Source organism: Podarcis bocagei (assembly GCF_964188305.1).
Source record: "Podarcis bocagei genome assembly, chromosome: 14".
NCBI lineage: Eukaryota > Metazoa > Chordata > Lepidosauria > Squamata > Lacertidae > Podarcis > Podarcis bocagei.
The window spans coordinates 10,834,527-10,956,422 of NC_138139.1; the positions used below are offsets into that span (position 1 = coordinate 10,834,527).

Sequence of the window (121,896 nt, forward strand, 5' to 3'; positions counted from 1 at the left end):
GCTGGTAAATTATGCCATAAAACTACTTACTTTAAAGTGGTTTGATACCTGTGACTTTTCCCCGGCTTTTGCCTTTTTGTCCATCTAGAGGAAGTGTACAGGTAGTGTCTCTGGTACTAGGCACAAAACATATACAGCCTTGCAGATTCTAGTATTGGCTTAAAAATAGAAGCTGCACCTCATCCCCTCCCGTGGACTGTAATAGGTTGTTACTGTTTATAGTGGTGTATTGTGGTACCTTACATAGTTCAGTAAAGGTAAAGGACCCCTGACAGTTAAGTCCAGTTGTGAACGACTCTGGAGTTATGGCGCTCATCTTGCTTTAAAGGCCGAGAGAACCGGCGTTTGTCTGCTTCTGCAGACACTTTTTCTGGGTCATGTGGCTAGCATGACTAAGCTGCTTCTGGTGAAACCAGAGCAGCGCACAGAAACGCCGTTTACCTTCCCGCCGGAGCAGTACCTATTTATCTACTTGCAGTTTGACGTGCTTTCGAACTGCTAGGTTGGCAGGAGCTGGGACTGAGCAACGGGAGCTCACCCCATCATAGGGATTCGAACCGCCGACCTTCCAATTGGCAAGCCCAAGAGGCTCAGTGGTTTAGATCACAGCGCCACCCATGCCCCTACATAGTTTTACATGGCCTTATTTGCAATACTTAGGCTTGTTTCTTTGGTCTGTTATTCTGGTATGTATTTTATTTAAGTTTATATTCCTCCTTTCCTCCAAAGAGCCTTAAGTGATATACATGACCTTTTCTATCCTCGCTACAACCCTGCAAGTTAGATTAGGCTGAAATATGGCAGCTGTAGGTGAACCTGTCCCTTTTATTTTGGTTGTAGCTGAACAAATTGGTTCTCCTGTTTATGTTTATCAGTTACAAGCATCCACAAAAGTGATGGTTGGGGAAAGAATCCCTGGTCTTTTAATAAGAAGGATGCCTAACAGCACATATCCAGTCCCACTTAAGCAGAAGTTTAGAGAAGGCAAGAAAGAGCAGAGTCTTCTGCTGTTTGTTCCTTCTCTGTACTCCAGTACAGTACACTCAAGCTCCCAGAATTTGAGAGAGGGACAGGATCTTCCCTCACCTGTGCTCAGGTTTGAGCATGAAAAGGATTCTTCTCCCACTGTTTCTTACCTTTTCCCTACCTCAGGGAGACTAAATGCTGTTTCTTCCTCTTCTGCATGTGCCAGAAAACTTGGGGGGGGGGGGTTGGTGGTGATCATAATCACGTAGGGAGGCTAATAAGACCCTCAGCAGGTTAACTGGCACAATTCCATGACCGTGTTGGTAATCTTCAGCAACGAGGAGAGCCCAACCTATTTTAATAGTAATCTGTTCTTTTCACCCTTGATTATTTTAGGCGTTGGTATTTCTCTGGCTGCCGTGAGTCTGCCTGGATAGAATGGACCCTGTTGTCCTAAGTTACATGGACAGTTTGCTGAGACAATCAGATGTCTTGTTGCTGGATCCTCCCTGCTGGCTCAACGACCACATCATCGGGTTTGCCTTTGAGTACTTTGCCAGCGACCAGTTCCAAGACTTCTCCGATCAAGTGTGCTTCGTTGGCCCCGAGGTGGCTCAGTTCATCAAGTGCACGAGCAGCCAAGAGGAGCTGGCCCTATTTCTTGAGCCTTTGAACCTCCTCCACAAGAAAATAGTGTTCCTGGCCATCAACGACAACTCCAGCCAGGCTGCTGGCGGCACACACTGGAGCCTACTAGTTTACTTCCAAGACAAAAACCGCTTTGCTCACTATGATTCCCACACCAGGAGCAACTCTGCCCATGCCAGACGGGTAGCAGGGAATTTGGAGGTCTTTCTCGGCAAGAAAGGCAAAGTTGCCTTTGTAGAGGAGAAGGCCCCTGCCCAGCAGAATAGCTATGACTGTGGGATGTACGTAATCTGTAACACAGAAGCTCTGTGTCAGGAATTTTTCCGGGGACAGCAGGAGCCAGTGCTTCAGCTCCTCACTCCCTCCTACATAACAGGCAAGAGAGAAGAATGGAAGGAACTCATTGCTAAGCTGTCCCAGAAGTGACCTGCCAATCTCCAATTATTGTCGTTCTTGTCTTGCTCTCAGTGCCTGAGGGGAGGGAAGCTTGTACATAGGGTTTTCCCAATAGGAAGAATGTATTTACCTCTGTGTTTCTGCACTGCCTTATTCTGCTGCTGATCAGAATAGAGCTGAGTTGTAGGAAAGTTACATGTCTTCCCTGAAGTGTTGGGCAGTTCTGGCTTTAGCCATTTATCCCACCCCCTTCCAATATCCCCCAAAATTCTCACAACACCCAAATTCTTTGTGTGTGATCAATTTTCAGTGATGTCAGTGACATTGTATATTTCTGCCTTTATTCAATTGTTTCAGCCATCTTTCAGAACTCATGCAGAAGCCATCAGAAGTCAGATAAGATGTTATAATGGTACCAGCCATCTTGTTTCAGAACACCCCAAAATATTGTTCCTGCTTTTCTGAATAAGGATTATTGTATCAAATGTTTTGGCTACCTTGAGAAAACTGTACACATCAGTATGATGACAAAGAATTTCTATATTGTAAGCCTTGCTGGCAAGAAATACGATAGTTTCTGCTGTTCAGTTTCTAGTAGTACTTCCTGCATCACTTTGATGTGTTTTAGCTGGACTTAGTTCCTAGAACTAAGGATTTCTGGATACACTTATGAAAACATGAGGGCATGAGAGCAATTTTGTATTTATTAGGGGCATGGATTGGCTTTGATTTCCACTACAACAGCAAGTGCACAGCAGCTTGCTTCATTCTGCTCTATGCCTTGTGGGGAGTAAGTTGGGAATCTGCAACTTAGAAAAGCAGCATACTGGTAACAAAAGGAAGCAATGGATTCATTAGTCCTCTTGATGTGTCTCCTGCTTGCAGCTACTCTTCACCAGTAACAATAAGTGGGGTGGGAGGGGAACTATCCTCAGCTGCATATGAAACTCTTCTATTGCTGGGTAACACTGGATTGCTTCCTTCTGTGAAACATGCAGCTTTGCTTAAAAAAAGTAAGTGGACCTATCCTGTTGGATAGCATACACTGGTGGGTGGTGGAGCCCAAATGGCTGTATCGTTTGTTTTTCCTGCTAGCTTTTAATTTATTTTGTTATTTACCAAGGAATGATGCCTTAGCTGCATATCCTATTTCCTAATGCTGCACGAGGAAACACAGCAAACAAGTTCTTCAATTATTCAAGTGTGTGATAGCACTGTTGGGGCAGAAAAGCTTTAATCATTTTTTCATTGCACATGTGTAGAGGGGAGGCCTGATGACTTTTACTCTGTTTGGGAAAATCTGCAGCCAAAAATAATAAAGAGAACTGTCACTTCAAAGAGTTGTGTTCGGGTTTATCATGGGGGCTTTTGTTCTCGTAGCTCCCTTAAATAAGCAAGGGATGCGTAGGATACATACATAACAGGAAGGAGGAGGAAGAAGGTCTTGGAGCAAGCATCCCTAGAACAACTGCTCTGTGCATACCTGCTGTCAACGTGCTGTTGTGCCTGGCTAGAACAAAGTCATTAGACTCGAGCCCCTTCCATTTGTTTGTTACCCCAAAAGAAAAGGAGCCTATCTAGCAGCCTGTCAAAATATTTGTGAAACGGTAATGTAACATAAAGAATTGAATCACAGTGAAAGCAAAGAGTATGATTCATTTTTGTAGTAGGGAGGATGTTCAGAACAAATTAAGACTTAATAAAAGTTTAATAAATAGCTATATGTTCCTCCACATATCTGCTTTCTGCTTTGATTCCAGTTGCTGCTAATGGAATTATTTGGGATTGAAGAAGGGGCAGCAGGAGTTTAGCATCTAGGAAGGTAAGTACAGGTGATGGTGGTGGGATAAAACTTTCACAAGAAATAGCCATAGGTTTAGGTGACTTTGAGCTGTTTGTTTTGAAATGCTTGACGCTGCGTGACATGATCCTGAGCATTGGGGAATATTCTTTTTCTCCCATCTCTCCATACTACGGAAGACTAGGAAACTTGCAATGCGGTCCTATGCAAATTCACTCAGAAGTAAAAGGTAAAGGTACCCCTGCCCGTACGGGCCAGTCTTGACAGACTCTGGGGTTGTGCGCCCATCTCACTCAAGAGGCCGGGGGCCAGCGCTGTCCGGAGACACTTCCGAGTCACGTGGCCAGCGTGACAACGGAACACCGTTTACCTTCCCGCTGGTAAGCGGTCCCTATTTATCTACTTGCACCCAGGGGTGCTTTCAAACTGCTAGGTTGACAGGCGCTGGGACCGAGCAGCGGGAGCGCACCCCGCCGCGGGGATTCGAACCGCCGACCTTTCGATCGGCAAGCCCTAGGCGCTGAGGCTTTTACCCACAGCGCCACCCGCGTCCCTTCGCTCAGAAGTAGTTCTCACCATATTTGATGGAACTCTCTCCAAGGTAAATATGCCTAGAGAGGTTTAGTACAGTAGCCTTCAGGTGAAACTACTTCTCTTTATATATGGAGAAAAGCAAACAATTTCAAAATAGCAAGGGCGTCAACAAGTAGAAGGAGAAAGACAAACACTTTTTGTAAGATGGGAGCTGCTTATATACTGTTTGTCAGATAAGCCACAAAGGATGGTGTGATGTGTGGGTGGGGAGAGAGGAAAGCAGCGGTGCATCCAGTTAAGATTGCTCACTGCTTGCCATATGATGCCTTGCCAGTGGGAGCCTTCAGTGTTCAGAACTTAACCGTTTAAACAGATCAGCAATGGAAAAAGTTGCTCAGGGAGGTTGTGGAAACGCTCAAAGAGGCTGCTAGAAAGGGAAGGTGTGAAAGCACCTCTCACATGTTTTAGACATGCAGCTGGCTTAAGGACTGTATATAGATATGGAAGGTATGAGCAATAATCTCCAAATTGAAATAGAAAGCCTCTATTCTGCCACTCAAGGTATCCATCTAATCTGGCTGTGTGCTGCAGCCAGCCCTGTTTTGATAAAGGATAAACTTAGCTGACTAGTACATTGGGTTGCACCCAATTTGGTAGGTGTTCGAAAAAATTACATGCCTCCTCTCTAAAGAGTGACATAATGGGAAAAACATATTTTCAAAGAACCTTTAATTTGAAAATCCCAAATTGTCTGTAGTTGGTATCTCATAGCAACCGTTATATGTGGCATGTGTCCTAAATACAGAAGAGGCAGTTTCAGTGTGCATGAAGTGTGGAATGAGTTGTTTTCCCATGTTTTTTAAAAAAAATCTTGCAGAGCAGCTTTTCAGGAAACCGGAGAAAGACGACTTGCACAGGGGAATAGAGGAAAAGCTAAGTCTTTCTACCCACATAAGTGAAACGACTTTGCTGTTTGGGAGTGTCAAAATCCCACTTGGCTTTCCAGCCGATACCTTGGCAAAACCTCTGGAGGCTTTCTGCTGACCTCTGATCTACACACCTTTCTTCCTCTGGAGTGGGACAGGGGGATGGGCATACCAGCAGGCTTATCTTTCAAAGTGTCATGTTGATCACGGAAAAATTTCACCCAGGAAACTGCTCAACCACTTTTCTTAACCCTTAGCCTATTCCACTTTTCATGAATGGATTGTTAAAGCCCAGTCAGTAAACACTGTAATCCATGCATTGTGTTTTTGATAGCCTTAAAAATCTATAGCATACTCGCACTGCCAGAAAAACCTGCTGGACAGCTACTGGAGCTAAGGCCAAAGCCTGCTCTTTTCTGGGTGCAGCCAGGGCCATCTCTAATGGAATATTGATGTAACAGCTAGGGAGAGGGAACGTGACGGACAGGACCCTAACCATTGTGTTTCCTCCATTGAGAGGAAGGGCTGTGTTTTAATTAGATACTTATGTGGGTTTTTATGTTGCTCTTAGTGCAAAAAAAAAAAAAATCAAGGCTGTACGCCTGGTTCTTCCCCCCCCCCCGCCCCCCACTTTTTCTTACAATAACCCTGTGAAGTAGATCAGGCCGAGACAGGCCCAGGTTAAGCCAGTGAGCTGCACGAGTGAGCAGGGAGTTGAAACACCCACACACCAGCTCTTAATCTGGTTTATTGATTAAGCCAGAGGTCTGCTCCACTAACCTCTTGCCCTGACTTGGTCACAGCAACTTTTTGAAATGGTAAAAGTGGATAGTTGTGCCATCTAACCAAACAGTACAGAAGATCATAGAGTTGGCTGCAGCTGTCGTTATCTGTGCACCTATGATACACGTGATTGCTGACAGTCTCAGGCGAAGTTCATAGATGTACTAAAACTTTATTGCTTGCCTTTTGAGAGTGTCTGTCAAGTCTCATTTAGATATCTTCACAATTCCTTATTTACATATGGATGTTTTGTGCATGTGCTGGTTCAAATACATCGAGGCCCTTTTCTGCTTTGTAGGATATGGAGAAGGACAACAATTCAGTGGTCAAGGACACACACTGCATGCAGAAAGCGAGTCTCCAGGGTGACAGGAGATGGGACAGGTTCTGGAAAGCCAGATCTCATCACAGTGGGCAATACCTGGAGAAACATTCTGACTTGGTATAATGCAGCAGCTGCCTCTGATCTGTGCATAAACCCGTTTTGATAGGACAGGGTAGATAAAGCAGCTAGAGCTGGAAAAGCCACAAAGAGGCTAAAGCACTTTTTTAGGTTGCGTGAAAAAGATACAAACCAAACTTATATTTCCCTGTGCTTGGACAATTTCTCACCACTACAGAAGACTTAACTATATGGAGAAGCTGGGGTGGTGGCAGGCTTGGGATAGAATGACACAGCCTCCATGCTAAAGAAGGCACTCATAATGAAGTAGGAAGTTATCACTTGCAGGAGACAGAGGGCAGGATCCAGAGAGAGTTGGTGAGGGGAGGGTAGAATCAATGGGTAACATTTTATAGATCTTGCTTGTTTCACTGAAGCCCACCCAATTCCCACCGCCTCCGCAGGCATGTGTTTTTATTGTTTGAAGTTACTGCAAAGATAGTCGCTGCTGAATAAGCTGGGTGAGGTTGCAAAGTGTGTCTCATTGGCACTGCAGAAGCACAGCTCCTCCAGGAGAAAACCAGGGGCAGCTCAAATGGGACATGTTCTCCAGTTGTCACCCTAGCAAGCTACCTCTCTCTACTCTCCAGCACTGCTAATTCTTTAGGCAAACTGGACAGTAGAATGGAAACAACAAAGAAACAGCGTCTAGGCTGGGGAAGATAGCCTGGCTGTGATGTTCCCCCTTCAGGGTATTCCCCCCCCCCCTTTGCATGCACGTGGAGGATTTTACTGCCCTCTTGTGTACATAAGAATGATAAAATGCTTCCATTTAAGCATTTACTGCTGAACACCTCTAAGGAAAATAAACGGCTTGCTGTGCTCCCAATGCTTTCCTTTGGAAGTGTCCTCATGTGGTCATTGACAGCAGCAAGAAGAACCAGCACTCAGTGTGCTGTGGAAAAGGTAGAGAAGTCTCTGGATAGACGGACAGGCAGACTCATACTGGTGCTGGAGTGGCAAACATTCATGCTGAATGATGAGCCTTTTTATTAGCCCAGACCTTTCAGAATGAATACTTAAACAATTTTATTCACTGAGATTTTTCTGCTGCACTAGTTTTCTTCCACTTTATTATTGTTCAGGTGGAGCTTTAATGGTTTATTTTAATTAATGATGATGTCCCCACATTTGTTACTTTGAAATGTTGTAGCGCAGCTTTTGAACTGTAGGGCCAGAGATTCCCCACATTGCAAGGGCTGCAGCAGATTTAGTGTTATATTTGTAATTATGAGAAAGTACGTAGTACTAATTGGCAGGCATACATTTTCACCCTGAAATCTACCCTCTCTGCAGTTCATTCTAACCGTGCTGAATCTAAATTTGCTTGCGCACAGCAGCATAGTTGGTGTGTGGTGAAATGAGGCATAAGGCATAAAGAGAGGGGGAAATGGGGCAGGGAAAGAGATGAGTCTTAGCAGTACCTAAAGCATTATATGATAGAGCACACTTGTTTTTTCTTAAAATCCTTCCTGGTCTGTCTGCTGTTCTCGCATTTAAATGTCACATAAGCGGAAGAATACTCAATTGATGGAGCCAGCTAGTACATCTAGCTTTTGCGCCAAGGAATCAGTGGCAGCTGGGCAGGGTACTTAAATCAGGAAAACAGCACAGTAGAGGAAGCATTAAGCACCTTCTCTCCCCCTATCCCAACTTTTCAGTGGAGATGCTAAGGGACTGAAACTGGGAGAGGGACATTCTGCAAGCAAAATAGCTGCCCTTGCACTGAGCTAGAGCCTCTTGCTATATCTACCCCAGAAAAGCAGCTGTCTTTATGACATACATACACCAAACATCCCCATGCCCAGATCAGTTCTGTTTTCCTTTTTATCTGCATTAGGCACACAGGAGCCAGCCTTATAGTAGGCCAAGAAAATTGCCTGTAGTACTCTGACTGGCTTCAGCTGCCTAGAATTTCAGGGCCTGGTCTTTCCCTGCATCTGCTACCTGATACATTTACTCTCATTTCCACTTTCCTTCATTTAGGTTACTTTTCTGGTTTTAAAAAGGGTGCACACAGCTTTTGTGCTGTTTTTTTGCTGCAGCATTTGGTAGTGGGGGAGGCAAGTCTCCCAATGCTTCTGAGATTTTAGCACCCCAGAATACAGAGGCAGTGAAGGGGGGGGCTCTTAAGGGTAAGCAGTAGAGGAATTTTAAGCTGACTGCCTTTCCATTTCCAGGGAGTGTTTTGCTCATGGGATCTTTCAAACGGAGATTTAAAAGGTGTTGTAGAGACCCTGAGGAGAGAGTTGAAGCCTGAAAAATAGCAATTGGTTGTATCCAGCTAAGTTCTACTCAGACCCATGGAACTGGATGGACCTAAATTAGTCATGCCCAATAATTGTAATTGGTCTTCTCTGAGTATGAAAAACCTTGGATACAACTCAGTGTTAGCATTGTGCGCTATCAACATTTTAACACGTCACTCCCCGAAACCAAAAACACGGACAGTGGTTTATCAGGGAAGGAAAATGAGAAAGCAACAATGGTCCCTGATGTTTAGTAACAATCAGAGAGGTTCCCCCCCCCCTACGTCATGCTTTAAGCATCAAAGCCCTTGCTTTGCAGAATCCTGTTGAATTGCCGCAAAATCTTCAAGGCAAGAAGGGACCACAAGAGATTAGGATGTGTATCATTCACACATGAGATGGTAGCATACAGCATTATTAACCTTAGTTTGTACAGCATAAGTGTTGCAGCACAGTGAAAAAACAGCTGCTTGTCTGGCTCTAGCATTTTAAGAAAAATGTTGAGTTTTTATTTGAAACAGTATTACACCCTACAGGAAGCGAGTGCAATCTATTCCCCCTGGAAATGCCCAGTAGCCAACACACAAAGTGGCACAGATCAGGAACCCTGGAGGAACACGGCTGGTTCATAAGCATCCTGAGAAAACAAGCAGCAGGCATTCTTCTTCTTTTTCTTCTTCTGAAGCCCAGGGGCGGCTTCCTCTTCTCTTAACTGTCAGGCTCTGCTATATTAGACAGTAGATGGTTGTGGGAAGCAAGACACACATGGGAGCTTCTAGATCCCTTAAGCACGACAAATGCTGGGCAACATCTGGAGTTGTAACCATGCTGAAAGGCAACAGATTATTTAACTGAGGAGTAGCCAGAATGTTGATGGACCATTGGCCGCCCTAGCTGGGGCTGATGGGAGCTCACGTCCAACAAACATCAGGACAGCCACAGGTTCCCCGCTCATCCCTATGTAAGTGATACACTGCCAAGTCCTTATATTTGGCTGGATCCTCTGACAAATGCAGCCTTCCTTTGAAAGAACGAGTAAACAGCAGAGTGACAGTTCTAATCTTTGCAATTGCTACCACAGACTATGTAGTGATTAAACTAGAATAAGAGGATTATGGAAGTATTTCTGTGAACAAACATGGAAATACTTGGGGGAGAGTGGGGAGAGGTTCCCATGCTGCCCTTTATAGTGGAGGACATTCATTTCCGTGGCACTGAATAATCTGGAGGAAACCTTCTCCACTTCAAACATAAGCCTGGAAGGGGACTCTACAGTTCTATGAAATATTGCTAAGTGCCCCGAGCCCTTTCTCAGCTCCACCATCCAGGCAAGCCCCTCCCCACCCACCACCCCAACAAGGCAGCAGATGTTACCAGGTTGTAATTTCACAAACACGGGAGCTTTTCAGTCAGAATGGGGTCGGAAAGCTCAGCAGCTGCTTGGCACTGAAGTAGCAGGAGGAAAGGATGCTGTTAATCTGTCCTCATTGCAATTGCGGAACCTCAGAAGTCGTAACCTACAGTTCTCCCCCAGCAAAAACCAAGCTGATTAAGCCACAAGGCCAAGGCCTAGGGGTTTTGTGCAGACAAATTGGGAAATACCCAGATGGCAGCTTTCCTGTTTGGCGGAGGAGCACCAGACAGGCCCCCCAAAAGTCCTCAGGAGAGTTCAGCTTAGGAGAGTTCTGTCGTAGTCCTCACTAGAAGTTGGTCACAGGGGCTAGCTTCTCCTAGGCTTGTAGCTTGGCAAAGGACCCACCTCAGATTCTTGCAGAAGGTTGTCATATGTCAAGCCAGTGTGCCTGTACTTTTAAGACAGAGATGGGGAACCTGCAGCCTTCCAGATGTTGGACTCTCAACTCTCATCACACCTGGCTACCGGCCATGCTGTCTGGGGTTGATGGAGTCCAGCAACCTCTGGAGGGCCATGATTTCTCAATTGTCTCCATTGTTCACATTTTTCTTCTGCAGAACATAATTGCTGCATCCTAAGCATGCAAAGGTACATGGGTGGTACATGGGTGGTGCTGTGGGTTAAACCACAGAGCCTAGGACTTGCCAATCAGAAGGTCGCAGTTCGAATCCCCGCAACGGGGTGAGCGCTCGTTGTTCTGTCCCTGCTCCTGCCAACCTAGCAGTTCGAAAGCACATCAAAGTGCAAGTAGATAAATAGGTACCGCTCCAGCGGGAAGGTAAACGCGCGGCTTAGTCATGCTGGCCACATGACCCGGAAGCTGTACGCCGGCTCCCTCAGCCAATAAAGCGAGATGAGCGCCGCAACCCCAGAGTCAGCCATGACTGGACCTAATGGTCAGGGGTCCCTTTACCTTTACCTTTTAAGCATGCAAAGAAATGGAGGGGCAAAGGGACCTGTGGATCACCAGGCTGGAAGGCAAAGCAATTTCAGCTATAAGATTCAGTTTAAAAAACAAAAAACACTGCCTGCATTTTAATATTTGGCAACCCAAAACTTTGCTGAAGCACTGCAGACATTTGAGGACATCAGTACTTTTTAAGATACTGGTGAGGTGGTTTGCCCTACACTGCCAAGTTGCAGCATAGCATCTGGGAGTCAAGGTTGGATGAGACAACACCTTTATCCTTCAGGAGAATCACACTGGAAAGTCAGCCTTTGTTGCAAAAATGCCTCAGCAGCACACTGTGCAAGAGGCAGAGGTAGGAGTATTCAGCGTCAAACTTGCATTGCTGCGAAAGCCAGCACTGCCACAATTCACAGCAGCATTCATTCTGCCCTACATCCGAAATACTTTGTCCAAATATGCATAGCTTGTAGTGGCAGACTGCTAGGCATGTGTCCCATTCAAGCATAGCTGATCCGTGATGCCTCTGCCTCGATGGGAACGTGGCACATGCGAAAAAGGATTTACAAAACACTAAAGGGCTATTTCTCCTGGCCTTGGGTGGCAGAGGTTCCTGGCTCGTCCCCACAAGAGAATCTCAACACTTCAGCTCTCAACAGCTGAAATGTGAACTCCTGAACTCCCGGCAGCTGTGTGTTCAAGCCGTTAAAATGGAATTAGCTGCATGCACACAGGCTTGGGAAACCAACACAGACCTTTGACTGTACATTTCCCTCCTGCCTTAGCAGAAGCAGCGCCATGATCACAGCTCTGCAAATGGCAGCTGAAATCAGGAAAGCCCAACTCCCGTGCTCTTCCAGGATGTGGAACCTGTGGCCCTCCAGATGGGGCTGGATTTCAGCTTCCAGCCACCAATATTCTCTGGTGAGGGAGAACGGGACTTTTTCGTCAAACCACACTTGGAAAGCTTATAGGTGCAACATGCCTGCTCTATGACAACGAAGCAGATGTCCGTTCCTTGCCTAGAGCAATTCTGTGCCTCTGGGATCAATTCAGATAATTCAACCTTTTGGGCATTTCTCAGCAGCCTTGCTTTTTCCATTAATAGAACAGGTGGATTCAGGTTATGGCTGGTGCCATGATAGACATCTGGGCCTGCAACTCTGTGAATAAGCTAGTCAACAGTAGAAGCTGGCCCATACTAAGATCACATTATCTTTTGTGATCAAATCAGAAATCTGGGCTGTGGAGGTATGGGCAAATCAGAGTCTCATTGTGCAGCCAGGTGAATTTTGCCAGACACCCTTCAAGCTTTGTTCTATGTGCCTGGATACTGCTGAGAAACTCCCTATTTTCTTGCAGGGCCAAATCAGACAGCGTAGGCAGGCTTGCAGGTGCTTCCAGATGTTGCTCTTTTGCAGGTGGGATTAAATCACACGCCAGGAAATTCTGGTTATGTGATTAAAGTGGGTTTGGCAATCTTGTGCGACACACCTACTAACAAAACAAAACAACACTTTTTTTCTTTTTTTGCCGTAAAGGAAAGTGACTCAAAAAGGCACGAAGTGTGTGGAATGGCAATCGCTTGATGTGACTCGTGGCATCACCTTCCCCACAAGCGAATCAGAATGAATGCTCAATAAACGGCCGGGGTTGCAAACAAATAAGGATTGATGATAAATAAACGAGTCGTCTACAACTGAAGCAACTTGTGTAACATGGGGCACTTTTTTAAAGCAGGAAAAGCTGCTGTGTCCAGAAGGGTAAAAGAAACAGGAGGAGGTGTGCGTGTGTATGTGCTTAACACTTTCATTGCTGGCCAAGGATCTGTTCTTAGATGTTCAACTCCCATCATCCCTTGCTGGCAGAGGCTTATGGGAGCTGCAGTCCCAACAATACCTAGAGAGCCACATATTCCCTACCACTGCCTTAAAGAGTATTCCAAGGGGGTTAAAGAGGCTTGAAGGTCTGCTGTGCCTCTGCTGGTGTTTATACCCTCCCACAACTATGAACACATGTCGCTTACAGGACAACAAAGCCAGAAAACAACGAGCTTGTAGGATATTTGTGCAATTGTTCTGAACTTTAGAAAAGGAAAGGACAAGGAAAAATAGAATCGTTGCTTACACTGAATAACACTAATGATAATACTTAGTATTTATAGAGCGCTTTTTCAAAGCGCTTTACATTACCTTGAAATCCTTACAACATCCCTGTAAGGTAGGCCAGTACTGTTATTCCCAACATTAGAGAAAAGAAAGAGGGCTCCCAAGAACTGAGAGACAGCAGCTCACCAAAGGCCAACCAGCAAATTCGTAGCTCAGCTGAGATTTGAACTGGGGCCTTCTGGCTCATAGCTCATGCTCTGAACCATTATGCTTGAGCACAGACTTGCAGGAAGTGATAGAAAATGCAGCGCACAACCACCATGCTAGAAATTGGGTTTCCTTGGCACTTCCTAGGCCTGCTTGCTCCACCTGCCCCTCAGATTCTGGACACACAAACACACCTTATGGTGCCCACTGCCGAGAGCACCAGGACCCCACAGCCAAGACAACTCTCCAGTAAACAAAAGGACTTTGTCTTAGCAGCTCCTTCCAAAATAGTAATCATCGTCATAATCAGCACAAATATTACATTTACCTCCCACGAGATGGGAGATCTGATTAAAAAGAAGAGGAACACCTGAGACGTTATTGCTAAGAAAGAAGTCAACTGGCTGTCCAGCAGCCCAGTAAACTTCTGGCACTGGGAGCAGGGAAAGAAGAGGAGAACACAGACGGGGTGTGCTTCTTCGAAATGACATGCCACAGCCAGACCTGCTGGGCCTCCTAAACCCTCCATTCTTGCTCATTCAAGCAGTCCTGGAGCTGCAGAAATTACAATACCTGCCCTGGCCCCCCACCAAAAAAATCCCTAGTCATCAGGTCAGCACTGTATGAAAGCTTCCATTTCCCACAGACACACTCACGAAAATACATACAACGGTGTCACCCCAGGGCATTCTGGGAAATTTCGACAGCATCTTCCAGAGGCGCTGGCCCAGCCTCTGTCACTGATCCAAGAACCGCCACAGCCAGATAAACCCACTCGGGCCCTTTACATCTGCACCACACATGTAAAACACTTTCATACCACTTTATAGGATTCCTCCCTAAAGGAACATGGGAACTGGGGTTGGTTAAGGGTGCTGAGAGTTGTCGGGAGACCCCTGTTCCCCTCACAGTGTTACAATTACCCAGAATTCCTAGGGGAAAGGGATTGTTAAACAGCTCTTAAGAACAGTAACTCTATGAGAGGAAGGAGGGGCCTTAGTCCTATTCTAGTGCTCAAACTACAGTTCCCAGGATTCTTTGGGGGAAGCCACAACTGCTATCATAGTTCTGAAAAGTATTTGGTGCAGATGTGGCCTAGGACTGCCAGTAGTCCCCCTGTCAGATGTGGGGGGCTCGCATCAGAATGCAGCCCTTTCAAACCTGGAACAGTCATAGAATCATAGAGTTGGAAGAGACCACAAGGGCCATCGAGTCCAACCCCCTACCAAGCAGTGCTTTTCAAACTGTGTGCTGAGGGACCCAGGCGTTCCCTCAATAAGAAGATCAAGCGTGGCTAGAGGATGGCCTTCCTTTCCCTGCAAGATGGTGGCACGTGGGTGCAATTTCCTGGTGCAATTCCAAGACGTTGCTATCTGAAGCGAAGCACCAAACACAAAGGGCTAACACACCACCCTGCCTCTATCTACCCCACCCCCAGCCCCAGCTAAATTCTGCCCCCTCCCCAAGCAGCTCATCTGGCTTGCTGCACAGTCGCCACACTGAGCCCTGAGACCAGTACATGTCACCCGAGATGACTTTATACCCAGGAACATGCGCTGAAATCTTTACACAACACTCAAAGTGGTCCACTGGAAGATGTCAAGGAACGTTCCCGGCAGACCAGACCACAAGGAAAGGGTTCCCAGAAAGCAGGAAGTTTGAAAAGCAACGCCCTTAAACCCCAAGAGGGTCCCAGATCCCTTAACGTCCCACAGGCAGGGCCCACTTCCTCCTGAAAGGGACCATTCCCAAAGTGGTCTGCTTGCTCTGTATTCAAAGGCCACACACTAGCTCACACACTCGTTCATTCATTCAGTCAGTCTGTGCTAGAGGCGTTTTTCATGTGGCCTCAAGTCCACCTTGGAGAACTTTGCTTGCGAAGACAACCAGCTTCTTCAGCATAGTCCTCACTCTCACGGGCCAGGATCCTGGCTTCTCGGTGATCCAGTGGGGCTTCTCACAGTTACCCATCAGGGTTCTTCCGATGTTCTTAACTGCTCCCTGGATTTCTGCCTCCATGGTTCTACCCTTGGCCAACTCTCCCAGTTTGTCCAGGGCAGTAGCACTGATGGGAGCAGACAAACCCTCTCCCCCTGCCCCCAATCACAGCCCAAGTCATCTATACAAGCCATTCAAGGCTTCCATGGCTAGGGATGCAGATGGCTGACTCCAAGCCTGCATATGAATTGGCCTCTCAAGGGCTTGGGGTTCAGAGAGCTGCCTTGTGTTGTTGTGCTGCAGAAAGATGGAAAGGGGCCCGGCCTTGGCTCCACCTGCTTCCGAGGAGAGAGCTGGCGCATCTGCAAAGGGCCAAAAATCTCCCCAACGACAAGAAATGGAGCGATCAGCTTGCTTTACCCCAGCCAAGCCCCCTGTCTCTGCTTCCTCATGTCAGTGCCAAGCTGCAAAGCCCTTGGGTTAAGTGGGGCAGACCCACATAAAGTGCTTTGAGGGCCACACACACCACTAAGTCATATCTGTCCCCAGAAAGTGCACACCCATGGCGTCTTTCCATGAGTGTTCAGGGCCTGCCTGGCAGTTCACAGGGTCCCTTAGCTGAATGTTGCTGCAGCGGTTACAGTAATTTTGCAGGGCCACAACAATTGCTCCAGCAGCATTCCCTAGACGACAGGAATCCTGTTAGTGCAAGAAGATGGATTCTAATGGAGATGATTTCACTGCCCTGGGCAAAGGATAATTCCGTCTTCCTTCCAAGGCAGAGCTTTTCGCTGCAGCAAAAAAATCCAACCCCAACTTTCTCCTGCTGCCCCTTTCCTCCAGGGGAAAGAAAGCAGCGAGAACTAGCAGCAGTCCAGAGTCCTCCTAGAAGAGAACCCAGCTACTTCTTCAGACCTTGCTAGGATGCATTAGGATGCGAAAGAGGACCAGCCGCAACAGTTTGCTGGTGGTAACAGTCAGCCCTTCTGGAGCAAAGTCCCGGGAAGACATTGCAGTTTTGAAATACAAAGGGGAGCCTCAGAGGAAGCCCTGCAGTTCCAAATTTTCTTGCCGCTCTAGAGAGCAAGCTACCCAACGTCTTCAGTGGCTGAAGAGCCTTTGGAAGGTATGGCCAGAGACACCATCGAAGGAGACACTATTGCACTGGCAACCCTTGGCAACTCTCACAAGCACCACTGCTGCCCATGTACAGCCAGTTCGGCAGCCGCACAGTCCCCTCTAGATGTTGCTGGACGCCCGCCAACAGCCAGGGACGATGGACATCATCGCCCAACAACATCCGGAAGCTGCTGCATTGGCTACTGTTGGCCAAGCATCCCAATGGGTTGCTGACGGCAGGAAAGCACTTCTAGATTTCGCCACTGGAAGCAGAGAGCTTTGGTCCAGGAGGAGCACAGAACATGGGGCTCATTTGCTCTGGCTTCACAGCAGTTGTGTTAACTCCTTGGACGCAGCACAGATTTATGTTTACGGGCGCTGTTTTCTCCATTGTTGTCTTTATTGAGCCCACAGTCACCTGTCAGAAACAAATAAAGAGGCCATTGTTAGCAGGCTCTGAACCAATCCTATGGGAAGCCTGACTGCCCCACAAATGGCAAGAGAACTTCTCCTGATTTAATGCAGCTCCTTGTTTGTGTGTGTTCAGGGCCGGCCCTAATATTAGGCAGAGTGAAGTGTCTGCTTAATGAAGCTGATGCGAGCCACCATGAAAAGGCATCAAGCTATAAGTTACTTAATTTTTTACTATTGCATTTTTACTGCTATGAAGAAGGAAGAGGTGCCTATGGCATCACTTGCTCATTTACTTCAGTTATTTGTACACCGCCCTTCATTTCAAAGCAAAATCAAGGTGGTTTGCAAGACCACAAGACAACAGCAATATCTAAAAGGTACCAATTTGGCTGGCCTTGACTTCTCTGCACCTTAACGCGGGAGTGGGAAGAAGGGAGATATGTCACAATTTGTTGCTCCACCTCTGCAGCAAAAATATTTTGGACCAGTCCGGCATGGACGCATGTGCATTAAAAGAAAGTTCCAGGGTTAATGACTCAAGTCAAAGGACCTTTTTAAGGCAATTAATGATATACATTTAAGGGAACTAAAGCTCACTTGGCGGGAGAGAGGGAAATTCCAGTAATCATCTCAACTCAGTACAACTCAAGTCTTTGTCCATGCCTAACATCTGTGTTCCCACCTCGAGGAATATGATACCACCCACATCCCAGTCCATAAAAGGAAACAAGTCCAGATGCAGAATTGCCTTTTGGCAGTGGCAGGAGCAGGAATCAAGTAAACATTCATTGAAATGTGCACAATTTATTCCAGCCAAGGACTGGGATATTCTAACTGCAGAATTGGGATTTTTAGAAGCAGTCTAACAGAAGAACAGAATCATAGAATTGTAGAGTTGGAAGGGACATATAGTCCAACGCACTGTAATGCAGGGATCTTTTGCCCAACGTGGGGCTTCCACAAGTCACCAACTATTAGTAGTAGTAGTAGTAATACTGGCCATGGGCCTTGCTTTGCTGCCACTAAAGCTGGTGTCAATCGGCTCTTAAAAAAGAGAGACGTTCACAAGCTACATTAAGCAATGCTGAACCTTTGCTTATAGCAGAAATAGAAAGCCTGTGGGTCCCTCCAGACCCGTCGCTGGACTTCATCTCCCCTCATCCCTGACCATTGGCCATGCATGATGGCAGCTGAAGTCCAAAAGCATCCGGACCACCCCTGCAGGGTCCCCATCCCTTCCTCATGTGGCGAGCAAGGGCATCATTCAATATTGGCATAATGAGAACAGAAGGTTATCCATCCCATCCTCCAGACCCCGAGAAAGGGCTCCTCTGCAGACACTCGCTGGGCTTCGGAAGGCTTTCCTACCTCCGGGGCACACGCGAGAGATAGTCCCGGTTCAAAGAGCAGAGCTGCTGCTCCAGGCGGAAGATGCGAAAAGCCAGGTAGGAGGAGGAGACCACCAGGAGGCAGATCCTGCGGAAGCAGAGACAAAACGGAGAGGCACCGTTGAGCTCAGAGTCAGAAAACCAACCCGGAGATAGGATAGGAATGGGGGGGGGGGCGCGTGCCTGCAGGCTTACAAGACAATGAAGATTTTCAGCAGCTGATAATCAGATGGCCTCAACTCTGCTTGGTAGCTCTGCTCCACCTCCAACTCCTCTTCAGTGTTTATTGCACTTTCTGGAATAATAATAAAAAGGCATCAGGCACTCAAATATTAAAACAATATATAATGCAAACACACACACACACACACAGGGTGAGATCCAATGCAGTGTGAGTGGGCATCTGCTAGCACAGTGCTGGGGAAAATTTTAGCCCTCCAGGTTGTTGGACTACAATTCCCATCAGCCCCAGCAAGCATGGCCTATGGCCCGGGATGATGTGAGTTGTAGTTCAACAACATCTGATGTGGGGACAGGGCAAAAACTCACCATCTCTGCCCTAGCCCAACGGGGCTATTCTCTCCAACCTTTATGCCTTCTATGCCCCTGCAACATCTGCTTTGGAAGGTTAGGAGACACTTGAGATCTGGGGAAATATTTCTGTTGAAAAGTAAGGTAAAGGGCCCCTGGACGGTTAAGTCCAGTCAAAAGTGATTATGGGGTTGTGGCACTCATCTCACTTTCAGACCGAGGGAGTCAGTGTTTGTCCATAGACAGCTTTCTGGGTCATATGGACAACAAGACTAAGCCGCTTCTGGTGCAACGGGACACCTTGACAGAAACCAGAGCGCACAGAAACACCATTTACCTTCCCACCGCAGCAGTACCTATTTATCTACTTGCACTGGTGTGCTTTCAAAGATTAGAGGTTCTTTTCAGAATATTAAAAACAAAAAGACCAAAAAAACCCACCTATAGCCAAATGAAATTGCAAGCAGTCCACCAATGGGCTAGTTCCACACACGCATGGAAGTGTGTGGAGGTTCACCAAATTAAAGATTGGGTAAAACAGCGGTTAGAATACCCATCGCATGGTTTTGGTTACACACTGAGCAATACAGAAGGTAGAGATTAATTAGATTAAATCCTATCTTTCAGACAGGAATTTGTTTATATATGCAGGACCAGAATATTTAAAATGTGCTAGCAAATATTTGAATTTTTGTTGCCACAGCGCACCTCCTTCAACAAGCAGTTAATACTGCCTTGCTGCTTTCCTTAGAACGACATGGACACGGGACAAAAATATTTTAGAGATGAAATTTAAAAAGCTACCTATAACAATAAAAGGGGGTTGCATAAAATTGGGCCCACAATACTGAGTGCACAGCTCCTGGTGGATCCAAGGGGTGCATTTGCAGCTCAGCTGCACACAACTGAGAACACAGCACAGAGACTTAAAGCCGACTACTGCATTTGCGCCTGAGTAGAAACTCCGACTGGTGCTTCTGCCCTGGTGGAAAAGGCTGCTTTGTGGGCTACCCAGCAGCAAAGAGATGGTAGCCGTCCCTACTGTCGGGCAAAGGTCACTAGGGCTTCAGAAAGCGCAAATAAGTCCCACATGAAGGCTATATGTTTTTTGATAGTAACAGCCCGCCCTCTAAAACAAAGTTTTGTACAAGAATTCTGAGAAGGAAATGGTGTTTGTTTGCATCCATGTGGCCGCTGACGGGATGAACTGCCCCGGGCGTCTGAAGCAAAATGGAAAAGGAGAGCATGAACAAAGAGCATGGCCATCTGTGCGCAGCCGACACATGGATGCACTCAGGAGGGACGTGATGGGGCGGCTGGCATGACGGAGATTACATGGGGCAATTGAGATGCAGCTTATGTCCTTGTGACAGCTGAACAGTTGGTGCTGCTGCCAGGACAGCTGTTAGATCAGGCGGGGCAAAGGAAGCTCTGCTTGAGAGTCCGCAGATTGTTCCCTATTGAAGGAGAATTACATGAAGATGATGTACAGATGGTACACAACACCAGTGCAGTTAGGGAAAATGTACAAAACTAGTTCAAATATATGTTGGAAGTGTAAGGAAAAGGAGGGGACATTTTATCTTATGTGGTGGGATTGTAAGGTAATTAATTTTGGGGGGGAAATGATATACAACGAATTGAAGAAAATGTTCCATTTAACATTTGTTAATAAACCCGAGGCATTTGGGGGGGGTGTAGGGAAAGACCTGCCAAAAAAGTTGAAAAACATTTTCATGTATGCGACAACGGCCGCGAGAGTTCTGGTAGCACAAGGATGGAAGACTGAAGAAACCCCAACTAAAGAATCATGGCAAGAAAAATTGATGGACTATGCAGAACTGGAAAAACTGACATATAAGCTACGGGACAAGGATAACTGTGACTTTAAGGATGAATGGGAACCCTTTACAAAGTGTCTGAAGACGCAACAAAGCGAACTGGACTCCTTGGCAGGTTTTGAATAAACATTCACAAACTTTTTCTTGATAATAATCAGCGAAATAATTTGAGGATCTATACAACTTTGTAACATGCTGGAAACAGCATTCTTAGAGAAACCAAAGACTGGAACTGAGGGAAGTCGGGGGGTGGGGTGGGGGTGGGTGGGTTTTGTGTGGGAGGGGGGAGGGAGGAAAAATGGGGGGGGGACAAGGATGATATGTTTTTGGATAATATGTCCTGTTATAATTTTGAATAAAAAAAAATTAAAAACGAGAGAGTCCGCAGGTGCAGACAAAAAACATGCAGCGGCACCAAGTGCCTTTTCCCAGCCTCCTGCTGCCCCGTACCTGAGACTAGGGGCTCCTCCGAGTTACAAGAGCTCTCCTTTGTGCTGAGGCTGCTGATAGATGCCCGGTGGATGCACTGGAAGCCTGCATCTGGGAGCGCCAGGGACAACGAAGCCGGCGAGCCCTTCCTCCACTTCACTTCTGGGACAATCACCTCCTGTGGAAGGCATGGAAAGCAGGTTAGTTGGCTGCAGGAAGGAGCCACGATCTTTCACTGCAGTGTCAACCTACAGGCAGAGCTAACACAGCAAGAGGTTTGTCAACAAAGCCTGCTAGGCTAGTTCTTCCCAGTGCAACACTGCCCCCTCCTGGACATTGTGAGCCTTCTCCTCCGGGGAGAAGTCATCGCTCAGTGGCAGAGAAACCAGTTTTGCATGCAGATAGTCCCAAATTCAGTCCCTTAAAGAAGGTACCCTTCAGTACTTTGAGGCAACGCAGTTAGCCAGGCATAGAGGCCCAGCCTTAGTAGTTATTATTTATGCCAATAAATGTGGTTAAGAGATAGCAGCAATCGGCAGGCTCACCCGTGCAAAACAAGTATGCTGCTAATTGGGTTGCAGCCAACTAAAATTCTACTCAAAGGAGACCCTATGTTAATTATGCCCGTTTATTTCAATGATTATACGTCAAGTAATACTAATGCTGGATACAACTCAGTATATTTAACTTAGCACTGCATTGGATGCAACTCACAACGTATATATACAGCATACCCAGACAGTATGGGTCATAATCCCAAGCTGGTCCTACTCAAAAGTAGACCCATTGAAATTAATGGAGTTAAGATAGGCTTGTTCACTAACTTCAGTGGGTCTATTCTGAATAGGACTAGCATTGAATACCATCCTAAATATTCTTAGTATGTCGTGATAGTATATATCGTGGTATGGTATGGTTTGGACCTAGGTAAAGGTAAAGCAGGGGTAGGCAACCTAAGGCCCGTGGGCCGGATGCGGCCCAAACGCCTTCTCAATCCAGCCCACGGACGGTCCGGGAATCAGTGTGATATTACATGAGTAGAATGTGTGCTTTTATTTAAAATGCATCTCTGGGTTATTTGTGGGGCATAGGAATTCATTCATTCCCCCCCCCCCAAAAAAAATATAGTCTGGCCCACCACATGGTCTGAGGGACAGTGGACCGGCCCACTGCTGAAAAAGGTTGCTGACCCCTGAGGTAGAGGATCCCTGGATGGTTAAGTCCAGTCAAAGGCGACTAGGGGGTGCAGAGCTCATCTCACTTTCAGGCTGAGGTAGCCGGCGTTTGTCCACAGACAGCTTTCCGGGTCATGTGGCCAGCATGACTAAACCGCTTCTGGCGCAACGGGACACTGAGACGGAAGCCAGAGCACATGGAAAGGCTGTTTACCTTCCCACTGTAGTGGTACCTGTTTATCTACTTGCACTGGCCTGCTTTCGAACTGCTAGGTTGGCAGGAGCTGGGACAGAGCAACAGGAGCTCATCACCGTAGTGGGGAGTCAAGAGAACATCTTACCAGTGAAACCGTGTCAGGCTCTTCAGTCAGTTCCTTCAAGCTCAGGCTCTTTTTGCTTGAGACCTGCAGAGAGAAGAGGCATTAACAGACAGGAGTTTCTCTACGCAGGCGCCACTCGCTTTAAGAGTCTCCGGAAGGATGTGCAAACCAACCGAAGCTTCAACCACTCCCTCTGCCCCCAAGAGCTGACTGAACAGCCAGCACTGCATCACCAGTTCTCAGGGGCTGTAAGACTCTTGTCATGACCTAACCCTAAATCTCTCTCTTAAGACTCGTAGCATTTTAACTATTAGCACATTGGGAAAATACCAGCATCGTCCCCCTTCCACACCAAGGCTGTGCTGCGCCTACAGACTATATTGTGTATGAAATAAACCTGGACCAGAAAGCAGTGCGAGTAACACTGCTAGTTCTCTAGCTGCAATGATATAATAATAACCCCAGCCACTCTGGGCGGCTCCCAATCAAATGTTAAAAACAGTACAGCATTAAATATTAAAAACTTCCCTAAACAGAGCTGCCTTCAGATGTCTTTTAAAGATAGCATAACTGCTTATTTCCTTCACATCTGAAGGAAGGGTGTTCCACAGGGCGGGCGCCACTACCGAGAAGGCCTTCTGTCTGGTTCCCTGTAGCCTCACTTCTCGCAATGAGGGAACCGCCAGAAGGCCCTCGGCGCTGGATCTCAGTGTCCGGGCTGAACGATGGGGGTGGATACGCTCCTTCAGGTATACAGGACTGAGGCAGATCTCTCAGGACCGGTGTTATGTGGTCCCGGCGGCCACTCCCAGTCACCAGTCTAGCTGCCGCATTCTGGATTAATTGCAGCTTCCGGGTCACCTTCAAAGGTAGCCCCACGTAGAGTGCATTGCAGTAGTCCAAGCGGGAGATAACTAGAGCATGCACCACTCTGGCAAGACAGACTGCGGGCAGGTAGGGTCTTAGCCTGCATACCAGGTGGAGCTGGTAGACAGCCGCCCTGGATACAGAATTAACCTGCGCCTCCATGGGCAGCTGTGAGTCCAGAATGACTCCCAGGCTGCGCACCTGGTCCTTCGGGGGCACAGTTACCCCATTCAGGACCAGGGAGTCCCCCACACCCACCCGCCCCCTGTCCCCCAAAAACAGTACTTCTGTCTTGTGATAAACCTCGACATCACATCTCTCATTATTGCCCTTCTTTTTAAAATTAGCAACCAGGGAGAGCTGATCCAGATCAGGACCAGAGAGAGGGATGGAGGGTTGACTTTTCCCTCTGTCCTATTTCCCTGCCCAAAATCACCCCCCTCTCAAAGCTGCCATTCCACACATGCACCAGATGAAACCACCTCAAATACTGATTTAATTCCCAGGTATATCATTGAGTAGGACCGGTAGCTTCAGAACGGGTCTGTCTAGCTTAAACTAGGGGCACAAACTATTTCATGGCACAGTGTCTAGCAGGCTTGACAAAAGTCCTCGTTGTTTCTTAAGAGAAAGTCATGGAAAGTTGCCTTTGTTTTGAGTTATACTTTTTTGTATTTTAACTGGTCTCTGCACCAAAAATCCAGTAAGAAATAATTGAAAGAAAGCCATGCTGAGCTCCTGAACTGAGAGGTCCATAGCTCAGTGCCAGAGCACATGCAACTCCAGGAGTGGGAGAAACCTCAGCAAGGTGACCTAATGTGGCCCTCCAGGCCTCTCCAGGTGGCCCTCTAGGCCTCTCCTCAGATCGCAAGCACCCTTCGCCGGCCACACCTCTCCCAGCCCTGCACCATGACTTTCCTGAGCGCTGTTTCCTGGCTGCCATGGATCCTTGAGCTATGCCTCTGGAGAGAGGGCATGTGTGAGCCAAAATCTGACTTATTCCTGTAGCTGCAGTGCTGGCTGCTCTACAAGGTGCTGCAGTGAATTGGTTGCTCCACCCATTCCTGCCTCTGGCCACACAAACCATTTGCATGTGCCTGTCTGCCCCCCAGGGGTGCTAACTTGAATAAAATATTTGGGGGTGGGCTGGCAGACCCCACCCTGCACAATTGATCACAAGATGCAGCACACGCATACCATTTGAATGGCAATGGCAATCAACTTGGGGGGCAACCCCCTCAATTTTTTTATTGGGGGGACCAAAGGGACCTCAGCTCTTAGGAGTTGGCTCCTATGCCCCCCCAAATGTCCATAAGGCAAAAAATGGCTGAAAAGGGTTCCCCATTCCTGAGTTAGGAGGACCAGAGAATCGGAACCCCCTTTTCATAAGACCCCAGAAAGCCACTGCCACGCACAGCCCTGTGGTTCCATCCACACCATGAATTTAAAGCACCTGGCTTCCCCCAAATAATCCCTGGAACTGTAATTTGCCCCTCACAGAGCCGCAATAAGCAGCACCCTTACCAAACTACAACTCCCAAGATTCTTTGGGGGGGGAGTCATGTGCTTTAAATGGGTGGTGTGAGTGGGGCCAAAGGTGGTCCGGTGGTTTGACTGTTGTAAACAAAATAATAAATTTAAGGTCTTATATATATAATAAATATTCATAAATGTACCAGCCAAGCACAAACATAGATATGTGGACCCCATGTCTGGAGCAGAACAGGAAGACCGTCCTGAAACCATTTTGACTCCCAATCCCAAACTGACCAAATGTTTTCTCTGCAAGGAGGGAGGGCAGGAATTGGGTAATCACCATTTCAAAGGAATGGGCAGACTACCAGGAAAGGCAATCAGATAAGGCATTATCAGATAACCTGGCAGACAGGAAAAACAACAACATTCAAATTTCTGTTGTAGACCACCTTTTCTGTGATGTAGGTATGATGTTTGTGGGGGGTGGTCTTGGGTTACACCACTTCTGTGATGTATGTATGATGTGTGGAGGGGTGGTCTTGAGCTGCAGGGCAAGGAATTTAAAATGTCTATATAAGGGCAAGCACAGCTTTGTTCTGGGTCCTCCTGCGTGTGAGGGGAGCACCCTGTTGCAACAGCTTTAATAAAGATCAGGCTTACTAGCTGCTTTGCTTCTCAGTATTCTCTGGTTGGCATCTGGTTTCTCCTACCAATAGGGAACCCACGTAAGGACTCTATACAGGCTCTTGGATACCCCATAAGGGGAAAAGGGCAGATTTTGTTTACAACTTGACAACTCCATGCACTCACATGGCCATCAAGGGCAAAGTTGGAAAAGTAATATTTGTCCTTCAGAAGGCGTTTTAAAGTGTCTCCTGTGCATTCTGTCACCCAGCTAGCATGCTTTTGTATTTCAAGAAAACCTCAAAACAAAAGCCTCATCCAGACAAACAAAAGGAGAGTTTTCCCTGAACAAAAACACCCTAGGACTGCTTGGGAGGGGCGAGGGGCTGATCCTAAGATCCCAGTAAGACGATCTGCTCCTCTGCCACAACACCGGCCAGAAATAGATCCAGCTGAAGCTTGTGACGAGAGTTATCTAATTCACGTCCTATGACTACCGATTGTGAAGTGAGGAAATGGCGCAGTGCCCGTTTGAGAGACAGGTCGGCTAAGAAGCAAGGAGGGAAGGACAAAATGTTAGCCAAATGCCCCCCTCTCTTTCTGCCGGCCGAGCAAGGGACAAAATGTACTGCAGACAAATCAGACAGGCTTTTAGAGCATTAATTGCCTAGTTACCTACCGAAAGCAGACCTTCAGGCCAGTGCAGTGTTAAGGCATCCCGCAAGATGCCATCGCCACCAACTCCTGATTCTCTCTCAAGATTACAGGACTCTGTGTGTTCTCTGGGTATCGTGAGAGGGAAGTGGGGGAAGAGTCTTGGGATAAAACCTGAGTTTTAAAATAGTTGTTTTTGCTTCTGCAAAGTGATCCCCACTTACTTTTTACCCAGGATGGAGAGAGATAGCTGCCTCGTACAGACATGGCTCACAAACTTACGAGGAGTGGCAAATAGACAAAAACAGCCTTTAGTTGGCCCTTCAAATCTTTGTTGGACTCCCATTCAGTGTGGATAATTGTTAGGGATAATGGGAGGTATCCTGCGGCAGCAGGTCTCCCAGCTCTGCTTAATCAAAGTGCCATGCTTTCAAAGCTAGCCCTTCTATTAGACAGAGGCAACTCACCTTGGGCAACAGTTTTGGGGAAGCCATTAATGTGGAAACTCATGTGTAAGATTTTTTAAAAACCCCATGGCTATAATGACTGCAAAAGGGCTACATGCAGTAATTGATCCCTACTCAGTAACCTCTCCTTTTATTTTCAAATCCTGTAACTTTTTGAATCCTATATAACATTTATAACAAAACATTGATTTTGCTTTTTAAGTTTTTACAAAATTGTTGCTTGCGAAATCAAATTAACGACAATACCACAATTCAGAATATAATTCTATAAATCCAAAACCATCAAATAGCAGAAATGCTTTTTGGTTTTTTTAAGGTATGGTATAATAAGAAGGGTTTTGCCTGGCAATGGAAAGGATAGCAGGGGGAGATTTCCATACCTGGGGGTGCCACCACCAAGAAAACCCTCTCCCTTCTTGTTGCCACCAACCTCTCAACTTAAATGGCAGGACCCCCAAGGACCATCGCAACGGACAGGCTTTTAAAAGCGAGCTCCTCCATAACCTGGATCTTTTGACCCTTTGCTGAGACCAGCTGACCAATTCTTTTACGTGATACCATGAGGGCTGTCAGGGAGGGAGTGGAAGTACCTGCAAGTGGGTGCAGACTCTGCGCAGCACATCGTACACACTGTCTCTAGAGATCAGGGACACGAAGATGTACTGGAAACAAAACAAAAATCAGGAGCAGTGAATAATCATGGTGCAAGCAGCAAAGTTTGAAGCACGGCAGCTGGCCAGGCTGATTCAGCCTTTGCACGTTTAAAGACAAAGACACACACACACACACACACACACACACACACGGATATTAACATGCCCCCTTCAAAGGGCACTTGCAAAGAACTGGTAAGCCTGCAAACATTTCAAGCGCCAAACATTTCAAGCGCTATGATATCACTTTGACCTGTCATGGCTTCCCCCAGAGAATCCTGGAAGGTGTAGCTTGTTAAGGATGCTGAGAGTTGTTAGGGGACTCCCTATTCCCCTTGCATACCTACAATTCCCAGAGTGCCTTAATAATCAATCCCTCTTCCCAAAGACCTCTGGGAATGGTTTCTCACTGAGTCCTAACAACTCTCAGCACCCTTAACAAACTACACTTCCCAGGATTCTCTGGGGGAAAGCCATGACAGGTTAAAGCACGGGTAGGCAAACTAAGGCCCGGGGGCCGGATCTGGCCCAGTCACCTTCTAAATCCGGCCTGCGGACGGTCCGGGAATCAGTGTGTTTTTACATGAGTAGAATGTGTGCTTTTATTTAAAATGCATCTCTGGGTTATTTGTGGGGCATAGGAATTCATTCATTTCCCCCCCTTCAAAATATAGTCCAGCCCCCCACAAGGTCTGAGGGACGTTGGACTGGCCCCCTGTTGAAAAAGTTTGCTGACCCCTGGGCTCAAGTGTTGTCATAGTGCTCTGGTGGAGAGAAGACCTTATTTATTCTATTTTTAATGGTGCCTTTCACACAGGGAGCTCAGGGAACATGCTCCCCTCTATTTTATCCTCACAACAACCCAAGTAGCAATAGGCCCATGACTACCTGCCACCTTCGTCACCTACCCCCAAGGGACTGTTGTAACCAGCTGCCCTGCAAGGACATCACTGAGCCTGCGATGAGACTCCGGCAGACCCAGCAAGGCTGCATCACGCCAGGCCTCCCGGGGCCTCTTTCTGAAATGCCAGCCGCCCGCCCGCAATGGGTGGCTTGAAATGGAAGCCACGCATGCACCTGGAAGAGTTTCATGGGTTTCAGTTTTGGAAAACCCATCAGGCGGCTGCCAAAATAGCAAAAGTTCATTTAGCCGTGGTGAACATGCCTAGTTCGAAAAACCACATTCCATCCACCCCTGCTCTTCTAGGGTTTCAACCAGAGGCGTCGCCTTCATTTCCTGTGCTCAGGTTGCTGTGCAATTTTATGGGCATTGTTTCATGTTATTTATTCTGAATCGTAAGCTGTTGCCACAAAACTCGACTTTTTCTTAATCGAAAGGCAGGGTTAGAATGTTTTCAGACCAGGGCTGGGGGACCTGTGTCCCGTCAGTTGTTGTCTGGCAGGCATGGGGAACCTCTGGTCCTCCAGATGTAGGTGGACTACAACTCCCATGAACCTCAGAAAGCCCAGACAGTTCAGGAACATTTGGAGGAAGAATAACAATAATAATTTTTATTTATACACCACCCTCCCTGGCCAGAGTTGGGCTCAGGGCTGCTAACACCAGTAAAATTACAATAAAAACATAATGGGGGGGGGGGAACCAATTTAAAATGCAGGTTAAAATGCAATTTAAAATGCAGCCTCGTTTTAAAAGTAGCCCATAGATCAAAACCGTAAGGGGAGGGAAACATAAGGGCCAGACTGAGTCCAAAGCAAAGGCCAGGCAGAACAGCTACGTCTTGCAGGCCATGCGGAAAGACGTCAAGTCCCGCAGAGCCCTAGTCTCTTGTGACAGAGCGTTCCACCAAGTCGGGGCCAGTACTGAAAAGGCCCTGGCCCTACTTGAGACCAATCTAGCCACCTTGCGACTTGGGACCTCCAGAGTGTTGTTATTTGTGGACCTTAAGGTCCTCCGCAGAGCATACCAGAAGAGGCGGTCCCATAGGTACGTGGGTCCTAGGCCGCATAGGGCTTTAAAGGTCAAAACCAGCACCTTAAACCTGACCCTGTACTCCGCCGGGAGCCAGTGCAGCTGGTACAGCACCGAGTGGATGTGATCCCGCGGCAAGGACACTATAAGGAGCCTCGCCGCGGCATTCTGTACCCGCTGGAGTTTCTGGGTCAGCTTCAAGGGCAGCCCCGTGTAGAGTGAGTTACGATAATCCAGCCTGGGGATGACCGTTGCATGGATCACTGTGGCCAGATCAGGGCGAGAAGGGTAAGGGACCAACTGCTTAATGCGGCGGAGATGGAAAAAAGCCACCTTTGCTGTAGCTGCAACCTGCGCCTCCATGGAAAGGGAGGCGTCAAAGGTTACACCCAAGCTCCCTGCCCCAGCTGTAGTACTACAGTTCCCCAAATCCCTGATGTTGGCAGGGGCTGGTGGGCATTGGGAGTCCCAAGCCTGTTTTAAACAAATAAATATTGTGAGTGCCTGCTCTCACCGGAGATAGATGCCACATTTGTAGTAGTTCCACCTCCCTTTCCCCCTGCCCTCTGTGCTCTGAGCACCCTTCTCACACACACCCTATCCAAGAAAGGGTGGCAAAACTAGTAGCACACTTGGCCACAGGGAGCAGGTGGGTACATTGTGCACGAACAGGCTGAAGATGGGAGCTCCAGCTTCCTCATCTCAAACATGATGTCAACTGAACTCAACATGGCACAAGATTTGAGGAAGGATCGATATCAAGGTGATGTAAGGAGGACCATCAGCCTTCAAGAGGGTGTGCTAGCAGAACCAAAGGTGAGGAAACAGTGACCGCAGAAGAGCTGGCAATCCTTTCATGTGGGGCAGGGATGGGCAAGCTGTGGCCCTTCCAGAAGCTGGATTACAGCTCGATTCATCCTTGGGCCATGCTGCTTGGGGCTGATGAGTCAACATCCAGGGAGCCACAGTTTCTCCATCCCCAATGTGACACAAGGAGTAAAGGGCACTAGATAATAATTAACAACACAGCAGGTTTTTACACACAAACAAAAAACATATACACTATAAGTACTGAGTGGGAAATCGTTGCCTCCAGACCTAAATGCCAAGGACATGAAGTGGGGGAGAATTGCATGACACATCTAAGGCGAACAGGTTTATTTGTATCATAAGCTTTCACCAGCAAAAGTCAATGGGTGCCTCAAGTGCACTAGAACCTGCTAGCTGATGATGTGGAGCCTACTAGACTCTGCTGAAACAACCAGCAACTTCCCGTTCCTTTCCGAGTTGACGTAACCCATGAAGAGGGCAGGCTGGGACTGAACCCAACATCGTAAAGGGACACGATTCGCACCGGGGGAATTCTGAAGGGCTGGGTGGAAATGTGTAGAGGTCCTGATTTGCGCCGCAGACCCAAGGCTCAAAGCCAGGGAGGCTGATCTGTGGCCTTCCAGAGGCTGTTGGACTACGACTCCCATCATCCCTAGCTGTCGGTCATGAAGGCTGGGTCTGATAGATGCTGGAACACAACAATGCCCGGAATGTCACAAGCTCCCATTCCTTAGGCCAGTTTCTGTCTAGGGCCACATTCCCTTGGGAGTAACCTATCAGAAGCTGCAGGCCTGGAGTGGGCGGGCCATAAGGCAACTCCGTACATTCCTAGGTGCAGATTACGTGGGATATCTGCACATGGGCATTTAATGTCCCTGACCCCCACCCCCAAACACAGCAGATTTATTGCTGAAGAGGCTAAAAGGCCAAGTATTTATAGGTGAAAATGTTCACAGCTTTGACCTCAAATAGTACAGATCTTTGCCTGTGTCACTTACCTTTCGGCTGGCATTGGTGGTGATAGCAAGTCCATTCGGCAACAGGCGAGCCGTTTTGTGCTTTTTTATCAGCTGGACAGAGACAACAGGAATGACAACCTGAAACGGAGAAGAATGGATGTAGTTTGTGCGCGAGCCAAGAGCTGAAGTCATGGGATCACACAGGATAACTCCCTGGGTCATTAATTTCTGGTTGCAGAATCATCACCCAAGTCCTAACCATATTCAGTCTGCAAACAAGCCACGAGAGGAGGCTTGTGCAACTGGAAGTAAGACCCCATTTGCACTATGCATTTAAAGCCATTTCCTGTCACTTTCCTAGCATCACAGAACTGTAGAGCTGGAAGGGACCCGATAGTCATCTAGTCCAACCCCCTGCAAGGCAGGAATCTCAACTAAAGCACCCACGACAGATGGCCATCCAACTTCTTCCAAGGGAGTTCATTCCACTGTCAAACAGCTCCTGCCATCCAAAAGTTTTTAAGTATTTGTGGCGTCTCCCAAAGAATCCTGGGAACTGTGGTTTGTCCAGAGTGCTGAGAGTTGTGAGGAGACCCCTCAGAGAGCAACAATTCCCAGAGTTCCCTGGGAAGAGGGACTGGCTGTTAAAACCAGTATGGAAATTGTAGCTTTGTTGAGGGGAATATGGGGGTCGCCTAACAACTCTGGGCACCTTTAAAAAACCACCCATCAAATGCTTGCAAGCAAAAAAGTCTGTCTACTTGCTTCTTTAACCTTATCGGCCAGTCAAACATTGGTGTTTAAAAACAACAACAACCTATGAGTAGCTTTTCCTACCCACATTCTGCTCACTGTCAATAAAGGCTGGAAATACTTAGGCTGTGAACAGATGAAACAGAAGGCACTGCAGAGGCTGAAATGAAGCATCAGATAATTGCTCTTGCCTGCAGTACACGTTTTCTGCCCCATCATGGGCTATGATGAAATCGGTTATGCAACTTCTTATAGTAATTCCAAGCTGCATGAAAAGACCACATAGCTCAGTGGCAGAGCAGGCAGAAGGCCCCCATTTCAGGAAGAACTGAGAAAGGCTCCTTTCCCAAATTTTGCACAGCTGCTGCAGATGTAGATGACCCAGAGCTAGATAGATCAATAGTCTGACACAGTGCAGAGGCAGATTGCTATATATCCTGGGGGGAAACCAAGAATTCCTATAAATAAGAATGTGCCGGATGCCAGGTCTCATGGCAGGGCCATTATTATTATTATTATTATTATTATTATTATTATTATTATTATTATTATTATTATTATTATTGACTCCAAATGCTCTGTAATGGTGCAATTTCCAGACCACTGCGTTTGAGAAGAATTAGGACAGTGACCACAAATGAAGCTGCTGGGGACCCGCAGCAGAAGCCCCGGCAGGCATTGCTGTTGTCAGGGAGGCCCTTGCAGCAGCCTGAGGGTGCAGGGCAGTGACACATCAGCCCCAGGGAAACGGGTGAGATTAGAACAAGAAAGGGGCCAAGTCTTTCCCAGGGCAAGGTTCCCTCTCTCCTCCGTTGGGCTTGTATGGCTGTCATTATGCTGAGTGCTGGGTCAGAGCAAGCACCACAGATGCAGTAAAGGAGGGACTGGCATGAAGCAAACATACCATAGGCCTAGGAAGACTCCCAAGTGTCATGGATCCAGAGGAGTGGTGGGAGGCACTAGCTGGGGAACTCCCAGGGGAAGAAGCTCAGAGACGGGGTTGGTGGTAGGACGACAAATGTATGGTCAGAGGGAGAAGACTGGAAGAAGGAGGTATCAGAAGCTGAAGAGGCAACAGGGTTTCGTGAGCAGGAAGAGGCTGTGGCAGAGAGTGGTGCAGAATCAGAGGCAGGAGAGGAGTGGGGCCAGGAGACAGAGATGAGGCAGGCTGCTGAAGAAGCCAGGGAGTCTCCCCCTCCTGCTGTGACCAGCTCCCTTTCCCCCTGGTCTCCCAGAACACACAGAGAAATGAAGAGGAGCAATGAGAGACAAGATGATGGAGCCTTACGTTGCTGGGGGAGGAATCTTAGAGAGCAGTGGGAAGGTGGGGACTTTCAGGCCTCACAACTGCCTCATTGGGGCAAGACCTACTGGGAAGAGCTGGTGTGATCACTAGGCCTGTGCTGTTTGGGTTTCTTCTAATAAATAGTTAACTTCACTGACTCCAGTGTTGTTGTTTTTATTGCTGAGCTATTCCTGACTCTGGCTCCTGACATCAAGGCAGAAAAGCCATCTCCTTTACTTAGTGCCTAGCACATGAAGGAGAAAGAAGAACATGCCACAGATTGTGGACATGACCCTCAATCTAAGGAAAATAAACAGTCGGAGGGAAAAGTTCAAGGCTGCAGTTAGATAAATTGCAATGTAACGACAGAAGAGTCCTGCTAAATGGGCTGAACGTTGTGGAGTTGGAAGCAGCCTTCTTCCTGAGCAATGTTTATTTAAATAGGTAGCGCTCAGGATATAAATAATTCAGCCGTTCGGCACCATTTTAAGGAAGTCTGTTCTAAATATGGACGAGCGTTACCCATCAACGGCAGTGTTTACCAGATAACCCCAGAACTGTAAATCAAGGAAAGCAGCAGGAATTCTGCACTGTTATCAGAATCAGCTATGGTTTCTCTTATGCCACAGACACAGGCCTTGCCTCCAAAGCAGCTTGCTTTGAGGATTTAAAACAAAACAAAAAAGTGACATTTGTTTCCATAAGATGTCCTTGCACCTTAGAAAGCTGGGTTCAACCATCTTGCTTGTCCACTTTGCCATGGTGAGTGGGGAGCCAGGCTCAGGCGAGTAAGATCCCAAATCTGGAGCTATAGGCAGAGGCAAGCTGGTGTGCATCCCAAAAGCCAATCTCAGCTCAGGTCTTCAGGTAGCAGAGGTGGCCTCTAGCGACCCAAGTGGTGTTCTGAGCTCGGAGCAGAGACAGAGTTGGGCCTCCTGTCTGAATTAAAGAAGCCGAGGAACAGGATTGCCTCTAGGGCCAAGCCCAAGGGGCACCCCAAGTTCAGAGCACCTGTCAAGCATACAGGCAGGGCAAGTCTCTGCCCCAAAACCATGTGGGGTCAAGGGCCTGTATCTAAGGGGTGGGCAGTGGAAGTGGGAATGTAAACATTTGGCAAACATCGCACCCTGGGACCTTAGATTGAATGTGCTGCAAAGAATGAACAAAGGAAGATAATATTCAACTCCTCCAGCACTCTAGGTTTGAGACAGCATGAAGATTACGAAAGACTGCACACGCAAAAATGGATTTTGTATTTATAAGAGATGACAGAGCTGCTGTCTGTGAGGAGGAAAATATGGCTGCTGTAAGAATGGACAACAACAAGTAATGACTGAAATGGAAATTAAAGATGAGAAGATGTGGCAACATGAGGAAGAGATGGACATATGTTTGCAACAGAAGTTGGAAACCTGGTTTTAAGAAATTGTATTAAATTAAAGTAATTCGGACAGATTTGTAATAATTTGGAAAACTAACAAAAATAAATATTTACTTTTAAAAAGGGCTTTCCCCCCCCACCCTGCAGCCAGCAGCTCCAAGCATAGATATCAGATTTCCCCCGGAACTTGTGCTACATTTGAGATGCTGCAGTTGAGAGGCAACACTTGGAGAAGGCACCTCCAATGCTGCAATCAATGTTTGACTGGCCAACAGGTTTGAAAAAGCAAGTAGGCATTTGGTGGGTGGTTTTTATTACTGTCGCCACTTCATTTGATCTCCATCGAACACACTCCTCTTTTAGTCTGCTAATGTTTACTGACTCACCTTGATATCCTTCCCAAAAAGGTTTGCATAGAAACAGAGCCAGTTTGGGGAGATGTAGAGGCGGCCTTGGATGAGGATGTCTCTCTGGAGAGCACAGGAGCAGACTGCAAAGAGAAAAGGCATCGTGTGAAAGGGTGTTGCTGGTCCTGCTTTGCAGGGGGGAAACATCACCTCCCAAAGCAGTTTGCCCCCAGTCAAGATTCAATGCACCCTGCTGGTGGCAGCGGCTGTACATAAACGAAAGGAGATTCGGAATATACCACTGGGGTTACAAATAAAATACAGTGGTACCAAAAGGTTAAGTACTTAATTTGTTCCAGAGGTCCGTTCTTAACCTGAAACTGTGCTTAACCTGAAGCACCACTTTAGCTAATGGGGCCTCCTGCTGCCGCCGCGCCGCCGTGTGATTTCTGTTCTCATCCTGAAGCAAAGTTCTTAACCTGAGGTACTATTTCTGGGTTAGCGGAGTCTGTAACCTGAAGCGTATGTAACCCGAGGTACCACTGTAAAAGGCACAATGGAAGGGAACTTGAAACTTGCCTACTACTTTATGATGTTCTGTTAGTACTAAGGAAGGTCTTGTTATTATTATTCTACAGGAGGCAGGAATCAGATCTTTATCTTTCCCCACCACTGCAGATTTACTCTGACAGGTGGGTGGTGTCACGGCGGCATCAGGAGACTGATAGGTGGGTGGCCCCACCCAGTTGTCAAAAGCTCCCCCATGGGGCAGAGTCTGCTTCACCATCTCATTCCTCCAAGGGGACTTGCTGGAAAAGCAGCACCCCATCAGCTGTTGCCCCCCAGTGACACCATCTGATTGGAAGGTGGGTGTGGTTTGGAGGAAATGGCCTCAACGGTCAGCTTGGACTTCCTGATGGGTCAAGACTGGCCCACAGACCAAAGTTTCCTCAGCCCTGCTATTTGGAACTTTGCTACTTTGATTTCATATTTTGTTCTAGTTGCTCTTTCATTTTCCTCTCCAAATTTTTCACCATCATTTTAGTCTTTGTTTTGTTCAATTTGAATCCTGATAATTTTCCGAATTTCTCCAATTCTTCCAATACTTTGCCAACACTGGTTTGAGGTTCCTCTAAAGATAATACTAAATTGTGCGCATATGCCTTCAATTTAAACTCCTTGGACCCCATTTTAATTCCGCGTATTTCCGATGTTTCCCTCGCCCTGTTTGCTATCACCTCTAGCGCCATTATAAACAGCAAGGGGGATAGAGGGCATCCCTGTCTCGCTCCTTTCGCAATATCGAATGACTCAGTCAAATTGTTATTGACAATCAATTTAGCTGTTTGGTTGGAATATATAGCTCTTATGCCCTTCATAAGTGATCCCTCCATCCCCATTGCTTCCATACTCTTTATCAAAAACTGCCAAGATACATTATCAAACGCTTTTTGATAATGCGTCTGTTATTTAGAACTTTGGAACTTCTTTCTCACCAACAAGGCAAATTGAGGTTCTCCCCCTGCTCCAATGGGGACACAGTGATGGGCAAAGCTGGCAACCCCAAGCCCCCATTCCAAGATCCAGGTCCATGTGGCTCCTGCAATGTACTTTTCAAAAAGCATTCAAGCGATTACTCATTACATTTACTGTGTCGCATCGAGTTTGGCCTTCAGAAAACCAGGTGGGTTAGACACCCTGGGCTAAGGTTGTCCTCTAGGAGGTGGCTTCAGCCAGAATACCTCTAGCTGTTGAGGGCCTCATCCAGAAATGAACCGCCAGGCCAGAGTAGCCAGCCTCCAATACTACCCTTCAACTCTATGAGTCACTTCCTCCCTTTAAGCAATGTTTACCACTCACCTTTCAGCACACTCTCCTCGGTAGGGATGTCCTTGAACAACTTGTGGTACTGAGAGTTGTATTTATTTGGAGGCTAGACAAAAAAACAGACATAAAAAGAGCTAAGGATATCAAAGAGGTCACGCCCGAGTGTACTGGCAGCAGGCAGATATTGGGCAAAATAGTCTGACCACAGGTTTTACATTCTTGCAGCCTTTTCCCTTAAATCCTCCTCATCATGTCCTCCTCCTCCCAGGACCCATTATGAAGAGTTCAGAAAAGAGACAAAGAACACACTGTCCGGATAGTAAAGTGCTGGGAAGTAAAACCCATTAGCCTACTGACAAAGGTAACGATGACATTTGTTGCTCCGCCTCCTTTTGTCTCTGGCCCGCCCACACTGACATGTGGCCCTCAGCAGGTTGCCCCGAAGGGAATGCGGCCCCTGGGCTGGAAAACATTCCTGCTTTATATGGAAAGATGACTATTCCTGTGCTGTCTGCTCAAAACTTGTTTCCTTCTGCAATGCCTAACAATTATTTAGACACCTCCCCGCCCCCCGCCATGGGGCACCTGAAGAGAGAAGTCAGTGACGATAACAATAAAAACATGCATGGAGAGAGCCCATAAAAGGTAAATACTGTATCTAGCAGGTGTCACTAGGCCAGAGTTCCTGTGAAGTTTAAGCTAAGAGCAGACGGTGGAGCAGCAGGACCAGGATGCAAGAGGCAGCTTTCAGTCCAGCAGGAGGGAAAGATTACAAGGGAAAAGCAAGCAGAATCCGGCCAGACGGTTTGCCCCTGACCAAGGGCAGTGGCTGCAGAGTCCTGGAAACCAGCACCCTGCCCCTCCCCAACTCACCGTGACTTCGCTGCGGCATTTCTTTAACTCCTCCTCCTTGATGGCATCACTCAGGTGCAGGCTGTAAGACAAAGGGAGATTCCACGGATGGGCATCCCTACGGCCATACTCACACAAAAAAACACCCTGCATTTTTATCAAGATCCCGCTCAAAACTCAATTAGGCTGGTGGCGGCTGCCAAGAGGGCATTCTGGGGTCTGCAAACATAATCGACTTACTGAGGTCTGCCAAATTAGAGGTCTTGGTTCTTTTAAGATGGGCTTTAAAAGACCTGCACTTTCAGGACAGGCTTATGAAGTTCAGTTTACCTAATCAATTCTTTTGGCTGCTGTTCCGTCTTTCTGCTTTCCATTCCTTTTTATGCTGCATTTTGTTCTGTTTGACCGAATCGTGCTGAAAAGGCAGGTTATTAATTCTGCCCCCCAACCCTTACTGTAAAAGATGATCACACTAATCCTAGGTTATACCAGCTATGTTTCGCTATCACCTCCTGTAAGAAAGAAACCGGTTCCGCGTAGACAATGGAATCTTCCTCCCAAAAGTAAAGAGACGTTTGAAGTTGCAAGGACATCACCCTCGTGAGAAATGACTAACAGGTTATCTGTATGTTTCCTGTTAGTCATATCTCACGAGGGCTGTGTCCTTTTCCACGTCAAAGAAAATAGCAAGCCACTAAGAATTTGTAGGAAATTTTAAAAAGCGGCATCAAGGTGTTGTGACACACATGCATCCACGAAGATCCTTCTCCTCTTTGTAGTTACATTTGCCCTCAAATGGTATTTTAAACTTCAGATTTGCATGGTTGGGTAGTTCACAAGCTCCACCAGCTTCACTGGACCAGGAAACAGGTGAGAGAGATGCTGGAGCCTTGTTTGTACAGGATATTAACGGGGGCCACATAACTCTCGCAAGGAAGGCAGAGATCTCTGACCCCTAACTTACATTCCGCTTACTTCAGGACAGGTACACACAGTGGCGTAGCGTGGGGGGTGCAGGGGGGGCCGGCCGCACCGGGCGCAACATCTGGGGGTTAGGGTTAGGGGGCGCAAATCCACGGGTTAGGGGGCGCAAATTACTTGCCTTGCCCCGGGTGCTGACAACCCACGCTACGCCACTGGGTACACACTCCCCCTTCCTCTTCCTTCTTTAGCATGGGTCTGTGGAAGATTGCTGCGCCTACTCTCCAGGCAATTGGGTAGCTAGGGATCCATTTTAGATCTAAGGTGTGTACATACTGTGTATGACTCCCTGCTTGTTTATGTGCAACCAGGCTGTCAAAAAGAAGCATCTGTGTACGCTGCCTCCTTTATTTCATGTAACAAACCAACCGTTCTTTCTTTCCTGGTGCGTGAACTCCTTTGTTAGGCACAAGGTCATGAGTAAAAACACCCATTAGTAAGGAATGCACATTTTGACTCCAGCAAAAGATCCTAAATCTCTAGGGTGTGTACATAGGGAACATGTGGGTGGTGGACACACAGGATGTGGGTCCAGACATACACCTTGTCAACAGTAGCCAGCGACAGCCTTATATTCTGTACTAGCTCTACAGAGGCTACCCTCCCAGGGCCGACCAATTCTGGTGGCAGGGCAGAATGGTAATGAAGCATGGGGAAGAAGGATTGATTTCTCCTTCCCTGTGTGCACGGTCCTGATCCTGTGCTGCCTCCCTGCAGCTGAAACACAACATTTATACGAAAGCTAAACACCCAATCACATTCCTGCAATTAATGTTACACTTATTTCGGCCCTTTGTGTTGACTTCTTACAGCTGAAGTGTCATCCTAAGCATGCTCTTGAATGGGGCTCTGTCCCAAGTAAGAGCACATCAGATTGATGCCTAATGTCAGCTGAGCCCAGTTTACAAACACCCAGATGGTAGCTATTAGATATGATCCCAGCAGAAAGAGAAGGGAAAGCAATGTGGGGTGTGTGTGTGTGTGAGAGAGAGAGAGAGAGAGACAGAGAGAGAGAGAGAGAGAGAGAGAGAGAGAGAGAGAGAGAGAGAGAGATGAACTCAGTCCCTCTAAAAAGCAAAGCAAAACGTAAATAAATGCAACCGCACTCACCTGCCATTTGGAGAATCCAAGCTCTTTTCCTTGTGTAATGCCTCCAGTTTGTCCAGGCTGTGCATGAGCCCTGCTTTCTCATGCATTGGTTTCGTGCTGCAGAAAAAGAAAGGAAGGGAGACACAGAATAATACAAGTTGTATCCCAAGCGAAAAAGCAGCCATTAGGTGGTGATCGTAGCACATAACACAGGACACAGCCAAGCCACTATCCCGTCTAGCTCATAAGTGTCTAAGCAGACGGATGGCAGCTGTCCAGTTTTAGGCGGGGGTCTTCCCCAGACCCACCTGGGAACGGAGGCCTGGGACACATTCTGCATGCCAAGCAGATGCACAACCACTAGGGCCTAGATCCCTAGATCTTGACAGAGAGCAAGGTTACAAAATGAAGCCCATGTTCTGTTCAGCGACACAAAACCTGCCATGAGTTACTAAGTGTGCAGCGTACACACATGCCTGCAATTCTCACATGCAATCCAGACACTCAGTTCTAGGGATCGTTTGATGTTGGGACCTGGAGGTACCCCAAGAGTTAACACAGACAAAAGAGATAACTCAGAAGGGAAATCTATTCTATCCAAGGTGAATTCACTCGCTGTTTCAAAGGGGAATTGGCATATTTAACAAAAAACAAAACCTAAACAAAATAGCACACTAATACTAGGCTGAGTTTAAGTCATTACAAGTGTTGTTCTTGAAGCATACCTGGGAGATTAAGATGTGGTCAGGGAAGCAGGGGGAGAGATGTTGGCTGAATGAGGTGAAGGAATATAGGAATAGGGGAAGCTGCCTTATACAGTGGTACCTCTGGATGCAAATGGGATCCGTTCCGGAGCCCCATTTGCACCCTGAAGTGAACGTAAGACGCGACTGCGTGTTCGTGGGTCACATTTCGCCGCTTTCGCACATGCGCATGACGTCATTTTAAGCATCTGCGCATGCGTAAGCGGCGAAACCTGGAAGTAACACGCTCCGTTACTTCTGGGTCGCCGCGGAGCGCAACCCGAAAATATTTAAGCTGAAGCGTATTCATCCCGAGGTATGACTGTACCAAGTCACACCATTGCTCCATCTAGTTCAGTATTGTATACACTGACCGGCAGCATCTCTCCAGGGTTTCAGGCAAGAGTCTCTTCCAACCTGGAGATTGTCAGGGATTGGACCTGAGACCTTCTGTATGCAAGGCAGATGGTCTGTCCCTCAGCTACAGGGGATAAGGGTCTTCCTGTTGCCTAGGAAAGAAAGATACTTGTCTGGGGAGAGGGAATCTCCCTCACCTCACCTCTCCCCCCCCACCACACAAACATGCCACCTGTAGACACACCTCCACCTTACACAAGCAAATGGGAGTTGCCTCATGTACCTAAAAATGTACCAGCCACTAAGGCAAAGACTTGTTTGGAAAGAGTGCAAAACCCTACAGGTGCACCGAGAGTCAGGTGTCAGCTGCAACAGCTGCGTTAACTACAACCCCACCTGATATCCGATATTCCCTCAATAACTATACCAAGGATCTGTGCAACTTGAGATTTGTGGCACAAAACTTTGGCATAGGTATGGGAATGTGATTGTGGCTAAAGGTTCTGGATGCAGCCCCCTGGCGGGCCACACGGTTATACCACTTCAAAAGTCATGGCTTTCCCCCAAAGAATCCTGGGCAGTGTAGTTAAAGGTGCTGAGAGTTATTAGGAGACCCCTATCCACCCCCCATAAGGGACACCGGGTGGCACTGTGGGTTAAACCACAGTGCCTAGGACTTGCCGATCAGAAGCTCGGCGGTTTGAATCCCCACGACAGGGTGAGCTCCCGTTGCTCGGTCCCTGCTCCTACCAACCTAGCAGTTCGAAAGCACGTCAAAGTGCAAGTAGATAAATAGGTACCACTCCAGCAGGAAGGTAAACAGTGTTTGGGTGCACTACTCTGGTTCGCCAGAAGTGGCTTAGTCATGCTGGCCACATGACCCGGAAGCTGTACGCCGGCTCCCTTGGCCAATAAAGCAAGATGAGCGCCGCAACCCCAGAGTCGACTGGAATGGTCAGGGGTCCCTTTACCTTTACCTTTATCCACCCCCCTGCAACAGAACTAGAATTCCCAGGCTGGGAATCCCTCTTCCCTGGGCACTCTGGGAAATGTGGCTCTGTGAGGGGAATAGGGGGTCGCCTATCAACTTTCAGCAAACCACGGTTCACAGGATTTATTGAGGGACGTCATGACTGCCCAAGTGGAGTAGTATCATTTTGTAATGTTTGGTGTGGATGTGGTCACGCCACGCTTTGTTGCAAACCAGGGCTGGCAGCTCGAAAAGGCCCTAAGAAGAAATTCCGACGAAAGAAGAATGGCAGACAAAATTAATGGACTATGCAGAATTGGACAAAATGACAGGAAGGATTTGACATCTGTGGGACCAGAGATTTACAGAAGATTGGAAGAAGTATATGAATTATTTGAAGAGCAACTGTAATCAACAAATTACGCTGGTAGGACTACAATAAGTTTTGTAAGGAGAAATATACGAAGTGTTACAAAGTAGAAAAAGATAGAGATATTGGTTATGAGTTTGAAATGTAATAGGGAAGATAAGAAATGCATACTGAGAGATTGGATTGGAAAATTTTCAGACAGGATCGATGGAAGTCAAAAATTTGAATAAGATGTAAAAGTATGTTTAATTACTGCTGAAAATGATATGTTTAAAAAAAACTAATAGAAAATTATATATATATAAAAGAAAGAAAAGGCCCTAAGATCTTGAAACCACACCACGCTGATCAGGTATAGAGAGAGGTGAGAGAGCCACTGGGCTTTGGCGATTTATCCTGTTACACAGCTGCTTAAGTCCTGGAGTAACAGTGCGGCTGCTGCCTGTATCTCTTTATCTCTCTCGCAATAGCCTGGATTATCAGTTAACCAGGTCAGCAAGAGGCTTTTGGAAAACCCAAAGCAAACAGCAGTTGGGCCAAAAGGTTATCCCACTGGAGAGACTGGCAAAGCTGCCTTGAAAGAGCTGCAACTCACGCTCTGCAAGAGGGGAAGGAATCGCCCAAAATAGACAAACCATTCGAGATAAGAGAGGCTAAACAGTGAAGAGGGCCCCAGAAAACCAAACAGCGAGGCCCAGCCTGCAGTAGGAGCCAGGCATGGTGCAGGGAGAGCTGTCAAAGAGCTTTTGTCTTGTGTTTGAGACACAGGAAAAACTTCCACGGAGCAAAAGGGGGAGATAGGAAGGTGGACTCTACTTCCCATGGTCCATGACGAGCAGAGTCAGACAGAGACTCCTGAAGGTGGTTCCCACTTCCTTATCTGCCCCCAACTCAGCTTTGTTCCAAAAATCAGAAAACTTTAAAAATATGTACAGTATATGGGGAACCTTTTCCAGTTCAGGGGCCACATCCCATCTAGGCCATGGATAGGCAAACTATGGCCCGAGGGCCGGATCCGGCCCAATCGCCTTCTAAATCCAGCCTACGGACGGTCCGGGAATCAGCGTGTTTTTACATGAGTAGAATGTGTGCTTTTATTTAAAATGCATCTCTGGGTTATTTGTGGGGCATAGGAATTCGTTCATTCCCCCCCCCCCCCAAATATAGTCTAGCCCCCCCACAAGGTCTGAGGGACAGTGGACCGGCCCCCTGCTGAAAACGTTTGCTGACCCCTGGTCTAGGCTCTCTGTCGGCCCCTATCGGCATTCCTGCTGCACATTCTGTACCAAGTGAAGTTTCTGAACCATCTTCAGAAAAGCACAAGTCTGAGCAGGTTTTTCATTTGCCTCACCACTTTCCCCAAGAAAATCTGCTCTTTGTTGCTGATTCAGAGCAAACGTCAATCCATAAAAACCTGATTCAGAGGTAAGATCAGGTTTCCCTGGGGGAAAGTGGCAGGATAAGCAGAAGAATGGATCAGGCCTTCCTCAAGAGAGGACGTGGATGGCGCTGTGGATTAAACCACAGAGCCTAGGACTTGCCGATCAGAAGGTCGGCGGTTCGAATCCCCACGACAGAGTGAGCTCCCGTTGCTCAGTCCCTGCTCCTGCCAACCTAGCAGTTCAAAAGCACGTCAAAGTGCAAGTAGATAAATAGGTACTGCTCCAGCGGGAAGGTAAATGGCGTTTCCATGCGCTGCTCTGGTTTGCCAGAAGCAGCTTAGTCATGCTGGCCACATGACCCGGAAGCTGTATGCCGGCTCCCTCGGCCAATAAAGCGAGATGAGCGCCGCAACCCCAGAGTCGGCCACGACTGGACCTAATGGTCAGGGGTCCCTTTACCTTTACCTTTACACCTTTAAGAGAGGGCTGTAGCTGGTAAGCCAGTGAAGCTGGTAAAAAGTCTTCCTGGCCACTCCATCCAAGTGCCTCTCCATCAAGAGCAGCGAATCCGGGAGCACTGACTTCCAGGCTGCACATCTGACTCTTCATCCCCATTTAAGACAGGTTGCAAACTACAAGTCACCTCAAACATGACCTGCGGTCAATAAACCAGCAATCCCTTTCCCTTTTGGTGTGTGCAGCACCTCTGAGGACACAACCCACCTACAGTGGTACCTTGGTTCTCAAACACCTTGGTACTCAAACGCCTTGGTTCCCAAACGCCGAAAACCCGGAAGTAAGTGTTCCGGTTTTCAACCATGTTTCGGAAGCTGAACATCCGATGCAGCTGTCGGCTATTGTTTCCAGGGCGCCTGTACCAATCAGTGCCTTGGTTTTTGAACATTTTGGAAGTAAAACAGACTTCTGGAACAGATTAAGTTTGGCGCTTTTGTTTTTGTTATTTATTTTGCGTTTTTGTTTTTGAGGCTTTTTTGGTTGATTTGTTTTTGTGACTGTGTGGAACCCAGCTCTGCTATTGATTGATTGATTGATTGATTGATTGATTGACTGATTGTGTGACTGCGGAAATGGATACCCCCCCCATCCAAACAATGACTATCATCAGTGCAGGTAAGAAAAAAATTATTTTTAATTTTTATCACCTACAATACTGCCTTATTTATTTTATAGTACAGTACATTGATTATTGCTTTCATTTTATGGATCAATGGTCTTGTTAAATAGTAAAATTCATGTTAAGTTGCTGTTTTAGGGGTTGTTTTAAAAAGTCTGGAACGGATTAATCCGTTTTGCATTACTTTCTATGGGAAAGCACGTCTTGGTTTTGGAACGCTTTGGTTTTGGAATGGCCTTCCAGAACAAATTAAGTTTGAGAACCAAGGTACCACTGTACTTGGATTGTTAAATTCTTACACACTAAACAGGTTTTCATCAACGGAAGTAGAGGACCTATTTCTTTCCCCAAGTCTACCTTTTATCTGCAACGAGTGAGGCAGTGCAAATATAGGTGTTAGGTTATAAACAGATTTAAGATAAGAGATAAAGGTTTTAAAAGGTGCAAACTTCTGCCCTTGCTTCCGCTTTTTCCAAACTGGAGACTGCTTCCTGGGTAATCAGTACTCCATCACCTTGCAACATTTGGAAATCAAATTCTGGATTTCCCAGGGTTTTAGTTTTTTCATCTCCCCCCACTGCCTTTCCAATTTTGGAATGAAAAATCACACGGCTAGCCCAGCACGATGCAAAGATGGCCATAAAGGAGTCAAACAAAAGGAAGGAGCAGGTATAAACTAGAACAAGGTTATAAACTAGAACAAAGAAGAGTCAGGTAAAGTTAACGGAGCTCAGAATAAAAGCCTGCTGGAAAAGAAAACTCTTTTCACTTGGCAGTAGGATAAGATCAGAGAGGGAGACACACAGGTGTCCTGTGGCAGGGGGTTCCAAAGGCCAGGAACCACACAAACTCACACACACTCATTGCAGCTGGTGGCAGAACCCACAGGAAGGTTTCCACAGATGACATCACTGACAAGGTAGGATTATAAAGGCATTTAGGGGATAGAAGTTTTTAACGTTTGATGTTATATTATGTTTTTGTGTGTGTTGGAAGCTGTCCAGAGTGGCTGGGGCAACCCAATCAGATGGGTGGGGTATAAATATTATTATTATTATTATTATTATGGGACGCGGGTGGCGCTGTGGGTAAAACCTCAGCGCCTAGGACTTGCCGATCGCATGGTCGGCGGTTCAAATCCCCGCGGCGGGGTGCGCTCCCGTCGTTCGGTCCCAGCGCATGCCAACCTAGCAGTTCGAAAGCACCCCCGGGCGCAAGTAGATAAATAGGGACCGCTTACTAGCGGGAAGGTAAACGGCGTTCCGTGTGCTGCGCTGGCTCGCCAGATGCAGCTTGTCACACTGGCCAAGTGACACGGAAGTGTCTGCGGACAGCGCTGGCTCCCGGCCTCTAGAGTGAGATGAGCGCACAACCCTAGAGTCTGTCAAGACTGGCCCGTACGGGCAGGGGTACCTTTACCTTTTCATTATTATTATATTTATTTATTTATTTATTTATTTATTTATTTATTTATTTATTTATTTGGCATGCCCAACAAGAAGTGCCCTTCCCCACCCCACCCCCCACCCCCATCAAAAGCTTAGCTGCTGCTTTTTGTTCTGGCTGATGCTTCTGGATGGGTTCCAAAGGCAGCCCCATGCAAAGCACACCACAGCAAGCTTTAAAACTTGTTTATTTTAAATAAAGAGTGCAGATTTTACACATACACACCCCAGCATGCCAGAGCATATCAGAGGTCTGAGGGATTTTCCGCTGACGCAAATAGGATATCGTTTCACAGAAGCGGGGCACTGATTTCTGTGTTAACACAGAAAAGATTATGTAGGCCCTGGTCCCAAAACACCGCTTTTCGTTTCTTTTTCATTCATATTGAGCCATCAGTGTGCAGGGCACTTTAAATCCCCAGGTCCATTTTCTCCCACCTCCTCCTGTGATTTCCCTTGTGTTGAATTTCAGACTATAGGCACCTAGAGAGGCACAGACCTATGTTCTTACAATCCCCAAAGTCCAAAAGGACAAATCTCTACATCAAGTAGTTTACAATCTGGGGCAGAGTGCTCCAACATGAAGGGCCACATGCGGCCCCTCAAGGCCTTTTCTGGCAGCCCTAGGCAACTTTTGATTGGCACTGGGTTTGGCAAGCAGGACTGAGGACTCTGACAGGGTCCTAGAGTCCTCCTGTCTCCTTCCCAAAGCCTCCTTTGTACTTTCCCAATTTTTGGAAGGAGGCGGGACAGCTCTAGGACTCTGCCAGAGCCTTGCTTTGTGAAGGCAGAAGGAGGGCTGGGGTGGGGGCTTCAATTTTTTCTCTCCCCCCCCCAATGTACAAGGCAGTGTGCAGCCCACGGGTTCCATGCCAAAGTACAGTGGTACCTCTGGTTAAGAACTTAATTCGTTCCAGAGGTCCGTTCTTAACCTGAAACCATTCTTAACCTGAGGTACCACTTTAGCCAATGGGGACTAAATCGCCACCGCGCAATTTCTGTTCTCATCCTGAAGCAAACTTCTTAACCTGAGCTACCATATTTTTCTCTCTGTAAGACACACTTTTCCCCTCCTGAAAAATAAGGGGAAATGTGTGTGCGTCTTATGGAGCGAATACAGGCTGCGAGGCTATCCCAGAAGCCAGAACAGCGAGAGGGAGCGCTGCGCAGTGTATTCGAGGTGTACCTGCTGGTCCAAAAAGGCTGGTGACACCCCCCCCCCCCGGTGCAGACCAACAGTCTGAATAAAGCAAGCTTAGTCACAAGTAGAATTAGAGTGTAGATCAGGCATAGGCAAACTCGGCCCTCCATATCTTTTGGGACTACAACTCCCATCATCCCTAGCTAACAGGACCAGTGGTCAGGGATAATGGGAGTTGTAGTCCCAAAACATCTGGAGGGCCGAGTTTGTCTATGCCTGGTGTAGATGCTTAGGAGAAGCTTGGAGGAAGCATGCCATCAGACAAGCAATCCCAAGTACCTGGGCTATACAGAATCAAACTGCTGGATTTCAACCCGTCCTGCAGCTCACAAGGCAGAAGAGGAGCCTTTCTCCCTCTCAAAAAACAAAGAAAGAGCAAAAACTGGCAATCCAAGTGCTGACTAATATGATCCCCATAGCATGGGAAGCTGCTTCCAGTTGGTTCCCACGCAATGCTTCAGGGTAGGAAGATGCATGGGTCAAACTGTTGGACCCTAGAAAATTACTGCCCCTATTTTGCTTCTGAGGGGGAGAGTTTAAGGGGCGCCTTCTTTAACATCTCAAGAAGCTAAGAGACCTGAGCGGCTGCATATTCACCTCTAGTGCATGCATGCACTTGAACTGCAAGTCACTGTCCCTGCCATTCCAAGCTACTCTGGGTGTTAACAATTCTTAGGGGCAATTGTGGTAGATTCTAGTATATCTTTAACCCAAGAAATACACACACCTTTATTTATTCCTTTTATTTTATAGGAAAATTATACTTTGCTAGTACATCTTTAACCCAACCAATAGACACACCTTTCTTTTGTCCTTGATCAGAACTGGGCTGCAAGCCTTTTCCGACAGCTACTCAGCAAAGCCCATTCAGTTCAATGGCGTTTGCTCCTAGCTATGTAGATATAGGACTGCAAGTTGATCCTTTGTAAAGTTTTATTTATTTATTTATTTAAAAATGTACTCAGGTGAGTGTAAATGAAAAGCGGTTGATGGTAATTTTGAGCAGAAGAGGTGGGGGGGAGTGGGGGGTTGCGGAGCAGCATAGCTGTCAACGTTTCCCTTTTTTTAAGGAAATTCCCTTATTCCGAATAGGATTCCTCGCAAGAAAAGGGAAAAGTTGACAGCTATGAGGAGCAGGGAAGGTGTCAACCTTTGCCTTGCTGGCTGTTTCTCTGTTCAAAAACTCCCTCCACCCACCGACCCCTGAAGCTCCAGAATCACATTTACAACTATAAATACATATATTTGCATTTTGAATTGAGTAAGAACCAGTGAGGAAATACTTCCACTTCTCCTTCAGAGATACAAGCTAAGTAGTTCATCTGCTTGGTCATTACTATACCCTACAGATGTGGGGTCTCAGCCCCAGGGGCCAAAAGTTCCCCCTAACCTCCCTATTTCCCCAGTCCAGTATTTTCACCTGGCTAGACTGTGTCTCATGATACTTCTTGCTTGGCTGGACTGAAGACCGAGAGGGGTCATGTGTGTGTCTGTGCAGAAACTAGCCTATATTCAACAAAGCTAAAATTCACTCTCATTATTCTGCCAACTTTGCTCTTTGGCCCCACGCGCCACTGGCTTGCGGCCCTCAGAAAGTTGCTCAGGAAGGAACGCAGTCAGTATGCTGGCAGTGTGCCCCGCTGCCGTTATGCACAACTGTGAGCAACTTCGAGTTGGTCCATAGGCTGTCTAGGTTCAAAATTATTCCCTTTCATGTCTGCACTCATGCGAACATGCATGCACACACAGATAGGCAGAATGGTGATCATAGAGCAAGGTTTTGGGGGGGGGGCAGAAATCCACCCCACCCACTCCAACTCAGGAGAATGAGCAGCGAGGCTCTAAACGCAGCAGCAGCAGGACTGAGCTGACCCCATTCTGAAGCAAGTGAAGAAATTTTTTTTGCCATCTAACAGGGCAGCCCCCAAAACTACAATTACCACAGAGACTAGGACTTGTCGATCAGAAGGTCGGCGGTTCAAATCCCCGCGATGGGGTGAGCTCCCGTTGCTCTGTCCCAGCTCCTGCCAACCTAGCAGTTCGAAAGCATGACAAAGTGCAAGTAGATAAATAGGTACCACTGCAGTGGGAAGGTAAACTTCGTGCACTGCTCTGGTTCGCCAGAAGCAGCTTAGTCCTGCTGGCCACATGACCCAGAAGCTGTACGCCGGCTCCCTCGGCCAATAAAGCGAGATGAGCACCACAACCCCAGAGTCAGTCACGACTGGACCTAATGGTCAGGGGTCCCTTTACCTTACCTACACACACCCCAGTTAGTAGATGGAGATAGTAAATGTTGCTGAATATCCATGATCAGATCACGAACTAAATAATTCTATTAAATATTTATTTTTAAAGCAAGAAACCTGCTATGGCCGATTGACTAATACATATTGCTTCAGAGGAAACCAGCTCAGTTTAATCACTTTTACAGCTACATCTCACCAGTATGCAAATTACTGGGGTTCTAGCAGGTCAGTTCTCAATCCCCAAATATGAAATGAATGAGGTAGGAACTGCTAGAAAGGGGAAGAGGCTTGCAGTGCAGTCCTATACAGGTCAACTCGGAAAGACACCTTGATGAGTTCAATGGAATCTACTCCCAAGTAAGTAGGCTGAGGATTGCAACTTTAACCCGTGGAATAAAGGTCAGGATTAGGAGCACTGGAAACAAGACATAAGAAATCACAAAGTCAGTGCCCTTATTAGGTGCTTTGACTACTATTTTTAATTTTATTTATATTTTGTTTGTTTTCATTTGAAACATTTATAAACCACTTAATTTTTTAAAAGAATCTAAACGAAGTTCCAAAGTGCAATAAAATAAAACTACCGTATTTTTCGCCCTATAAGACGCACCGGCCCATAGGACGCACCTAGTTTTCAGGGGGGGAAATCAAGGGAAAAAATATGATTTCCCCCCCGCAGCTCAGCTCTGGGAGCAGCGGACAGGCTGCACGCAGCCTGTGCGCTACTCCAAGACCTTCTCCCTGCTTTTGCGGGAGGTGGCGGAATTCCCCCACCTCCCGCAAAAGCCCACAGGAGCCCCACTTGACTCCTGCGGGCTTTTCGACTAGGAGGGAGAAGGGACTGAAAGGGCCAGTCAGTCCCTTCTCCCTGCTTGGGGAAAAGCCCCCAAGAGCCGCTTGCTCTTTAAAGGGTGCACGGCTCCTGCAGGCTTTTCTAGGAGGTGGGGGAATTCCCCCCCTCGTAGAAAAGCCAGCAGAAGCCGCGGAGCCCCTTTAAAGAGCGCGCGGCTTTTGCCTGCTTTTGCGGGAGGTGGGGGAATTCCCCCATCTCCTGCAAAAGCCCGCAGGAGGGAGAAGGGACTGATGCGGCCAGTCAGTCCCTTCTCCCTCCTTGGGGAAAAGCCCCCAAGAGCGGCGCGCTCTTTAAAGGCTGTGAGGCTCCTACGGGCTTTTCTAGGAGGTTGGGGAATTCCCCCACCTCCTAGAAAAGCCGGGGAGCCCCTTTAAAGAGCACACGGCTTTTGCGGGCTTTTGCGGGAGGTGGGGGAATTTCCCCATCTCCCGCAAAAGCCCAAAGGAGGGTTGGAGAGTAGCGGCAAGGCGTCGCGCGCCTTCCTGCTGCCCCCCATCCTCTGGGGCTGGCGATGGGGGAAGCGCTGCTTTCCCCACCGCCAGCCTCAAACCCGGGTTGGAGAGTAGCAGCAAGGCGTTGCGCGCCTTCCTGCTGCCCCCCATCCTCTGGGGCTGGCGATGGGGGAAGCGCTGCTTTCCCCACCGCCAGCCTCAAACCCGGGTTGGAGAGTAGCAGCAAGGCGTTGCGCGCCTTCCTGCTGCCCCCCATCCTCTGGGGCTGGCGATGGGGGAAGCGCTGCTTTCCTCCACCGCCAGCCTCAAACAGCAGACTCTCCTGGCTTCAGCGGAAGCAACGCGAAGCCTCCGGAGCGCAGGCTTCAGAGGCTTCGTGTTGCTGTCGCTGAAGCCAAGGAGTCTGCATTCGCCCCATAAGACGCACCCACATTTCCCCTTCATTTTTGGAGGGGAAAAAGTGCGTCTTATAGGGCGAAAAATACGGTATTCCCAGTTGTGGAACAAACATTACTAGTGCAAATTTTGCTGATTGAAGCCATCACGTAGGAACATATGGGGCAAGGCAATCCTTTAAGTAAACTTAAAGGGTTTTATTTACCAATAATAAAACCTTTATAGTCCAATGCCTGTCCTGGTAACAAAATGGCAGCCAGCACAGATGTTTGAGCAGAGGTGCAATACGCCGACAGGACCTCGCTCAGGTCAGCAACCATTTTGCAGAATTCTGTACTAACTACCATTTCCACAGAATCCACAGAAGTGCAGTAAGTCAGTCTTGAAGTTCCCAACATTTGCACTGCTGTGGCCAAAATCTCCCAGGTGGCCTGACTAGCCAAAGCCGGCAAAAGAAAAGAAGGCAGGGAATGGGAAGGGGCAGAGGCCGGCAAAGCTATTTTAAGTATTTTCAGGTACAAAGCATGTGAGCAGACTGACGCAACCACAGATCCTTAGGTGCTATCTAAGCAATAATAAAAATAGATTAAAAACCTCTAGGGACTGCGGCCAGCTCTTCTATTGATTTACTTCCAGCCGCTGCTGAAAACCATGGCTCCTATTGTCCGGGGGGAGTGAGCAACAATACACAGCAGCAGTACTGTTCTCTGAACGTGGCACATGGGGGCACTTAGGGGGCGCCCCCAACTGATCTCAGGGTTTGCAACAGGGCATAGTGGAGGAGGCAGCCCTTAAGGGGGAAAGGAGACACAGCATGGCACCGTTGCTAAAGGTTAGTTTTGCACAGACTTATAACAGATCTCTTAGGAACGCGGGTGGCGCTGTGGGTTAAACCACAGAGCCTAGGACTAGCCGATCAGAAGGTCGGCGGTTCAAATCCCCGCGATGGGGTGAGCTCCCGTTGCTCGGTCCCAGCTCCTGCCCACCTAGCAGTTCGAAAGCACGTCAAAGTGCAAGCAGATAAATAGGTACCTGGTGGGAAGGTAAACGGCATTTCCGTGCGCTGCTCTGGTTCGCCAGAAGTGGCTTAGTCATGCTGGCCACAAGACCCGGAAGCTGTATGCCGGCTCCCTCGGCCAATAAAGCAAGATGAGCACCGCCACCCCAGAGTCGGCCACGACTGGACCTAATGGTCAGGGGTCCCTTTACCTTTATGACAGATCTCTTAGCCTAACCTACTTTGCAGGGTTGTGGTGGGGCTAGAACAGCACTCTCTGTACACCTTGGATGAGAGGCATGCTGATAACACGAAGGTTGCAGGTTCGATCCCCGTAAGGGACAGCTGCATATTCCTGCCTTGCAGGGGTTGGACTAGATCGGGGACAACAAACTTTTTCAGCAGGGGGCCGGTCCACTGTGCCTCAGACCTTGTAGGGGGCCGGGCTATATTTTTTTTGGGGGGGGGGAATGAACGAGTTCCTATGCCCCACAAATAACCCAGAGATGCATTTTAAATAAAAGCACACATTCTACTCATGTAAAAACACGCTGATTGCCAAACCGTCCGTGGGCCAGATTTAGAAGGTGATTGGGCCAGATCTGGCCCCCGGGCCTTAGTTTGCCTACCCATGGACTATGATCCACAGCGTCCCTTTCAACTCTATGATTTTATGAGATATATTGGGCTTAGGCTGTATATATCCACCTTGCTATTGGGATAGGGGTGTAGTTTTGCATGCAGAACGACCCAGCTTCAGTCCCTGGCAGCTGCCCGTCAATGTAGACAATACTCAGAGAGATGGAGCCATGGTCTGCCTCAGTCCAAGACAGCTCTCCCACATTCCTATGTTGCTTAGACATTGGAAGCTGCTTTATAGCAGGTCAGACGATGTGCCCACCTAGCCCAGTGTTGTCTGCTCTGGCTGGCAGCCGCTCTCCAAGTTCCTGGGCAGAGAACGGTCCTTCCCATCACCTGCTCCCTGGTTATCTTAACTGGAGATACCTGGGATTAAAACTGGGGCCTCCTCCAGGCAGAACACACACTCTGCCACTAAGCTGAAAGAAAGATAAAATCCTGCAAGGCAGCAGCAAAAAGCCATAATGAAGTTTGTAGCTGCTGAAAAGCTTGCCCTGTATAACCTCCTTGAATTGTCCTCATATGATACATTCATCCCAATACTTCTTTTCTTATCACCTTCTCTTTCTCTCTCTCGCTTTCTCTTTTTGTCGAACTTCAAACTAGGTCAAGTACATAGAAGGGAGTGAGGGAATGTTTTAGCCAAGATTACTATAAATTTTTTCAGCAGGTTAATACTGAACCAGAGATTCCATTCTGGAGGAGAAATGATGGACCGCACACACACACGCATCTAGACTAATCACAGATTGACTTTCATCCTGTGAATTTAATTAACCAGTAAGTGTCTTGTCGTATGAATTAGCACTTTGTCTAATAAACAAAGGAAGACAGTGAAATGTGGCATAGAGGTGAGGTAGAGAGACTGATTTAGGTATCTTGTTTTAAAATAAAAACCATCTAGCAAACTCATTCTCCAAGATTTCATCCTTCAAAAGCAAGAGGGCATCATTCATATGTAAGGGATCAGTATCAGCAGGTTTGAAGAAACCCACATGTTTTCAGAAGTACACAAATAAAATACCTGGTGGCACAATAAATGGAGACACTAAAACAGTCCAGTTAAGGCAGGGAAAGGCAGATTCTGGGTGGAATCAGGAAAATGAGTTCTCTATGCTACAACATTTTGTCGCAGCTACCAATTTTTTCTTTTGGTCAGGCATAACCCACAGTAAAAGGCCAGAGCTGCAATGTCCAACAAAGGTAGGAAGGTGGTGCTGTGGAGCATACAAAACAGAGAGCTTGAGTGGGGACATTCTGAAGAACCCATCCTGCTGTACTTATTGGCATGAGAATCAAGCACAGCCAAGCAACATTTTAAAAGTGAAGCTTTAGCACATCCTTGATAAGTGTGGCTCAGCAGAGCAGGTTTCCTACAGGTCCTCCTCCTTGTCCTCCACTGCTTCATCTATCATCATTATTTCCCACCTTCCCCCACAACTCACAACATCCATGTTTAGGCAATCAAATCTTGGCTCTGATGAACTGAAATGTGCGTGAGCTTCAGGCACCTGCACACAGGCACTTTGCGCAACTGAGCGAAACAAGCAAGATCGTTGCTGTTAACCGTACCTTCCCATTCCAACCAAACTGTGACACTGTGGTTGAAAGTTGGCTTCTGCATCCTGGCTTGCTTGGAAGCCGTTCACTTTGGTTCCTTAGTTTGGTCACAATGGGGAAGCAATGGCTAACTGTGACTTCCTGGCTTGTTCACTCGTGCGGAAGGAGAACAAAACAGCCCCACGCAGGCAAATATGGGGAGCCTAGGAAGCTGTCTTCTACAGAATCAGAACCAATGGTCCATCTCGGTTAAGTCTTGCCTAGATGAACGGGAAACAGCTCTCCAGGATTTCAGACAGGGCTTTCTCCCAGCCCTACCTGGAGATGGATGAAGATGGAACCTGGGTCTTTCTACATGCAAAGAAGATGCTCTACCCCTGAGTCAAATTACTTCCTCCAAAAGGCCTGAAGCTCAAGCCCAGAGGCTGTCTCGCCAGAGTGGTGCATGCTCTAGTTATCTCCCCTTGGACTACTGCAATGCGCTCTACGTGGGGCTACCTTTGAAGGTGACTCAGAAACTACAACTAATCCAGAATGCAGCAGCTAGACTCGTCACTGGGAGTGGCCACTGGGACCATATAACACCAGTCCTGAAAGACCTACATTGGTTTCCAGTACGTTTCCGAGAACAAGACAAAGTGTTGGTGCTGACCTTGAAAGACCTCAACGGCCTCAGCCCAGTAGACCTGAAGGAGCGTCTCTGCCCCCATCACTGAGGTCCAGCGCCGAGGGCCTTCTGGTGGTTCCCTCACTGCGAGAAGTGAGGTTACAGGGAACCAGGAAGAGGGCCTTTTCAGTAGTGGTGCCCTCCCTGTGGAACGCCCTTCCATCAGATGTCAAAGAAATAAACAACTATCTGACTTTTAGACGACATCTGAAGGCAGCCCTGTTTAGGGAAGTTTTTAATGTTTGATCACATTATTATTATTATTATTATTATTATTATTATTATTATTATTATTATTATTATTATTATGGGAGCTGCCCAAAGTTGCTGGGGAAACCCAGCCAGATGGGCAGGGTATAAATAATAATTATTATTATTATTATTATTATTATTATTATTATTATTATTATTATGCATCACTCAGCCTCATTCTCAGCCAGTGCACATTGTGATGGCCACAGCTGCTTCCATCCCAGGCACATGGCAACCAGGACCAAGACACCAGCGTGCAATGCACCACAAGCAGCAGATGCACTAACCAGGTTTGGACACTTGGACCAGCAAGTCGCTGTTTAACTCAGCAACATGCAACCTTCCTTGCTCCAAACCCCCAAGTTGATTGTTTTCCCGACACTGCACTGTTTCAAAGCCAGGGCAATGCAATGCAAGATACTTCTCTATCAAGAACAATCTGAAGAGAGGTTTGTAAAGGGGGGGGGGGGAGAGAAATAGAGTGAGAGAGAGAGAAATCTTTTGATCTCAAGCATGCTGCTGTTTTCTTGGAAATCTTGGAGCTATTTCTGGGTCAGCCTTGTTGCTACTTTTAGCCATTCCCAGGGCCAAGGCAGCAAGAGGAGTTCAGCTCGCCCTGGAGATGTTGAGACTGGGAAAGGAATGCACCAACTGGACTCGCTTCATCCGCCCTGCCAGGATATGGCCCCGGGGATCAAAAGGACAGCACTTCAGAGACTTTGAAGTAGAAGTAGGGAAAGGGGGAGGAAGTCCATAGGCATGAACAGTACAAATCCCCAAGCAGCTATGAAGCTAGGTGTGTTAGACCTTTGAACTCAAGATGTTGCTGAACCATCACCCTTGGTCATTGGCCATGTTTACTAGAGCTGATGGGAGCTGTCTAGTTCAGCCACACTGGGAGGGTCAAAGGTTCACCATACCTGTCCTAGGCAAACATCCGAGCAAGGCGTTTTAGCAACTGGGAAAGGAGGCAGTCTCTCCAGAAGGTCCAGAGACATGCTGGCCTTCTCTCGTTCATGTAAGCATGAAATCACAGCTTCCAGGCCAAGATGGGACTTGTGCTGCAAACAAGGACAGGCTTTCCGCATCTCACTATAGTAGGGTGAACCATTCATACATTACGCAAGAAGTACTAACAAGAAGATGTGTGAAATGCCTAGTTTCCTCCCCACAACCACCATCCAAGCGCTTCCTCCATGAAGCCTCTCTCCCCAATGGCAGAGATGTTTGCATAACTTATCAGAGAACACCTGAGTTACTGCTTACAGGAACAAGGCCACGGTGATGGGAAAGCAGGTGATGGGAAGTTCACTCTATTAGGCATTGGTGGCTCCACCTAGAAGCTAGCTGGAGCACATCAGATCCAAGCCTACAGAATTGCAGAGTTGGAAGGGACCACGAGGGTCACCCAGGCCAACCCCCTGCGATGCATGGGGCTCAAACCCACGACCCAACATGGGGCTCAAACCCACAACCGTGAGAATTAAGCGTTTCACGCTCTACTGACTGAGCTAACGTGTTCCAACACCTTAAGTAGAAAGCAAAAGGAAGAGATAGCAAGCAAAGTATAGGTGCTGAGGCCCAGCTGCCCCTGGATGAAGTGCGCCAATACCAGACTGAGGTTGAAAGTCAGAGAGGAACATAGAAAGCTGCCTTATACTGAGCCAGGCCACTGGTCCATCTAGCTCAGCCTTTCTCAACCTGTGGGTCCCCAGATGTTGTTGAAGTACAACTCCCATCACCCCTAGCTAGCAAGGCCAGAGCTCAGGGATGATGGGTGTTGTAGTCCAACAACATCTGGGGACCCACAGGTTGAGAACCATTCTTGTCTTCACCAGGGGTCGGCAACCTAATGCCCATGGGCCACAAGCGGCCCTCGGGGGTCGTTTAAGTGGCCCACAAGCTGCCCCCAAACCGAGCCGCCTGCTCAGCTAGTCCCCGTGAGCTGCGCTAAACCGGCACGGAGCGGCATGGGGACTCGCTTCTGTGGTGCTGGAAATTGCATCTGCACATGCGCAGGTGCCAAAAACCGTGTCTGCATGGACGCAGATGTGGGAAATCGCAGGCAGGTGCGCAATCCGGCCCACGGAAGGATTTCCGCTGGAGTGAACTGGCCCAGGCAAGGTAAACCTTGCCGACCCCTGGTCTACACTGACTGGCAGCTGTGTAGTTTCAGGCAGGAGACACCTAGAGGTGTCATGTGTCAAAGCTGGGGCCTTCTGCCTGCAGAGCAGGTGCTATGGACCTCTGTGCCTGAGATCCTAAGGCACAGATGGGCTGCCTGTGGTTCACAGGCAGCTCACATAGGCCTCCAGTGCATGCCACTATGGGTGCCCAAGCTGTCTCCACACACACTCTGGTTGCATTTTGTTGCCTGGTGCTCTGGCTGTTCCCTTGCAGTTGCACAGATAGAGGTAGCCCTGCCAGTCAGAGTAGGCAAGCCTGGACAAATGGCAGCTTAACTATGGACAAAACAGACAGAATTCTGTGGATAAATAGCAGCTGGCTATGGTCTTTCTTGAGCCACAAAGCTGTTGGGCAACTCACCTTGACCTTCACCTAGCCAGCCTTACAGGGTCATTGTGAGGACAGAATTGAAGCAAGAAAGGAGTCCTTAGGAAGTGTGTGTGTGTGTGTGTGTGTGTGTGTGTGTGTGTGTGTGTGTGTGTACACAGACACACACACATTAAAGAACAACACATGACCTTGTGAGGTAGGAAGGAAAGACGGAATTGGCTTCAGAGGGGGAAAGTCAACCTCTTGTGTAGCCTGACTGTTGCATTTATTTTTGGATGTTATGTTTGGCACTCCAGCGTTGGCACAGGAATGTGTTTCCAGGGGACGGACATTGTTGAGAGCGAGAGCACCACGCAACGGGGCCACTCCACCTCTTGGGTAATAATCCAGTTAAGTGCAGCCACTTCCTGGTGCTTTGTTTTTTTAAAAAAAGAACAAAAGCATTCAACTTCACTGATTAAGCAATGGCCCAGACCACCTAACGGTCATTTTACTTTCTGTTTTCTCTTCTCTGCACTTGGGATAGCATTGCAAAATTTCAACCGTTTCCTTTAGGCACTCTGAACATGGGACTGGTGCAATAATACACTTCCTTTTGGGGTGTGCTTCTCATTCTGTGGAACTTGACACACCTACTTACCTTTTTGCCAAACTTTCCAGGCATTTTCTAAGCTTTAAAGCTCTGTGTCCAAGCACTCCTCTCCTCCTCTTCTTCTTCTTGCCATTTGTTCTGCTTCAGCTTTAAAGAGCAGGTTTTTGCAGGGGTGTGTGTGGAAGCACTTGGACACAGAGCTTTAAATTGAGGACCTCTGCCTGAAAAGTGTGGAACAAAAGGTAAGGGCACATTATCCTAAGGGTCTGTCAGGGTGTAAATACTCCATGAACCAGTCTTCTCCTTGTATTGCTCTATGAAGCACAGGCACATCACTTGTGCTATATAAACAAGAAATACTCTTAAGAACGGCCTTTATTCTTTGCACACTGTGCCAGTAACTCCTAGCTTGGGAGTGTAGTCAAATGAAAGTGAAGGAAGGCGAACAGGCTGAAGTTGAGCCCAGACAAGACCGGGGTGATGTTGGGGAGGGGGGCAGCGTTAGACATCACTGGTTGCCAGCTTGTTTCTGGCTCCAATTCAATTCGCTTTAGTGTTTAAAGCCCCAGATTTCCAAAGTCTGCTTTCTTCCCTAAATAGCCTCTGGAGTTGAGATCAGAGACAGGCCCTCTTAGTAATTCCACCACCCTCAGAAGTTATGGGTGGTGATGGTTCAGGAGAGGGCTTTCTCTGTGGCAGCCCCTAAGCTAAAAATTCCCTCCTGAACAAAGGTGTATATAGCACCATTATTATTTAGCTTTTGCCCCATATACATACAGTGGTACCTCGAGTTACATACGCTTCAGGTTACATACGCTTCAGGTTACAAACTCCGCTAACCCAGAAATAGTACCTCGGGTTAAGAACTTTGCTTCAGGATGAGAACAGAAATCGTGCTCCGGCAGTGCGGCGGCAGCAGGAGGCCCCATTAGCTAACGTGGTGCTTCAGGTTAAGAACAGTTTCAGGTTAAGTACAGACCTCCAGAACAAATTAAGTACTTAACCCGAGGTACCACTATACACACACACACACAATCTAGGACCCAGGTGGCACCTTAAACCTGGGTTATGGTCACCACAATGGAATGTCTAGGTGCCTTTTTCCAATGAAGATGATGATGATGATGATTTCATTTCTATACCACTTTATGATATTTATATTTAAAATAATAAATCTCAACGCAGTTTACAACACGTTAAAACATCAAGTAAAACAATCTAGAATAAAACAAATTGAAGCTTCACGGAAAATATTTCAGGTCCTTCTCTGACATTTTGCTTTCCCCAGTCCCCAGCCTGGCATCTAGAGATCTCCACTTGTTTACAATTGGACCCACCTCAGTTGCAAAATGTGCCTGGCTATTTTCAATCTCTGCCTCCACTAATACTCTGAAATGCAGTGGCATAACGTGGGTTGCCAGTGTCTGGGACCATGTGGAGAGGAGGGAGGCAAAGGATAGAGTACACGTGTGCATTCAACTGCCTAATGGCATCCATAACAACCAGAAGATCGCAGCCACAGTGATAAGAAGAGTTCACCTCTTGGTTTGCACGCAGAAGCTGTTTTCAATGGAACCCAGTGACGGAAGTGTGCAGCTGTATTGAGGCAGCACCAGGTGTTGAAATTTTGCATCCCCTAACAATTTTGCACCCGGGGCAACCGCCCCTGTACCCCCACCACCATGCTATGCCACTGCTGATATGGTTGCAGATCCTTCTTAGGTCAGTACATGTGACACATCTGCTAAACTGCTCACCCCAGCTCCACAAACCCTACAAACTAACATCACAGAAATAGAGACAAGATTTGGAGTTGTGAACCTCGCAGTTCCCCTGCCTTCAAAGTGCCAAGCTGACCCTCTAAGCCATCCTGAAGCCCCAACCCACAAAGCAGCAACTGCCCAGGTCTGCTTAGACAAAGACACACACACACACACACATCCCTTAAGTGGATTTTCTGCCTCAAACAGACAAGGCAGAGATTTGCTCAGGCATACTTTAAGCTAGGATTTCTCAAGAGCGGATAAAGAGAAGGATTTGCCTGTCTGGGCAAAGGCTGGATTCCACAGCTATAAAGCAGGGAAGGGAAGAGGCAGTGTATTGAGGAGGGTTCAGGATCCATCCTTCACCTTACATACTCCCATCCAGAACAGAGGCCCATTGAGCAACCCCAAGGCAAAATGAAGCCTCAACATCCACACACACAAAGAGAGAAGCACACACATGAGCTGGCTAGCCTGGCAGTATCTCCCAAAGGGCTAATACACAAATTATGCACAAAACCGCAAGAGGTGGATATACAAGAGTCGATCTGAGTTGCGTACACGCTTTATGGCACATTTGAGGCGCGCACACAGACACACACACAGAATGCTAGGCACTGTTGATTGCTAAGGCTGACCAGGAGAGATAAACTACAATTCTTTGAGGGGAAAAGAATGTGCTTCAAAGGTACAGCATGTATGCAGCCTAAAATTAGCTTTCATTGTGGCTAAATGTCTAATATGCTTCAATACTGGAAGGAGAGGTCCGCTCCTCCCACCCCACAGTCACACAACGGATGGGCAGCTTATGAGAAGGTGATCTTCCATAAGCACAAGGAAGATGGGGATTTCTCCGCTGTGTGAACTCCATGTACAGAAGAAGAGAAGAAGAGGAGTTTGGATTTGATATCCCACCTTTCACTCCCTTTAAGGAGTCTCAAAGCAGCTAACATTCTCCTTTCCCTTCCTCCCCCACAACAAACACTCTGTGAGGTGAGTGGGGCTGAGAGACTTCAGAGAAGTATGACTAGCCCAAGGTCACCGAGCAGCTGCAGGTGGAGGAGCGGAGACGCGAACCCGGTTCCCCAGATTACGTGACTACCGCTCTTAACCACTACACCACACTGGCTCTCAATTTGCTTGTACGTCTGAGCACTGGGTGGGTCTGGGACCACCAGCTCTTCTGCCACCCAACCCTCCCCCCTTAAATGTACGTATAGAATGTAATGTTTTGATTTATTGTGGTTTGTTTTGTTTTCTTTGACTGTTCTTGGATTTGCATCTTTTTGGAAAATTCAATATAAAAAAACTTTTTTTAAAAAAAACTAAGTTTTGGACACACAATCCTGCATGCAAATAATAATAAAAATACTAACGTTGTGTGCATGAGTATTATTTTCCTTAGAAGCTGCCAACATGCCCATCTTCAGCTGGGGGCTGCTCTCGTCCATTCAGTTCTCCCTCCAGCGCCTTCTGAAATCCAAATCCCTCCTGCTCTCCAGCTAACTCCCCTTCTCCCTACTACAGACGTTTTCTTTAGTGGTGCTTTCCAAGCAGTTTGCCTTACCTGCCCAGAGCAGAGACATTCTCCATGGCACCTCCTTGCTTGCCGGACTCAGCTGCTGAAGGCTGCCGTTGTGTCGGCAAGCAACGGCAAGTATACAAGCTCCGAATCAGGAAGCTGGCAACTTTTAAAAAGGAGCATTCCTGGCAGGTCAACCTCAAGACCCACAGCCTTTGGGTGATCTCCTTAAGCTGCTCACCGGCAGACAGAAGAATGCCCTCTCCAACATGTGCAAGGCAGGGCACTGACAGCAGGGTGCCAAGGGCTCAGGAACACGAAGTACCTGCTGGTCTATAGCTATCAGAGCCAGGGGAGCAAAGGGTGCCCTCCATATGTTTTGAGATCAAATACCCATCTTCACGGGACGCGGGTCGTGCTGTGGTTTAAACCACAGAGCCTAGGGCTTGCCGATCAGAAGGTCAGTGGTACGAATCCCCGCAATGAGGTGAGCTCCCATTGTTCGGTCCCTGCTCCTGCCCACCTAGCAGTTCGAAAGCATGTCAAAGTGCAAGTAGATAAATGGGTACCGCTCCGGTGGGAAGGTAAATGGCATTTCCATGGGCTGCTCTGGTTCCCCAGAAGTGGCTTAGTCATGCTGGCCACATGACCCAGAAGCTGTCTGTGGACAAACGCCTGCTCCCTCGGCCATTAAAGCGAGATGAGCACCGCAACCCCAGAGTCGTCAGCGACTGGACCTAACAGTCAGGGGTACCTTTACCTATCTTCACAGACCATTAAAAGCCCTAAACGGCCTGTATACTTGAAGGAGCATCTCCACCACCAGTGTTCAGCCCAGACACTGAGGTCCAGCTCCAAGGGTCTTCTGGCAGTTCCCTCATTGCAAGAAGTGAAACTGCAGGGAGCCAGGCAGAGGGCCTTCTTGGCAGTGGCACCCACCCCGTGCAAGGCCTCCCAGCAGATGTCAAAGAGTTAAACAATTATATACCTTTTCATAAACATCTGAAGACAGTCCTGTATAGTGAAGTTTTTAATGTTTGATATTTTGGGTGGCTTCCAACACATATAAAATTTCAAAATTTAATAAAATTATTTATAAATTTATAACTTTTAAAATAGAAAATAAAACCAGCTATCTTAAAACACTTATACTTACTAAAATCATATGTTAAAATTGCAAGTCGGGATAGACTTGCTGGAAGAAAAAGGGTTTTAACAGGCACTGAAAACAATACAGTGAAAGCTTTTGCCTTATATAAATGGGCAGGGAGTTCCATAGTGTAGGTGTTTGCACACTAAAGGTTGACTCCTTGCAAGCGTGAAATGAACATTAGGCGGCACCTATGAAAGTGGCAGTGAGACAGATTCCACGCTTGTTCCAAAGTGCTGATCATCCTGCCAGCCAAGAACCTCCTGCGAAAGTTGCTTCCAAAGCCATGCACATCTAACACGTGTCAATCTGAGCACAGTGTGCTGTAAAGAGGTGTACGCGTCGGGCTATATAGGGTAAATATCAAGTATAACTTCTATCAGGCTTAAATCCAGATGGCTGCCAACAACCCGTCACCTTGGCACGCTAGAGAGAAAAGCAAAGAGCCTTAATCTGATCACCAGGCAATCTGATTAAGGCAGTGGGCAGAGATGGAGAGACACGCCTTGTTCCTGCACCAATATGACAATTTGATATGTACATCTGAACAAAGAATCCATTGAGATCTTCCTGGTGGAAAAGGTTAGCATGGATAATGAATCGTAAGAGTAAAAGCACACATTGCGTTTATGCAGCATTTTCCATGACAGCTCAAACGGCCTCATGTCCAGTTTCTCAGGAATCTATTAACAACAGTCTAGAAAGGCAGATTCTCAGGAATCTATTAACAACAGCCTAGAAAAGCAGATTCTCAGGAATCTATTAACAACAGCCTAGAAAGGCAGATTCTCAGGAATCTATTAACAACAGCCTAGAAAGGCAGATTCTCAGGAATCTATTAACAACAGCCTAGAAAGGCAGATTCTCAGGAATCTATTAACAACAGCCTAGAAAGGCAGTCCATCATTATCCTCATTTTACAGAGCAGGGCTTGAGAATGTGACAATGGTGACTTGCCTAGGACTACCTAGTGAAGGAGCTGTGAACCTGTAGCCTTCCAGATTGCTGAACCAATTGTGGTGGTATTGAAATGCATAGACTGCAACAGCCAGAAAGGTTGGGTTGCTAGAGGTAACCAGGCTGATGGGAGTTGTAGTCCACAAGATCAGGAGAATACCGTGTTGACTACCCTGGGCTAAAGAACCAAACTAGGACTAGGGAGACTTGGGTTCAAATCCTTGCTCAGCTGGCAGTGGGGAGAAAATCATCATTTCTCTATCCAACATATGCCATAAAGATAAAAAAGAGGGAGAACCACAACCTGAGTTCCTCAAAGGAAGGCTGGAGGTAGAGTAACTATAAACCAACAACAAAAGGTGCCCCCATGCTAGCTAGTCAGACCACCAGTCACTGCCCAATAGCAGCCCTCCCTAGCCCCCCACTCCCATGGCCTCAGCCCAGGATACCTGAAGAAGAAGGAGAGGAGGAGGAGGAGGAGTTTGGATTTGATATCCTGCTTTATCCCTACCCAAAGGAGTCTCAAAGCGGCTAACATTCTCCTTTCCCTTCCTCCCCCACAACAAACACTCTGTGAGGTGAGTGGGGCTGAGAGACTTCAAGAAGTGTGACTGGCCCAAGGTCACCCAGCAGCTGCATGTGGAGGAGCGGGGAAGCGAACCCGGTTCACCAGATTACGAGTCTACTGCTCTTAACTACTATACCACACTGGCTCTGAAGGAGTGTCTCCACCCCAATCGTTCAGCCTGGACTCTGAGGTCCAGCTCTGAGGGCCTTCTGGTAGTTCCCTTGCTGCGAGAAGCCAAGTTACAGGGAACCAGGCAGAGGGCCTTCTCGGTAGTGGCGCCCACCCTGTGGAACACCCTCCCATCAAATGTCAAAGAAATGAACAACTATCTGACTTTTAGAAGACATCTGAAGACAGCCCTGTTTAGGGAAGTTTTTAATGTTTGATGTTTTATTGTATTTTTAATATTTTGCTGGAAGCCGCCCAGAGTGGCAGGGGAGACCCAGTCAGATGGGCGGGGTATAAATAATAAATTATTATTATTATTATTATTATTATTATTATTATTATTATTATTATTATTATTATTATTCCTAGCCTGCAAGAATTCAAACAATCCTTGAAAGTGCCATACAATTGGCCGCCACACCACAAGTCATATTCTACAACGGTTCTTCAAAGCGCCAGCCCTACCATTAAGCAAAGTGACAACAGATGATGCGCGTTGGGGAAAAGTGATTAGGTGCTGGATAACAGATCTGTGGGCCAATGGCAGATTGCCATGCACCCTTTATCTACCAGGGGTCAGCAAACTTTTTCAGCAGGGGGCCGGTCCACTGTCCCTCAGGCCGTGTGGGGGGCTAGACTATATTTTGAAAAAATAATAATGAACGAATTCCTATGCCCCATAAATAACCCAGAGATGCATTTTAAATAAAAGCACCCATTCTACTCATGTAAAAACACGCTGCTTCCCGGACCGTCCATGGGCCGGACTGAGAAGCTGATTCGGCCGGATCCAGCCCTCGGGCCTTAGTTTGCCTACCCATGATCTAAGCCAGCCAGTTGCTGTCACATATGGCGAAGGATGCCGTTCCATCCCTAGCACTGAAGGAAGATGCTTTGCTTTCTTCTCCTTAAAATCTAAAGCCTATTCATTGCACTGAACGTTTTCCTGGCTCCTTATATTTTTAGAAACGGTTAAACAAGAACAAGACTCCATTCACTTTGGATGGTCCTGAGGTAAGTCCACAGGACACAGAAGATTCATTTCTCCCTTCCCAGGCAAGAAGCCAGTGAAGAGGGAGGGAGTCAATGCTGGATCTCTAGCCAAGTAAAATCAGCACACAGATTGCCTGGGTTTGGGGCTGTATCGTCATCCAGCAGCTCCCACTGAATCTCTTTTGGGTACTTCCATTTAGCCAAATTTAGCCAAGGAATAGCCCAACCCAAGGCCACATTTTAAAATTTAAAAAACCCCAGAAACAACAGCACAAAACCTTACGCATTCAAAAACAACAACACAAAGCAGAGAGCGCCTTGACCTTTTGCTATCCCACACTACAAGCCCATGCTGGCTAGGGCTGATGAAATCCAGCAACATATGGAGGGCCAAAAGCCACTCATTTCTATCCTAAAAGCTACTTTAAGGCTGCCTCATTCTGAGCTATCTGAATACTTACACAAACAAGTCTTTAATGTGGCCTTGGATGCACAGGAAACCACTTTTTGATCAAACTGCAACTCCATCTGCCAGCTTTTGCCCTCATTTCAAATTCCAAGTGCTTTTCTAAAAGCACTTATTTGTATTACTTTTTTTAATTGTACATGCTGTAATCAACAACATTGTGTGTGTGTGTGCGTGTGTGTACACACACACGGTATGGAGTACAGCATGGACTTGCCCTTTAGTACCTTTTCAATGTGAAACTTTGCCACAGTCCATCACCTTTTGCAGCAAAACTCGATTCTCTATGCTGGCAATCCTTTGCTTTATTCTTCCAGATGGCCCATTGCTAGCTTCCTGCCTAGATGCTTCGCCGTACGAACTTTGCCCAGTCATGCCATGCATTTATCATCCAGGACCACTTCTTCTCACACAAACACCAGGAGGATATTTCCTTGTCAGGCCCAGTGGTTTTTTTTATTAACTGCTTGGAGGAGGGCATGGGGGGGTGCTTAACAGATTTGCATACAGGGGACCAAAGTTTAAAACCCTCTTGACAGGCAGGGACACCAGGCTGAAAAAAACCAACGTGTGATATTCTTTTTTTATGTTTTACAAATGTAATTCCTGTGTTGATTTTGCCTCTGTCTTCTCCCAAAAGGAGAGCAATGCTCAACCTGCTGATAACAGAATAAATGACGTAAGGAGGGATCTGCAGCCCAAGATAGGAAGAGAGGTGGTAAGGGAACACCTGGCTTCTATAAATTAAATCAGATCTCCAGGGTCTGATGAGCTGCACCCAAGGGTACTAAAGGAGCCAACAAATATAAGCTCAGAGCCTCTGCCTATGATCTTGGAGAATTTTGGAGAACAGAGGAGGTCCCTACAGACTAGAGGTGGGCAAATGTTGTCCCCATCTTCAAAAAGACCCAGGAAACTACCAACCAGTGAACTTGACATTGATAGGGACAAATATAAGGTTCTGCATTTAGGCAGGAAGAATATAAGATCGGGGACACCTGGCTTGCTAGTAGTACAGTGGTACCTCCAGTTGCGGACGGGATCCATTCCGGTGTTCCGGCCAGATCCTGAGGTTTTCGTAACCGGAGAGACCACTTCTGCACATGTGCACACGACCAAAACCCAGAAATATACTTCCGGGTTTGCTGCTTACGTATCCCGAAGTTTACGTTACCGGAGGGATACGTAAGCGGAGGTACAACTGTACATGTGAAAGGGTTTTAGTGGATCACAAGCTTAACATGAGTCAACAGTGTGATAAAGCAGCAAAAAAGTTAATGCCATTCTAGGCTGCATCAACAGAAGTTTAGTATCCAGATCAAGGGAAGTAATAGAACCACTCTATTCTGCCTTGGTCAGGCCACACCTGGAATACTGTGTCCAGTTCTGGGCAGCATAATTTAAGAAGGATGTTGACAAGCTGGAATGTGTGCAGAGGAGGGCTACCAAGATGATCAAAAGTGTTGCAGGATGAGGGATGCAGTTTGGCCTAACTGTAAGTGGAAAGGATCTAGTAACTTTTTATTGGGTTTTATAAACAAGGATCATAGGAATAATAAATAAACACTGAAGCCTCACGTCAGTTGTACATAACAAAAATAGCATAATGAATTTTCAGCAACATCTACAACATATGGTACATTATTAGTGGTCAATGTATAGGTTCTTGGTTTGTCATTTGATTTAAACAAAGGGGAAACAGGATAGAACAGAATTAACAGATAATATTCAAAATTGCACAGCTAAATGCCCAGTAGCATAGCTAAATGCCCTTGTGATTATGCTTAGATTAAGTATGAGCAATAGTCACTTTTCCTCTTATGTTACTAATGAAACAATATACAGGAAACTCCCATTTTGCAGACGTTCAAAGAATGCACAACCGTGCATGCGGACATCATCGCAACCAGAAGTGGCCGGAAAAGGGGGCGGGGCGAGGGCATAAGAGGGCAGAATGGGTTTATATGCGTGTGGGTCAGGAACTCAACTCCCGTGCAAAACGGTCATTGCCTGTAAAGTGTTGGTGTATTGATGAACATGGAAGCGGGGTTCAAATATAATAATTTATGTTTAAGTTTAAATTTAGATCAAGCAGACTGAGGCAAAGGCTGGGGGGGGAGTTGTTCATTTTTTGGAGTACTGGCATATGTTATGCAATTAAATCACACAGGGGTAAAGCCATCTTTCTTGATCTGTTCACGTGTCAACCACACTTTATTTGTTAATCTCTCCAGGAGGGCTGTTTCCCAAACTGTTTTGTGTCAGTTGTCGATCGTTGTGCCAGAAAGGCATTTCCAGTACAGTATCTGGTTATGTTGGGTCTCGTCATTTGTAATAAATGGCTTATTAATTCTTTATTATGTGAGTCCAGATCGTTGTCTAGAAATATATTTAATAAAGCTAATTCTGGTTTGACTTTCCAGTTGTTGTTTTTGTTATGTTATTAATTTCTTTTGGATTCCAGAATCCAAAACTATTGGATTCCATAAAGGCTGTCCAGGTGGTCTTAGTTGATTCCAAGCTGAACATGAGCCAGAAGTACTATTTTAGAGACTACATGGAGATGGCGGAAATGACTGGCAGAATCCGAGACCAGGGAGAAGAGTTGGTGGAAGAAGATTGGAGGAAATTTAAAACTTATTTGCAGAAATATTGTAAAATTTTTGAATGCTGATGACATTGAAATGAATTGCAGGGGTTCTAGCAACAAGGTAAAATGTAAGATTGGATTAATAATAGATAAACTAATAGGACATGAATTTGCTGAACCAATTTTTAAAAGGGATACAAAAATGGGAGACGTGAGGAAGTCAGGAAAATAAGTTAACTAAAGATGAGAAATTAAGAAAGAGGGAATTTTTGTTTTCTTTTATATGTGTTTTTTCATTTTCTTTCTTTGTGTTCAATGTCTGTATTTTTGTATTTTGTAATTTTGTATCTTTTTCGTTTTTGTATTTTTCTAAACTTTTCTATTGATAAAACCTAATAAAATATTATTTAAAAAAACCAGAAGTACTATTTTAGACAGCATTCTAGCCACAAGAGGCAGCCTCAGAGCCACCCAGAACAACACAAAGTAACACAATGTACAATTTTAAAAATGCAAAACAATTACAAGAATGACTCGCTCCTTCTTTGCTTTGAGAGCATCCCTGTGACCTCTGTGCTCAAATTTCCCATTCTGCCAAGCAAAGCTGGTTTTCATTTTCAAAAACTGGCAAAAACATTTCACCACGCACAAAACCCTGTTAACACTAAGACAGTAGCAATCTAATGCCGTCAACCCCCCAAACGCAACCCGAAATCAAGGGTGATGTGGTTACATAAACACATCAGAGGCATACCAAGGCTTAAAACTAAGGCCGATATATTTTTCCCGTTTTTAGAACACCAAGTTCATCCTGATTAGGAGGCCAACAGCTGTTGGCCTCATTCCGCAAAAGGCTGCCGGCTGACTGGCTGAGCCCTCGAAATATGCCCATCCTCATCGCTGCATCTTGCCCGCAAGAATTTCAGAACCGATTCACAGATGGCCCCCTCCCACAGGGAGATGAAGATGCACAACTCACTTCCCAAATCTGAAGGACCACCTGCTCCCGCAGGAACCTACCCGTATCTTAAGTTAGGTATTAGGGGCTGTGATCTAGGTCGGCTCAGAGGTTTGGACTAGGAGTGTTAGCTAGCAGGGAGATGGCTTTCCTTGTGGCAATGTCCACTTGTGGAAATTCCCTTTCCACAGCAAGCCTCCTGGTGCCTGCTTTACGAGCATTTAGGACCTGGATTTAAAAAAAACAGTTACCCACAGACAGTGCTATTTTTCTAGAAAAAAGAGGGGCCAGAACTCACCATGAATGCCTCCCTTGTCCTCTCATAATGGCAATGGCACCCACCTGAAAGGGGCCGGAACTGAGTTCCGGGGCGTTCCGGCTGGAAAAAAGCCCTGCCCACAAATTCAGTGGTATTAGGATTACGTTGCTAGTGGGGAGTTTTGGTGCCCGTTTCTCATTTGCAGGTGGGAGATGGGTTTCATTCATGCATGGCCGCTATCTTCTGGGAGGCCCATTCAGAGATGGAGAACCAGTGGCCCTCCAGATTCCCATCAGCCCCAGGGTCAAGTCTGAGGGGAGTTTTAGTCCAGCTGCATCTGAACAACCACGGCCTAGGCAGACTTTTGGGGTGGATCAAGTAGGGAAGCTGTTAAGGTTGTAATGAATTTAGTTTTTAATAATATATTTATTTATATACCCCCTGACAGGACTCAAGACAGCTGATAAGAACCGGGGGAAACAAGCATTAATAAACAATTGAAAATTGAAAAAATTAAAATTATATACATACATAAAGCCTAAGAAAACCAAGAACTACGATACTGTAAAAACAGAACGGCACCAGCCAGTGTTAATAACTCAAATATACAATCTAATTGCCAAATGGCACCTTAAATCTGGGTTATATGGTAGCCACAATGGAATGTCTAAGTGCCTTTTTCCCAACAATGTTGTTGTTGTTGTTGTTGTTGTTGTTGTTGTTGTTGTTGTTGTTGTTGTTGTTGTTGTTGTTGTTGTTGTGTTTTCATTTCTATACCACTTTATATTTTAAAGAACAGCTCTCAAAGCAGTTTACAACACACTGAAACATCAAATAAAACCATCCAGAATAAATCAGAGTCAAGCTTCAAGGAAAATATTTCAGATCCTTCTCAAAAGGACATTTTGCTTTCCCCAGTCGCCAGCCTGGCATCCAGAGATCTCCACGTGGTCGCAGTTGGACCCGCGCCAGTCACAAAGTGCGCCTGGCACCTGGCTATATTCTGTCGCTGAAAACCTCAGTCTACAGGGCCAACCGTCAGGGGTGATGGGAGCTGCAGTCCAGCAACCACAGGTTAGGTAAAGGTAAAGGGACCCCTGATCATTAGGTCCAGTCGTGACCGACTCTGGGGTTGCGGCGCTCATCTCGCTTTATTGGCCGAGGGAGCCGGCGTACAGCTTCCGGGTCATGTGGCCAGCAGGACTAAGCCGCTTCTGGCGAACCAGAGCAGCGCACGGAAACACCATTTACCTTCCCACCGGAGTGGTACCTATTTATCTACTTGCACTTTGAGGTGCTTTCAAACTGCTAGGTGGGCAGGAGCAGGGACCGAGCAACGGGAGCTCATCCTGTCGCGGGGATTCGAACCACCGACCTTCTGGTCGGCAAGTCCTAGGCTCTGTGGTTTATCCCACAGCGCCACCCGTATCCCTAAACACAGGTTAGCCACCCATAGAAAATTAATGTGGGAAGCAGCTCTTCATCAGAGAACCACCCTCCCTGGCTTCTCCGAGAACATAGCAAGGCAGCTTATGCAAGAGACCTGCCCGACAGAGTCCCAGTCAAGCTGTCGGCAGCCCGTCACGTTGCTGCATGTTGAGTCAAACTCCCAGGAGAGGTTTGCTGGAGAATGCCCACGCCAGGTCCCGAGAGTTTCGCGCAGCCAGCCTGAATTTCCGAGACACAGCCCTCATTCAGCAGTGACCTCATTTCCTTGCTCTAGATGGGTACGGCTGCACTGCCCCAGCCTGCATTCCAGTGGAAATTGTTTGCGTGCGGATTCGGAGAAATGCTACGCTTCTCTACAGCCGGAGGCGGGGGACGGACACACACAGACACACGCAGCAAGCAAGGGCATCCTTTGTTGGCGAAATCATGCTCAGAACGAGGGCAGTGAAGACTTGACAAGTCACACTGCGCTCCTCCTTAAAGCACGGCAAACATGAAATAACTAAAATGCTAAAGGCAGCTTTTTGAGTCATATTTATTCACAGGGAGTTGGGCGGGGGTTTTGCAGGGGGTGGGGCTATGCTAGCAAGGAAGAAAAAGGCTAAGCAAAGTCCCTTTTTTAAGGGATCCGAGGCAGACAAGAAAAATATTATATAGCAAGTGGGTCTGCAACAAAATGCCATGAGTCTGTGCAGGCTGCCATGCAGCCAATGAATGCTAACCGTTCTCAGGATATTCCCAGTTCATTGCTGTTTTCTCTCTCCACCACAAAAATCTCTGTCAGTACTCCAGCTTACTGAGCATGCTCAGTTCTTACCAGGCTATCTCCCCCATATCCGACCACCCCCATGTTATACCATACTCTCCCCAATGCTGAGGTGAAAAAACAGGGCACACGTCTTCTGGGGCAACGCTCGTGCACAAGTCACATGACTCACACGAGATCACAGCCCCAAAAAGCCCTCAAAAATGCACATTTTGGGTCACCACCTGAGATTGCGGCCCTGAAAATTGCACTTTTACGGTGTGAGATGGTGTGAAGTCATGGCGCCCAAAATGGCCGCCATGCTCTCACACAAAAACCCTCCAGGATATCCTGGTTTTACCAGGACAGTTGAGGGGTATGTTGTACTGCTGCAAATGTTGAGCTCCCCTATGCTTGCTTACACCTTCCTCATTTTGGCTACACAGAGGTTCACACTCAAATAATGAGTCCAATATTAATTGAACTCCTAGGAGGGGTAGTCAATGTGGTCCCCTCAATATGTTATTGGACTACAACCCCTATCAGCCCCAGCTATGGCCTATGGCTGGGGATGATGGGACTTGTAGTCAAAGTATATTTGGATGGTACCATGTTGGCCACCTCTGGTACATCTCCATTAGCCCGCCGCGCCCCCCCCCCCCATTATGGGTGCTTTATTTTTTCCCCCTTCAGCCCTCACTTCTGCCTCCTCCTAAACAGCCAGATATTCATAAAATAAGAATATATTTCTGTAGACACCACTGCAATCTCTGAGTTGTGAGAGATTCCAGGGATTCCAGGCACTTACCCAGGGCTTATGTTTTCTTTGCAAATGAGGCACAGTGGAAACTGTGCTATCATTATGATATATGGTTTATTTACACACATATACAACCTGAGCCAGCGATGGAGGGGCTGCCAGCATTACACTCCAAAGCGTCTTGCTTCTCCCATAGCTCTGCCTCTGCTCAGCTTGCTGCATTTAAGACATCCACTTTTCTCTCCAGCTTGCTGATGCTTACAGCCTTCAACTATTTTTCCTCCAGCTCACATCATCCCCAACTGCAATCCCAAGACTCAACTTTGCTTTGTCTCTAACTATCTCTCCCTTGAAGGAGGGGCTCAGACCTATCTACTGGCACAGAGTATTTGCTTTGCTAATCGCCCATTACCTTCCTTTTGTTCTCCGTAATGGCTCTTCTCCCAGGCAATTTCATGAACAGGAAACTGGTTTCACCTGTATTTTAACACTTTGCTAAATCCAGCACCTGGCAGCCCATTTTAATACTCCAACCACTGATTAAACTCCATCACCCACTAGACCCAGGAATTTTGGGGGTGGATCTAGCACCCAGGCGTTTTATCCTTTTTCCTTCAGCCTTCCCTTCTGTCTTCTCCTAACAGTCACAGGTTAATAAAATAAGAATACACTTCGCCAAGGCCCGCCTAGTGAATACCTTCCCCCTAAAACTACCAAGAACACAGAATACAGCAATTGCTTTGAAACAAGGACTTTACTTTTGGCAAAGCATGTCTTACACCAATAGGATATAGCAATAGCTACAAGTATGGGCAATATTCATCCTGCTTCCTAGGCAGCATACAGACTGTTACTTCTATGGAGCAATGGGACTGAGTTCTTCTTTAGCTGTTACCATACCAAAGGCATAACGCTCACTACACAAAACATAAGAGGGGGAAGGACAGAGCCTCACTACAGTGACTGAATGTTCCTTGGGCTTTCCTAATTACAATTGCTGCTCTTAGCCACTTTCATAAACAGTGATGAAATAACCTGAACCAGATGGGCAAGCAACTTCTGATCTAATCAATTTAGCTCCTAATGACTTCTATTGATTTCTTAGTCCTTGGACAGCAGTGCATTCCTGCAAGGTGTTGCTAGGTTCATTTTTCTAATGCACCACACAAGAACTTCAATGTCCATCCTTTTGGGTGTTTTTAAAAAACCAAATTCCTCTAGGAACTAGAAAATATGGAGACGGCAGAAGAGGGCCTCAATCATGGGTATAATTCCGACAACCACAAAGCTCACACAAAAATGTGAATGTCTCTTGCTGCTGTACTCAGGTCACCTCTGAGAGCTCGTTTGGGTTTTCCTCAGGTATGTCTTGGAAGTGCAACAGAAACCTGCCAAACTGGTTCGACCAAAGAACTTGGTGGGATCTTAAAAAATGAGCGCATATGAAGGATAGCTGTACAGGACAGGGTTGGCAGCAGTTGGTCTAGGGAAGGTCGGCGCGAGCTGCTCATGACTGGGACCTTCCAAAGTTGACTGGGTTGTGTGCGCAGAGGGAGTGGCAGTGGGAGGCTGCAGCAGCGATGCAACACAGATGGTTGCCCACCTCAACTTTCCATGCAGAAGGTGCCAGGTTCAATCCTTGGGATCCCCAGTTAAGGCTGGGAACGTCCTCAGTCTGCAACCCTGGAAAGCCTCTGCCAATCCATGCAGACAACACTGAGCTGCACGGACCAATGGCCTGACTCGGTATAAGGCAGGTCCTCATGCTCCTGTGGATGATGAAAGCAGCACCAGACTCCTGGCACTCCCTCAGCCCAAAGTGGCAGAGAGAAAGGGTGGAGGAGGCAGCTACAGTGGCCATCTTCATTATCCCAAATGCCTCTGGGCCCCACCTCCAACACTGTGTACATCCAAGGCAGGGCTAAGAGATATTAGGAGTAATTAAGACGGCAGGAGCTTCAGACACATGGCCTGGTGCTTCTCATCACATTGGAGGGACATGAAAAATTCTAAAATTCATGGACCTTTGGCCTAATGCAGCAGGACTTGTTATATGCCAGGGTGGGTTTGATTTAAATCACAATTTAAAGCACTAGTCAGTAAGACTTTATTTAAATCACTAGTCAGTAAGACTTGATTTAAACCATTTTTTTACAGAAAGACTCCTCCTTAATATTTACAACCGGATGAAGGTTTCATTTTTGGAATAATAAATGTTCAGAGTAGTTTTTACAGTTATAGCAAACATTACTGATTTGGTTATACTATTAGAAATGCATAGACAGATAATTATGAAATTATTGTGAGGTTTAATAAGTTAACTGTTTATATTTGGACAACTTTTCTGCTGTACGTTATTGGAAGGAGAAAAATAATCATTTACTTAATAAAAATTTAAACAATTTATTTAACTAAAGCAATAACATTATAGCATATGTATCCATGTTTGTTAACTGATGTGGTTAAATGGTGTTTTTTAAAAAACTTAGACTGAGTATTAGCACACATGAAAAACTTAAAACAAATCCTTATATCCTGATGAATAGCCTTTGGACAATAATAGAAAATAGAAAACTATATTTAGAAAGATTTTTCCTCCAAAAGTATTTTAGTTGAAAAATCTGATTTAAATAAAAAAAACTGATATAAATCAAAAATATCTGATTTAAATAAATAAATCTGATTTTTGTGTGTGTGTGTGTCTGTGTGTGTATATATATATATATATCATTTATTTTTATCCACCCTGTTATATGCAATGTTATAAACTCAGATATATAAGCCAGGTTCCAAATGGCACCTTCAATCTAGGTTACGGCCGCCACAAAGAAATGGCTATTCGCCAGGTGAGCGAGCTAGATGACCTTTGGGGTCTCATCCAGTGCTACAATTCTACGATTCTACAATTCTCAGCTACACTGCTTGACTTGTAGCTTGCTCCTACAACCATTCACTTGTCCGAGGATGCAAGAAGGAGGAACACACACAGGGGAAATTGAAGTGATATTACTGATGGACTAATGCAAAGGTTTTTAAACTGTGGTCACCAATCCAGTGCCCAGAAATCTCCAGGTAGTTGCAATTGGACCCACGCCAGAAGCAAAACACACCTGGCGCCTGGGGAACTTCGAACACTGGTCATATGTTCTCAAAAAGCGATCACTATAGTCTTCCATGGATGGATCACAAGTTATTCATCCACCGCTCACACGTGCTAGCAACAACGATAAACATTTGGGAGGAAGTGGCCACATTCAAGAATCTGGGGCCATTTAAGACAAGACATTGATCAGAATTGACGCAGGCAAACGTCAAAGCCGGTACATACCCAGGTTAGGAACACAGGAAGCTGCCTTGTAGCATCAGCCCATCCAATTCAGTATCATCTGTGTTAAAGCTCATCTGCCCAGAATTTGGGAGAGAAGTTTTTCTGAGCCTTACCTGGAGACCAAGTCCAGTAATTTCTTCAGGCACAGCATGTGGCTCTAGTACTCTACAACAGTCCTTCTACAAACCTAGATCTCCAAATATTCTAGGGGGTTTTCCCAGCAATTTGCCAAGCAAAACAATCAAAGTTTCTAAGACAATACCCACCAGACTGGCATCCAAGAATGAAATCAACCTGGGAAATTGGGACCTACTGTCGTTGTTTTGGCACTGGGGGTGGAGGCATTGCCCACCTACAGAGAGCAATTAAGTCCCACCTCCAAGCCTCTGTTACTTTGCTTTGCCACCATCAAAAGCAGCTTCTGGACACAGCTACAGAGACAAAGCTACATTCAGCGGAGAGCCAAGTGGACAAGTTGTTTGGAAACATACAGTCCTTTGGGAGAGCTGCAGCCACCCTGCATAGCTTTCCCTCCAAACTTCAAGGTCACGCGATGCCCCGGTTTCTCATATCCCAGCATATGTCACAGGGGGAAAAGAAAGCACTCTGGCAAGCAGCGGGGTGGGGGAAGAGCGAAACACCAAAAATAATTAGCATGCCCAAGTGTAGCAAAAGACAGCACAGCAAAAGGAAAGAAAAGGAGGGGAGGTGGAGGGAAATCAGACATTCTGTCCTCACTGGCAGAGATAGATGTGTAATAGTGCAAAGCAAACAATGCCGGGCCTGTTAGAGCAGAGAACGGCAGGCCTCCCAGACGGTCTCATCCACGCAATCCCACCCAGGGCAGGGGGAAGAATTTCCAGAATCATGCCATAAAGAGCTTCGTCAGCTGGCAGCCCCAGGAACCTGGCAAATCTAACCTGCAGATGACCCAAAGGAGAGGCAAATCGAAAGGGAACGGGGGGGGGGGAGCAGAGGGTAGCACAGGCTCCCCAAGCACCAGCTGAAGTGAGAGCATAACTGCACTCCCTGAAATAAAAGTTGTCTAACTCACCAGACACAGGCTTACAAAACTTCCACCTGGGAATCATTAACATACAGAAGCCCGCATGTGTCTGCTGCAAAACACGCCTCACTCGTCTCCCGTGACCTTCCCTGCTGGGCTCTAGGGAATCAGAAACGGCAGAAGCTTCCTCGTCAGTTTAGTTCTCCAACTCAGCAGCAACAAAGCCAGGATTGTGTATGGAGAAATGGCAAGACACCATGGCTTCCAAATCTGCCACTCAACCTCTCCCTGCCCAACACGGCCGTATGATGCAATTTTAGCAACTGGGACATGTGTCTCTGGACAGCAGGCATCGCTCTTAAACCTGGAGGGGAGTTGGGCATTGACAGGAAGCATCAAGGCTTTAATTCCAGAGTTAAAAAAAACTTTTTAGCAATAGATCAAGCATCCGAAAAGCCCACCAGATCCAAATATTTTTAGAAGTGTTCCTTGCTATCTTGCAGAAGCACCTGAGTCCAGACATCATCGGCTCATCTCCAAAAACTAAACTCATTCTTGCAGCCTGTTCATCCTCATAATGCCCTAGCTTTGTAAGAGTGAAAAGGGTTAGGATCCAGCCTTCCGCTTTGATTATTATTTACAATATTTCTGACCCACACCTCATCATTCATGACCCCAGAACAACCACAAACAATCATTCCATGTCACAAAAACAACAGAGCAGATAAAATATCATAATCAGAATACACCAAACATTAAGAATCTTTAAGACTGCAGCACAGCTCCTAACTTTTATCACAAGGCTGGCTGAATTAGCATCCTCCAAAAGCTTGAGTAGATAGATCCGCCTTAAGTTGGTGCCAAAAGAAAAAGAATCAGCAACAACCGTACCACTGAGAAGAATGCACCCTGTAGACTGGGTGCCAACACAGAGAAGGCCTTTGAGAATTATGCCTGAATCGACTGGCTCACCAACTGAGTGCCATCGAGCAAGTAGTCTCTCAACTATAATTCTCTCATCAGCAAAACAGGTTTTTTGTTTATTTATTTTAACTATTCTACTACACCAGGTAGTGCAAACAAATGTTCCCAAACCCCCAAGGGATAATTTCTGAAACGTCCTGCTGCAATTTAATCAGCTTTCACACCCACTCTGGCAGTAGTCAAAACAATAAGTTTATTTATTAAATTGCATTTCGGTCCCATCTTTCCTCCCAAGAGGTCAGGGCAATGTATGTAGTCGATCCCACATTAACCCCGTGTGCATTTTACCATCACAACAACCCTGTGTGGTAGGTTAGGATATGAACAGCCTACAGAGTGGGCTTCACAAATGACTGAAAGGAAGTGGGTGGGCCCTGGGTCTCCCCCGTCACTACACCACACAGGCCTTCTTCAGAATAAAGCTAAGGAACCCACAGGCCTCCACGTGTCGCCAGACAACAACTCTCATTATTCTTCATTGTCAACAACATCCAGAGTGCCACAGTTTTCCCCATCCTGGCTTTAGAGAGGAAAACCTGCTATAGCAGCAGCTGGGATCCCATTGGCAAGGGGGAATTATCCTGTGCTATAGGAGTTAAGACTGGGCATCACTGCCCCTCAGCCTAGAGACCCACACCAAGGCTGTTGAGGAGTGGCCCCTTCAGACTCTGGCTGCCATCAGGGAGACACACTAAGTCCCTCTGTTACCAGGCTCAGTCCCTGACAGGATGCTGCCATAGCCCTAGTCATGCAGATGCAACTTCAGCGACCGTACTTGGTGGTGCCATCAAGGCAGGACTTTAGGGCAGAATGAGCAAATGGGATCCACCTGTTATAATTATTAACTACACACCCTTCGCAATTAGTTGAGATTCGTGCATTGCAGGGGGTTGGACTAGATGACCCTAGAGACCCCTTTCCGACTCTACAATTCCATCATTCCTATAAGGTCTCAGGGCTGGTTAGCAAGGGGAATCACAATATGTAAAGGCATTTTAAAGCGGCTTGCAGTCAGGAAAAGCAACGCAGCAGCGATTCTGGGCGGCTTGTCACAGTTTCAACGACCATCTAGCCCCCGTTTCCCCCTTCGGCCCCCAAGGCCAGCCCAGGGTCTCAAACGCCGGTTTGGCACCGGCCCGCGCCTCCCTCCCGACCCCCGTCAGGCGTGCCGCCCCTTACCCTTTCCTCGAGGGGCTGCCCTGGCCCAAAAGGTTCCAGACGACGGCATAAGCCAAGGCGCCAGCGAAGCTCCCCGCCTCTATCCCACCAGCGCTCCGATCCAGGAGAGACGAGCCTGGAGGGAAACCGTTTGCGCTGATCAGAACGAGGGCGAAGGCAGGAGCCGCCGGGTCCCGCTCTCTCCCCAGGCCGACCCTCGGCACGTAGAAGGCGCGGGGAAAGGGCTGCTGCTCCCCCGGCTCCCGAGCCCCAGGCGGGCAGCAGCAGGACAAGGAGCCCCCCGCCCGCCTGCCCGAGGCGCGTCCCAGCCGAGGAGCCTCTTTCCCCGCGCCCGGGTCCCAGCCACGCATCCCTCCCGCGTTCCCACGTGCAGTCTGACACGGGGATGATGTAACCCGCATACCTGCCCGGCGGCCCCTCGCGATCCCCCCTCCGCGGAGCCGTCATTCCCGGCAGCTCGCGATCGCCCGGCACAGGCCACGCCCACTCGCCAGCCTATTGGCGGCAGCAGCGGCGGCGGCCGCGGGGCCCTCCCTCCCTGAGTGCGCGCGCTATCCCAACGTCGCGCTCTCATTGGCTTGCTCGCTGACCCTCCACGCGAAGTCCCTCCCCCCGGGTTTGGGCGGGGTGCGCAGCGGCGGCGGTGTCGCTTCTTAAAGGGGACGCGTCCTGTGCTGGACGGGGCGGAGATCTTTCCGGTGAGCAGGGAATGTGGGGTTGGTGGCGTGGCGTCGGTTTGCGCTCCAGATGAGAAACTCTGGTAGCAGCAGCCTTGTGCACTTCGGTAGGATCCACTCCTGTGTGAGTGTGCAAAAGATTGCAGCCCTGCAGCCTGAGCCTTTTAAGGTTTACTCGGAAGTAAGTCCGATCGCAGTGGGACTTGCTTCCTAGCAAAGGAAGCATGCATAGGAGTATTGATTGCCCTTCTGCCACAACCGGCTTGTGCATGTTTACTAAGTGGCCCGGAAAAACGTGGGCTCCCTCTGCCAGTAAAGCGAAATGAGCGCCGCAACCCCAGAGTGGTTCTTGACTGGACTTAACTGTCAGGGGTTTTTACCTTTACCCTTAACTTTAAGTACTTTAGGTAAAGGTAAAGGGACCCCTGACCATTAGGTCCATTTGTGACTGACTCTGGGGTTGCGACACTCATCTCGCTTTATTGGCGAGCCGGCATACAGCTTCCAGGTCATGTGGCCAGCATGACTAAGCCGCTTCTGGTGAACCAGAGCAGTGCACGGAAACGCCGTTTACCTTCCCACCAGAGCGGTACCTATTTATCTACTTGCACTTTGAGGTGCTTTCTAACTTCTAGGTTGGCAGGAGCAGGGACCGAGCAACGAGCACTCACCCCGTTGCAGGGATTCAAACCGCTGACCTTCTGATCGGCAAGTCCTAGGCTCTGTGGTTTAACCCACAGCGCCAGTTAAATGGGCTTATTCCCCATTGAAAAACAATGAAGACTCACGTGACACCATAAAGACTGACATGAACCTTTGGGGACTAAAGTCCACTGCATCAGAAGAGCAATCCTCATATGAATATATTTATAGTATATACATGCACATGGGTGTAAAAGAAAACAGTGTGCAAGTAAGATGGTAAAGGGCACTGATATGCAAAAAGGACAGATTCTCATCGCATCCACACTGCTGACCCCAAGAATCCTGGGAGCTGTAGTTCGGTAAGGGTGCTGGGAATTATAGCTCTGAGAAGGTTTCACTATAGTTCCCATGGTTGTTTGCGGGGGAGCCACGTGCTTTCCATGTGGTGTGGAGGTGACCATTCAGTGGCCTCCCGCAACTGTCCTTCCTGGTGGCTGCCATTTCCTCAGGGAAAAAGCTCTGCTGAAGAACCAGCTACGTGTGGCTCCTCCCATCCTTGAACTCTTTCTGTTCCACTGTGCACTGCACTGCAGATCCTGCACAAGGGAGTTGATGACCTCAGAGACCGCCTTCCATGATTCCATTGACGCCTGCAACCACGTCACAACATGCCCCATTTATTAATTCAAAGTAGGTCAGAGTTGAGTGAGTTGACTACACACCTGGATAGCTCAGTCACAGAGCATGAGACTCTTAATCTCCGTGTTGGGCAGAAGATTCCCGCATTGCAGGAAGTTAGACTAGATGACTCGTGTGGTCCCTTCCAGCTCTGAGTGTTGCCCATCGTGCAGCTTGCATTAATAATAATAATAATAATAATAATAATAATAATAATAATAATAATTTATTATTTATACCCCGCCCATCTGGCTGGGCCTCCCCAGACACTCTGGGCGGCTTCCATAAAAACCAAAAATACAGTAAAATGTCACACGTTAAAAACTTCCCTGAACAGGGCTGCCTTAAGATGTCTCCTGAATGTCAGGTAGTTGTTTATCGCTTTGACATCTGCTGGAAGGGCGTTCCACAGGGCGGGCACCACTACCGAGAAGGCCCTCTGCCTGGTTCCCTGTAGCTTTGCTTCTCGCAGTGAGGGAACCGCCAGAAGGCCCTCGGCGCTGGACCTCAGCGTCCGGGCAGACTGATGGGGGTGGAGACGCTCCTTCAGGTATACTGGACCGAGGCCGTTTAGGGCTTTAAAGGTCAGCACCAACACTTTGAATTGTGCTCGGAAACGTACTGGGAGCCAATGCAGGTCTTTCAAGACCGGTGTTATATGGTCTCGGCGGCCGCTCCCAGTCACCAGTCTAGCTGCCGCATTCTGGATTAGTTGTAGTTTCCGCGTCACCTTCAAAGGTAGCCCCACGTAGAGCGCATTGCAGTAGTCCAAGCGGGAGATAACCAGAGCATGCACCACTCTGGCGAGACAGTCCGCAGGCAGATAGGGTCTCAGCCTACGTACCAGATGGAGCTGGTAAACAGCTGCCCTGGACACAGATTTGACCTGTGCCTCCATGGACAGCTGTGAGTCCAAAATGACTCCCAGGCTGCGCACCTGGTCCTTCAGGGGCATTAAATAAGGTCAAGGCAATCTCCTCGCTGTCTCCAAGCATTGCCATGAGTTCCTTGGATAATCAATCTTACCTTCTAGTATGTGCTGATACCAACCAGGCTCCGTACTGCCACAAAGCCAGCGCGGTGGAGAGACTTTCTTGTTCCTTCAGCCTGTCATTATGTTATTTATTTCCATTCATTAAAACAAACAAAGCACCCAGCCTTGTTGCTCTGGGCATCTGCCACGAAAATGAACTTTCGCAATCCGGCACTGCTAAGCCCACTCTGGCACAAACTGGGAAAACACACACAGAGGCACTAAAACAACATTGGCTCAATCAAAGGCACACAGGAGGAGACCAGAGATCCTGGAAGCCTTTCCCTTCACTCTCTTCTGCGTTTACGAAGATATCTGCTGGAAGGAGAAGCAGCCGCAGGGAGGCACCACCCCATGACCTGGTTGTAAGTTAGAAGACAGGCAGATGGGGGCTGTCTGAGAGCAGACTGTTGTTGGTGGGACAGTGCCCCATTAGCCTTAATTAGACCTGCCTCCACTCCTGGGAACTATAGTTCACCCCTCATAGAGGCACAATTATCAGCACCCTTAAACTACAGTTCCCATAATTCATGATTGTGTGCTTTAAATTCTATCCCCTCTCTGGGAACTATAACATGGAGGTGGATGGGAACAAAACTAGAATTGGTTGGGTCTGCCAGATTTGGCTCTGGCGCCACCTGCTGTTGGTCTCCTTGCATTCCGCCCTACCAGTCTCAACAGCTGCCACTGGAAGATTGTTCTCTTGCAGTGAAGGCTTCCCACCTAAGGGAAAGATATTTAGAATCCATTTCAGCCAAGTGTGGTGGAGATTCTCAGGGTATAAATTCATTCTCTCATGAATTCCCCCAATTTATTTATGTTTGTTTATTAGTTTGGTTTTACAATTTAAAAAAAAAGGAAATACTTCTTTTTTGGTAATTGTTTTAATTTTTTATTTTCTGGTATACACAAAGCAATAGCAACAACAATTAAGAGAAAAGATCAAAGGAAGAAAGGAAAGGAAGGATGTGAGGAGAGAGGACAGAGTGGTAGCATTCAAAGAATAGCTTTATACAGTGGTACCTCGGGTTAAGAACTTAATTCGTTCTGGAGGTCTGTTCTTAACCTGAAACTGTTCTTAACCTGAAGCACCACTTTAGCTAATGGGGCCTCCTGCTGCCGCTGCTGCACAATTTCTGTTCTCATCCTGAAGCAAAGTTCTTAACCCGAGGTAATATTTCTGGGTTAGCGGAGTCTGTAACCTGAAGTGTATGTAACCTGAAGCATATGTAACCCGAGGTACCACTGTAGTTCTAGACAATTGTCCCTCAAAATCCTATTATCCAATGTTGTTTCACCATAGGAATCCATGAGAAGTGGGTGCGTGGCAATCATATTCCTTAACTTTAATGTATTCAATAAATGGATGCCAAACTTCAGAAAAGTTGTCCCTTTTTCAGATTGCATAGGGTTTGGGTGTGTTGTTAAATTTCCCATTAAAGCGTTGGTCCAGACCTAGAGAGATCAATAGTCTTGTTAATCTCCAGCCACAGGCTTCCAGTAGTTGGCAAAATAAAACATTTCTTGAGTATACTTTTGATTAAATATCTTTTTATTTTGTTCTTTAATATTGTCAATGGACTAGCTCAATAAAGTAGATGCTACTCTAAAAAATAATTAAGTTTGAAATGTCCAGGAGTATTACAATGGTATTTACTTTACTTGGCAATGAAAAGATCAACATGTAGATACCAAGGTAAAGTTAAAGGGACCCCTGATCATTAGGTCCAGTTGTGACCAACTCAGGTTGTGGCGCTCATCTCGCTTTATTGGCCGAGGGAGCCAACGTACAGCTTCTGGGTCATGTGGCCAGCATGACTAAGCCGCTTCTGGCGAACCAGAGCAGCACACGAAAACACCGTTTACCTTCCCACCAGAGTGGTACCTATTTATCTACTTGCACTTTGACGTGCTTTCGAACTGCTAGGTTGGCAAGAGCAGGGACCGAGCAACAGAAGCTCACCCTGTCGCAGGGATTCGAACCGCCAACCTTCTGATCGGCAAGTCCTAGGCTCTGTGGTTTAACCCACAGCACCACCTGAGTCCCGTAGGGTAGATACCAAGCTGCCCCCCAAATCAATAAAGATAAATAAACAAAGCAAACTGAGGTTCCCCCCCCAAAAAAGGCCTCCCCCCAAATCCTGGCTACGCCCATGCCTAAGGCCATCACTGTATCAAATGGCAGTAAATTCTGGACATCAACGCCACCTTGTGAGCTTTTCCTAACCCTTTTGGTCTGCTCTGCATGTGCGACTATTCTCTAATGGGAACTTGCAGGAGCTTAACCAGGCCTCACTAACTGTCATTAGGTTTGCTGGGTCACAAGTATCCCAGACCTTGAGTTTTCAGGGCCCAATCCTGATGTCACGGACGCAGAGGAATGGTGAGAGGAACCAGCTGGGGAACCCCCAAGAGAAGTCTGGCTCAGAGCTCAGGGATTGATGGTGGGACAACTATGAGGGGTCAGAGGGAGAAGACTAAGAAGAGGTGTCGGAAACTGAGGAGTTAACAGGGTTTAGTGAGAAGGGAGAGTCTGTAGCAGGGAGTTTAGTGTTCCTCACTTTTCTGGCACAGCTGAGATCATTGTTGCTGTTACAAGGCCAGCCTGCAGCATTGCCGGAAACTCTAAAGCAGACACCTGCCTCATTAACAGATCCCCAGGGAAGTTCCTCCAGCTCCCCATGGCCCACCCAGCCTCCTCCTGCACAACAAATGATGCTCTAACAAGCCTCAGGACACAGGGCCAGCTCCAATTGCTGCCAGTACTTCTGACAGGAATCTGCCTTCTCCTTCACGTTTCCCTCCTTTAATGTAACCCAAAGCAACAAAAGGGTAGACTCTACCATTTGCTAATCTCCCAGGAAAAGTAAAGTGATTTCAGAGAAATTGGGGGTTGCGCATATGAGGATGTCAAGGGCATCCGGAATAAAATCACACTAAACATAATGGAACTTGCAAATTACAATACTGATGGCATTTCCTGTAACACAAGGAGGTTGTCAGGTTAACAATCAATTAGAGCCTATATGATTCCTAAAGACCCAAAAGGTGTGTTACTTGAATGTTTAAAGTGTATTATAATCATTTTTTAATGGCTGTTAATGTTTTAATTGCTGCAAAAATGTCAAAATATTATTGGGAAGGGGAATATAAGATGGGATGTTGTACATGTGTGGGTATTTGCTTGTTAATAATATGCTGGTTATAAATTGCTACATCAAATCTGGAACTTTTACGTTGAAAACAACAGGGTACCAGGAAAATACATTGTGTGAAAATACAATGGAATATATGAGGGCTCTGGATCATTTCTCTCACAAAAGGCAGCTGAACAATGGGAAAGAAATTTGAGCAGATCACTGAGGGTTAAAGCTGTGGTTTAAAACAAAGTTTGAGTACAGAAAGGAGTTGGGAAAGGCTCTGTTGTGTTACTTTTTTCGTGTTTGCATCTATGTTGTACCCATCTCTGTTTTTTCTCTCTTTAAAAAATAATAATAACCCTCCCTTCCCAATCAATTCAAATCTCCCCCACTACTTTACATTCAAGGGCCCTTCCCTTCCATATCATGGCCGCTGCTCTTCTATAACCTGCCATCTCTCTTCCTCCAACTGTGTCTTCACTCAAATCCAGGGTTGTGATTGATGGTGAGATACTACAGACCCTTCAGTGGAGACTGCGCTCTTGACTTCATGCAAATCCAGGATTGTAACATGGCATTATATATCTTTCATTATGGCTTGTGTGATGGCAGCCTTACTATATATATATATATAGGAAGATGAATTGACAACTGAGCTAGTTCTAGTCAAATAAGCTACTGTGGAAAACTGATATACAGGAAGCAAAGCCTAAAATGATGGAGAAGACTGCAAATCTGGTAGCTGCTTGCCTCGTTCTGCTAATATTGGTGGCACCTGACAAATAATATCACAGAACCTTTGACTGCATTAAGTCCTGGCCACAAAGCTATCCAGAACTTACAAGGAGAGATTCAGGATAAACACTTAAAGCCAGAGATTGAATACATTATTCCTTCTGAATGTCCCAAGTCTCTTACGTGCTAGACTGCAAATGCACACTGCCCTTATGGGACCAGATGGAAGGTTTTCACATTGACAGAACCACATGTGCCACCCTAGTGCATTTGCAAAGGGGGACAAGCACATTGTGAAAGGCTGATATTCAAATCAGACCAGATTTCCACAGACCAGGACTGAAGAGCTGCTGATGCAAAAGCGAATATCCAGAACTTAGCTGCTCACACGGCCCCCCCTCAGTAATATCTCTGGGTTAGTCAAATGAGAAGACAGGTCTAAGAAACCAACCAATTATAGTGGTACCTTGGGTTACAGACGCTTCAGGTTACGTGATTTCGGGTTGCGCACCGCACCAAACCTGGAAGTACCGGAATGGGATACTTCTGTGTTTCGGCGCTCGTGCATGTGCAGAAGCACTAAATTGCACTTTGCGCATGTGCAGAAGCGCCAAATTGCAACCGACGCGGCGCTGCGGGTTGCGAATGTGTCTCCCGCACAGATCATGTTCGCAACCCGAGGTTCCACTGTAGTTACTTCATCCCAGCTTTTCTAGGTGTGACCATAAACTTGCGCAGGACCTGGGGGAACCTAGCCTGTTAGGCTTAGGTTTACACACTGCGTCTTAAAGGCTAAAGAGTTCTGGAGAACACAAAAGCTTGCTCACTTTTTAATTTAATAATAATAATAATAATAATAATAATAATAATAATAATAATAATAATAATAATAATATCCTGGCTGGCCAGATGTAGAAAAGGTATCCCCAATAAGCATCACATGAACACAGTTTTTTCTTATCCCTGTTCTGATCTAATTCCACAGCAGAGAAATCATCCTGAATGAGCTCATAGTATAAAATAAGATTACAGTAAAAAAGCAAAGGTAAAGGACCCCTGGATGGTTAAGTCCAGTCAAATCTGACAATGGGGTGCAATGCTCATCTCTGCTGCATTTGTCTGCAGACAGCTTTTCCAGGCCATGTGGCCAGCAGGACTAAACAACTTCTAGTGCAACAGGACAGACACAGTGATGGAAGCCACAGCACACAGAAAGTTTACCTTCCTGCTACAGCGGTAGATCTATTTATCTACTTGTGCTGGTATGCTTTCCAACTGCTAAATTGGCAGGAGCTGGGACAGAGCAAAGGAAGCTCACCCCGTTGCAGAGATTCAAACTGGCGACAGCACCACCCGCATCCAAGTGTCCTGCCTTAATACAACCCCTCAGAGGCTTAGGGCTGCCACCTATTCAGGTGTTGCAACTGACTAAAACAGGCACATGAGGGGAGGTGGGCTATGGATCTGTTAACTTGACAAGCCTCTCAGACCAGTCAAATATGACTTTTGGCATGACTATGCCTTTGCAGGAGCAGTGCAGATTGTTCCTCCTATCATCAGTTTGGCTAAACAGGAGCGGCTTGATTCATAAACAAACCATCAGTCTTCTGCACAACTTGCCATTCAGCTAGGTCGCAAAAGGACAGTTCTTTGGAGTCATTTTGTTTTGTTTTCTCTAGGGGGGAAAGTTCTGTCAAGGTCACCTAACCAGTGCTTTTGCCTTTGGAGTCTGATTTGATTGTTCTGCATGTTGACGCATCAGTAATTTGCCAGTTATGAGAAAAAAGTTCAGTTCTGAATCTAGGCCATCAGTTTCTGAATCTAAGCTTCCTTTTGCAGGAAAATAATTACTAGAAATTCTGGAGAAAGCTCCCCCTCTTGTGGATGATTTAGTAAGTGCACTCAGTGAAATACAAAAATTCCCAACCGTGAAAATGTAGTGTCTAGACCCACTGCGGGAGGCAGTGGAGGACAGAAGTGCCTGGTGTGCTCTGGTCCATGGGGTGACGAAGAGTCGGACACAACTAAACAACAGGCCCACTGCTTCCAGCTTAACTGTAAAATGGCATAAATTTGATGCACTTTTAGGATTAAGGAAATTGGGGGTGAGGGGAGACTAAAATCTGCACCCACTAGCAGTACTAGAGGCTTTGCATTCAAAGCAACAGGAATTTCAGAGAAGGGCTATAGCTCAGTGGTTCAGGTTCAAACTGCAGGTAACACTCACTTTCTGAAATCCTGGGCTTTCTAGGTTCTACCACATGGGTAGGCAAACTAAGGCCCGGGGGCTGGATCTGGGAATCAGTGTGTTTTTACATGAGTAGAATGTGTGCTTTTATTTAAAATGCAGCTCTGGGTTATTTGTGGGGCATAGGGATTAAGTGTGTTTTCTTCTTCCCAAAATATAGTCCGGCCCCCCACAAGGTCTGAGGGACAGTGGACCAGCCCCCTGCTGAGTTTGCTGATCGTTCTAACAGGATGGGCATTTGGGCCTCCTTCATTTATTATAAGTAACTAGAGACAGTAAGCTTATTGAAAAAGTTCCCAGAGGCCAGTTCTTAAAGACGCTTATTTGTATGGAAAAAAACAGCTCTCAAATTCAGTGCAAAAGCCCTTGGTCCTAACATGGATCATGTGTTGAATGTGAAAACGCTTGTATTATGGGTGGCAAAGGGATTGTATTAAAATTAGCACAATAACTTTATTCTCTCCCAGTAGTTTTAAAGGTGCAATTCAATAAACAGTTCACTAGCTGCACACTTATTTTGCTACCATGTGCATCCACTGCTAGGCTGAGCAGACTAAAGAAAGCCCTGCTGTGCCTCTGTGGTCTTCTTTGAGACTTCCTCCACTGTCACTGAAGTCCTTTTCTGGGTCTCCTTACCATTTTCCAGCTTGAATTTATTTCCCAGCACCAGACATATACACAACCACACAAGAGTTGATCCACGTGTTTAGTGGGGAGATGTCTGTACAGGGGCAGAAACATTTGCTAGCACTCCAGCCCAATTGAAACACTAAAAAAAAATTATACATACATTTTGTACTTTCAATGAATTTCTTACTCAATTTTCATTGGCTTCCAGACCATTTTGACAAGCCTTTTGTGTGAAGTAGTATATAAATATAATTAACTGTGTTAAGGAAATACTAAGAATTATACATTTGGTACAAAGCTTTAGATCCCCTTGAAGGGAGCAGCAAAAGGCCACTGAACAGCCAGTACTCTCTAGGATATGGCAGACTAAAAGTGTTCATGGAAAATGCTGCACAGGATATCAAAGCACAGCGGTGTGTGCAAAGATTTTTGTCCCCTGTAGAGGTTTGGAAACATCTGCAGCTGTTTTCAATGTCCTATTGGATTGGACAGAATAATGAGGAGCTAACCTGTGTCCCTTCATATGTTGAACTCCAAGCCCTAGTCAGTATAGCCATCATAGGATGGGAGGAGTTGTCCAAACGTGGAGGGCCACCTTTGCTGTAATGTGCATCTGTCACGAGGCCTTATAAGAAGCTATAATTCTCAGGCACCTTGGTGATAATCCAGATTGAAAGAACAGCAGCTATTTTTTCTAAACACCAGTGTTTCAGGGCATCAGGACATAGGCAAGTTGAAAAGAACCATTAAACCAGAAAAACAATATGCACAGATAGGTATGTGAGCTCTGCTTTATTGATGTACAAAGTTGTACTCTACAACCCGATACACCTGTTACAGTAGGTAAATCATCCTGATTTATAGAGGATAGTGCTCAGGAAACACGACTCAACTTGAACACAAAACACAACACTGCAACAGGCGCACAAGCAGCTTGAGATGTGGGGAGTGCATCAGGTGAATTTTTTACTGCACTGCTCAGCCCTTTAAAGTTCCATACACAAAATATGCCATTTTTAGTTTTTATATCAAACCTGAAGCAATCTGTACCTGAGTAGACTCTGGGAGCAAAAGAACCCTGTAGACACTCATTTCCATTGCTATTCTCTAGCTGTGCTGGCAGTAAGATACAGCAACCAATTTTTAAAACCAGGTTTTCTGGAACTTCAAGGGACAAGCATGTGATGTTTTCTGCCACTACCTATTGGAGTGTACAGTTAAGATATCCAAGTGATTGTGTTGTAGAGTTCCGGTTACAGTGTACCAAAAACCCCTGTATACCCTCAGGGACACAGCAAGACTAGAGATGTTACAGAAAGGAGAGCTATGTCGGTCTATGTAGATCCTAAGTGTTTGCGTGGAGACCTGACAGTACAGAACTACAGAAAAGGGACTTGGCAGATATTGCCACTGCATAAAATGCCTTATTAGCTGGATGAAGGTCCCCCTGTTTCTTTGGACTCCAGAGAGCCGAAGAAGAAACACTGGGCAGCCCAAGTTGCCACACTAGACAATTTTACGCTGGTTCCCAACAAATAAGGCAGGACAGTTTGGGGAGGGGTTCTAATTATCAGAGAACTATTTCAAGTATTTCTAGACTTAGTCTTTCTTCCCCCAATTACTGCACTTGGTGGTTTTTGGCAGCCTCTATCCACAATACAGGCAAAGACAATATTGCAAGCAATTTGCTGATCTAATGCAAGGGGAAGGTGCTGAGACAAAAGGAGGGTTGAAATTGCTGGGTCTGATTTTATGGAACTGGCACAACACGCATGGTGTTGGTATAGCCGGAACCAGGACGCCATCCAGTAAGTACTATGACTAGATCACCAGTCTTGAAGAATCCACGAGCTTTACCTGGAAAGAAAAGGAAAGCAGTGAGAAAATGGGTCCTAAAACATATAAATTATAGAATTGCATAGCAATGGTTTTGGTAACACCTAACAACCCAAATTGACCAAGTTATTCTGAAACTAGTTAAAGCTGTAATAGCTTCAACTGTAGCCTAAAATCTCATGTAAGATTGTTCTAATACACCAAACTGTCAAATATTGGTTCAAAACTCTGGGATATTTCCAGCTGCCAGATAAAATTACTGTGATTTTTTTGAAGCTTCCGGAGAGAGCAAAGGATACCAACATTTACTAACTTACCAACTTTCATGCCCACATTAACTCTGAGGTCCACATCCTCAGCCCAGGCATCATGGGTTGGCTCTTTGCACAGCACAGGGAAAATACCACGGTACAGATGGGCCTGGCGTGCGGCCTGAGCATTACGGGTCACAGCAATGATGGGAGCACGTGGGCGGTACCTTGACACCAGGTGAGCAGATCTACAAAGGAGAACATGTGGCAGGTTCAATTGTCATCTCAACTAGATCACTGGGATATGCTATTTCAGTATGTGCAATGAATCCAGGGTACAAAGGAGTCAAGGCAGCTTCCAAGCAGAGACTTAATATACCAATTTTTGATGTCTACATCACACTAGTCTCCAGATTATATGGTATTATACTCCTCAAGTTCTGGATATATGGAAATACCCCCAGACAATATTTAGCAAGTATAATCTAGCGCTGTAGCCTCCTGACAAATGCTGTTATAATAAAAGGATGCCTTTGCATTTTCAGCACAGTAAACAAACTCGTTAAGTCAGTAGCAAACAGGAAGCTCATTCAATTCTCCAGACATTTTAGCAAAAAAAAAAAAAAAAAGTGCTTTGTTTGCTCCCTCCTGGGTGACAAAAGCAGCAGTGAAGAAGATACTTTGTAAATTTTCTCAGTTCTTCTAAGAGCTCAGTGTGCTAAGAGATCATCATTTTGAACAGAACAGGGACCATGTAGTAAATGCTTGAAATAGGGAAGAAATGTAACTAAATCACACTACTCAGAAATGGAGTAAGAAGTACTATTGCTTTTACTTTTCTTTAGAAAGCTACCAAAAGGTTGTATCCCAAGATTTAAGATGTGTACATTATGGTTTCAGCAGGCCCCATATTCTCATTGCTGCACCATGACTAATAAATCTAAACAGAAAAACTGTCTTAGACCTTTTCCAGTTTGTTGCTTTACAAACTATTTGATATTCACAAATGCAAACTTACAGTATTGGAAACCTTTAAGTTGCTCAAGGAGACCTAAGCAGTACTGTTAGAAGGAAAGTCTAATTTAGCTCTGGATTTTGTTTCAAGTTCAGATTTCTTCAGAAAGGTCAGGCATGAGGCTGGGAAGAACCCTCTACAAACAAGTAATAATATTAAAGGTACAGCTCAGAGCATGTCTGCACCATAGCTTAAAACCTCCTCCCAATTTCAAGGAGAATCTGTGCAGAAATATCACCGCAGCACCATCTACAATGACCTATCACGGTGTGCACTTTGTTTCCCCTTTCACACCCTATAATTTACGAGAATTAAATATATATGGAACATGCAAAGCAATGTCTTCCTTGAGCAACCTAGTGTTTCTGTGCAGTTGTTACGCCTTACACAATTTGGCATGAGAACTCTGCACTGATCCTAGCTTCAATTAATGTAGATATTACTGGTCTGATAAATGGCCACGTACATTTACAATACAATTCCTGTATATTGATAAACAAAACTGAACTCAAGTGAAAGTCTCGTGCTGTCTGGTTCAGTTACAGAACATTCAGGCAGCCAGGCACTGAGGAACCTTATATTTAAAGGCAAAACAGAAGCTACTTAGTATTGCACAAAGCCTTTGTTCTGCACGTTGACAAGACAACCGATTCAATATGTCTCAAAAATATAGAATTAGTGCCAAACCCACATTAATGGGGCATACATATATTTTCCCACCCATTTTCCTTTGTGCCAGAGAAATTCTAGTACAGTAAGCCCACAACTTACAGGCTGGTTGGTTTTACATATAATTTGAGGTTTGCACTTTGATTTTGTTCTTGTTTTTACAATCTTGTTTCAGTATTAACTGCTCTCGCAGTAGAGTGAATCTGGGTGTTGCTTTTAGTTTTTCCTATAAAAGTTATTTTAAATTAATTGCTTGAAGTTATCTTGAGACTTCCTTTGGAAAGACAATATAAAAATGTTTAATGTGCAATTAACTACTCAGGTCCGGGTAAATCCAAGTAAGTAGCAATGTGACAGACACTCCTCCACACAATGAAAAATACAGTATTTGATTGAGACAGATGTTCATGTTGTGTGTTACTTAAACACGTGAAGTCCATGTGACTTCTGCCAGAACCTTCCACCTCCTACCTTCCAGACTTGGTGAGTACGATAATGGCCCCACTGCAACACTTGAAGGAAGCTTCAACAGCGCCAACAGCGGCAGCTTCAGTGGGATCCCGATTCAGCGGGGCCAGCCGTCGGAGCTCTTCAAACAATTGCCTGTGAAAGATGGCTGCCTCTGCTTCGCGAGCAATCTATAAGAGCAACACGCGTTCGGAAGACAACATTCACATCTGTCATCACTAGCGGCATGAGTGAAGGTGGGGTCTGGACTTGGCAGAGTGCTTATAGCAGCAAACCCAAATGAGCATCTAGTAATGCGATTGATGGGGAACTTCAGCCAAGAATACTGTTTGCGCACCATCAACAAAAGCAAAATTAGCACATGCTATTTGGACTGCACCCACTGGGCACACACTTTTCCCTTCTGAAGACAACATCTGCCATGTCGCCCCCACTCCATTCTGCCAAAATAGTCACACTCATCCATGCGCAACTGCCAGTCACTCTTGCTCTGCTTCTACCTACCTCAAATCCTGCTTTGATAGAAAGATGAAGGCAGACTGGTGGTTTGGTTTTGGAAGAATGCCGTATGAGGAACAGGTTTTATCAAGTATAGGTTTGAAGCAGCTGCTTGCTTTTAAAACCTCTAGCCACTGTAGAATGAATTATGAGTTACCTTACAAATCCTAGATGTGTACCTAACTCTGAACCCTACCTGCCAGACTCTGTCAAAACTATCACAGCTGGAGCTAAGCACTTAAAAGAGGCCTCCACAGCGCCTACAGCCATGGCATCAAGAGGGTCCCTGTTGTTAGCAGTGAGGCGGAAAAGTTCTTCAAACAGCTGGCGGTGATAGATTGCAGCCTCAGCCTCGCGAGCAATCTGTAGGCCAGAGTAAGAGGGAGGGAAGAAAAAAAGAGGAGCGACATAGAAAGGAAAGAAATTCACCAGAGTGATATGATAAAAGCTAATCTGCAAGGAGAGTTAATTGCTTATTTGTCAGTCATGCAAGATTAAAGGCAGGGTGGTGCAACTACCTGGTTTTCAAAGTTAAAATAATCACTTAAGCCATAATTTGGACATGATACAGGCCTAATGTAAGATAACCACAGATTAGTGGTCATCAGGAAAAAGCCCTTAAGCATCCTGCCTCATAATTTAAACATGTTTCTTTATTCTGTCAAGCAGAGAAAGAAGACAGAAGCCCCCGACTGTTAAGACCATGACTTCAAAGTTCTGCTTCTGCAGATCTGAGCACTGTTAAGATTATAGAAGCAGAATCACTACATCAATTAATTGGGTCAAAGTTTATAATCCTCAGTTTTTTGTAGCTAACGCCTCTATTAAGGCAGTTCTATGGTTTGACTCCAGACGGCTTCATTCTTTTACTGCACCACCCTACCCTTTAATTAGAAATAAAATCTCTCACATTTGGCAATACAAGTCTCATGTATAATCAAGTAATAGTGCTAGCTGGCAGGCAACATGTAGGATAATTGCTAATGTCCAGGTTATTGGCTTATATGCCCCGACTGGCTTCAGATGGAACTTTCTTCTTGGGATTGAAAACTGAGCGTACAATCTTATGTACACTTACTCAGGAATACCACTGAATTCAATGTGCTTTCTACCAGCATATACTGGGTTACGCCATCATATTTCAATAGAGGGTGCTACATGTGTCCTTACCAGCCAGAGACTTGCATAGCATTTTTAAAGCATGCAGACAGGTCTATGCAAGAACTATTGCATCTAGACAGTCTAGATAAGATCAGATGGAGTTAAGAGCATGGCATATTAAGGATACTTTCCTAGGACCACCTGTGCAAGAAGTGCAGTTTATTCCCATTCAACCCCATTAGGCAGTATTAGGCATATCTTATAGAAGAGCAGTAGGTGAACGTGAAAGAAAGTACAAAGCCAGAGAACCCATCATTATTTAGATGACCAGAATCAACAGAATACTCAAGTGTTGCATAGCTGCAGTGTGTTACTTGGGATCTTATGCAGTGTGGTACAACAGTAAGCCCTGGTTTTCATAGATGAAATGGTAAACCCAGGTCTTCAGCAGATGGAGGCTCACATGATTGAATGCTCCTCCATACGGAAGAAAAATTCATCCCACGTAGAAAACTGGCATGTTGGTGAAAATTGTTCTAGGTACAGTCCAGGAACAGGTTTACAACCCCATCTGTAAGAACTATATCTCAGACACATACCAAGCACTAAAAACAAGGAGCAACACGTCTTGAACAAGATTCTGGGTTAGCAGTTTAAGTTATGTTAGATGCTTTGCACAACACAAAGCTGACTGATCTTTCTTCCCCCTCCTATTTCCTATTTAAAGTATTGCTTATTTTTTCCCCAGAAGGGCATCTATGTCAACATTTATATGTCTAACATAATGGGAATCAAGGAAGAATTTTGTTTGCACTAAACTTTGATTTAAAATCCCCCAGAATACTTAAGAATGTCATTAGGGTAACATAAAAAGGCAAAACTGCTTTGAGAAGGCCAAGAACGACCCAATAGTAAATCCATTTCAGTGTGTACTGGCTGAATCTTGCATGAAACACTCTTACAACCTTGTTGTACATTTCTCAAATGAGGTTTAAAATCTAGCGTATAATTGGGAGAGGGTTAAGTTGTAGAATTATATGCATGTGCTCTTAAAAGTAAGGCATTCTTTACATCTATTAATTGCATGTATTAGTTTTTCAAGTAGCAGGGACAGGGTCTTGAACTTAACTTCTGATCTTTTCAATGTTCCAGGTTCAACTTCCAGGTTTTTTCTTAGCTTTTTTCTTAGCTACTTCAGAAGAATGCATCAAGAACTACAGTCAGCCAGGGATCCTGCATGCACTAATATGCTGGTGAGCTCCATTATGAAAATTAAAGAACATTTGAACTCCACAGGAAGGTTTATCTAGGCATTTTGAAGACACTTTAATACGTAATTTTTGTAGCTGTTAAACATCACTGACGAAACCCCATTTTTTCAGACAGTCATGCTTCAAGCAAAAAGCAAGGTATGAGTACAATGGCAAGATACCAAAGGCCAGTAAAGTCAACCCTTTCTATGAAAGGGAGTTCAAAATGGCTAGAAATCAGGCTGCATTACAACACAACCATGCTTATCTGCCACCAGCTCACAGGAACTGGTTCCCTCAACTGCTTGACAGTATGGACCAGGTTACATAAGGATGAGTCCAAGCAAAGAGGTAGTTAGCATACTATTATGTGAGAGTTGTTCGGAGTAAGCTAGCTAACCTGAACTGCAGCTCTCAAACTAGTAGGTTATCAAGGCTGTAATTCACAGCAGACCGTCAACACAATCAGTACTTTAATTCTGGCACAAAGTGCCATGTTGTCAATGAGAAACTGGAGAATTCCAAAAGCAGAGCAGAGAGTTTTCTGGCAGTTTAAACATGTAAAAAGTGTCAGTCATGCACTTAAAAAAAACAAACGCTGTTCCAAGGGCACAACCGTTGTGCATAAAACAATTGTGCCAACCTCAAAGGTGAATTACAGAGTGTGAATCAGATGTTCTTTTCCCTCCAGGATGAGATTGGGAGTGGGCCTTGGGCTCACACTCTTTCCCCCATGCCACTTACAGAACTTAAAATATAGACTGGTCCCCAATTCACAAGTTCTCTTACCTATGAGGAGTGAAATGGAGAACATACTCCAGGCCCACTCCTGATTTGTCTCGGCTTTGATTTAATATTTGTATTCTGCTTTTCCAACAACAAATGTTGAACTCAAAGCAGCTCACAACAATCACAGTAGCATTAAAAAAAACAAGCATTGCAATCACTATAATATCTAACACAGCAGCATATAAATAAATCAAACAACAAATTCATCAAAACAATACAATTCAATAATTGGAATGCCAGATACAGTATCTGAAGTTGTCTTATAATATACACTAAGTTGGACAATTTCAGACACTTAGGGCTGTCAAAACTAATCACTACAGTTCAGAATTTGTTCCACTTGCCTTTGCATAAAAAGTTTTATACTTGCAGCCAGTGCAAGAAAGCACTTTGTGTTTCACTGCCATTAAAGAAGTCTATGGCAGCCTGAGGGACCTATGGCATATAGCAAGCTATAGTGAGAAAACAGCCACATCGTATATAACACATTAAGCTAGCCACCAGACCTGGATGGTATTTGAGCAGATGGGAAATTGGGTAACAGGGCATAAGCTGTGCTAATATTTCTAGGTATACAGGTACTGTCTTTTAACATTGAATGGTTATCACTTACAAGATGCTGCATGCGGACAGCCTCCAGAGGGTAGTCTCCTTTGGCAGTCTCTCCAGAAAGCATGATACAGTCAGCTCCATCCAGGACAGCGTTAGCTACATCACTCCCTTCTGCACGTGTTGGCCGTGGTTTCTTAATCATGCTCTCCAACATCTAATGAGACAAGGTGAAGTTAATAGGTTTCACTGCAAGATAATCATCTTATTTACATAAAACTTGAAATGCTTTGTTTCTGTACTGTTCATCAAGGCAGAATCCTTGGTAACCATGCCAACATTATAAAATCCAGGTTAAAGACATGTTAAGAAACTAAAAGTACTGTATTTTTCGCCCCATAGGGCGCACCAGCCCATAGGGTGCACCTAGTGGTTTTTTTTGGGGGGGGGGATAAAGAAAAAATATATATTTCCCCCCCAGGCGCGGGGCTGGGGCGGGGGAAACCTGAGCTTCCCCCGACCCCAAAACAGGCTGCTATCTGCAAGCCGTGGGAGCTCCCACGGCTTGCGGAGAGCTGCCCGAAGCCTGGAGCACACTTCTCAGCACACATTTTTCCCCTTCATTTTTGGAGGGGGAAAACTGCGTCCTATAGGGCGAAAAATACGGTAGCTGCAATCTTATTTGCACAATGAAGAACAAACTCCTTGAGACTTGCTTCCAATGAAAGCACCACAGGAACATGCTTTCTTGCTTGCAATTATTTCGGTATCCAAACTCACATTAGTTCGTAGTATTCATATACACTCTATAAAAGAACAATTTCTATGATGTTTAATCACAGAATGTGCTGTAACAAAAATGCAAACCTATCAAATCTCAATTCTGCTTGCTCAAAGACTTGTCAAAATGATGTGTTATGTTTCCTAAACCACGCATTTAAGTTTTTTTCAATTAACTTGTTCAAAACCAGCAGGGGAAAACAAGGGTGAACTATGTAATTTATTTAATACTTGTAACTACTCCAATTACCATAGCCTCCATTTTTAAACCATTTTTACAACTAGACTGTTGCAGTACCCATAAGAATTCTGATTAAGATTTTCAAGAAGCTTTCTTCAAACAGTGTTGGATCCAATCAGAGATGTGGAATCGACCTCAGCATTTTAGACTAACACTTTCCATGTTTACTGATTGCGACAGAAGGTATCATTTAATAGCATAAAATAATTCAGGTTTCACATAGCCCATATGTGTAGGAAGAACAGGCCTTCAGAGCCAACTTTTCTTCGAGTACCTGAGTAGCACAGATGATTGGCTTGCCAGCCCTGTTGCATCGACCAATCATCATTTTCTGGGCAAGGAAGACCTTTTCAGCAGGAATCTCAATGCCAAGATCACCACGGGCTACCATGATGCCATCACTAGCTTCCATGATCTCATCAAACCTGAAATGCACAAAAGACAAAATTATTTCTTGTGAGATACTGAATGCGGGTGCAAGGGGTCATAGTCAAATTGCTTATCTACCTTGTATGGAGTTTTCAGAATACTGTAGAACACCAAAACCACACATTGTCCCAGATATCAAGAGAAAGAAGTCACTGACAAGCCCACTTCCGAAGAATTATCTGCCACCTTGTATTTGAGCACACAGGGAGGATCCTTCTAAGCACTGAATTTCACAATATGCATCCTTCACAGCGTACTGTCAACATTCAACAGCAAGTACAGAGCTACTGACCCATTTTAGGAGGTGCAACCGGGCATGCAGCTCACTTTTCAAGAAACATATCTGCTCCAAGAAAAGTCACATGTCAAATGGGTTGTTACAAATTTAATAACCAACTTACCTACGTACACCCTCATGGTTTTCTATCTTGCTAATGATCTTGATATTCTTTCCCTTTTCTCCCAGCACCTTCCTGACAGCATGAACATCGGCTGCCTTTCGGATGAAGGAAGCAAACACCATGTCTACATCCTGCTCCACACCAAATTTTAGATCCTGGATGTCCTTCTCAGAAACAGCAGGAAGGTCTACTGCAGCACCTGGCAGATTTACACCTTTCTTGCTGCCTAGCAGCCCACCATTTTCAACTTCAGTGATGACAAAATCAGCACCTGCACAGAGTTCCAAGAATCAGCATTATAACTCAAAATAAGCTCATTTCCACGATCATTATCCTCTGGTGTCCACAATAATTACCCCCAATTTCTTTCCTAATCTCTCACGATGCAGACACCTGGTTTCTTCGTATCAGTTTCTAATATGCTGAAAGCAATTACGTTTATGCAGTTTCTAAATACCACACTGTTATAGCAAGTAGCATCACCACATAAATATGTATTCCTATTTAAGGTATGCCCACAATAACAGGAATGCCTTCCAAACACACCTTTCTCCTTAACTTTCAGGGAAATGAGTCCATCATCCACGTAGATCTTGCTGCCAACATCAACAACTTTGGTGATATTTTTGTAGTCCACCCAAAGTGTGTTCTCATCACATTTCTCCATAAAGGCATTGTCCAGGGTCAATTTCAAAGTTGCACCTTTTTTGAGCTCCACTTCTGCTGTACCACTCTGGAAGGACAAACAGCTGTTACTGGCATTGCCAGAGGATATCCCCTTCCCTCAGAATTAAGCCATCCTGACTGCTGCCACAGTCTAAATGCAACAAGTGCAGCAGAAAGACTAAACTTACTAGGATAACCCTATAATTCCCTCAATTTTCAACAATAATCTCAGAACAAGTACTGAAACCAGGCATTGTACATCTGGAAGCGGAAACATGAAGCTAAAGGGCAGAAACGAAGTTTCCCTTCTTCCACCAAGACTTAGGTAGATTGAATGCCCTCTGGCAGATGACTCTTGTTGGATTTGTGGGGAAGACTACATCCTGTCCTGATTTAGAATGAACAACTTTGTGTTCTAAATACAGTTGTGTTATGGTTTTAGATGGGTCAGAAATGAACTGTTCTATTCTCCTTTGACTACCAGTGTTTGACTGGTACCCCTGACTACAGATCCTTGCATGGAGCAGCAGACTGCACAATACTATAAGAAACTGCAGCATTGTCATCTGGGAGGCTATTACTGATGTTTATTGGAAGGGAGTGATCTTACCTGTTACAATGAGGAATAAGACAAAGAACAAAACAGTGTGACACACTTACCCCCTTGATGAGTCCAGTGCGAATTTCAGGTCCCTTAGTATCCAGTGCAACAGCAACAGGTCTGTACGAAATTGGATCAGAAGCAAAGCTCTCGGTAGCTTCTCGAACGTTCTTGATTGTTCCTGCATGGTACTAATACAGAAGATACAAGGGTTACAGAATAGAAATCATCACTTACCTTGACACAGAGCTGGCTGCCTTAGGTCTGGCTAACTAGATGCAATGGACACTACAATTTGTTTTGCCTGGGCTCTGTCTAGAAGCTGGACAATTATATATATTCATTATTAATACATCCTATAACTTTTACTGCCATCTTGTCAAATATGATGAAGAACAGTTTACAGCACAGGCAAATATGGCCTAAGACTTCCACATTTTATTTTGAAAACTTAACACAATATAGGAGATTCTCAACTTTTACAAGTGGTACATTCCAGGGATAGTGCATAAACCAAAACTGTATAGTCAAAACACATTGGATTTAAAGGCAGGTGGGACTGACAAAGTCTCTTCCCCTTTCCATTTTTTACCCTTAAGTTGCTAAGTGCTTAAAGCTGAATGCACTCAAGTTAAAATCCAAGTTGCGAGTTACAAACTCTATTTCATCCATTGCTCAATGATAGCAATGTATCAGACAGATACAGCCAGCTGCAAATGAAGTTAGGTGTATGCTGGTCTATGACTGTAATAAAGATCTGACTGATTGATTGAAGTTAGGTGGTAACCAAGCTCTCATCTTCATCTAGCACCAGAATTATCAGTTCCACAGAGCTCTGCTGAAAAGAGCCTTCACCTCTAGTCAAAGTCAGATTAGCTGAATCCTCACTAACAGATAGGTTTCACTTCACAGATTAGCCTATGGAAACTGTTTGCTTATCTTGATCAAACAGCAATAGAAGACAGGCAAAGTTTGCAATCAAGGTTATGTAAACTTTTACTGTTACAGCTATTAAAAGAAGAAAGCAGCAAGGTACCATGCCATGCCAAATATTAAGTTTCTGCAGGAAAAAACAGGAGAAGTGGCTAACTAGCTCATTTGATCACTATACAGAACAGCAGTTTAACTAATCAGCATTAACACAGGTTCAGAAATTAAGTACTGTAATTGCATTAACAGTGGGACATTAGGATCCCAGGTGAAACTTTAGTAAGAAGACAGTAATGTGTTTGCTCCTGAACCCAGTTTTCAGCTACTACTGCCGAGTACCTCTTTGGAAGCAAAGAGTTCAAGAGACTAGTTGCAGTTCAGCTCCATATGGTCTTGGAGGATGCCGATTATTTAGACCCATTACACTCTGAGATCAGATCAGGTTTGGGGACTAAATCTCACTCTGTTGCCAGATGGGTGCCTTTCATGAAAGGGAGTGAGATCTGCTACTCTTGCTTGCTTCTCACAGCAGCTTTTGATACCATCAACCATGGCATCCTCCACAACAGTCTCCATTGCTTGGGAGGCACTGTGTTAGCTGAAGGGCTGGTGTCAGAGAGCATTTGGTGATTGTTTCTGACTCCCAGACAGTAGTCCTGTGGGCTGCCACAGTGAACCATCTTGTCCCCAACATTCTTTAATATCTATATAAAGCAAGTGGGAGCAGGATTAGGGGATTTGGAGCATGGTACCATCAATATGCTGATGATAGCCAGCCTTATTTCTGTTAATAGGTACTCAGATGAGGGAACTCCTTCCTCCACTTTTGTTATTGGAGATCTAAGTGGCCTCAGTGGTTAGCAGTACTTTTTTGCAGCTTTAGGTCATGTGGCAACCACAACTGTTGCTGGAACAGGATAGCCTAGTTACAGGGTCACATGCACTGATAACCTGGAGACTGGACTATTGCAATACACTCCAAGGTGGGGCTGCCTTCAAGGCTGGTATGGAAGCTGCGTGATACAAACTGCAGCAGCTAGATTACCAAATGAAGCATCCTACCATGCAAATATAACACCTGCGCTAGAGATTGCACCGACCATCACCCCACTAGCAAGCAAAGTCAAAGGTTTTGTTATTAATTCATAAAGCCCTAAACTATTTAAGACCAGGCAATCTGAAAGAACACCTTCTCCCATATAGACCTGCTCATTCACCAAGAACTTGAGAAGCGAACCTATTGGGTCAGTCTTGCAGAATTGTGAGGTGCAAGGCAGCCTTCTCCAAAGTGGCCCACTTTGTGAAATGATTCACCCACTTAAGATACGGCACACACCTACTGTGGTGAGCTTCCACTGCCTGTTAAAAGCATACCCATTTTATTTTAAAATGAAGACTGGTATAGAAATTAATAATACCACCAATAAGACTTATGTGCACATACTGCAGTAGAGTGTGTGTGTGCACACACACACACGTGCGTAAAAATGACCACTTGTAATTCATCACACAGTAGTTTCTAAAATAATAAAAAACAGTCTAGGAGTGTTGATGTATTATATGCACATTCAGCATGATGCCTTTTAAAGAGAAGACCAATAGAAGAGGCCAAAACACTTTCTTAGCTAACATAACTTTGCAAGCTGCTGCCCAGATTGCAGCTTGACCTTTCAAAGAGTTAACAGCAGCCAGCCCAAAGGCATTCAGGTGGCCTTTAAGGAAAGCTGCAGTTGGGAATGGGAGCCCGAGAGCCCCCCATCCTGTAGCAATAGTGAGAAGGCTGCTTTATTTATAGAAGAGGGGTTGCCTTCTACTACAAGTTACTTGCAAGCCTTGTGACCTTAAGCACTCTGCTTTTAAAATGCCAAAATCCTATCAACATAATTCTATTCCCAAATCTTACTTTGCAAGCCTTGCAGACATGCTGTATCTTAACTGACTGGCAACTCCATTTCAGTCATATCTAACTGGCTCCCTGCAGATCTCATAATTTTGCAGGGAAATAACTAGAACATATACTAAAAAGTAATGCTGGTTAAATTTTCTTAATATAGGTACTGCTATAACCTTAATAAAGGAGCAGCAGCTTCAAATGACACTGTACCTGAGCAGACCCCATGAACCAGAGCATAGCAGTTTCATTTAACCACTCCTAACAGGAGGAGATGTTTGTGGCTACAAGGGTGAACATGTTTCAAGATCTTGTTTGGAAGTCAGGCATGCATCAGCAGTATCTGGTAACAGAGGAGTGACCTTTAACAGGTGAACTTTCAGTGAATACTGAAATGGACACGCTGTACTTGTAACAGGCATCTTTTTTTGAGATCCACAGCCTCTGACATTTGCTCTGTCTCCAAAGTCTGCACAGTGGCTGCATGGACACAGTTCCGTATTCAAGATGGCCACAATCTTCTTGGAGAAATTATTTGGTTAACTCATTTCATCATTTTGCTTTCCAGCTACATGCAGTTTTAACTGTTCATTTAAGGTTTGGACTACCACATTTATCTGAAAGTAGAAGACCAACAAGAAAATGTATTTTACCAGCCTTTTAACAAGGACTCAGTAGCACTTTTAGATATACAAACCTCTTAGCATCCATATTTGTTGGAATGCTTGGTTTAAAGTGTGTGTGTTTTTTAACAGCAGACTGGATAAATGAGGCCTCAAGTCTTTAGCCCCAAGGTAAAACAAAGGATTGATCTAATGAGAACAGTTCTTTCTCAAGTGAGTGTAATATTTGCCCTCAAATCTGCTCTTACCTCATGGGTTCCATGAGAGAAGTTGAGACGAGCAACATTCATTCCAGATTTAATCATTTCTTTTAGCATTTCCACTGACCGAGAAGCCGGGCCTAGAGATTCGAAAATGAAGTTTCTTTAGCATATGCCAGTTAATAGTTACAAGTCTACGGGTGGTATTCAACTAAGTCATACTTAGAGCAGATCCACTGAAATCATTGCTAACAGAGTATTAAAGTCCAGATAACTGTCCAGAGCTACTTAAGACGACTAGTCTACTACTTTACGCCTTTGTCTTCTTGTCTGCAAAATAACTGTTTAAGCTATTATTAAACATAATAAGCTAGAAATGCACATTTAAGTCTTAAAAACATTAAAAAACCCTATGTTTAGCCTTCTAGCTGGTATAACATGAAGAGGGGCACATAAGCCGAAATGAACAAGTTTATTGAGAAAGCCTCTCAACTAACTATTAAAATATTCATAACAGCCATAAAATGTTTATTATTTGTTCTTTGCTCCCCTTGGCTCCTTTGGGAGGAAGAGTGGGATATAAATGTAATAAGTAAGTTGTCCACAGCATACAGGGTTTTACTTCCTTACTCTTGTGCAGGGCAAAGGTGAGGCTGTTCAAACACAGCCAAGTACCTGACTAACTCCCATCTTCTAGTTTGCTAGCTACATTCATTACCTTTTCTCACTAATATTGCTAAAAGAAATACACATAAATTATCTATTGGAAAATATGCTCATTTTTATAGCAGCGGTTATTGTGGTTGTTGTTACTTGCCTTCCATACATATATTGAGATTATGAACAAAATATAAAAACAACTAATATGAAGATCTATTTGTACAGTGGTACCTCGGGTTACAGACGCTTCAGGTTATGTGATTTCGGGTTGCGCACCGCACTGAACCCGGAAGTACCGGAACGGGTTACTTCTGGGTTTCGGTGCTCGCACAGACACACTAAATCACACTTTGCGCATGCACAGAAGTGCCAAATCGCAACCCACGCGTGCGTAGACGTGGTGCTGCGGGTTGCGAACGTGCTTCCCACACGGATCACATTTGAAACCTGAGGTTCTACTGTATTCCAATACTTATCTGAAAGCTTCTTTCAAAACTTTACTCAGGTAGGCAATTGGCTTAGCTGTTATGTAGAGTAGGCTAGTAAAAACAGTAAGATTGCAGAGCAAATAGTGTTCAGTTTTTATGTTAAACTTGTGATTGAACTCCACTTACCAATTGTGCAGATAATGCCAGTGTTTCTTGCAGTGATTGGGGGAGAGTCAATGTCCAGACGGCACAAGTGTTCCAGGAATGTGTCTGCCATGGCAGCATGCAACTGCTGGGTCTGGATGAAAGCATCGTGTTGTTTCGACATGGCTGCTGAGATTTGGTATCTAAAAGAAGAAATAAAGGAAATACATCTGCCTGACCTTGCATCAATCAACTGAACATGTTTCCCATTTAATACATTCCTGGGATGTAGCCATGCAGAAGAGATTCCTACATGATATGTTGAAGCCCTTCATTGCGAATTGATTAACTCCAAGGGAAAGATTTCAGCCCATGCTCAGACTGGCAAAGAGACAGACTGAACAGGCTGAGGTCTGTCCCAGCCAGCAAATCAACTTACTCCTGTGCAGTTTTGAGTGTATATAAACCGCACATATGCACAGCATTGCATTAATGCGTGCTCAACCAAGGAGGGAGCAACTTGAGTGTTTGCTGCTCCGTATTATCGTAAAAGAGGCACAATATTGCATACACTTATTTAACTAATGTTTAGGAACTGCCAAACATATAATGGATTAATCTAAATAGAAGTTTAAAACTAACCCAGTAAACCTGAACTAAATAGACTTACACTTAATACTGCACTTTGGCAGCCAGCCTATATAAGTAACTTGCAACTTACACACATTTAACTTCTGCGCATAGCTAGCTAGCTAAAAAAAATAAGACAGGCATCCAGGAAAAAAGACCTACCACTGAACTGAATGTGTTTTTTTTTACTATACAAGATGTTGGCTTCACATGCTATCCCTGGCACAAATGGCTGTCACTAGCAATGTGTTCTCAATATTGTGCTCAACAAGCTACAGTGCAAGCACTTCTGATTTATACTAATTACTCTCAAAGAGTAAAACCTTTCCCCCTTTTTGTTGTATAGTTATTCCCAGCAGCTTTAGGCTATGTGCATTAGCTCCACCCTTTCTGGTTAGGACCTCTGTAGTACGTGCAGCTTCCCTCGTAGTCAAGAGCTTTAACTCATCCGATTCAGATTCAGCTTATTGCAAGCATCATTCTCCCTTCTCATCCCTCACCTTCCCTTTGAATAAGCCAATTCTCAGAGGAAATACAAGCTCTAGCCTCAGTGAAGATGCTGACTCACTTTCAAATTAACAGAAGTATGCTGGGGGGGGGGGAGAGAGACAGGAAATAGCTGCTGCAGTGATGCAGACCAATGTCTTCCCAGCACAGGAAGATTCTTATGCAACCAGGTTCATATTTATACAACCTTTTGCAAATATCTATTTAAAATGGCACTCTTTCAGCTTAAGCTTGCCCCAACTCTTTACTAAATTAGTCTAGCTTAGCATTTTTCTTATGGGGTAAACTATCATCCAGAAATTATCATCTTGTTGCTGGGGAGGCCACCCCCTACTCCAATTACATCTCTTTGTAGGTCCGTAAAGACAGTTTACATTGGGCTTCAAAAAACTTTGGCACAACACTGCAATGGGAAACAGTATTAAGAAACCTGGGACTCTTACTCTCCATTTACTGCCACATTTGGTACTGCTCCACTTTTTCAATACATGACACAAAACTAATGAATTGTTTTTTACATATTTTTTTCTTTTCACATCTTATTTTACTTTGTGCCCTTTTAATTTTATACTTTTAATTTTTCAATAAAGAAATATAAAAGTTTGCACCTTCCCATACATTAGTAAACATATTATGCTGGCCTAACTACAAAACCATTAAATAATATTTGAGGGTAGAACAAGCATCCTTCTGAAAATTAGGAAGGTGGTCCTAGTATAGTATGTTTACTAAATCCAGACATTAAAGCAGTCATTTGTACAAGGAATGTAACATGCTGTCTATCAATTACAATGTATGTTACAATTAGACATAAGGTAACATTATAAAAACAATAAAGACTTTAACAGTAATCTCCTGAATCCACGTTTTCTTTTCTTGCCAAGTAGCAGGAGACTATTGTTTTAAAGTGAACAGGATAATTGAATCAATGTATCCAAGAAATTTGACAGCTACGTATTGGGATTTGCCTGGACCTCAAAAAATTATATGCCACTCCAGAGTTATATGTCACCCCAACTCATAATAGGGCTTTTAAGCACTCTTCATTATTGCAGACCGAGGTGACCCCCCCCATCACGTCTATCACCTAATTTAGAGAATCTAATTCTTAAATTCTTATCTTATCACATTTTATCTACCAATGGAAATAAGCAGTATATAAATGCTTATACCAGTGGAATAAGCAGTATATAAATGCTTCCCTATAATCTGTACAAGACAGTAGCCTGACTGCGTTAGCACATTCCAATAGTTTTTGGAAATGTACCAATGCCAAAACACCAAACGCACACTTCAAGTTACCCCAAACATCATTTTAAATACTCTAATCCAACCAGGTTATCTGTAGTCTACAACTCTTAAGGTGATGGATTTCAATTTAGTGCAGATCAATTTTAAATGGAGGATCACATGGACCCTCAACACAAAACAGATGAACAAGGAGGCAGGGCAATATAATCTAATATAACCTCACTAACAAAGAAAGGCTTATTTATGTGATAAACTTTAAACCTAAGTATATTGTGAGCTGTTAGTGAGAACAGATAAGACTGGGATATCCCAGGGCAAGTGGTTTTAAACATTTTAGCCCCATGCTATTCTTTTTGCAAAAAGGTGGATCATCACTATTTTAAGAACACATGCACTATTCACTAAAATATGCCTTTATCTAATCTCTATCAACTTCCAACATAATTTTTAAACTACCACTTCACACAAGGATGTGCTGCTTTAATAGTCCTTCATTTTCAGAAAGGAAAGACTACTTTGCTGACCAAGTGAAATGAATGAATTTATTCCCAGTCAAAAGTGTAAGCCCTCAGCTAAATTTAGACACATTGGTTGGGCCCTCATTGGCTGCATCATTTGCCTGAAGCTTTCTTGCGCACAGACACAGTAGTGGTGATAGGCTGTTACTACAGTCTCATTCAAATCCTACGTGCTAGAAGTCACAGAATACTGCAGCAAGCCAACAGCATCATGGAAAAGCTGAGTTCTTAGTATGTCTGATTAAAAATCTATAAACATATTTGAATAAAACAATTATAAACATATATAAAGCTACTGTCATTAATTCTGTTCCCTGAAAAGCTAAGCTGATTCCATATACGAGCATTTCCAGTTTAAGTCATCTCCTGGTTGAAAAGATTTGCACCAACTGCATGTGTTCCAACTGGCCTTGGCAATGTAAGATGACTCAGCTACAGATTTCAAATAAATTATAGCCAAATAAAAGGGCTACGGCACCATATTTTGCATGCCAAAGCTTCTCCCCTCTGAACCATCTGCTTGTGGACATGTTTGTACATGATGGCAACAAATGTCAAGGGAAAGCTGCTACAGGTTAGACACAGGTTTGTACTACTTTATGATACAGAGAGAACATGTTAAACTGAAATAAATGGTTGTCCCCCTAGCTGTTTTATCTAAAAGTCTTTCCAGCAGGCAGGCAGAATTGAAATAAGAAGCAACAACTTAAGCTGGTTACTTAAATTTCCATTAACTGTGCTAATCGCTCAGTCATTTCCTTCTTCCAGTAAATGGAAATTACATCAAATCTGTAAAAAAGCCCACGGGTTGAGCAGCTAGTAATGACTCCTCCCCTTCTAAATTTTCATGTCTCAGAAAAATGGGAAGCAATCTCATTTCACATCAAGATTTGGAGATACTGCTTCGAAGCACCACCAAACCTCCGCCTGAAGCAAATGAATACCTGCTGTTAGTAGCCAATTTTTGTAGCCATTTTTGGGTTGCATATTTCTGTTTCTTTTCGGCCAGAATGTAATGGTATTGTCTTTTTTCATCAAGATAAGAGGGCTCTAGTTTAGCGCGATTATTTTTAAATGTTTGGCGCAGCTTTCTTTTTAGCTGGAAACATTCATCATCAAACCAAGGGCTAGCGCTATGTTTAAGTACCCAAACTTTAGGTGGAGTACTAAGCTCTACAAACATTTGGAAGATTTCATTATAAATTTTTGGAATATCACTGTAGGGATTAGTGGTCTTTAAGTTGGATAATACTTGTTTTCTCAGGTTGGCTGTAAGTTTTTGCCCCACTGCTGCATTCATTTCCTGGGACCATTTTAATTGGGTCATTTGTTTGTATTGAGAAGGTTCTATGATATTGTACTTGGTTATTTTGGTTTCGTCCTTTAAGTTAATAGACAGCAATAATGGCTGATGGTCGCTTTCGGTACGCGTTCCAATTTTGAGGTCCATGATTGAATTTATAATATTATAAGGGATTATTATCCCAAAGGCAATCTAAGATATATGCTGCTTTTGTAGACTTTCGTGGTGCATTCGACTCAATTGACCGCCCAAAGCTGTGGAGGAAACTCGCAGAATTAAAAATTGATCAACGCTTATTGATTCTAATACAAAATCTATACTCTTCCAATACCTGTCAAGTCAAACTTAACACCAAAGGTCACCTTTCATCAGACATCCCAAACTCGAAAGGGGTAAAACAAGGGTGTATTCTCGCTCCCTTTCTATTTAATTTATTTTTATCAGACTTGCCAGATCACCTCCAAAAAATAGAATCACATGCCCCTAAACTTAATCAGAAACCAGTTCCTCTCTTATTATACGCAGACGATGCTGTCCTACTATCATTAACGAGCTTGGGTCTGAAACGTCTTATATCTTCTCTGATCCTTTACTGCGAATGTAACAAACTCTCTATAAATTATGAGAAGACAAAAATTTTGGTCTTCTCGAATGGTTGGAAATTAGAGAAATGGAAAATAAGAGGGCAAGAAATCCAACAAGTGAAAATCTATAGGTATCTGGGAATCTTATTCCAGAGCAATTTAGGGTGGGCAAATCATCGCACAAATGCCATAAAACAGGCAAAGTGTACCTCATCAGCAGTTGCCCGTTTTTATTATCAGAAAGGTAATCAATTTATTCCTGCGGCCAATCAGATATTTCAAACAAAAGTGCAATCCCAGATATTCTATGGAATCCCGCTATGGGTCCAAGCATATAACAGTGATTTAAAAAAGATTCACTCCAGCTTTCTGAGACGTATTCTTGGACTCCCAGCTGTGATCAAATATGAAACAATGTGTGCAGAAATAGGCATACACACAATGGAATATTGGGCATGGTCCACCTCAATAAAGTACTGGTTACGCTGCCATTTTCGCTGCCCTCCATCAAGTCTGCTCGCTGATTTGCTCAAAGACTCCTATAAATCAAGATGGTATCAGTACCTCGAAAAAAAGATTGAATCTTTAGGCATCGAGCTGGAGCCCCTGTACAATTCTAATGAGCAATACATTTTCCATAATATCCTAACTAGACTAAAGGATGTCGAGAGACAAAATATTATGGCAGCTGTAAACAAAATTTGCTCCCCCATATTCTATGATTTAAATATCCTAGACAGCAGAGCCAATTACGTCACTAAATTAATAATCCCAGCCCAACGTAGGGCTTTTATGCTGGCCCGTTTGAATGTTTTTCCCTCAGCATTTGTCAGGGGAAGGTATCAAAACATTCCTAGAAACAAGAGATTCTGCAGATGTTCTATGAATGTCCCGGACACTGTAGAGCATATTCTCTTTCATTGCCCATTGTACAGTATCCCACGTCAACGCGTGCTGTCCCCTCTTTTGGGTGGTCTGGAACCCCAGCAAGGTGAATGTGTGGGATTCTGCCTATCCGACGTCGACCAAAGGGTAACGGCGGGGGTAGCCGAGTTTTTGGCAGCAGTCCTCCAAGGAGCAGGTTAACAACGAAAACCACTGATTTTATATGTATATATATATATATATGTATGTAGCCAACTGCTGCCTTTTATATATATTTCAAAGCTTTTATATGTTATTTCCTCTTTTATGGTTTTATTTGCACAATGCCTAATAAAGGTTTGATAAGTAAGTAGTAGCCAATTTGTGGTACAGAATACCATATAGATATTTCTGGTGTGGCAGCAGTATTGTGACGACTGGACAGCTTCCTAACCTGTTATGGTTCAGACAACCTTACCTATGTGAAACAATTTCTCTACAACTTCTGTGCCTATTGAACATTTGTTTTCATTCAGCACTATTTATTAGAAATATTGATCGATCACAAGCTGCAATTATTCATTCCCCACCAAACCAGTATGAAGGTGAAACTTGCTAACAAATAAAAAAACTAATATGCTATGGTTTCTTAGTTATGCCTCTTCCAAAAACCATCCCAGTATTGTCACAAAAGCAACAATTGGTGCAGGCAACCACACTGATGGAATCTCTTAGTATTTGTTCCTACTCCCGCAAGCGTGAAATGTTTGGCCTGCACAGAGCTGCTGCTGCAATGGCCAAGGTCACCCTAGAGAAACGCCTCATGGTAGACTGTGCTCCCAAGGAAGTCTTGCCTTCTCTGCACTCACTCTAAGGCATGCGGGAGTTAAAATACCACCTTAGGCAACTAGAGAAAAGCATCCTTACCCGAGAAGGTCAGAATAAGGCTGCAAATGCTACGCGTGCTTTTTTTTTAATGAGTAAGCACCATGGGGTGTTGGTCCTTCTCAAGGGTTGAACATGGGTAACTCGGGTCCATTAATTTCAACGGACCTTTTCTGCATACAACTTAGGTTACAACCCACTGTGATTTAGCGGCATAAACCTGCGTGGTCCTGGGGTTAGATCCGGGAGGAAAGCAAAGAAACCGTAAGCTCCGATTGCCTTATCGGTGCGACCCGATAACGCTCATGAAACCAGGCCCTTGGCAATATGATAGCCCGGCCACAATTGGCATGCGGTGAAACTCGATACCTCCCGCTTCCACCAGCAGAGAGGGAGGCTGCTGCTGGCGCGGGGGGGGGGGGCGGGCGGCGGGGGCGGGAATTGCTCAAGGATGCGCAGAGGCGGCTTTCAGGGAGGGAGGGGGAGAGAAAGAGAGCGTGGAAAAAGAACGAGGAAGTAAATCAAAGGGGGTAGGAAGAGCGTGAAGATGGAGATGGAGGGAGCCATGATGGGCACCTCGAAAAGTGCGCTCCCGCCTGCGCAGCACCCCCCCCCACGTGCGTGCATCTTGGCCCTCTCTTCTCCCCCCCCCTCCGCGTTTCTATGGAGACGAGGGGGCACTTTTGTGCCTCGCAAACCACGGCGCCTCAGGAGCTCCCCCTCATTTCCTGGGGTTTCCTCCAGACAGTTAGGCCGCGTGCCAGGCCGTTACCTAACCGCCCTCAGCCCCGCGCCCTCAGGGGGTGTGTGAGGAGAATGCTCCCCATACGCTCGGCAAGCCCAATAAGGTTTTTATTTTTTGGAAAGGGGGAAGTATATATTATACGGCTTTAGGTTTTTTATTTAAAAAAAAAACCACGTTAAATTGCCTTGAGTGAGGTAGCTCTAAAGATGGAGAACTATGTCGTAGGTGAATAAAAGCGGGGCAGAGAAAGAAGTGAGGCGCTGGGGAGAGGGGAGAGAGGAAGGGTCTTCCTCACGCCTCTACAGGAGCTACGTGCAGCGGCTGATGGGTAACCCGCCCCGCCCTACCCAGCTCACCAGCCTTACCTGCCCGGCTATCAAACGTCAGTCACCTCGGAGAGTCTCGACCTCTCTGAGCAGCCGAGCTGCCGGTAACGGCGTTTAAGGTAGTTGTGGGCAAGGGCACATCACCGCCCCCAAGATCCTTCCGCCGCTCGTCAGTCCTCCTTCGCCCTCCAATCCCGCGTAAGGATTCCGTAGTAGGCGGGACATCTGGACTTATTTTTGTCGCCGTTTGGCGGACTCATAAGATGCAGCGTGGCGGGAATCGAGAGACAAGAGAGAGTAACGGACCAATGGGGTAACGGCCAGCCGCCGGGCACGCGGGCCCTGAATGACAACGGCAGCGGCCGTTAAAGGGGACGGGATGAAGCGGCTCTTAAAGGGGACGTGATAAAGGCTCGTCGTGGGAGTTGCCTCCGAGGAAAAACACGAGCCGGATTTGTCGTGCTGCATCAGTTATATGGTTACTTCAGTTGCTGGCAGCTCGCTTTTCTTTGTAAATATAATTTCAAACGGGGGGTGGGGAGGACCTTTGTGGAGTACCTGATAATTAGATGCAATCAAGGATAAAATTGTTCAGCTCCGCAGCAATTTTGTTGTTGTTTCGTCGTTTAGTCGTGTCCAACACTTTGTGACCCCATGGACCAGAACACGCCAGGCACTCCTGTCCTCCACTGCCTCCCGCAGTTTGGTCAAACTCATGCTGGTAGCTTCGAGAACACTATCCAACCATCTCGTCCTCTGTCGTCCCCTTCTCCTTGTGCCCTCAATCTTTCCCAACATCAGGGTCTTTTCCAGGGAGTCTTCTCTTCTCATGAGGTGGCCAAAGTACTGGAGCCTCAGCTTCAGGATCTGTCCTTCCTTCAGAATGGATCGGTTTGATCTTCTTACAGTCCATGGGACTCTCAAGAGTCTCCTCCAGCACCATACAGTGGTACCTCGGGTTACATACGCTTAAGGTTACAGACTCCACTAACCCAGAAATATTACCTCGGGTTAAGAACTTCGCTACAGTGTGAGAACAGAAATTGTGCTCCCGGCGGCACAGTGGCAGCAGGAGGCCCCATTAGCTAAAGTGGTGCTTCAGGTTAAGAACAGTTTCAGGTTAAGTACGGACCTCCGGAACGAATTAAGTACCATTGTAATTCAAATCATCAATTCTTCGGTGATCAGCCTTCTTTATGTTCCAGCTCTCACTTCCATACATCACTACTGGGAAAACCATGGCTTTAACTATACGGACCTTTGTTAGCAAGGTGATGTCTCTGCTTTTTACGATGCTGTCTAGGTTTGTCATTGCTTTTCTCCCATGACTGCTGTCACCATCTGCAGTGATCATGGAGCCCAAGAAAGTAAAATCTCTCACTGCCTCCATTTCTTCCCCTTCTATTTGCCAGAAGGTGATGGGCTCAGTGGCCATTATTGCAGCAGTGCCAGCCGAGGTGACCAATGCAACCTTGAAGCCATGCATTGTAGGATCATCCCCAGTTAACGTGGCCTGCAGAAGAAACTTGCAGTGGTGTTTCATTCATAGGCGCCGACTCCATGGGGCTTGAGGGGGCTCGAGCCCCCTCAAAAAAATTTTGGGGGGGGGCTCAGCCCCCCCAATAATCTCGGGCGGGCGCCCTTCCAGCAGAGCGCCGCCGCCGTCCCCCGCCTCCTCCCCACCTGCTCCTTCGCCAGCCAGCCAGCCGCGCGCCCTAATCGGAGAGCCCCGGCCGTCCCCCGCGAGATTAGGGAATCCCCGGGGGCGGGGGCTCCTGCCTCGCTGCTTCGCAGCACCACCGCCACTGCCAAGGCACTGCCAGAAATCCCGCGAGAACAGGGGAATCCCGACTGGCCACACCTCCCAGCCAGCCAATCGGCTGGCTGGGGGGGCGTGGCTTGCCCTATTTAGGGCCGGAGCCACTTTATTTGCATATTCATGAGCTTATTTATTATTCATGAGCTTTCCCGGGCCCCCCCAATATTTTTTCTAAGTCCGCGTCCCTGGTTTCATTAGATCCTTGTCTACCCTATCTTTGTCTACCCCTACAAGGTAGGGGCGACTGAATGGGTCGGAGGTGTGGTAAATGCATTTTTGCACAATGGACATTTTTGCACTGTCCTCAAAAAGGAAGCGGTGTGTACACTTCTCAAAAAACCCACCCTAGACCCAACAGACTGGTCACCATCACCCCTTTCTTGGCAAAGGTGGTGGAGAGGATGATTGTGGAGCAACCGCAGGTCTGAGACTGATTTATCTAGAGCTGCAGTTCACAAACTTTTTTCTCTGGGCCACACTTTCAGGATTTTTAAAATGATAAGAAATACATTCGAAAACAAACAGCTAGCAGTACTTGATTTATAACATAGAACACAACTCCTTTATAATATAATGAAGGGACAGCCAGAAAACATAAAATAATGCAGCTACATAAAAGCTTGAATCATTCCAAAAACATAATGATAAACGAGTCTCTTACATATGTATCTTAAGTGTGCATACAAAATCAGAGGCGTGAGCTTGCTTTTGCCAGGTTTAACATCAGGCACTTGGTCTGGGAGACTATGCTTGCCCATAGGGGAACATAGGATAGAAAGGCTTCCTCAACCTTGGCCCTCCAGATGTTTTGAGACTACAGTTCCCATCATCCCTGACCACTGGTCCTGCTAGCTAGGGATCATGGGAGTTGTAGGCCAAAAAACATCTGGAGGGCCGAGGTTGAGGAAAGCCTGGGATAGAATTTGCCTGTGGATAGTCTTCTGTCTGTTGAGATATGACAGAGACCTGCTATCTGCATTTTCTGGAAACAATTGAAGACATCTTTTTTCTGACAGGCTTTCCCATGATGGATGGATAGGTCTGTACCATGGGTGTCTGCTTTGCATTGTTTTTAAATTCATTTTGTGCTGTTTTAAACTTTTTTTAGCTGCTTCTGTTATTTTTTTTTTCACATCACCCTAAGACATATATGTGGAAGGCAATGAATAAAGAACCATAATAATACCCAATATCTGCTATCAGCCCAATCCCATGGTTTGTGAAAGCAGGGTTTATACTGGGCACCAGAGTCTTCCTAGGGATAGATGGTGCATTTGTAGATGATGCATGCAAACAATGGCAAGTATTTTCTGAAGCGCCACATCTCCCATGTGGGAGTGATTTAGGATGTTCACTATTGGTGAGTCTTCATCACCTGTTGCCCATAACTGTCAACAATAACAAAAAGCCCAACCCCACTCAGGGCAAACTGAAAGAGTTGTGGCTCTGCCTAATCTACTGGTGGATGGCATGTGAACAAGTATGGTTGTTAATGCAGGGCTAAACATAGCTCTGAATGAGATTGGTACAGCCTATTATGATCCCTGGGCTGCTGTTGTCCACTTCCTCTCAACCAGAGACAGGAGGCCTGTTGCAGAGATTTATGCTGAGTGGGATTTTGTAAAACAAACAAACAAACAAACCAACCAACCAACCACCTTTTGGAGTTTTGGAGGGGGTTTTGTTGTTATTGTTAAGTTTTAAATGTCAAGTTTCTTCAAATTGTAATCATTTCCTATTAAAATAAATGTGAACGTAAAATTACTAAAAATGCTCTTTCACATGTTCTTAATGCGGCCTTTTGAGTTCCTAGAAAACCCCTTCAAAACAATTGCCCCATGCTTCAACATATGCATGAAGTGTTATCCTGAGTTGCAGGCATATGTGTGTGTGTGTGTAATTATAAACAGTGAGGTAAGAATGAAATGAAATGCAGAAAAGTACAGACAGTGGTCATAGTTAACTGGGTAATCGTGAAAGAAATAGTTATTGATAACCAAAGAGTACGCCACTAATTCTAATTCTTTGCGCTCAAGTAAGACTTATTGAATTCAATTGGGCTAACTCCCAGGAAGGTGAATTTGCAGACTTAATATTTAAGGCACTACAAGATTCTTTTGTTTAGGCTATTATCCACTGGTTCCTCAGCTCTAGCTAATAGCCATTATCACATCTTGTGACAGCTAATTCTATGCATTTGTTATGCACCACACTTTTTGTTCCCTGCCCTGAATTTCCTGCAAACCAGCTACTTGGATAATCCTACCCACTAAAGATGTTGGTGTGAAGGCACTTACCTTTTGGAATGCCTTCCCTTTGGATATCAGACAGGTACCTTGTCCATTGTCTTTTCACACACCTGCTAAAGACTTTCCTCTTTCAACAATCTTATTAAAATCTTTGTCCTTGTTGGCATCTGTCTTGAATTGATTTTATTTTATTGTGCAAGATGGATATACTACTGGATTGTAATAAAGCCTTAAAGTCGTTTACAAAAGGAATAGAGCACTAAAATCATCAGTAAGAACAACAACAACTATAAAGCATTCAAAAATAATTAGAATCAATGATAAACTAAAAACCAGATGAAAACACATGTTAACATTCTACATGTCTGGATAGGCTTTATTTTTAAAAATATTTTTAGCAGATCCACAAAAGTGTACGGTGAAGGCATCTATCTACCTGATGCCAATAGGCAGGGAATTCAGTGTTTGGGTGCTGCTACACTAAAATATCAGTTTCTTACAAACGTTCCACAGATCAAAGTAGTCCTGTGGGCATATATGGAGTAAGGCAATCTCACAGGTAAATTGGTCCCAAGCTTTTAAAGGCTTTATGAACTAAACAGTAACACCATGAACTTGGCCTAGTAGCAGAACAGCAACCCGTACAGGACTCTTGAGCAGCAGTGGGCAGGGTTTTGCTCCCATCAGCAATCAGGCAGCGGCATCCTGCACTAACTGCAGCTTCCAGATCAAGTGCAAAGGAAACCCCTCATAGAGAACACTGCAGTAATCCTGTCTTGAAGTAACCAGTGCATGATCTACTAAGTTTTCCTGGTTGAGGAACAATCATAGTTGTTGCACCAGTCTCAACTGGTAAAAGTCAGTTCTAACCATTGAAATGGCCTGGCCCTCCAGTCTGGAGCCAAGACTGCAAACCTGCTCTTTCAGGGGAGGTAATAATAATAATAATAATAATAATAATAATAATAATAATAATAATAATAATAATTTATTATTTGTACCCCGCCCATCTGGCTGGGTTTCCCCAGCCACTCTGGGCGGCTTCCACAGAAACCAAAAAGCACTAAAATATCATACATTAAAAGCTTCCCTGAATAGGGCCGCCTTAAGATGTCTTCTGAATGTCAGGTAGTTGTCCATCACCTTGACATCCAATGGGAGGGCATTCCACAGGGCGGGCGCCACCACCGAAAAGGCCCTCTGCCTGGTTCCCTGTAGCTTCGCTTCTCGTAATGAGGGAACCGCCAGAAGGCCCTCGGCGCTGGACCTCAGTGTCCGGGCAGAACGATGGGGGTGGAGACGCTCCTTCAGGTATACTGGGCCGAAGCCATTTAGGGCTTTAAAGGTCAACACCAGCACTTTGAATTGTGCTCGGAAACGTACTGGGAGCCAATGTAGGTCTTTCAAGACCGGTGTTATGTGGTCTCGGCGGCCGCCCCCAGTCACCAGTCTAGCTGCCGCATTCTGGATTAGCTGTAGTTTCCGAGTCACCTTCAAAGGTAGCCCCACGTAGAGCGCATTGCAGTAGTCCAAGCGGGAGATAACTAGAGCATGCACCACTCTGGCCAGACAGTCCGCGGGCAGGTAGGGTCTCAGCCTGCGTACCAGGTGGAGTTGGTAGACAGCTGCCCTGGATACAGAATTGACCTGCGCCTCCATGGACAGCTGTGAGTCCAAAATGACTCCCAGGCTACGCACCTGGTCCTTCAGGGGCACAGTTACCCTATTCAGGACCAGGGAGTACAATGGTACAAGTGACCATTTCCTCAAACATGGTAAACTCACACACAGAGTGCCTCTCTGTCTTGCTAGGAATCAACAGGTATCCAGAAGCATACTGCTTCACCCCATATTTCCATTATTGCCACCCACGAGAAATTAGGCCAGAGGCCTCTGGTTGCCCTCCCTTACTATACACGAGTGGCACTGTGGTCTAAACCACTGAGCCTCTTGGGCTTGCTGATCAGAAGGTTGGCAGTTCGAATCCCTGCAACAGAGTGAGCTCCCATTTCTCTGTCCCAGCTCCTGCCAACCTAGCAGTTCAAAAGCACACCAATGCAAGTAGATAAATAGGCACCACTGTGGCGGGAAGGTAAACGGCATTTCCATGCACTCTGACTTATGTCAAAGTGTCCCGTTGCTCCAGAATCGGTTTAGTCCTGCTGGCCACATGACCCGGAAAGCTGTCTGTGGACAAACGCTGGCTTCCTTGGCCTGAAAAGCAAGATGAGCGCCACAACCCCATAGTCGCCTTTGACTGGACTTAGCCATCCAGGGGTCCTTTACCTTATAAGTCGTTGTTGTTGTTGTTTAGAGGAGGGATCCCGTTTTAGATTATTTATATAGTGCCGGGGATTTTAAGCATCTTACATATAACAACAGAACAATCCTGACAGAAACAGACAACTTGGGTTCATCTCATATCCGTATGTTCTGTCCCTGGCTGCACTGCCTCCCGCGTCTGCTAAGGCCAGACTCCCGGCAGCAGGAGCAGTTTCAGATGGCAGAGATAAGCAGCTGCTAAATCCATGGGCCAGCAAAATGTCAACTCCAGAATAGTAATCCATGGGCAAAGGGAAGTGGCACTGCTGTGGGTGCCGGGGGTGTGTGTGTGGAGAGGAGAATCATCTGTCAGGAGTTGGGAGATAAATCAAGTGGCTCTCCTTCGCAAGAAGCTGCTTACCATATGGAACAGCTGGGTAGCCCCAGAGTTTCTAAAGAAGGAAATTGTGTCTGCTTCCTTCCTTGTGCTCACCTGCCTCTGTGTACAGATTGGTGCACAGAAGTTTAAGTTAAACTGTAGGTGACAGTATCATATATTTATTCTAGTTACAGGTAGGTAGCCGTGTTGGTCTGCCATAGTCGAAACAAAATAAAAAAAATTCCTTCCAGTACCACCTTAGAGACATGAAAAGCTCATACCACACACACGAAAGCTCATAACAATAACAAACTTAGTTGGTCTCTAAGGTGCTACTGGAAGGAATTTTTAAATATATTTATTCTGTTAGCAGTCAAAGGATTTAAAATAGTTACTTACCACCATAAAGCAGCCTGACTTGATTCAGCTGATGTTCTGTCTCAGCTTTCCTGCTGATAGGAGTTTCATAGCTGTCAAGTGTCCCTTATTTGAAGGGACAGTCCCTTATTCCAGCGCCATGTCCTGCTGCTGTCCCTTATTGATGGATGTCCCTTAAATGATGTCCCTTAAATTTCAAAGGAAGCAACTCCTCTCCCTCCTTCCCTGCCGGCCAGGGAGGAGGGAGGCTCCAGCTGTGTTGCTTGGCTGTGTTGCTCACCCAATAAGAAGTCTAAGAACGACTGGGGGGTGGAGCTTGCATGCCTTGTGTGTGGCTAGTTAATGCAAGCTGAGGGGGGGTTTTGAATGCTGGACGCCATTTTGTTGCACGAGCTGCTGCAAACTTTGCAGTGCAAAGCCAGGCCGGGGGGCCATCTTAAGTTGAGGCTGCATAGGCCTTGTGGTGCATGTGATTCAGATTCTATTCAGTTGAACCTGTGGTTACAAAGTTGGCTGGACAGTGTTCTCAAAGCTACCCAGCATGAGTTTGACCAGACTGCAGGAGGACAGGAAGACTGGAGTGCCTGGAACAGGTGAGGCTGCAGGTCCCTTATTTTGGCTGCTGGTCCCTTATTTTCAAATCTGTAAGTTGACAGCTATGAGGAGTTTGTAGTCCTAAACATCTGAAGGGCAGCAGGGATGGCATTCAACAAAGTGTTACTTAGAGTAGACCCATCCAGTTAATGACCAGGATGTTAGTAATGTCAATTGATTTCATTAGGGGACTCAGGCACATAGCCTATCCCCCCCCCAAAAAAATACTCATAAAAATATTGTACATTTGTGTGGATTTTCATTTGAGTTAATCTTGGCTGAAAGAAGCAGAGGATAAATATAATGAATGAATGGCACTCATCTGCCACATAGGTCTGTTTTCCATCTGCCTTGCAGAACCAGGAAGGTTTTATTGTTCCTTGAAAAATTACTGTACAGTTGGAAAACGTAAGGATGCTTTGTTTCCCCATGAGATTTAAAAGTGATATTTTAGAAGGATAATGGCGAAAGGCAAGCAGTCTTCCCAGTAATGCATTGCAGAAACTAATAAACTAAACCTGGGTGCGGCTTTCTCGAGGCAAAGCACCCCAGTGTTGCATGTAACACAGGATGTACGGTATTCACTTAAGGTGTGTCTGCACTAGCCCTGTTTTTACCTAGAGAAGGAATGTCTCTTCTTGTCGCCGCAGGTAGTGGCTTCCTGCCTTGAATTACACAAAGCGCTCAGGTCTTGCCTTTGCACTTTCCCATAGGCATCTGGTTGGTCACTGTGAGAGCAGGATGCTGGACTAGATTGGCCTGATCCAGAGGCTGTTCTCACATTCTTAAGAAGGCACACTGGGATGAATCTACTTCAAGGGAAGGGTGAAAAACAGTCTCTCACTTGCAAAATAACAGCAGCAACGAAAGCCCTACCAAGGCAGCTGTATTGGTTCATAGGAAAGAAAAACCCATCCAAAAACTATGTCTTATGCCCATGATGAGAAAAGCAATGACAAACCTAGACAGCATCTTAAAAAGCAGAGTCACCACCTTGCCAACAAAGGTCTGTATAGTTAAAGCCATGGTTTTCCCAGTAGTGATGTATGGAAGTGAGAGCTGGATCATAAAGAAGGCTGATCGCCAAATAACTTATGCTTTTGAATGATGGTGCTGGAGGAGACTCTTGAGAGTCCCATGGACTGCAAGAAGATCAGACCAATCCATACTTAAGGAAATCAGCCCTGAGTGCTCACTGGAAGGACAGATCATGAAGCTGAGGTTCCAATACTTTGGCTACCTCATGAGGAGACTCCCTG

At 45.8% G+C, this 121,896-nt stretch overlaps 3 protein-coding genes and 1 long non-coding RNA gene across 12 annotated transcripts in view; 1 reads left to right on the forward strand and 3 right to left on the reverse strand.

Annotated features, from left to right (window-relative positions):
• The window catches only part of SENP8 (SUMO peptidase family member, NEDD8 specific), a 10,234-nt gene extending 6,886 nt beyond the window's left edge, over positions 1 to 3,348 (forward strand). Inside the window, exon 2 of the mRNA XM_081170087.1 lies at positions 1,363 to 3,348. Coding sequence (XP_081026213.1) covers positions 1,405 to 2,040 — 636 coding nt within the window. The 5' untranslated portion in view covers positions 1,363 to 1,404 and the 3' untranslated portion in view covers positions 2,041 to 3,348. The remainder of the gene's footprint in view (positions 1 to 1,362) is intronic.
• Positions 3,349 to 3,891: 543 nt separating this feature from the next.
• LOC308573318 lies at positions 3,892 to 5,936 on the reverse strand. Its single transcript, XR_014002030.1, has 2 exons — positions 4,357 to 5,936; positions 3,892 to 4,013 (listed from the first exon to the last, which is right to left on the reverse strand). It is a non-coding gene; the product is annotated as an uncharacterized lncRNA (long non-coding RNA).
• An 8,646-nt stretch (positions 5,937 to 14,582) lies between these two features.
• GRAMD2A (GRAM domain containing 2A) lies at positions 14,583 to 79,622 on the reverse strand (the record flags this gene model as incomplete). 8 transcript variants are annotated; one of them, XM_081170071.1, is made up of 13 exons in its annotated part: positions 79,541 to 79,622; positions 79,138 to 79,252; positions 39,537 to 39,632; positions 37,467 to 37,527; positions 36,627 to 36,699; positions 34,806 to 34,909; positions 31,040 to 31,138; positions 27,215 to 27,286; positions 22,558 to 22,620; positions 21,063 to 21,219; positions 18,436 to 18,535; positions 18,221 to 18,328; positions 14,583 to 16,856 (listed from the first exon to the last, which is right to left on the reverse strand). In XM_081170071.1, exons 3-13 carry the CDS (start codon positions 39,620 to 39,622, stop codon positions 16,853 to 16,855), a joined length of 927 nt encoding a protein of 308 aa, XP_081026197.1. In that variant the 5' UTR covers positions 39,623 to 39,632; positions 79,138 to 79,252; positions 79,541 to 79,622. The 8 variants fall into 8 exon arrangements, with proteins under 8 accessions (XP_081026197.1, XP_081026194.1, XP_081026198.1 ...); XM_081170068.1 differs by lacking the exon at positions 79,138 to 79,252 and having other exon boundaries at positions 79,541 to 79,604; XM_081170072.1 differs by lacking the exons at positions 79,138 to 79,252; positions 79,541 to 79,622 and adding an exon at positions 77,023 to 77,273.
• Positions 79,623 to 89,700: 10,078 nt separating this feature from the next.
• PKM (pyruvate kinase M1/2) lies at positions 89,701 to 113,155 on the reverse strand. 2 transcript variants are annotated; one of them, XM_081170793.1, is made up of 11 exons: positions 112,996 to 113,155; positions 105,386 to 105,546; positions 104,160 to 104,251; positions 100,527 to 100,658; positions 99,747 to 99,933; positions 99,201 to 99,471; positions 98,645 to 98,795; positions 97,414 to 97,566; positions 93,166 to 93,332; positions 91,077 to 91,258; positions 89,701 to 90,780 (listed from the first exon to the last, which is right to left on the reverse strand). In XM_081170793.1, the coding sequence occupies exons 2-11, from the start codon at positions 105,525 to 105,527 to the stop codon at positions 90,674 to 90,676; spliced, it is 1,584 nt and encodes a 527-aa protein (XP_081026919.1). In that variant the 5' UTR covers positions 105,528 to 105,546; positions 112,996 to 113,155; the 3' UTR covers positions 89,701 to 90,673. The 2 variants fall into 2 exon arrangements, with proteins under 2 accessions (XP_081026919.1, XP_081026918.1); XM_081170792.1 differs by lacking the exon at positions 93,166 to 93,332 and adding an exon at positions 93,857 to 94,023.
• Between the last annotated feature and the right edge of the window lie 8,741 nt (positions 113,156 to 121,896).

Coding starts and splice junctions, on each gene's coding strand:
- PKM (XM_081170793.1), bottom strand. CDS start 105,527: ATGTCGAAACAACACGATGCTTTCATCCAGACCCAGCAGTTGCATGCT. Junction 98,796..99,200: donor AACCATGAGGGTGTACGTAG/GTAAGTTGGTTA, acceptor TGTGCATTTCAG/GTTTGATGAGATCATGGAAG. Junction 90,781..91,076: donor TAATGTGGGCATGAAAGTTG/GTAAGTTAGTAA, acceptor TTTTCTTTCCAG/GTAAAGCTCGTGGATTCTTC.